The sequence below is a fragment of the Lygodium microphyllum genome, chromosome 7, assembly GCF_053477565.2.
Source record: "Lygodium microphyllum isolate KBCC chromosome 7, Lygodium_microphyllum_v1.1.10, whole genome shotgun sequence".
Classification (NCBI taxonomy): domain Eukaryota; kingdom Viridiplantae; phylum Streptophyta; class Polypodiopsida; order Schizaeales; family Lygodiaceae; genus Lygodium; species Lygodium microphyllum.
The window spans coordinates 157,645,305-157,789,483 of NC_141141.1; the positions used below are offsets into that span (position 1 = coordinate 157,645,305).

Here is a 144,179-nt window from a genome sequence, read left to right on the forward strand (position 1 = left end):
GAGCATGGTCTGACAAGATAGGACAGTATCTTGTCACTATTGGCTTTCAGATTTCCAAGGCAGATTTCTCACTTTATGTGAGAAAAACAGAGAAATGTATTATGCTACTTGTCATTTATGTTGATGATTTGATTATGACAGGTGACAGTGATGAAGATATCCTTCATGTGAAAATGCTATTGAAGCAGAAGTTTGAGATGAAGGATTTGGGAGAGCTGCGTTATTTCTTGGGCATTGAGGTGATTAGATCACCAAGTGGTATACAGCTCTTGCAGAGGTAGTATGGATTGGACATGCTGTCCAAATATGGGATGACAGGCTGTAAGCCTATTTCAGTTCCTTTGGAGCAGAATGTGAAGTTGAGCGCAGATGCAGGTGAACTTCTGGAAGACCCTACTATGTACAGACGTATAATAGGAAGCTTGATTTATATGACTATTACCAGGCCAGATTTGAGCTATGCTGTTGGATTGGTAAGTCAGTTTATGCAGGCTCCAAGGAAACCGCATTTGGATGCGGCTAGATGCATACTCAGGTATGTGAAGTCCACATTGCAGTATGGACTATTTTATGAGACTGGGGTTCAGATACAGCTGCATGGATACACTGATGCTGATTGGGCTGGTAGTATTTCTGATAGACGATCTATCAGTGGATATGTGTTCTCTTTTGGGAGTGCTGCAGTCACTTGGAGCAGCAAGAAACAGCCTACAGTTGCCTTGTCGAGCACAGAGGCCGAGTACAGGGGTGCAGCAATCGCTGCATGTGAGGTAGCTTGGTTGCATAAGCTACTTTATGATATGCATCAGCCTACAGATGGGCCAGTTGTCATTTATTGTGACAACATAAGCAGTATACACTTGGCAAATAACCCAGTCTATCATGCTAGAACAAAGCACATTGAGGTGCATTATCACTATGTGCGGGAGAGGGTTTTACTAGGTCTTATTGATCTAGTTTATGTCAGCACAGAAGATCAGGTAGCTGACATATTCATGAAGGCATTGGGCGCAGAGAAGCTGCGCAAGTTCAGAGACCTGCTTGGTGTGCAGGAATTGGGATTGAGCTTGAGGGGGAGTGTTGAGAGATCGAGCTCCACTCGTGATATGCCAGGGTGACCGTTGTGCATTTATGTCACCGACTTGTCAGTTGCAGATGCGGTTGGTACACCGCCCATGAATAATAGCTACATGACATCTATCCTTATCTACTCTAGTTCGTGGCTCAGTTAGTATGCCACCTTAGTTAGTTGAGTTTGGTTTGAGACCCATATATAGGGTTCTTCTATTTCTTTGTATGAGAGTTCTTTTTGGCTTACACAACTAAGAAGAGAAAAACTGTTTTCAGCCTCCACCTTTGTGTGTATTCCCCCATTGTGCAAGCAAGAAAGCTACAAGTGAGACTCCTTCCTTCTCTCCCACAATCTTGACAAATAAAACTTATTCAAATTAGTAGATCTAGTTGTACCCTCCTTCATGCGAAGGTCCGTAAGTTTCTTCAACCAATATAACTAAGATATAAGACTTTGTTGATCATAAAGATCAAAAATCTTTTTCCATAATGCATAAGAACCACCTTGAGTGTCAATGACATTAAAAGACACCTACTTTGAAAATGACAGAATGATAGTGAACTTGCATAGCTCATCAAGTTCTACCCAATCCTCTACATCATAAAGCTTAGGCTTTATACCCTCTGACTTCAATGGCTTAACTTGTATCTTTTGCATTAAGGCTTGTCATATCTATATCTTTCAATATTTGAAGTTATTGCAATTAAAAGGTTTTCAATGTTGAAAATAGCACTATCTACTGATAAATTGTCATAATGACTCCAAATGTTTGTAGATGACAAGAGGATGGGCTACTATAAATTTAGCAAAACACCCCAAATATTGGTGCAAAAGTGAAAACAAATGAGGGTACAACTGTCCATAAATTGCAATCAATAGAGTGCCAAAACAAACTGTCTACTCTCCAAAAGAATGCTCAAAACTATAATTGCAGCAATGCTAAAATAAAGATAACAATGTATGTCAATCCAACTGCGAGCAAATAGCCAAGAAAGCAAGCTCCCACTACTAAGAATATAACTAGCAATGACTAAGCATAGAGTATGGGTACCAAAGACTATTATGAACTCAAAGTGTCAATGAACCATACATTCCATAAGCTTATACATCATACATGTAGAAGATCTCAAGAGCAATTGTAGGGGTTGGATAAATGCACAACTAACTAACCAAACAGCAATGGTGCTCTTAGTACACCATTATGCATGTATACATCACTGACAAACTACTGACACAAGTAAGTGCAAAAATAATCATATCCAATGGCATATGGGAGAGCATATGCATGAACCAAGAGTTCCATTATCTCGAAGAACCAAGCTCTACCAAGTATAAGCATCTTCTATTGGAAGCAAATCAAGAATGCAAAGTGAGCAAGCAAAGGTCAAGACATATACATCAAAATATTTGGGAATCCCAAGCACATCACAAATACATCCAGGAGCATAAGTGTTCAATGAAGCGTCAATACATATAATTGAGTAAGCATGGAAGCTCAAAGCAACTGGTCAAGTCCCAAGTAAATCAAATATAGCACACATCCAAGTACCAAAGCATGTCGTAACCATATCCAAGCTCATATATAAATGCTAGACATCATTATAGATATGTAGCATACATGAAATACTATGTAGGCACAATGGGCATTCAAAGTATGAAGCTCGTTGCTATATGCTTGCTGCCTAAATTGTTATTACAGCAATAAACTCTTCAATGACTAAGATAATCAATTTCTAATTAGCCTAAAATCCTTTTTGGAGCATCAACAAATCATTCAGACATTGCAAACATTCCCCATAAGCATCAGAAGAGCATAAACCAATCAAATGCTTACTATCTAAACAATAACTATTTTATTCTATGTAAAATAGAGAACTAAGAACTACACATAATTAAATCTATGAGTGCTCAAATCTATAGCTCTCATTGCTCTCATTATCTTGTAGAAGGCATAAAAAATTTTAGGCTCACCTTGTGGTTCTTAGCAAGCTATGTAGGATAGAGAGGTAAACATAGCTTGTAATACCATACCTATCCTTTCAAAGAGTGGTCTAGGAAATCTATGATCATTGGGCCATAGACATGTGATGGAGCATCTTGGCAATTCTCGCACTTCAAGAGATTGTCAAATACTTTCTCATTGAATTTTTTGAAGATGCACATTTTCTCGTATCCCATGTCCACAGGGTGATGGTTATGCCCAAATATTTCAATAGCTTACACCACTTATGACTCCAATATTATGATAGGCTTCTGTACCTTGTGGAGATCTTAGACTCTCACATATGAGAAATTCTTATTGTCTTGACTCTTCACTAACAATGAGCTAGGCTGAGATCCCTCAATACAAGTAGCACCCTAGCAAGCCCCACAAGCCTGCCTAGCTTGTCGAGCTTCACAAGCCTATGGAGCCTTGTAATCTCACCGAACCCCATGGGCCTAAGCCCCAAGCCCAACCCAAGCCATGTGTGCATGATTCCCAGCCCTAGCCCCAACCCCAACCCCATGAACCTAAGCCCTAGCCTAGCCCCAAGCCCAAGTGACCCATTCCACAAGGCTAAGCTTGAGCCCTATGCCCAGATGCCCTTGCCCCATAAGCCCAAGCCTTATCCCCAATCCCAAGTACCCTTGCACCATGAGCCCAATCCCTAGCTCCCATCCCAAGCTCAAGTGTCCTTACCCCACCAGCTTGAGCTCCTAGTCCTAGCCCTATCCCCAGCCCCAAGTGCCCTGCTACACAAGCCCCAACCCTAGTTTTAAGTCCCACCAATTGAGACCCACCAACTGCTAACCCTTTCATCTTCCATACTGTCTCTATCCTCTGCCTCTATTATGGTTGGCCCTACTAGAGCTCACCAACCACCATCACTTTTGATAGAGGAGGGGCATGTTCTTAAGAGAGAGCTCAACACTATCCTCGATGAGTACATTTCCATGTCATCAAGTGTAAAGACCATTATATCCTTGAGAGGAAATTAACTATGAGTTTAGCTCAATGTTGTTGACATTTAGGTATTCTCTCATCCTCATGAAGAGTTGTTGACTAACTCCATCATCATTGCCCTATAATAGTAAGTTCCTATTGTTTGTTTTTATCCTTGATCGCATTAGGTATATTGCTTTAATTATTCAAAATCCCCCCTATTTTTTGATAGTTATGTTGTAACTTTACTACCACTATCCCTATACAATTATGTAAATTGTCTTGATTTGTTGGTATTGAGGGCGAACAATTATATCCCGCACTTTTGAGGAACTTTTCTTACATGAGGATTGATTATGCGCAAGTCATTTTCATTTCCTATCATGAGCAGTAAATACTTGATCAAGAGCATCGCTTGTTTGTGTTCATTGGATTCTTTTATCCTTATTTTGGTGCTAGTGCTTTGGAATCCTTATCTTATTTGATGATTTAATAGGGATCACTATAGTCTTGTATTATATAATTTGGAGACAAATATATATTACATTGCAAAAATACTACCGGTAAAGGCTACCACAAAAGAGTCCAACAGTAAGTATCTACATCTCTCCTTTGAGGCTAGTTTGTGCTCTTTGAAGGCGTCATCGAGAATAAACTTGGGCATGTGTCCCTAGGGCCAAGTGCAAGCTTATTGTTTGCACGAAGGCCCTTCTTACTAATCAACATGACCTTGTGTGTATGATGACTACATAGTTTGTGTGAGTCCCACAATAGCCTAATCAAGATACGAGTTGTGGGTGGGGAAAGTACCTCAACATGTTTTTGATCCTCAACACTGTATTTAATCTTCCAAGTGTGAGTGATTTCTACAACACAAGCTTATTTTTAATCTTCCAAGTGTGAGTGATTTCTACAACACAAGCTTCTATATTTAATCTTCCAAGTGTGAGTGATTTCTACAACACAAGCTTATTTTTGCCAATCAAAGATTCATCTTATAATTTTGTATTTGGCACAAGATATTAATATACAAAGCTACTCTAATTTTGATGTTAAAAAGTGTAAGATCATAGACTTTTAGTTCATTGTAGCTCATGTTGCCCAATGTTGCGAGGAGGGGGTGGTTTGAGGATATGAAGTAGACACAGAGAGAGTGTAGGAATGGTACTAGAATGAAGAAGCTTAGTTAGCAATTGTGCATGAGTATGAATAGGCAATACAGCAATTTAAAGTTGACATGGAAGATGTCAAAGAATGGATATAATCAAGGCAAGTTGTGGAGAGCAAATTATAACGGTTGAATGAGCAGCCATAGGGGTTGGAGATGAGGGGGTTGAGATTGGAAGCTTTGCCATCACATATCAACCCTCCCAAGAACAAACCCAACCCCAATCTCATTGCCAATCCCAATCCCAACCTCTCCACTAATCCCGAACCCAACCCCACCACCCATAACAATCTCATTGTGTATGCCATAGCCATCTTTGTACTCGATCTTTTAGGCCCGACCCTTGAGGAGACTTGTAATTTTGCAATGGCTCGTCCATTCATCACATTGTATACTTTTATACTGTAATGAGAAAATGCAAATGCAAAAGAAGGGTGCTCATTTATATTCCTAAACTTATTGGTTATAATTTTTTGGTAGAATTGTCTTTCTTATGTCCAAAAGGCACCTAAAATGTTTGTGTTTCTATGTGGAAAAGGCATGAACTCTACTAATACAAGTACACAAGTCAAACTAATATCTTTCTAATGTAGATGCATGGCATTTCTTGTTATCTCTTTACATGTAATGCTATTTTCCTTTCTCATTGGGATTTAGAAAACATCAAGAGAGAGTAATCAGAGATAATGTGATGTGAAAAAATCATTGTAAAGAAAATAGGCAATGCAAATAGCAATGCATCTTTTTATCATTGACATGGAAGTTAAATGAAGTAGAAAGTTGGATGTCTTCATTTACCGTTCATCCAAACATCAATGTCTAGTATTGAATCTCGAGAAAACTTCCTCATGTCGTCTTGGCCTAGTGGCATCAAGTTGTGGGCTATACAAACTTTAGTTGTACAAGAGATAGGTAGATAGTAGGAAGTTCACATCTAGCTATATCTTCACCTTTGCTAGAGATGTTATTTTTCGGATGTATAGGTGTATAAATGTATGACCTTATTGACTACCTAGGTTGAGTACATTGCAGTCATCACTGAGGCTTGCAAGGAGACCTTATGGTTAGGCCATCTAGTTGTAGACCTCACTATGACTATGACTTCTATATTGCATTAGGACTCTATGAGTGCCATTCAGTTGGCATGTAATCCGATTTTTCATGCGAAGACCAAGCACATTGAGGTCCATTATTACTTCATCAAAGAGGTGATTGAGTATAAGTAGATAGAGCTTTTCAAGATCTCGAATAATGAGAATCCTGCAAATTTGCTCATTAAAAATCTCCCAATAGAATGTTATGCCTTTCTTAGGAAGACGATGGGTGTATGATGAGATGATGGCTATTTGTTATCTTGTTTTACTTATATGTACATATTGTACATTGTCACTTTTTCTTGTTCTATCCTCACTCAGACACATTAGTCTTTAAGTGGGAGAATGTTAGGGATTAAAGGGCATCTATGCCTAGCTACCTATATTTACTTTGTACACAATGCCCACACATATGTAGACAATAGGTGCTGACTACCCATCACTCTCACTTTATTATTTATTCTTTCTGTGATGATCCCAAAATAAGGGAAGGCAAGTCACACATTGTGATTGTTGGAGTTCTCACGCACCATCTTGCTCTCACTTAAATTGCCATACCTCTTGCTTTCTCTTGCTTCTACTTGTGCTCTTATCTCTTGCTCCACCTTTCACCTATCTCATGATAGTAATGTTCCTTGAGTGGTATGTTGAAATCTTTCGATCACATCCATAGTGTTGCATACAACAATGCTAAACAAAAAGCATATCATGACTTGTATCAAAAGATATATAGAATTGATAGTATCTTTTAACAACATCAACAAAACCTACATAAGTATATTAAATCTCATTCCACTCTTTGAATGTGTACTTTTTAGCAAAATCCACTATAGATAAAATCCTTGAGAAATAAAGTATAGGCTCTTTGAATTGCTTGGCTTGCCATCTCCGAAGGAAGTTTTTTTGCAAACCTTGAGTGACCGTTAAACAAAATGAGCAATTCCTTGTATCTCATATGCTTGAACGAAAGAATGTACAGGTACATTCAACTTTTACATCCTCGATTGTATCTAATGTAGTTAGTTTTTTAGGAAATGATTCTTTCATTGGGCATTGAGGTAATGTTGTAGATCCATAATAAGAGCATTCTCCTATCATATACTTAAGCTCATGGTGGAAGGCATAGATGGACATGGAACATAAAACTAATTGCCATTGCAATGTTTTGCTTGAGAACTTTGTGCACATGCACTGTAACCACACATCTTGCCTAATGCATGCAAGAAAGCCTTTCTTTATAGGATTTACATCATCCCTTAAGTATGACATCTCCACATGTGTTATGTTGCAACATGTGTATCTATCCTCAAGCTTGCGAATGAAATAAGGCTTCAACTTCTCGAAAGGCTCATTGGTGAGACTTCACATCTAGTTGATTCTCTAGCTACCAAGCCATATGATGGCATAGTCTTACCTACCTATATGGCAACATACTTGCACTCAAAGTCATCTTTCAAAATATTAAGGTATAAACTTATATGGTAGCATAGTGTCACCCACAAAGCATCTATCAAGTTGTTAGCTATGTTGAATGCTGAAATGACTTGGTTTTTTGGTCGATTTTTATTGTTTTTGAGGGCTAAATGGTTGATTTTTAATGGATTTTAAACGATGTTTAGTTGTTTTGAAAGTGTTTGAGAGTGTTTTGAATGAGTTTGGTTATGTTTTGGAAGCTCATGATGTTTTTTAGTCGCCTCCACACCGTTGGCTGCCGCTTGCAGTCGTGGCCACTGCGCATGTGACCTCCTTCTTTGGCCTTTGCCCTACGCCCCCCTCCATGACCTCCTCTGCAACCCCCTCCACGACCTCCTTCTTCGGCCGCCGCCCTATGCCTTCCCTCCACCACCTCCCCCCACGACCTCCTCCACCACTCCCTGCGGCCTCCTCCACCACCCCCTTCACCACCTTCACCTCTTCCATCTCCTCCCACCCCTCCCCACCGCCAACAGAACCACCCCCTATCCCTTCTCTAGCTCCCCTTCCCACCCCCCATAATTTCACCCCAACTCGCAAACAAGAACAAAAGAAAAAAAAACCCCACACCCCCCCTCATAGGCCTCCTTTCCCACCCCGCACCCTCTAGGCCCCCTTGCCGGTCCTCGATCATGTGTTCCATCTCCCGCCTCCGTGTTGTCCCTACATAGAGTCGTTTTTATTGTTGTTCGTATGCTGGTTCGTGTCTTGGATTTTCTGGGTTGGAAGCTAGCTCGTTCATGTGCAAGGACGCGTGTCTCCTTTCGCCCATGCCTCTGAGCTGTCGTTCTCGCATGCAGTTGTTGTCACGTACCTCGTTATCTCGACTTTGATTATTTTAATCCCATAAATTAAAAAACCCACAAAATTCATTTAAAAATTTGGTAAAACGTGTAAAATTCAATTAAAAAATCATTAAATTATCAAAAAATAATAAAAATAAATTTTTTTCCAAAAGATTCCACAAATATAAACACACTTTCCTTCATGTTTTTGACCCATTCCAAACATTTAAAAAAACCCCAAAAAATAAGATTTTTCTTTAAAAATAGTTGAAAAATCTCAAAAATGTTTTGAAAATTTTGCATAATTTTTAGCAATTGATAATGGCACTAAAAAATAAAAAAACATAAACAAGTCTCATCAAACTATAAAATTTCATATAAATCTCATAAAATCCTAAAAATTAGTAAAAAAATCCCAAGAAATTTCCATAAATTCTAGAAAATTTTCTCCTTAATTATGGTCACTAACATGAGCTAAACCTTCAAAACACATTGAAAGACTATTATTTCCATAAGAAATTAACTCTTAAATGAGTTGCTATTTTTTTTAAACAATCTAAAAAATAGCTCGAAATTTCTCAAAAATTATGGAAAATCAAGTGGATCTTTTTGTATAATTTTAACCATACTTTTGTTGATTCAAATGAACGAAAAAATTCAAACTTCTACACAAATATGCCTACATTAACCACATTAACTAGACAATCACACACACACACACACACACACACACACACACACACACACACTTAAATCTAAGTCTACACATTCTATGCTATATCCATGGATCCATCGTTGAAAATTTAATCACCATATTAAACGCATGTTAAAAAAATTTATATGGTTTTTTGTTCTTTTACACTTATGTCCTCAATTTTTCATCTAGTCAGCTTGCTTGTTGGATTTCATTGTGGTTGCATTCAGTCAGTGCTTGCATCACATCAGTGGACAAGTGCGCTAAGTTTTTAGTTACATACACACCCCTCCCAGGTATTTCTTTCCTTTCCTTTTATTTTTGCTACCCCAAGATCCACAAATAATTATTAAACAAAATCATGACCACCATGTTTTCACGCGTGTCTGCGCCTAAACACACATATTTTTTTTTAAAAAATAAAATCAACCCGCCGTTCACTTAGCATGCGCTTCTTTGTGTGCTATAGACACATTTAAGTTTATTTAAAGATGAACCCACCGTCACAAGTGCATGCACTAAATAAAAAGTGCTAAACATAATTAATTTTTAATAAATAAATTTGCATTTAGAGACCCCCAGTTAAGTTGCGAAGTCTAGGTTACATTAAAAAGTACCATTTTAAACTTAATAATTTTTAACAAAAGGATAAGAAGGAACCACTGTTTTCTTTTAAAGGTTTATAACCTAATAAAATTTCATCCATTATTAATAAGTTTATCAAAATGAATTTTTTATTATATTTATTTTTCCTACACTTCACATTCCCTTTTTAATGAATGTGATTCGTGGGGATGGGTAACAATGGAGTCTTGTCTAGTGTCTTTTGTCATTGATGGTAGTTAACAAGTCAAGTGTCATGTCAATGTGATTAGTTCCTTTGAGATTTTCTCTTTCTGTTTTGGTCATATGAGCGACGAGTGTCAGGGTACGGTATGTTTTTTTATTTTTGCTTTTTGCCTAGTACGAGGATTCAATGTGTTTGATTATATTGCATCGCATGAAGCTTTCAGTCACATGTGTGTAGAGGTCATGCCGGATTTTTTCTAGGATGTGAACTGCTTGGGGTGGTTAGTCAATCAATCAAGTCCATGTAAGTTTATTCAGATCGATATCATTTTTCTATCATGTTATTTTGCAGGCATTCGTTGTGATTGTCTATGTGTGTGGTGTGTGTGTGTGTAATTCATCTGAATGGCGCCTCATACTCCTTCCCCAGTTTAGTATGTTCTGTTGGTGTCTCATGACTACTCTTTATTACGGGATTTGAAACTTATCAACAAGGCATGCTTAGCCAAGTTCGTATCACTTTCAGTGCCACTTATCTCAGAGGATACTAATATGTGTGATCAGTTTCTAGCCTCTTATAGTAAGAGGTCTCGTCATGTAAGAGGAACAATTATCCAACTAACACCTAAAATCTTGGGCAAGGCTCTGTCTTGCTTCTACTTGCGCTCTCATCTCTTGCTCCACCTTTCACCTATCTCATGATGGTAATGTTCCTTGAGTGGTATGTCGAAATCTTTCGATCACATCCATAGTGTTGCATACAACAATGCTAAACCAAAAGCATATCATAACTTGTATCAAAAGATATATAGAATTGATAGTATCTTTTAACAACATCAAAAATACCTACATAAGTAATATGAACAAACAATACATGGTTTAAATCTCATTCCACTCTTTGAATGTGTACTTTTTAGCAAAATCCACTATAGATAAAATCCTTGAGAAATAAAGTATAGGCTCTTTGAATTGCTTGGCTTGCCGTCTCCTTATTCTATCCTCACTCAAACACATTAGTCTTTAAGTGGGAGAATGTTAGGGATTAAAGGGCATCTATGCCTAGCTACCTATATTTACTTTGTACATAATGCCCACACATATGTAGACAATAGGTGCTGACTACCCATCACTCTCTCACTTTAATATGTATTCTTTCTGTGATGATCCCAAAATAAGGGAAGGCAAGTCACACACTATGATTGTTGGAGCTCTCATGCACCATCTTGCTCTCACTTAAATCGCCATACCTCTTGCTTTCTCTTGCTTCTACTTGTGCTCTCATCTCTTGCTCCACCTTTCACCTATCTCATGATAGTAATGTTCCTTGAGTGGTATGTTGAAATCTTTCGATCACATCCATAGTGTTGCATACAACAATGCTAAACAAAAAGCATATCATGACTTGTATCAAAAGATATATAGAATTGATAGTATCTTTTAACAACATCAACAATACCTACATAAGTAATATGAACAAACAATACATGGTTTAAATCTCATTCCACTCTTTGAATGTGTACTTTTTAGCAAAATCCACTATAGATAAAATCCTTGAGAAATAAAGTATAGGCTCTTTGAATTGCTTGGATTGCCGTCTTCGAAGGAAGTTTTTTTGCAAACCTTGAGTGACCCTTAAACAAAATGAGCAATTCCTTGTATCTCATATGCTTGAATGAAAGAATGTACAGGTACATTCAACTTTTACATCCTCGATTGTATCTAATGTAGTTAGTTTTTTAGGAAATGATTCTTTCATTGGGCATTGAGGTAATGTTGCAGATCCATAATAAGAGCATTCTCCTATCATATACTTAAGCTCATGGTGGAAGGCATAGATGGACATGGAACATAAAACTAATTGCCATTGCAATGTTTTGCTTTAGAACTTTGTGCACATGCGTTGTAACCACACATCTTGCCCAATGCATGCAAGAAAGCCTTTCTTTATAGGATTTACATCATCCCTCAAGTATTACATCTCCACATGTGTTATGTTGCAACATGTGTATCTATCCTCAAGCCTGCGAATGAAATAAGGCTTCAACTTCTCGAAAGGCTCATTGGTGAGACTTCACATCTAGTTGATTCTCTAGCTGCCAAGCCATATGATGGCATAGTCTTACCTACCTATATGGCAGCATACTTGCACTCAAAGTCATCTTTCAAAATATTAAGGTATAAACTTATATGGTAGCATAGTGTCACCCACAAAGCATCTATCAAGTTGTTAACTATGTTGAATGCTGAAATGACTTGGTTTTTTGGTTGATTTTTGTTGTTTTTGAGGGCTGAACAGTTGATTTTTAATGGATTTTAAACGATGTTTAGTTGTTTTGGAAGTATTTGAGAGTGTTTTGAATGAGTTTGGTTATGTTTTGGAAGCTCATGATGTTTTTTAGTCGCCTCCACACCGTTGGCTGCCGCCTGCAGTCGTGACCACTGCGCCTGTGACCTCCTTCTTTGGCCTTTGCCCTACGCCCCCCTCCATGACCTCCTCTGCAACCCCCTCCACGACCTTCTTCAATCGCCGCCCTATGCCTTCCCTCCACCACCTCCCCCCACGACCTCCTCCACCACTCCCTACGGCCTCCTCCACCACCCCCTTCACCACCTTCACCTCTTCCATCTCCTCCCACCCCTCCCACCCCTCCCCACCGCCCACAGAACCACCCCCTATCCCTTCTCTAGAGCCCCTTCCCACCCCCCCCCCCCCCCCCCATAATTCCACCCCAACTCGCAAACAAGAACAAAAGAAAAAAAAAAACCCCACACCCCCCCTCATAGTCCTCCTTTCCCACCCCGCATCCTCTAGGCCCCCTTGCCGGTCCTCGATCATGTGTTCCACCTCCCGCCTCCGTGTTGTCCCTACATAGAGCCGTTTTTATTGTTGTTTGTATGATGGTTCATGTCTTGGATTTTCTGCGTTGGAAGCTAGCTCGTTCATGTGCAAGGACGCGTGTCTCCTTTTGCCCATGCCTCTGAGTTGTCATTCTTGCATGCAGTGGTTGTCGGGTACCTCGCTGTCCCGACTTTGATTATTTTAATCCCATAAATTAAAAAACCCACAAAATTTATTTAAAAAATTGGTAAAACGTGTAAAATTCAATTAAAATTTCATTAAATTATCAAAAAATAATAAAAACAAAATTTTTTCCAAAAGATTCCACAAATATAAACACACTTTCCTTCATGTTTTTGACCCATTCCAAACATTTTTAAAAACCCCCAAAAAATAAGATTTGTTCTTTAAAAATAGTTGAAAAATCTCAATTTTTTTTTGAAAACTTTGCATAATTTTTAGCAGTTGATAATGGCACTAAAAAATAGAAAAACATAAACAAGTCTCATCAAACTATACAATTTCATGCAAATCCCAAAAATTAGTGAAAAATCCCAAGAAATTCCCATAAATTCTAGAAAATTTCCTCCTTAATTATGGTCACTTAACATGAGCTAAACCTTTAAAACACATTGAAAGACTATTATTTCCATAAGAAATTAACTCTTAAATGAGTCGCTAAACTTTTTTTTAACAATCTGAAAAATAGCTGGAAATTTCTAAAAAATTATGGAAAATTAAGTGGATCTTTTTGTATAATTTTAACCATACTTTTGTTGATTCAAATGAATGAAAAAATTCGAACTTCTACACAAATATGCCTACATTAACCACATTAACTAGACAATCATATATATATATATATATACACACACACACACACCCACACACAAACACACACACACACACACACACACACACACACACACACACACACACACACATATATATATACTTAAATCTAAGTCTACACATTCTATGCTATATCCATGGATCTGTTGTTGAAAATTTAATCACCATATTAAATGCATGTTAGAAAATTTTATATGGTGTTTTGTTCTTTTACACTTATGTCCTCAATTTTTCATCTAGTCGGCCTGCTTGTTGGATTTCATTGTGGTTGCATTCAGTCAGTGCTTGCATCACATCAGTGGACGAGTGCGCCAAGTTTTTAGTTACATACACACCCCTCCTAGGTATTTCTTTTCTTTCCTTTTATTTTTGCTACCCCAAAATCCACAAATAATTATTAAACAAAATCATGACCACCATATTTTCACGTGTGTGTGCGCTAAACACACATATTTTTTTTAAAAAATAAAATCAACTCGCCGTTCACTTAGCATGCGCTTCTTTGTGTGTTACAGACACATTTAAGTTTATTTAAAAATGAACCCACCGTCACAAGTGCATGCACTAAATAAAAAGTGCTAAACATAATTAATTTTAATAAATAAATTTGCATTTAGAGACCCCCAGTTAAGGTCCGAAGTCTAGGTTACATTAAAAAGTACCATTTTAAACTTAATAATTTTTAACTAAAGGATAAGAAGGAACCACCGTTTTCTTTTAAAGGTTTATAACCTAATAAAATTTCATCCATTATTAATAAGTTTATTAAAATTAAATTTTTATTATATTTATTTTTCCTACACTACACATTCCCTTTTTAATTAATGTGATTCGTGGGGATGGGTAACGATGGAGTCTTGTCTAGTGTCTTTTGTCATTGATGGTAGTTAACAGTTCAAGTGTCATGTCAATGTGATTAGTTCCTTTGATATTTTCTCTTTTTGTTTTGGTCCTATGGGCGACGAGTGTTAGGGTACGGTATGTTTTTTTATTTTTGCTTTTTGCCTAGTACGAGGATTCAATGTGTTTGATTATATTGCATCGCATGAAGCTTTCAGTCACGTGTGTAGAGGTCATGCCAGATTTTTTCTAGGATGTGAACTGCTTGGGGTGGTTAGTCAATCAATCAAGTCCATGTAAATTTATTCAAATCGATATCATTTTTCTATCATGTTGTTTTGCAGGCATTCATTGTGATTGTCTATGTGTGTGGTGTGTGTGCGTAATTCATCTGAATGGTGCCTCGTACTCCTTCCCCAGTTCAGTACGTTTCGTTGGTGTCTCATGACTACTCTTTATTACGGGATTCAGAACTTATCAACAAGGCATGCTTAGCCAAGTTCGTATCACTTTCAGTGCCACTTATCTCGGAGGATACTGATATGTGTGATCAGTTTCTAGCCTCTTATAGTAAGAGGTTTGGTCGTGTAAGAGGAAGAGTTATCCAACTAACACCTAAAATCTTGGGCAAGGCTCTATCTTTACCCTATCGTGGAGACTCTTTCCCTACTACTCGACAATTGTTCTCAAACGAGGATATCCTTAAGTTGTTGCAAAAGCAGACATAGGATGTGTTGGACCCTAAGAAAGTTATTACTACCTCAAGCATCAGTGTCTCCATGATCTCTAATCCTGTTTGGAAGCAGTTATGCCAATTTCTTCAAGACAAGTTTATGCCTATCAAAACACCCTCTAACTACCTTTCAAAGGAGTTGTTCATAGCTTCTAGAATGGTTTTGAAAAGCATAACTTTTAATTGGAGTTCATATCTTTTGTCAAAGATGGATCAACACTTTGTCAAAGCCACAAGGGGTAATGTAACTAATGTTGCATTTGGTTCCTACCTTTCTGTCTTCTTGGCATATGTTGCCCCTATGAAGGAAGTTTCTACCTTGCTAATTGATCCACCAGAAGGTCCTCCTCCTATACTGAAGGTATTGATGTTGTCATTGAGGATCTTGATCCCATCCCTCCTATGGTAATTCAGAGGAAATGCCTTAAATGCATGGTTGAATGAACCCCGGTTCCTCTTCCAGTTTCCATTCCTGTTCAATCTAGTAGTCAACTGCCAGCTTTCCTCACAATGCCGATTCTTTTCAGAGCACATCGTGATGGTACTCTGGAGATTTCCATTTCTTCTTTACAAGTCTTGGTAGCAGGAGATGCAATTCCTTTCTCATGCAAAGATATCTAGAGTTCTATTGAGCTGTCGGTGACTGCCTGTATTCAGCAGCTCTATTCTTCTTACTATGACAAAGTTCAATAGACCAAAGAAGAGCTTAATAAAGCAAATGATGAGCTAGCTTCTACTCAAGAAAGATTTTCTAATCTTTGTACCCACATGGGGTAGCAGACTATGATTATTGATGCTTAGAAAGTGGAAATTTCTAGTTTGCAAACTCAGTTGGCTGACACTAAATCTTAAGTGGTTAATGTGACTAAGGAGAGGGATAGATTCTTATAGGAATCTCAAGAGCTTCAAGCTTTGATAGTTGCCTAGATAGAGGAGCTTAAATTAGCTAACATCACCCTAGAATAAAGCAACATTCAAATTTAGCAACTTAACAATCAGTTGGTTCAGTCACATTCTTCTTCACAGAGTCCTATTGTGTAGCCAGTTCCTTCTTTATCCCCTATGGACTTAGCAGTTCTTCAAAGATAAGCCACATTATGCCCTTTGTTCCAAGCTAAAGTGGAAAGGATTTAGTCTAGAATGAAATTATTATGGTCTTCATTTGAACATTTCTAGGAATATGTTCCTCCAAATCACTCATTTTTTGTGCATTATAAGCAACAAAAGTTGGCCTTCTATAATAAGCTCTCAACGATGGATCTACCTCTTCCAGAGGATGGATGGAGTGGGGCCTGGTCTTCTGACTTGTTGATGAAGTAGTCTGAATGGTTTTTGAAGACTCTGTGACTTTAGTTACAATGTTGATGTCTTATATGTATTTGATAGGTGATCTGCTAATTCCAGACAATGAAGATCTAGCTTGGTATGTTGGGGATGTGGTCCTACAAGCTACTTTGTATGTCAAACACTTGGAGTTGTGGATAGATGAGATGTTTGAATGTTATTCCTCCAAAGTGGCTAAGTGCCCTGAAACTTCGTGGCATACAATGATTGATTCTGTGATCCTGAATCAAAGACAAAATAAAGCCTCTATTCATGTGCCAACTGAGGGTGGATATTTTAGCCTATCTTTCCAAACAACATCCATTTGATTTCTCTTTATTTGATGCTTATCATCGACGATTTGCTCTTGATATGGAAGTAATGGAGGATTTTAATGGTTGCGTGGGTGGGTACTCCTTTGCCAAAGAAGAGTATCCCTATACCTGGGGTATGAATGTAAAGGTATTTCACCTTGATAGTCTTCATCAAACGTCATGAGCATGGATCTTGATGTATGGTTCCTCCTTCATAAAGAAATTACTTTCTTTTTCCATTTCCATATGGATCCTACTGCAAACACTTCCATATACTTCCTACTAAATGGTATGTCAATCCTGTTGTACATAGTATATATGAATTAGTTCACATGAATTTGTTTACGCTCTAGGCCCTACTGCTAGTCAAGCACATCAAAATTATCTCCATTTTTCTCAACAACATTCACAGTCTACAGATCCTTCAGTGCGATTGATGGCTCACTTTGCTTGGAACCTAGCATATATGCATAGGCATTCGTATAATGATCTGAAGGTCATTCCAAAGTTATACATGAATTAAATGTGAACATTGATTCCCAACAACTGGATGATTGTATTTTCATGCCCTTTGTCTACCTAGCAAATATCTTGTATTGCTAGAGAGGATGTGTTAACAACCTTCAATTTTTCTAGAATCCTCCAAAAACTTTTGTGGATGAATCCTTATCTATGGATCGTTTTCAAAATCACCAAGCCTTCAAGAGGGATCATCTTCATTGATACCTTTGGATGCATCTTTCATGATTCATAATGATATATCTCTCTTTTGGAGATGCCATTCAGATGGTTGTTTTGTGTTTTGTGTTTGTATTGTGTTAATTTCTATGTGATGGGTTCGTGGTGGTTGAATATTCAATTTGCTTGAAAGCTATATTTTTGGAGATTTGCAGTGACGGTGATAGTGGATAGATAACTTAAGATGGAAGATGCAGAACCTCTTATATCCTTTATGAATTTGTCATGATTTTTTATTGTTTATAAGATATGTTAATAGATAAAGGGTTTTTCTTTCGTTATATTCTTTATTAGATACAAGTTATAAGTTGGGATCGTGGTTGGATGGTTTCTTAAATATGTTAAAGAAGATTAAGTTGAGCTCTTTGATGAACTTGTATTCTCTTTGATGAACTTAAGATGCAAGATGCAAAACATCCTATATCCTTTACAAAATTATCATGATTTTCTATTGTTTATAAAATATATTAATGGATAAAGGGTTTTCCTTTCATTATATTCTTTATTAGATACAAGTTATAAGTTGGGATCGTGATTGGATGGTTTCTTAAAGATGCTAAAGAAGATTAAGTTGAGGTCTTTGATGAACTTGTATTCTCTTTTTCCTAGGTCGCGAGGATGCTTCCTTTTAAGTGTGGGGATATGTTGAATGCTCAAATGACTTGGTTTTTTTGGTTGATTTTTGTTATATTTGAGGGATGAATGGTTTATTTTTTATGGATTTTGAATTATGTTTAGTTGTTTTGGAAGTGTTTGAGAGTGTTTTTGAATGAGGTTAGTTATGTTTTGGAAGCTTATGATGTTTTTTAGTAAAGATATGAGACTTTGTGATGTTGTGATTGGTTTTGTTTAGCTTCTGTTTTGTTTTGCTTTTCTTCTGTATGAAGCATGGAGTAATGATTAATGAAGTTTGAGGTTTTTTGAAAGCTCATTGAATGTTTTTTATAGTTTTGAATGATTTTAGTATAAGTTATGTAGTTCTGATGCTTTCCGTTAACATTTTGTAACCCTCTCTTGAGCTTCTGTAGAGCCTCTGTCTCTGTTCTGTTCTGTATGCCTTGTAAGTGTTTTGTGGAATGTATGTGAGACTTTGGGAAATCTTTCTAGCCTTGGAAGGAGGTGAATGTAAGTGTAGCTGTTGAAGACTCGAGAAAACTGGAGTGAACTGACAGTAATGAGCTATGAAGAGTCACTGTAGTGGCTCTGGTGACCTTTCATATCGAGCACACCTTTTGGGAGAGGTATCCACGACCAAAAAAGGGTTATTATGAGTGATTATTGAGTATTGTAGTGATGAGATTATGTACTATTGATGGAGAGAGAGACAGAGATAGAGACAAAGATAGCCACAATATATCTACATATGAGAGATTGTGAGAGAAAAGCCATGAAATCTTTGAAGATGAATCATATGTGATATCTTTCCATTCAAACTGGATATTCTTTTGTGTTTTTTATGCCTATTAACAAATTCTATGAAGGATATGAAGAAAATGATGGATTAGGTTAAAGTTAAAGTCGTTGGAGAATTGTTTCTATGAAGGCGCGTGAAGATTTCTTGTTCCTGGTGTTATTTTCTTTGTTGTGGTCACATAAAAGATGAGAAATATGGTTGTTGATGATATAATATAAATTTTCTTGCAGTAGAAACCCTATTTCCTTGGTGTTTCTCTTGGGGCTCCAAACTACTGGCCCTGAGCAATTTTAGCATTTCATATGCGCAACTTACAATTATCTTCAAGATGAATCCCTCATAGCTCAACTAAAAACTGACCATGATGTCACGCAAACTAGATGCATGTCTTTCCTAAGACGATGATGTAATGCAGAGCTTTTACTTTTGGGAATTCATTTCGACGCGCTTATGCAAAACATAAATAGAGACTTGTATTTTTCTTTTGAGTGGGAAACGTGAAGTTATCAGACGTAATGCAAAAGCGAACTACTTCCCTTTGAAGGTTTATAGGAGCCTAATACCTAGCTTAGTATTACTATGTCCTAGATATGGCTAATCGTTATCGTAGCAACTCACGATCCTCATGTACTTGATTCAAGCCTTTACTCCTACCTTTCCAATTTTACAAATTTTGTGATGCAAAAAAAAAGTACAATTTCCACTTAATGACGAATATGCTTAAGTATCCTAACAACCCATTTTTTTAGTACCCTTCAAGCATGCCAATGCTAGTGCATAATCTAAAGCACTACGAACACAATCAACAAAGTCATTGATTCTTAGTGTGCATGAATGCAAAATCTTTTGTGCAATTTATTCATTCAAATCATGCTAAAGTGCAATAAAACACGATTTCCAACATGATTCAATAATGCAACCTAAATGATGGTTAGTTATCATAGACTTTTACCCAAATACTTCTCCCTTCCCAATGAAATCGGCCTATGTTCTTAAGGCTCCCATCAAGGTAGGATTTATGGGATGCACCTAGTTACCAAGTGTCACGGTTCCTTGACTTGCAGATCCATCGTTTGAAGCGGGATTTGTGCTCGATTGAACCTTACTTTTCTTGGGAGGCATCGTATAACTCGGCTTTTTCTTCGCGGCTATGCATCTAGGTTACAAGAGAGACGACTCCTCATGGAAGGGATTCGTCCTTGAGAACCCTTTCTAAGAGGGGAAAGAAAGACGACATGTTTGGAAGCCTTTAAAGAGCAAAAACAAAATTCCCTCTCTCTCTCTCTCTCTCTCTCTCTCTTTTCAAACAGAGTGTAGGGCTACAATCTCCAATCCTCCTCCTTCTCCATGCTTAAGCCCTTTTTATAGGGTCTTGAGTGGGGGAATTAGTAAGGTATGGAGCCCCCTCCCCCCTTATTCCCAATAGGGCATCAAGCTAGATGGCCGCCACTATGCAGAGAAAGGGGGAGGGGAAGAGGGAGTAGTTGTTACCCCCTGCCCGCGTCGTCTTCTACTAGCTGGAGCTCCCCCCTACGTCACTCGTCATCACGGCAGCCCCCCTCCTCACTTCGTTGACACTTGGAACTCCCCCACGCCCATGTGCGTTTGCTAGCGACATGGGGGGGATTTTATTCTTTTTTTTCCCTTTTAAAAAAATCATTAAAAAGGGAAAACATTACATCCTTCCCCCCTTAAGGAATTGACATGTCCTCATCTCGAAAGGAATTGGTGGTATTATTATTTGAGAGTACTCTTGTCAATCCATGTGGCATCTTCTTCTGGAAAGTCCTTCCACTGGATGAGGTACTCCTTGAGGATTCTACTCCTCAATCTCTTATCTCGAGTGTCTAGAATTTTATCTGGCCAAAGCTCAAGGACTCCTTGGCTTGGCAGTACAACTTGTTGATCATCAAGTATATGGCTAGGATTGGATAGGCATTTCTTTAGTAGGCTAACCTGAAAAACATTGTGAACCTTTACGTTCTTAGGCAGTTGGACTTTGTAGGCATTGGGCAATAGGCACTTGAGGATCCTGTAGGGTCCGCAATACCTTGGACTCATTTTTTTAAATTTCCCCAATGACAAGGAACTCCTCTTGGGCTGTACATGAATAAATACCATGTCTCCCTCATTGAAGAGTCGCTCTTGTCTATTTAGATCTGCATAGGCTTTCTGCCTATCCTTGGTGGCTCTAATATCTTGTATGATCTGGTCATCCATTTCCTCGAGCATTTCCTTTGAATCTTCTACCCTTAAAGTAGGATCTGAAAAGTTCAATGGAGTATGGCAATCATACTCCTACAATGCTTGAAAAGGTGTCATTTGAATGCTTCATTGCTAGGAAGCATTATAGGCGAACTCAACTAATGGTAGATATTGGATCCATTTCCTAGGTTTGCGACTGCAATAAGCTCTAAGGATATCTTTGATGACTTGGTTGATCCTCTCTGTTTGGCCGTTAGTTTGAGGGTGATAGGCTATGCTGAAATAGAGTTGAGTCCCAATGGCCCCGAATATCCTTTTCCAAAAGTGAGATGTGAAGAGGGAGTCACGGTCACTAATGATCCTTTTAGGCAACCCATGGAGCCTGAATATCTCCTTAATGAACAGTCTGGCAATATCTGAAGCTTTATAATTTTTCTTGACTAGAATGAGGTGTGCAACCTTGGTGAGCATGTCTACTATAACCATAATTGAGTTGTAGCCCCTTTGCACTGAGGGTAACCCAACAACAAAATCCATGCTGATAAATTCCCACTTCATTTGGGGGATGTCGAGAGGTTGCAACTTCCCAGGAATCTTGACATGTTCCACCTTGATGCGCTGGCAAGACAGACATTCCGTGATATATTTGAGCACGTCTCCCTTAAGCCTTCCCTAATGATAGCTCTTTCTGACCGTCTTGACATATCCAAGATGGCCTGAAAAGGGGGATTCATGTGCTTCCCAAAGTATTCTCTGTTTGAGTTTCTTGCTCGAGGGTATGCATAATCTTGTCCTAAAATAGACAAGTCCCTCATTGATGGAGGATTCTCGATATTTGACCTTAAGTTTGGGGTTTTGGTCCTTTTACAAAATTTCATTTATTATCTCCAGATATTCTAGATCAAGGCTAGCTTCTTCCTTGGCTACTTCAAGGATAGGATTGCTAGGCAGTGACACCATAGTTGCCAATGATTTAGTCATTGAGGGTGCCTCCATTGATAAGGGAGTTGAGGAATGCCTTGTGACTTAGGGTGTCAGCGACCACGTTCTCTTTGCCGGGTCAATACCTGATCTCAAAATCATACTCCCACAGAACTTCTATCCAATGACATTGCCTCATGTTGAGGTTGGTCTAGGTGAAGATCCATTTAAGGCTCTTATGATCCGTGACCAAAGAAAACTTGTTACCAAGCAAGTAATGTCGTAAAATTTTGAGGGCGTGGATCATTGCTAGCAGTTCCATGTCATGGGTGGCATGATTCCTCTCATGGGTTTTTAGCTTCCACGAGGAATAGGCTATGGGATGACCTTCTTACATTAGTACACAGCCCAGTGCAAGTGCGCTAGCATCCGTGACAACCTCAAATTCCTTGCTTAAGTCAGGGAGCTTCAGAATTGGTGATATCACCAAGCTATGCTTGAGTTGATCAAAACTTGCTTGTTCAAAGGGTGTCCACACTATGGAAACTTACTTTTTTAGCAAATTTGTGAGGGGTGTTGCGATTAAAGCATAGTCCTTAATGAAGATCCTGTACCAATCTGTTAATCCAAGAAAGCTATGCACTTCTTTAATAGTAGCTAATGGAAACCACTCTTGGACATCCTTAACCTTGCTAGGGTCTACAAAGATTCCTTCATTTGACACAATAAATCCAAGATATTCAATCTGCCTTTTGAGGAAGGCACACTTGTTTTTCTTAGCATAGAGCTTATGAGTCCTCACGGTCTCAAGGATGATACAAACTTGGGATTCATGATCTGCCTCTTCCTTGGAATAAACCAAGGTGTCATCAAAGAAGACGAGTATGAAATCATCGAGGTATAGTCTAAAAATGTCGTGCATTAGCCTGTTAAAGGTGGCAGGGGTATTAGTCAATCCAAAAGACATTACTGTGAATTCAAAATGACCATATCTAGTATTGAATGCCGTCTTTGGAATATCCTCATCCTTGACGTGGATCTGATAATACCCTGACCTCAAATCAATCTTAGAGAAGATTTTTGCTCCCTGCAGTCGATCGAGTAACTCATTTATCCTTGGAATGGGGTATTTATTATTGATGGTTACTTGGTTCGGGCCTCTATAATCGATGTAAAGTCGAAGTGTACCATCCTTCTTCTTTTGGAACAAGACTGGAGCTCCCCAAGGAGAACTACTGGGGCGTATGTACCCTTGGTGTCCAGTAGTTGTTTAAGTTGTTCCTTTGACTCAATGGCTTTAGGAATGGACATCTTGTAGGGCCTTTTCGCAACTGGTGTTGCTCCTGGGATTAGCTTATAATCTCATGATCCACTTCCCTAGGCAGTGATAATTCAGTCAATTCCTCTGGGAACACATCTACATATTCCTTTAGCCATGATGGTGCTTCATTGGTGTCCTCTGCCTAATCTGGTTTATTTAGCTTCATCAGGTAGACGAGTAATCCCTTCCTTATTCCTTGAACTATTCGTGTTGCCTTAGCTAACTAGATCTTTGGTTTACCTGCTTCACCTTGTGTTGTAGCTAACTCACCCCTAGGATTTTGAAAGGAGACTTGACCCTTTCCACAATGTATGTGAGCATCATTGGGGATCAACCAATCCATCCTGAGTAGGCATTCATGAACTCCTAGATTCATTACCCTCAACTTAATAGTTGTGGGCTCGTTTCCGAGTAGGAATTCCACCTTAGCACTTTGTCTAGTGCAAGTAACTTCTCGCCCATTTGCTAGTTCAACAAGCAAAGTGGGTGCAGCTACAGTGGTTATCCCTAACCTTCTTGCACAGGTAAGTGAAATGAAAGAATGAGTGCTGCCACAGTCAATCAGGGTTTTGATGTTCATTTCGCCCCATTACTTTAATTTTGTCCGTTGGTAAAATTTTAACCACCTCTTCGTAGATGTAGTAGTTCTGATCTACTTGCCGGCATTTGATGTGTAGGGTCGAGTTCACATAAGCCTCATGGAAGATGAATAACTTGGTAATCTTCAAGTCTTCCAACCACTTTAACCTCTTCAGATTGTTTTGAAGATAGGCGAGTCAGTTGGCATCTATGTAGTAGTATCCCGCGCTCCAAATCCAATGCCTTTCCACACACAACAGTGAGAGGTTGTAGAGCCGATCCAAGTTCCCCATCATGTCGGATTGTCTGTGATAGCTTGAAGATTTCATAGCTATCATGAACATGATATCAAATACAAGGAACTTGCTTCATGCCTCGTAATTCTAGAAGCGGCAGCAATCCACAAGTGAGTAAAAAGATAAACATTTTCTAATGAAAATATCGCCTCGCTCTTCCCGATCTTTTTTCCTAATTGTTTTAGTCGTGGGTCGGCTCTGATACCAACTGTAATGTGCCCATCTATTGGATGTCCAAGCATGTTTTGGCAATCCATCGAGAAAAGAATCTAAGCTTCACCGCCCAACACTCCCATGGAATGTCTTAACAAGGGCCCTTGAGAATCTATCCTTGAGTCATGCAGATTGTTTGAGTAGAACTCGGAGGCAAGGAATTTACAGCCAGAGCCCCCTGGCATCAAAGCATCCTCCTACATTCAAACCAATCCACGAAGAGACCTCAAATGGCGGGTTCCGTCCACATTCCCATCATGGTTATTTAGAACCCCCTTGGCTAGGGTTGGTGGCCAACTGAGGGTGGTTTGGCACGCCCTCCAAAAGCTCAACTTGATTCATTATTCCCATTTCTTTTATGAGTTTGGGGTTATAAAATCTTTTACAAGTGGTATTCCTAAACTTACAAGCACAAACAATGGTGCAGGTGAGTGCTCAGGATGTCTACTAAGGTGGGGTCCCTGTCTTTGATGCTTGGCGTTGGTCCTTCTTGCCTTGGCGGCAATTCCCAATATCCTCCGAGGGAATAGGGAATACTTTTCTTTTTTTCGACCCCACTCCTACGTTATAGGGGCAAGCAATTATGCAATTGGATCTATATCTGATAGTTCTCGGATGGTACTTGTCTTAACTTGCTAGTCTTTAATCCAGGATTCTTGTCTTTGGAAGAAACGACACTCAAACTCTCTTGTATTAACAACAGATTGTGTCATGGTTAAAAGTGATATCTTCAAGGTTGTTTCAGCTTTATCAAGGCCAGATTTAGAATAGAGACCAGTGAGTGTTTTACTTGTCTCATGGTCCCCCTATGAAGTAACAATAGATTGGCTCAATTACCTTTAATTCCTAAATAAGTCGAGTTGAGCCTATCCTTGTGTATAAAGGGTTCATTTTATTGAGCGGCCCTGAGCAATTTTAGCATTCCATATGCGCAACTTACGATTATCTTCAAGATGAATCCCTCGTAGCGCAACTAAAAACTGACCATGATGCCATGCAAACTAGATGCATGTCTTTCCTAAGACGATGATGTAATGCAGGGCTTTTGCTTTTGGGAATTCATTTTGATGCACTTATGCAAAACATAAATAGAGACTTGTATTTTTCTTTTGAGTGGGGAACGTGAAGTTATCAGACATAATGCAAAAGTGAACCACTTCCCTCTAAAGGTTTATAGGAGCCTAATACCTGGCTTAGTATTGCTATGTCCTAGATATGCCTAATCGTTATCTTAGCAACTCACGATCCTCATGTACTTGATTCAAGCCTTTACTCCTACCTTTCCAATTTCACAAATTTTGTGATGCAAAAAAAAATACAAATTTCACTTAATGACGAATATGCTTAAGCATCCTAACAACCCATTTTTTCAGTACCCTTCAATCATGCCAATGCTAGTGCATAATCTAAAGCACTACGAACACAATCTATAAAGTCCTTGATTCTTAGCGTGCATGAATGCAAAATCCTTTGTGTAATTTATTCCTTCAAATCATGCTAAAGTGCAATAAAACACAATTTCCAATATGATTGAATAATGCAACCTAACTGATGGTTAGTTATCATAGACTTTTACCTGAATACTTCTCCCTTCCCAATGAAGTCGGCCTATGTTCTTAAGGCTCCCATCAAGGTAGGATTTATGGGATGCACCTAGTTACCAAGCATCGCGGTTCCTTGACATGTAGCTCCATCGGTTGAAGCGGGATTCATGCTCAATTGAACCTTACTTTGCTTGGGAGGCATCATATAACTTGGCTTTTTCTTCGCGGCTATGCACCCAAGTTACAAGAGAGACAACTCCTCATGGAAGGGATTTGTCTGTGAAAACCCTCTTTAAGAGGGGGGAAAGAAAGACAGCAAGTTCGGAACCCTTTAAAGAAGAAAAAAACTCTCTCTCTCTCTCTCTCTCTCTCTCTCTCTCTCTCTCTCTCTCTCTCTCTCCAAGCAGAGTGTAGGGCCACGATCTCCAATCCTCCTCCTTCTCCACGCTTAAGCCCTTTTTATAGGGTTTTGGGTTGGGGGGGATTAGTAAGGTATGGAGCCCCCGCTTATTCCCAACAGGGTAGTCAGCTGGATGGCCGTCGCCATGCAGAGAATGGGGGAGGGGAAGAGGGATTAGTGATTACCCCCTGCCCGCATCGTCTTCTACTAGCAACTCGAGCTCCCCCCGCGTCGCTCGTCATCACGGCAGCCCCCCTCCTCACTCTTTCGACACTTGGAACTCCCCCACGCCCACGTACATACGCTGGCAGTGTGGGGGGGCGTTTATTCTTTTTTTTTCCTTTAAAAAAAATCGTTAAAAAGGGGAAACATTACAAATCATCAAGAATTACAACTTTCCACGTGAGACTACTAGAGGTGCTACAGGTGTGTGTTTCTAGAAGTCCACGCTAAAACTGAGAAAGACCTATCCCAAAATTTGTATGTTAGTAGTGGCCTTGCGACTGATGGCCACCGACTTCCTCATGTAGAGCCTTGAGAACTACACTAGGATTTATTGGTATTGGCATTGACTAGGCCCTTATTACTGCTAAAGCATCATTCAATAAGGACAATGTCATCCCCCTTTAAGTTTCCAAGAATACTTTGTGCATTAGGATTCTACATAAGATTATTTGTAGTTTCTAGTACCATATCCATGTAGTAAGCAAAGACCATTGATGCCATGATCACATCATGTGCCTCAGTAGCAATTCATTTGAAAAATAAAAGTATAGATCCACATAGGCTTTTAGCTTGAAATATGGAGTTAATATTGTGCACGATGTACCACAACACATGGTCAAACTAGAGTATATAGTTATTTTTGCATTCCACTTTGTGACCATCAATGTCACATCAGCACTTCACAAAGGGGGTAGGTAATTGACATGACAAGGAAGAGACATCTTATGCAAGATTAGACAATTCTCTCTCTACTACAGTAGTATCATCTTTGCCCAACAATAACAACCACATTTCAATAGGGATGGGGGTAGTAAGGGTGAACACACCATAAGTCCATAGTTGATGGTTGCACACTTGGAGATAGATCTCCAATAAGTAGACAAGGATGAAAGCATCAACATATGAATCCTAGTCATGCCCTTTGACCCATTTGGGGGTCTACCAGTAGTGTTTAATATTTCAATATCTACATCTAAGTATTCATATGGTAGCAATGCCTTTCTTTTGGTCAAATTATTTGGAGGAGTCGCAACTTCAATAGAACTTTTAGGCTTAGGGTTTCCCTCCTAAAACCTAATGTTAAGATGAGAGAACAAGTTCTTGATAATACTCTTAGAGAATTCCATCAAAAGATTCAAGTTTCTTTCATCCTCCTTGATCAAGTTGAAAGATTGTCTACTAGTACTTCGAGTTTAGCAATGGCATTGCTAGGATTGTATAGAGAGATATGGTAAAGTTTTATCCATAGACTAAAAAAGTAAATTTTCAAAATCCAAGTTGACATGGGTAGTAGCCATATCAATGTTGATGATGGTGCAATGAAACTCACGAGAGCTAATGCAACATAGTAAGACTTGGATGAACATTGAGGGGGGTGAAAGAGGGTCTCTATATCCCAATGAAGTGAGATCCACATGCTATGTCATTAACTATAGAATATGAGAATATGTGTTATTATTTGATATTATGGGGCGTGGCTACCATAGCACCATCCCATAGGTACATATTAACACAAGTAAGATAAAACCATTTAATACAAATGTCAATAAGGTGTTGTTGTACATCTTTCCTCTTCATAACATCACAATATCCCAAGGATTGAAACACTAGCAATAATTCAAATACTAAATAGGTTACAATGAACCTCCCCCCATGAGCAAGAGACCTGGGCTTCAAGCTAATAAAGCATGGGCAAGTTTTCATATATTTAGGCTGCCCTCTAGGGGTAGGCCTAACCATGAGGCAAAGGGCAGAGTGGATGGAATCAAATGTCAAGGCCAAAGTTGAGGCATGGAGAGGAATGCAACCCTCCTTTCTTGGGAAGTTACTGGTGATTGAGACGATGTTGGCGCCCACAATCACCTTTTTGGCCATGGTCCTCCATTTTGGCAGAGCTACATGGATGAGAATTTAGAGGCTCTTCTCTATAGCCTTGTGGGATAAGGAGGCTGGTCAACATGTCTAAGGAGCTATTTCTTGGCCTTTGATCATAGCTAGAGAATTTGAATGTGGGCTTGGCATTCCAAGCTTAGCTCCTAAAGTGAGATCCCTCTTGTTCAATCTCGCCAAGAGGATGGAACCATGGGTGCTCCTCATCAAGTACTGGCTAGCACTAATCAAAAGCAAGATCCTTGGGCTCCTCAACCTCTCCTAGACTGACACCCTGCTAACGTGGAAGGAGCTAACCATCCCATAGTCACAGGTTGCACAAGGCTTCGCATTGGCATGGTAAGAGGTGCTCATAGTACAACCAACTGGATAGGGGCACAAGATCGAAGGGGTGACTCCTCTCTTAAGTGGGTAATTTTGACATTCAAGGAGGCATTCGACCCTCCACACAGACCTCTCCAAGAAAGGCCCCTGCTCTTCTGGTGACTAGCCAATAGAGATATGAACAAATGCAAGGATTTGTGGGACCTAGATAGAATGGAATTTATGAGCATCGCTGATGTGGTAGAGACATTTACCTTATCCAATACGGAAAGAGACTTTGTGGAAGGCATAATAGGCAGGCACATGCCAAAATGGCCTACCTCCAAGCTAGTGCTAGATAGTAACATTACTAAGTTTATGGCCAACCTAGCAGGTAAGGTACATTGGAAATGCAAGAGCAGTAAGGACTTTGTCAAGAAGGATCCCTCCCACATACTCCGAGTTGCAAAGTACTAGAAGAAATGTCATCTGCATTCTAAGAAAAGGACTTGGGTCTGCAACGTCCTAAGAACAAGGCGGGCCACACCCTCAAAGAGATTGAATTCTTTCCTCTAGAAGATTGTAATGAACAAGCTCCCCACTAGATAGAGGATGAGTAAGTCGATGGATGTCTCACCTCTCTGTGGGTTGTGTAAGCGCGAGAAAGAAACAGTAAGGCATATTTTTTGGGAATGGATGGAGGTATGGGGAGCTTGGAGACAACTACAAACTTGGATTAGAAGAGCAGGCTTTGCTAAGAAATTTGATGTCAAGATGGTGTTGTTTGGTGACTGGGGCAACAAAGATGACCAGGCAATGAAAATGTGGAATGTAGTTAGAGCATGATTCTCCAAGAGATATGGAGAATGAGAAATGAAAAAGTTTTTGGTAGGAATAGAAATACTTTAGGACCTAATGTTCAATGGGCTAGAGAAGGAGAAGTCCTGGTAGTGCTTAAAGGTTGTCGGACCACAGATAAGGTTTTTAGAGTATTCTATAGAGCCTTGTCAAGGACATAGGACTACAGTCTTGAAATAGGCCTAACTACAGGCTTTGTATATACCCTTTTTTCTGATATTGATAATATCATTCTTCTAACGCATTAGTTTTAAAAAAAGATAAGGAGGGAAATTAAGCAATTAACTCATGCATTAATTATAGGATATTAAGCAATTAAATATATGATTTACTGCAACATGCCTAAAACTATTATACCACAGGACTATTGCAAGTTGTATAAGGGCAGTACTACGAATGGGTATGGGGTAACCCATATAGCACATGCAATGGCATAGCAAGTTGGTTTATCCCTCCAAAGATCCTATTATACCAACTTGGGACTTATGATCAAGCGATAACACATCTAACCATGCACCGACATGAGTATGCGGACCATACATGATGCCATAATTTTGTAGGGGTATTGTAGTCACTTATTTAAGCATGTGTCAACTCACCTAAACATGCATCAACATGAGTAAGCATAAGACTTATTATAGCCTTTCCTCAATTATATTGTAGTAATGCATGTGATACAACATGTAGGGATCCATGGGATGATTGCCCATGTTTAGGCATGCACTATGCCATACCTCAAGAGTGACTGAGAGGGACCACAGTGGGTCTTTGAATCTACAGAGGCAAACATGGAGAACTCATGGTCAAGGTATCAACAATTTGGAATAATAGAAAAGGTGAAATAGAAGCCATTAGGAGAGAGACCGCTACTATCCAAGCACCTCACATAGATGAAAAGTGTTGGATATGGTGGCCAATAAGCACAGGGACCACCAACGTTCACCATCTATGCCGACCACGCATAAGGTTGGGTAAAAGGGCCATTTTCATAGGATGCCCTTGCTTGCATTCGAGGAGTTGTTATTCCCATGTATAGCAGCTAGAGCCATTGGGATCATTATGGATCAAGTCTTGAAGCGTGCCATGGCAAGAAAGCCACCCACCTCCCTTTGTTTCTTTTTAAATGCCAAGCACACGATCATATTTTAGCAGCAATTTTTTAAGGTGTTATATGTATTTGGTGATGTAGGTGAATAAGAATATATATACCTCTATAAATAAGCGTACAAAAAATACCATAACTATTATAAGTGAAATATTTTAGGGGGGCATCTATGTGTATGAACTAGCTGCATTAGAGCCTAAAGCTTAACAAATTCATGTCGTATAAAATACATGTGCATACATACTATGTACGAAAGGATTTACATACCATTTAGTAAGAATTATAGGGAAGTGTATGCAATAAGCACCATATGGAGATGGCAAAAGAAAGAAATTTCTTTATGAAGAAGGAACCATACATCAATATCCATGCCCATGATGTTTGATGAAGACTATAAATACCTTTACATTCATACCCCAAGTAGGGATCCCCTTCTTTGGAAAAGGAGTACCCAACCATGCAACCATTGAAACTCTCCATTAGTCCTGTGCCAAGTGTGAGGTGCCTGTCCATTGGCTATCCATGCACGCTTTTAGCGGTCTATCAAGAAACGAATCTAAGCGTTGCTGCCCGGCACTCCCAGGGAATGTTCCAAGTTTTGTTGCCTAGGGTTTCCCGAATCCGCCTCATAACGAAACATTCATAGCTAAACCCACTAGGATCGACCTGAAATTTGGGCTCCTAGTGGCCAAGGTCTCCTAACGGCATTCTAGCGTCGGATCTTGGACATCCTACTTTATGCAGAGATACCCAAGCCGAAGCAGACCCATGCCACACTTGGTTCAAAGAGAATGGCAAACGAGAGGGATGCACTGCTCAACCTCTTTGCCTGTAGGGCATAGTCCCATTCCGATCCCCTAAAATGACATGAATCAGGGTTCTAATCTAACAATTCCTAAGGGTCCTCAGACGTCGTCGGTAAAACCTTGTGAGAAGCCTCCCAGTTCTCTAAAACCACCCTACCATAGGATAGACCCGTCAAGGATTTGCCCGCCCGCTTCCCTTGATAGCTTTAGTTTTCTAATTCGGTCCTACCACATTTATGTGTGACACTTAAAGTCGGTTTCATTAATTAAGCCTTCTAGGAAACAGGGTTCGTTTGCATAACTTATAGCACAGACACGAAAATAGGGTAAAGCAATCTATTGATAAACAAGATTCAAACAAGTTCCTTAACTTATCTTCAAGTTAATCTTTGTCTCCCGCCCATACATGAGAAATTATATATCCCTTCTGCCCAAGAGAAGTATCCCTTCTGCCCCGGAGAAGTAACTGGTCCAAATCTCATGGTGCCACAAACTCAATCCTTTATCTAGAATAGGATCTCCCAACATGCCTAGACGTTGGGGGCTACGGAGGTCTTCAACTCCATTCTAGACCTAGCAAGGGGTGTCCAAAGCTCCAACTGACCTGCAAGTTATCTAGGAGCAAAACATCATTCTCGCGGTTGGCCTTTTCACCACTTGACCTTCGGCCCATGAATCGAGCAGTGTCCTCTTTGGGTTAATCCGTGGTGAGATCATGGAGGTGATCCACCCGTGCAAAATATCCTTCCTTCATTAAATCCTTTAAGAATCAAGCACAAGCAAGGCATTCAGCCCTATATATCATTTTCCAAGAAAACATTCATTTATTCCCATGGTGACTTGTCATCACAGACCCTTGCCATGCATTTACCATAAATCACAAGCACTTGGAATAATCATCCAAATAACAAATAACAACCAGTTGAATGTAAAAGCATTTAGGATGTTGTTCGATCAACCACAAAACCACTACATTCTTTCCAAACAATGCAAGAATAGATGATATAATATTTCCATCGTATATTTGCTCTCCCCCTTGGGATCAATGAGCAATTCTATTAAAATTTACTTAACACTTGTATGCACAATTTTTAATGTCATGATTATGCCATTCATAACCCTTGACCAATTCTTCCTTGTAATTGCTCTATCAATGAACAAGCCATATGCAACTAGGTGCAATTAACTTTCCTTAATACATGCACTTTGCAAGCTCCATCTTTTGAATATGTGAGATAAAATTTATCCCTTCTGATGACCTATACTCGTGCATCATAATATGGGGCCTAATGTATCTCATACAAGAATCAAAAAAAGCATCTATCAATTTGGAAATACATTACTCACGACTGGAACCGCATTTGGATTGACAATGATGCCTTTGCCCGAAGCTTCGTTTCTGGTTGTGGGATTGCCATATGCTTGCAACATTCTTCACTTGTAGGCCATCGTTCGCAAGTAGATTCAAGAGATAAAGAAAGCGGAATAGATTCGAGATGGGAGAGTGTAGGAGAAGATGGCTAAGTTGAGGATCGAGATAGAGGGAATTGTGCAACCTCTCGAGGTAACTCTTCTCTCTCTCTCTCTCTCTCTCTCTCTCTCTCTCTCTCTCTCTCTCTCTCTCTCTCTCTCTCTCTCTCTCTCTCCCTCTCTCTCAAGCTCTCTCTCTCACAATCTCTTGGAGGGGTATCCTTCTCTCTACCTCTCTCTCGCAGCCTCACAGGGTTTCCTTATGTTTCCTTGTGCCTCCCCATGCCTCATATTTATAGTGAATTAGAGAAGAGGGCTTGAGAAGTGGAGCTCTTTGTGGAGGGGGATCTTGGAAAGATCAGTGATCTGATGCTCACATCATAAATCTGATGGTTCCATTGGCTCCAAAAGGGGGGTAAAACTCCAAGACACTTGCTTAGAAAGCTCTTAGTTCACTCCTTCTTCTTTTCTCTGTTCGAAGTGTTGTTTTCTGTCTATGGACTGCGATCGCGGCACGCGCGATTTCGCAAATCCTCTCTTTATTTATTTTTTCTTTTTATAAAATATCCAAAACTAACTAAAACATTACTTGTCTTTTCTTTTAAATGACATCTAGTTCTAGAAATCTCCATATCTTTTTTTGGATAATATCTAAAATATACTAGTTTTGCCCAAAATCTAATATTTTTGGACCATCCAAACTATACCCATTAATACTAGTGATTAATATAGCTCATAAGTCTCGTTCACATTGTAACTTACGTGAAGGGTGGCTATGGTCCTTGTCAATCCGAGAAAAATATTGGATTTATGACTCTCGATTTTTCTAAATAAAATATTTTTAATTAAATAAAAATTATTACTTATTAATATTAGTTAGTTTTTACCTTAGTTAGTCTTTAGTTAGTAATCTTACTAACTTATTAATTGACTAACTAACTTTCAAACTAACCAACTAACTTTTATTGTGTGGAAATATGACATCCTCCTCCCCTTAGAGAAATCGAGATGTCCTCATCTTGAGAGAAACAGGGGGTATCATTTTGGAACCTGTGGGTTATGGGCCCACCATGCTTTCACTGTGCTACTCTGATCACTCATAGGCATGCGGTCTTTTGAAACAACAACCTATTGTATTTGATATATCCGATTCTTGCTTACAATAGAAAATTTATTGTAGTTACATCTCATGGATATCTTCTAGGTTTTTCCTAAGCACCTGGTATATTCTGGATCACTTGAGCTTGTACAACTTCATTTCTTGTAAGCTCAATTTCTCTTCGAGTTCTGTTGGGACAACTGATGTAGTTATGTCCAATGTTGTGGCACTCAGAGCATCGATGTTTAGGGTGCTCTGGGACATTCCCTTTTGAAATGACCTAACTTCTTGCAATAGAAATATCGCGGAACTTTATCACTTGTGGTCACAAGATTCTTGGTTGTCCTTGGTAGGATTTTCTTCTTTAGACCAAAGTGTCCTAGGATTCTTTTAGCAGATTAGAGTGGTCCTTTATCTTGGAAATTACATTCCCAGATTGTCCTCTTCTTAGTTTGGGATTGAGCTCCATGGACAATTGGCTTTGCTTGTAATACTAGAGAATAAATCCAAGCTTCGACATTCTGGTAAGACCCAATCCATATTAGTTGAGAAAAAAAGATTTAAGAGAAATTCATTGCACATTATAACTATCATTCCTTGCCAGAGTACCTCTAATCATTTGCCAGTTCTAGGCTCAAAATAGATGCAACTCATATTACTCAAGTTAACTGTAGTTACAAGAGTAAAGTTTATTCCAATACAAGTTGTATTTCATGTCGACAAAATTTCTAGGATTTCTAGTCATCCTGAAGAGGTGTTGCCGATTCTAGGTCTTCGTCTTCATCTGACTCCTCTATATACCCATAGACTGCACCTGTGTAGCTTTGTTTTTTGGAGGCTCAATGTCTTCTGGACTTAGATCAGGGTAGTCTGCTTGGATATGTCCTAGCTCATCACAATGGAAGCATTAATGTAGGGACATCTTCTACGAATGTGCCCTATCTCTCCGCACATGTGGCATCTCTTACCCTGATCTTGGGAGTCATCTTTGCTACAATTTTCCAATTTAAGTTCTTGGATGATTGGATTCACTCGGAGTAATGCATCTTGCAAGTCGGTTGGATGAATTGCTTTAAGATGATGGTTTAGAGGAGTGTTTAGGCCATGGGAAAACTTGGATACTTGCTGCATAATATTCATAGGTGGTGCATCTTTTAGTAGGGTTACAAACTTTGAGTAGTAAGCTTCCAGGGTTAATTCTAGTTGATTAAGCTTGAAAATTTCATTCATCCTCAAAGTCTGGTAGGTTGGCGGAAGGTATCGTCCACGTATAGCATCTTTGAGCTGAGCCCAAGTGACTGTGGCTTCGGAAATACCTTGATCCTTGCACCATTGCTTCCACCATAACCGAGCTTGGTTAACTAGCTTAAGTTTGGCTATCATTGCTTGATTGGTAGAAGCAATTTCCGAAGCAGAGAAATAATCATCCATCATCTCAATCCATATCTCCACCTCAGCCTGCAACGTCTATTCCTTCTCCATCAAACTCGGGTGCCTTAAATTGCTTGAGAATAAATTTCTTCTCTTGCATGTCAGCATTTGTGTGTGCAAGAGGTGCCTAACAATCAGACCATACCATTTAGCTTATTCTATTTAGGATATGTCTATGAACCATACATTAATCAATCACGCATCATTACGAAGTTTGGCTCTAATACCAACTGTGAGGTGCCCACCCATTGGCTATCCAGGTACGCTTTTAGCAGTCTATCGAGAAACGAATCTAAGCGTTGCTGCCCGACACTCCCAAGGAATGTTCCGAGTTTTCTCGCTTAGGGTTTCCCGAATCCACCTTGCAACGGAACGTTCACGACCAAACCCACTAGGATCTACCTGAAATTTGGGCTCCTAGTGGCCAAGGTCTCCTAACAGCATTCTAGTGTCAGATCTTGGACATTTTACTTTACGCAGAGATACCCAAGCCAAAGAAGACCCATATGCTGCACTTGGTTCAAAGAGAATGGGAAATGAGAGGGATGCACTGCTCAACCTCTCTGCCGGTAGGGCATAGTCCCATTCTGATCCCCTAAAATGACATGAATGAGGGTTCTAATCTAACAATTCCTAAGGGTTCTTGGACGTCGCTAAAACCTTGTGAGAAGCCTCCCAGTTCTCTGGGACCACCCTGCTATAGGACAGACCCGTTGGGGATCTATCCACCCGCTTCCCTTGATAGCTTTAGTTTTCTAATTAGGTACTACCACATTTATGTGTGACACTTAAAGCCAGCTTCATTAATTAAGCCTTTTAGGGAACAGGGTTCATTTGCATAACTTATAGCACATACACGAAAATAGGGTAAAGCATCTATTGATAAACAAGATTCAAACAAGTTCCTTAACTTATCTTCAAGTTAATCTTTGTCTCCCGCCCATACAGGAGAAATTATATATCCCTTCTATCCAACAAAAGTATCCCTTCTTCCCCGCAAAAGTAACTGGTCCAAATCTCATGGCGCCACAAACTCAATCCTTTATCTAGAATAGGATCTCCCAACATGCCCAGACGTTGGGGGCCACGGAGATCTTCAACTTCATTCTAGACCTAGCAAAGGGTGTCCAGAGCTCCAACTGACTCGCAAGCCGTCTAGGAGCGAAACATCATTCCCGCAGTTGGCCTTTTCACCACTCGACCTTCGGCCCATGGAATCGAGCAGTGTCCTCTTTGGGTTAATCCGTGGTGCGATCATGGAGGTGATCCACCCGTGCAAAATATCCTTCCTTCATTAAATCCTTTAAGAATCAAGCACAAGCAAGGCATTCAGCCCTATATATCATTTTCCAAGAAAACATTCATTTATTCCCATGGTGACTTGTCATCACAGACCCTTGCCATGCATTTACCATAAATCACAAGCACTTGAAATAATCATCCAAATAACAAATAGCAACCAGTTGAATGTAAAAGCATTTAGGATGTTGTTCGATCAACCACAAAACCAATACATTCTTTCCAAACAATGCAAGAATAGATGATATAACATTTCCATCGTATATTTGCTCTCCCCCTTGGGATCAATGAGCAATTCTATTAAAATTTACTTAACACTTGTATGCACAATTTTTAATGTCATGATTATGCCATTCATAACCCTTGACCAATTCTTCCTTGTAATTTCTCTATCGTGATGAACAAGCCATATGCAATTAGGTGCAATTAACTTTCCTTAATACATGCACTTTGCAAGCTCCATCTTTTGAATATGTGAGATAAAATTTATCCCTTCTGATGACCTATACTTGTGCATCATAATATGGGGCCTAACGTATCTCATATAAGAATCAAAACAAACACCTATCAATTTGGAAATACATTACTTATTATGACTGGAACCGCAATTGGATTGACAATGATGCCTTTGCCCGAAGCTTTGTTTCTGGTTGTGGGGTTGCCATCCGCATGCGACATTCTTCGCTTGTAGGCCATCATCCGCAAGTAGATTTAAGAGATAAAGAAAGTGGAATAGATTCGAGATGGGAGAGTGTAGGAGAAGATGGCTAAGTTGAGGATCGAGATAGAGGGAATTGTGTAGCCTCTCGAGGTAACTCTTCTCTCTCTCTCTCTCTCCCTCTCTCTCAAGCTCTCTCTCTCACAATCTCTTGGAGGGGTATCCTTCTCTCTACCTCTCTCTTGCAGCCTCACGAGGTTTCCTTATGTTTTCTTGTGCCTCCCCATGCCTCATATTTATAGTGAATTAAAGAAGAGGGCTTGTGGCTGAGAAGTGGAGCTCTTTGTGGAGGGGGATCTTGGAAAGATCAGTGATCTGATGCTCAGATCATAAATCTGATGGTTCCATTGGCTCCAAAAGGGGGGTAAAACTCCAAGACACTTCCTTAGAAAGCTCTTAGTTCACTCCTTCTTTTCTCTGTTAGAAGTGTTGTTTTCTATTTAGGGACTGCGATCGTGGTGCGCGTGATTTCGAAAATCCTCTCTTTATTTTTTTTCTTTTTATAAATTCTCAAAAACTAACTAAAACATCACTTGTCTTTCTTTTAAATGACATCTAGTTCTAGAAATCTCCATATCTTTTTTTTGGATAATATCTAAAATATCTAAAATATACTAGTTTTGCCCAAAATCTAATATTTTTGGACCATCCAAACTATACCCATTAATATTAATGATTAATATAGCTCATAAGTCTCGTTCACGTTGTAACTTACGTGAAGGGTGGCTACGGTCCTTATCAATCCGAGAAAAATATCGGATTTACGACTCTCAATTTTTCTAAATAAAATATTTTTAATGAAATAAAAATTATTAGTTATTAATGTTAATTAGTTTTTACCTTAGTTATTTTTTAGTTAGTAATCTTACTAACTTATTAATTGACTAACTAACTTTCAAACTAACCAACTAACTTTTATTTCGTGGAAATATTACACCAAGGGACAACGTCTAGGTGGATGGTAACTTGAGACCATCCACAATGCATGATGTGGTTCCAAAGGACACTTTAATTAGCTAAGCATGGAAATGAGTTATTGTTTATCAAGCCTAAGTGATGAATATTTTTTTATGCTTCCACGACGAACCTCCAAAGCCGTGAATTAATAAAGCCAATCCTAGTGAATCTTTTTAGTAGTAACCATATACTAGCACTTGAATTGTTTGAATGGTTCTTGCAGTAGAGCATAAAGTTAATTTGGGATATGATTACTTTGTGGGCCCAATCAATTGGGTGATTGCTTGCACGATGGATATACTTAATACATGTAAATGGTAACTCTTCTCTTTTATCAAAGGATTTGATAATGGTGTATCCATTTCTACATGAAATGTCAATACTAAGAAAGTGTGCGACAAGTGAAATAAAATATCACGTATTTATGTAGTAATTCATTATCTAAATAGTTGAATTCCAAGGGAACACCTTTATAGATATTAAAGATGGAGTTGGAACAACATTTCAGAAATAATGTGGGATTCGGAACATTAACAAGGAGGAGGTCATCATAGTATTTGAAAGTGTGTGTGAAATGTTTCAAGATATCATATCTTTTGTTTTCAGCAAGGTGATGACAAAAGTGATATTCAAAAAATTCCAACAAGTTGCACCGTGTGTGTGTGTGTGTGTGTGTGTGTGTGTGTGTGTGTGTGTGTGTGTGTGTGTGTGTGTGTGTGTGTGTGTGTGTGTGTGTGTGTGTGTGTGCACGCATGCGCGTGCTCTAATGAGCATGAGAGAGAGAGAGAGAGAGAGAGAGAGAGTTTGTGTGTGTGTGTGTGTGTGTGCGCGCGCGCGCGCGCGCAATGGGATTCCATTGTAAGGAGCTACTAGCATGTAAGCAGTGTCCAAGATAGAGGTATTAAATCCACCTTATCATACATATAATCAATGAGGATTCAATTGTAGTAGTAGATAATATCAACAATTATGATCATTCATTTAAATGGAAAATATATCTATTATCATCTTTGTTTTGTTGATTTACTAACCCTTCTCCATAAATCATGACAATAGGAACATATACATGGATAATATATTACTATTTTGTACATAGGGAGGATTTTCTCACATAAGATTTTAGAGTCTCTATTACTAAAAGAAAATAATTCCACGAGTTTTTGTAGTATTTTTTCAAAGATGGAAATAAAGATGATGAAGGTATCTTGAGACTCCTCTAATAAGAGGTGCCTCTTTAGGTCATGCTTCTTTGATTATGGAGTTTTAGGAAGTGTGGAAGGTCTTTTGATTTCCTATGTGTATATGATTGTGATCAAATCTAGTTATGTTCAAAGGTCATTCGAGAATGATAATAGAGCACATAGTGCCAAATGATGACCTAGTTGTTGTTTTGCTTGCTTTTAAGAGTTACATAAGGCTTTTGGTGGAGGGTTAATGTACTTTGATGATATCATAGTGTGTTGTTCCTTGATTGATACATGTAGATTAATATGGAAGAAGGGTTGCTCTAACTCAAGAGTTTGTACTTCATGAAGCTTTGTTGGATATGTATGCTTTTTGTGATACAATCAAATAATTAGAAGGGTTGCTTTGACTCAAGAGTTTGTACTTCACAAAGCTTTGGTGGATATGTGTGCTTTGTGTGATGCAATCAAATAATTCAAATGAGGGCTTGATGAGCTTTTTTAAAATTTCTTAACAAGTTTTTTTTCTTTTGAGTGCTGGGCAAGCTTCTTGTTTGAGCTTGTTGGTTGTTTCTAATATGTTGTTACTAGCTACTACTAGCCCAAAGAGGATTTGTTGGGTGTTCATATGCAAGAAGAGATTGTCTTAGCTCAATAGATGGAGTGCACAAATCACATGATGCACAAAAAGAAGGGCAAGGTGAGGAAGCATTAAATGTTTGACAAGCTTCTAGTAGCATGTGATGTGGTTTATGTTGAATGTTGGGCATATCAAGCATGAGAACAATAATGGACTCCTGAAATGCTTTGGATGCATGCAAGATTAGGGTCTTTGCCTGATGTTATCATCTTCACTTGAATTTCGAAATATGGTTGCAACATAAGAGCAATGAGAAGTGCAAATACATACATGTTGAGGTCCACATGGTAGGGCCAATACAAATTCATGACCCTTGTTAGATAATACATTGTGGACATGTATACTAAGTGCAATATGTTGGAAAAATGTAAAGAAGTGTTTGACAAGCTACATACCCCTTTCGGATGGACTCTAGGTTGAATATGTTGGACTTACTAATGTGAAAAGGACTAACTCATACTAGAAAATGTTAGTAAAGATTGCAAATTCAGATGGTGTCACATTTGTTGCTTTCTAGATTCTTGGTAGTGATTTCACTAGTGATAGCAATGACAAACCGGAACTATGGCACATGCCAACTGATATTATACAAATAATTGGATCTTTGCAAGAAACTAAGATGTTGTTGGTGGACTAATATAGGTAGATATGTCCATTTATTCACTATGGGGAATAGAAGTCATCCCGAGTGAAAACATAGTTGCAAAGTTAAAAAGAAATTGATCACAAATTTTGGTAGGAAGGTTATTCTTCATGTATGCTATGGGTATAACAAGCAATACCAAATGATGGAAAGGAGATATGTTATGTGCATATACTAAGATGTTGGCCATGGAATTTTGGTAGGAAGGTTATTCTTCATGTATGCTATGGGTGTTACAAGCAATACCAAATGATGGAAAGGAGATATGTTATGTGCATATACTAAGATGTTGGCCATTGAATTTCCTCTTGTAAAGTTATTGAAGGTATGAGTTGATGTTTTGGGGTGATGACAGATGAGGGTTTGTCCACAAACATAGTCAACTTTCTTATGGTAATATAGTGGCATCCAACGAGGGGCTACATATTCATGAAAAGGTTGACAAACAAGGATTTTTAGTAAATATAGCATGCCTAGCAATGCTATGGCATCTTGTCATGGATGGAGTTGATGGGAAATATATTATGTTAAAAAATCCTTCTCTATGTCTTGAAAGCATGTCGCAACACATGGGCAATTGAGGACCAACTAATCCAAAATTATGAGAATCTTTTGTCTTTCAAAGCTAGAGGAATGAATGTAATCCAGTGCAAAAAGTAATGACACATTTTTTAGAAAAGAATGTGAAAAAGCCACATATAAGGCTATGGTAATGCATAATTCTAGTATGGAGATCCTTGAGAGACAAGGTGGTTGTATGATTTGGGTTCACTATTCTCAAGAAATACTTGAAGATGGCTTGATTTGTATTACGGTGGTAATATATTGAGAAGCTTTGCATTAAAGGATTTGCATGTGCACCTCCACTAGCAAGATGATGCTAAGAAAATGCAAAGCAAGAAAGGGATGCATCAAACCAAGTGTTGAGGATAGAACCCCCATTTGATTCCATCATAATAGGCTCCACAAAACCCTATGCGTATATTGGACTCTCTATAGCATAATTTCTTGATGTAAGGTTGGTATTTTGTATTACAAATTTTTTAGGGAGGCATGAGGATTCTAGCATGCTAACGAAGGGCCTATGGCATATAGTAGTAGGGTCCCTGAATTGGAGGATACCTTGACCTGTAACAAATGGCACAAGTGTTCAGAATTATACAATGATATTATTGAATGAGGGTCAATGGGGAATGGGCTAATTTTGAGGCCAAATTACCCTTTTGATTAGCTTTCACCAATGACAAGATTAGTGATTAGGAAAATAGGCCAATGCCATGTGTGGTCAAATGTAGCATTTTACTCTCTACAAATTCATCCAGACTTTATCTACTTGTAGCAAAAACATGAAAATGGGCCTCTAAACTTATCCTCGTAATGCAATTCTAACCAAAAAAGTTTATCCTTGACATAATGTATCTCCTTTAAAATTTAAGAAACAAAAAATATTATCTCAATCTATGATATATTTCATTATCTTATTATTCATGTCCTTTTTGTGTTCATTTGTCTTGTAATGCACATTGTTTTGGCATCTCTGCTCCTCCAACCTCATTGGCAATTCCTTGGACTTCTTACATGGCTTCTTCTAGGAAACCATCTAACTCTATACATGCATGTGGATGCTATAACATACAAAGAACAATATGTGGTATCCAATTACTTAAAAGCTCCATGATTGGATGTGACAATACTTCTCTCTTGTAAAGGTCCTCATAAGTTCAACAAAAGAAAAAAAGAAAATGTGAGCTTTCACTAGAAAGGACAAATTTTGGGGTAAGTTACAAGATTCAAAAATGGTATACAAACATTCAACACATCTATTCTACAAGGGATCTTCACCTAGTGCCTTCTAGCATCATTTTCCACCTCACTATCAGGTAGCAAAATTTATATTTCAAGGAATTTCAACCTTAAGTGTATCTTTTTATTTGAAGTTGTATTGTTCCACTAAGCTTTTAGACTACTTTTGAAAACTTTGTGAAGAGGTTTCCTTATCAACAAGTGTGGAATAGCAACCATTGGAGTCATTCACAAGTATATTCAACATTATGCATGATAAATTTGGGCAACATTATTTACCCTAACCATCTTCATCCTTCTTCATTGAATTTTTTTTTTTAATTTTGACTTTGCAATATATGTTGTTCCAACAAACACACATGCATTATTCAAAGTTCTATGAAAAGTATGAGAGTATCAAGAGAGTCACGTTATCTTAGTTTATTCCAATTCATGTTTTTTTATTCAAGGAATATATCTACAATAAACAAAAATAATGTGGTTTAGGAAAAAAATCTCATCCACCACATTAGTTAAAATCTTTGGACTAGACTCAAAGTCAATTGAGAAAGTACACAAGGGTGACTTGTTTCTCTACAAATGTTCAAAGGGCCCAATTATGTCATTATACAATATTCAAAGGCAAACACTACATCTAACTTTCCAATACAAAAGATGGAAGAAAAATAAGGGCGTATGTGCATCTTTGGAGTGAAAAAAGCAACAATCACTTTATTATACTATTCATTTGGATGATGAGGATGCAAAGTATTTGTCAGTAAACAAAAAATTGACATTTGTGGATGTAAGAGAAGCCCTTCATATTCTATCTATAACAATGGATATGATATCTTGATTTAGGATAATGATGGATTGATCGGTAAAATGGTAGAAAAAGCATATAAATATGATGAGCTACCCAAGCAATACATTGTAAAATTTTCAAAGTGTTAGACTACTAGTCTTGTTAATTTCCATGCATCTTTTTAGTGCTTCAATTTATTTAAGGTTTGGGGCCTTAGAATGAGACACTCCAAGTTCTATATAACTAAACTCATAACTTATAAATTGTGAGTTTCTTGAAAATTACCCTATTATATTCTAACACACATAAAATTACCTTTACTAGTCATAATATTCATTAATATCTTTGAGAGTCTCTAAGGTTTATACATGCCTTGTAAAATTGACAAATATACAAGATTCTCATAGCTCACAATTCAATAGATCATTGAGAAAAAAAATGAATAAAATACCAAAAATCGTTGATATTGTATTAAATTTTCTTATATACAAGTGATGGTGTATATACAATAATATATTTTGTCATTGTTTTCCCAAACGTCACCTATTAGGGTCCTTTTGAGTTTTCTTCTAAGAGATATTCTAGCCTCTACCTCCTTGCTTGGTGCTCTCTTAGGAGTCCTTCTAGGGGATGCATGGAGTTCTCTTTCCTTTTAAGGGGTCTTCCTTCGAGCTTTCCTCTTTGGAGTTTTCTACCCTTGTTCTTTCCTCTATCAACCTATGTCTTTAGCTTATGATGAGTCTAGAAGCATTAAAGTTATTTCTTCTACTAACCCTAGATTTTTTTACTTCTGTTGATTTTGATTGTGCAATAGTCACGAGGTGGCCTCCAAAATACATTCATTTGTACATATATTACATTTGTAATGTGTTCCAATGAGTGTTGAGCCCTATATGCATGAATATAATTCATATGATAATAACTAAATGAAATATAATAAATGCATACCTAAGAGAACCAAAAATGTTGTATAATTAATCTCCTTGTCCTTTCTATAAAGTGGCATGGTGTCCTTTGGAGATATGGTTAGGTATGTGGATTGCCCTCAACCCAACATCAACCACTACTTGAGCTGGCATCTAATTAAGCCTCTTATCAATGAATGTTAGTGATATCAATTACTTGATAAAAATGATAGATGTTTGAGCTAACGTAGCAACTTTTAAACTAGTAAACACTAACCAACCAAAGACCAAGCAGTTTTAGCCAGGATTCCAAGCCAACTCACAAGAGTTGTTGCACTTGATTGGTATAATATATCGCTAATTTCTATAATTTTACTAAGATTTATTAGTCCAAGTAATAATGCACACCATCCAGGAACTAAGTATCCCCCTCAATTCTTTTTGTTCCCTTTGTTAAATGCCTCATAGCTAGATCTCTAGATTAGACACTAGAATTCTGTACTAAGCTAGCTATGGTTCCTCCCCCCCCCCCCCCCAAATCTTTCAAGGGCAGCTCCTCATGATTTGCTCCTACCATACTTATGGTGGTTTATCCAGTAAATTATTTATTTGACTTTGAGAAGTTGGTTTCATAATATATATTTAGTAGATCTATTAGTGTACTTCCGTTTAAGTTATTTTTTAATTGTTTTCTTTCTCCATCTTTTATATAATTAATTCTTATTATTTATCTAATAGCGAACATTCAAAGAAATCAACTAACATTCCAATAACCCATAAATCTCAATTTCCCTTTTGATAAGATGCAACCCCTCTCTGCAAAATGCACTTCGCTTCATTGCTCTTTAATGTTTAAATAATTTATTTATTTTCATTTTTGATAGAGACGTCCTTATTTTTTTCTTTAAACTAAATAACAAACAAAATTTTAAAAAAATCATTTCTCACTCTCATTCATATACATAGTTCATTTTAAAACCTAGAATTTTCCCTTAATTAATAAATTATACTAGTGACCCTCCTCTCTTCACTTACTCAATTAACAAAATTGATGTTTATATAAATAAAATATGATATTTTGGCATTGATGCTGAGACTATCCTCGTGCCCTCATATTGATTAATTATGAATCCAGGTTTTTGTTTATAAAATATTTATATTTAATTTTAAAACTATAATTTATCTATATTATTTATCCTTATAGATAATAAATAAACTTATAAATTATTATGTTATCAAGAGGTAAATTGTACACCTCCCCTATTATCATGTGTCACAAATTGGTATGACGCATATGATTTCCTTTTGTTTGAAATTGAAAAGACAATGTTCTCATGTGAATGTTTTCTAAGAAATGCATTTAAATTTTTTTCTTTATCTAAAATCTTTAAAAATTCACTAAAATATAAAAATGATATTTTAACTTCTCTATAAAATATCATAAATTTTTTATATGTATACATAATTGTCTACTAATAAAACTCTTATTTTCAATCAAAATGATAACATTTTAACTTTTAGAAAATAGTTAATATTATTTAAATTTTATTAAAAGAATTAATATACCTTCATATTATAAAATTTATCAAAAAAATATACTTAATAAAAAATAATTCTACAGTTTTATTTTAAAAATCCAAAGATAGTTTTAGAGTAGTTTTCAAGAATTTTTAATATTTTTCTATTTTAAAAAATAAATTAGAGATCAAAAAATATCAACAACAAGTCAAAGTTTGAAACTAGGCTTTGTGCATTGTATAAAAAATTTAAACTTAAAAATTTTTAACATCATACCATTCATTTTTCTTAAAGAAGTGAGACACTTGCTTGGTAATTAGCGGGTCGTATAGTTGCATCTTGGAAATTGTGTCCCTGTAGTCCTGACCAAGAAATTTAGTCTGCTATGCTTTACTTAGGGATTTTTTGGCTTCCACCCTAAATTATGATCTATATCCATGATAATGGCCTTTAGCTTCTCCCATGGAAACTAGACTTTTAAAGGTCTTGTAATCTAAGCTTAATTTCAAAGATTTAAAAAGAGAAGATATTATTTTCTTGATCTTCTTTCTCATGATTGTGAAGGCGTTCCAATGGAGGACATGGGAGACCACAACAAAGGGATTTTTCACATGTGAAAATTTATTTCCACGATCAAACAGATATATATGCTTTCAATCACTCCATGCCTCAATGAGAATGGTTTCGATTTGTGAGATAGCCCTTATGGAATGATGACGCCTATGTTCTTAGAAATGATATGATTAGGACAATGATGGTGAGGATGATTGTGGTAGTGCCAGAGATAAAGCTGATGATAATATGCAACAAGGCAATGGTTCTTTCTCTCATCTCCTTCTTCAACATAATGAAGGCAATGATCTTAGAGATGGAAGCGATCATCAACATTTCCTCTCTTTCCCCTTGCCAGGTCTCTCTCTCTCTCTCTCTCTCTCTCTCTCTCTCTCTCTCTCTTATTATTAGCTCTATAGATTGGGGTTGTTCATCATCATGTGGTGATCGCCCTTGTTGCTCATTGTCTTTATGATCATCATCTTGGTTTGCATCATCTTGTTTACATTGTGGTGACCATCGCCTGGAGACCAAAAGCCTCATGTTCATTGCTTGTCTAATTATTGCATTGGCCTGTAACACATTTTTGTTGATCAAGGTGATCATTAGGTAGCCCTACTAGTCATATCGAAGGTGCTAATTGTCATCACAATTGGGGCATCACTAGTTCTAATTAATTATCATTATGGTTGGGGCATGATTGGTGTTGATTGTCCTCACCATTTCCTAGTAACTTGTTATCATAATCATGATGTGCAATTCATCGAGAAAGGCGCAACATCCTTGGTGCTAGATTGATTGTCGCACATGTTTTCTTGGATTTTTGGCATAGATCAAATAGATAATCAATGATAGGTGCAACTCTCCAATTAGTAAGTGTTAATGCATTGATTGGTAGTTGGTGCAAGTAACATGGACTTTATACCATCATATCTTTGGCAATAACCGTGAATAACAATCATCGCTTGGAGCAATATATGAATTTTCCAAATGACAAAGTTGTCACTGCAAAGCAAGAACGTAGCTTTGAACTCATCATCAATATTGAACTTCAAAGCGGCAAGTTGGCTGAAAATGGAGTTAAACTCACTAAGGTGAGTAGACATTGCAGTACCCTCTTTCATACATAAATCCATGAGTTTCTTTAGCAATAGACTTTGCTTGCAGCACTCTTCTAGGCATACAATTCTTCCCGTCACTTCCAAATGTCATAAGCAAAATCCAACCCTTCAATATTAAACAGCAAGGCATAAAAAATTGATAGCTCAATGGTCGAGCATGCGAGCTCATTCAACTCATCCTAGTTGTCCTACTCTACTCTACATTAGTTGGTTTTGTTCCCTTTGCTTTAATCAACTTTGCTTACTTCTTCTACGACAAGATATTATAGCACTACTTTTGCCAAAGTGCAAAGTTGTGTGCTCCTTAAAGCTTCTTAATATGCATAAGATGATTGTCACTGCTGTTAGCCATGATTCACAGCCAAATAACTGTATGAAAGTAGTAAATGACAGCTAATGCAAGCAATGAAAGCTCCAAAATCCACTTAGTAGTATGTTAGGAATATCCCCAAGTACGTAGCAGCAAGAATATACATCAGTTCATTGCCCAAAATGCCTCAAAAGCATTCAATGACAGTAAACATACCAATTTTCAAATAAAAATAGTGCAGTCGTGAAATTCCTAAGAATACAGGTGGATGTCCTGCAATTTAGGAGTGTAGTCTTGATATTCATGAACAATCTGTCCTGAAAATTCAAAACTAAAATAACCTCTCAAACTGACTGAGATTGAGCTCCAAATATCATGCAAAGCTACTAGGAACTTGTAGTTGCAGATGGATTTAGGGATACATTGGAACTTGTAGTTGCAGATGGATTTAGGGAAATGGTCACATAAGACACATTCTTAGGTATCCCGCTTGAAGTACTAGTGGGATATTCCACTCAAGGTACCTTGAATAGATCCTTCCGTCGTCGTTGGCTGAGTTGCACTTCTTTTCACCATCTAGAATGTGTTTTAGCATCTGCTAGTGTAGTTGGTCTTTGTAAACATGCTGAAGGACTTCAGGATTAAGCCCATCGATAAATTTATGCTTCTGTGTAGTCTTATTAGGGGCCTGGTTCATCTTTGAATAATCATTTCCATCCACTTGACGTAATGCTCAACACTTGCGGTTTCCCCTTGGGATGAATACTCCAATTAAAGAGCTAATTGATCTTGGAAACCTTGCTGTCGAAACTTCTCTAAGAATGCTCTTGATAAGGTAGCATAAGTCCCCTTATTTTGAGCATTGAGATTACCATACCGTCTAGCTGCTTCATCTTTTAGTGTCGTTGGAAAAGTATACAAGTTTTGATCATCATTCATTATCTCATCTACTAACAAGTCACCTTAAACCTTTGAATGTGAGCATCGGGATCTTCGTCCCACAATCCTCCAAATTAGGTAAAATCAGCTAGTCTTATGGGACTACGAGCCATTCTTTCTCTAAATAATGCCCCTAGCCCGAAATCTTGAGTAGAATCAATCCACGAGGGTTCCTTGGACTCCTTAAATAAGGATCTCAACCCTAGATCAGCTACACCTTGCAACAGCTCTCCTTGGCAAGGAATTCTAAATAAGAACCATACTCCTAGATTTGCTACTTGCTCTATCCACAAAGCCTCCATCAACTCTCTAAATAATTGGCAAAATCCAAAATTCAACTCTAAATCTCAATCAATGGATGATTCATTACTTCCTATTATAGCATTAGCTTCGCTTTCTATACTTTCACTACTTTGTCTACTACTCTCCCTAGTGGAACTACTAGTACTTGAGACTACTCGATTCCATTGATATGAATCTTCTTTGTCTTCTTGTGATGGGGTTCTATCAATTGGTATGTTAGGATCAAGCGGCTTCATGTTTGAGATTGATGCAATGTCTATTCCCAATTTCAGTTAGTTGTTTCCATCTCTCTTCAGAACTCATCCCCCCTAATTTAATATCCACTAATGTCATACTCTACAAATTTCTTTTAGCTTGCCCATTAATTCCACGAGATTTACCACATATTTGAGTACACTTGACTCCTGGCAAATGCACCAAAAAATGACTTAGCCAAGTTTCCAAGCCAACTCATAAGAGTTATTGCACTCAATTGGTATGATCTATCACTAATTTCTATAATTTGACCAAGCCTTCCAACTATTTATTACATTATTTTGCTATAATAGTCCAACTAATAACATATAACATCCAGAAACTAAGCCAGTCCACTTAGTTCTTTTTGTTTTCCTTTTTATAATGACTCTCGGCTAGGTCTCTAGAGATTAGGCACTAAATTTCCATCCTAAGCTAGCTATGGTTTCGCCCCATCTTTTAGGGGCAGCTTCTCATAATTTACTCTTGTCACACTTGTGGCAGTTTATCTGGTGATTTATTTATTCCACTTTGACAAGTTGGTTTGAGAATAAAGATCCAATAGATCTATCGCAGTGTACTTCTGTTTAAGTTCCTTTTTAATTGTTTTCTTTCTCCACCTTTTATATAATTAATACATTTTATTTATCTAATAGCAAACATTCCAAGAAATCAAGTAACATTCCAAAATTTGTAGATCTTAATTTTTCTTTTCATAAAACGCAACCCCTCTCTGCGAAATGCACTTCGCTTCATTGCTCTTTAATGTTTAAATAATTGACTCAGTTTCATTCTCGATAGAGACGTCATTCTTTCCTTTCTTTGATCTAAATAACAAACAAGATAAAAAGAATTTTATTTCTCACTCTCATACGTACACATACACAATTTATTTTAAAACCTAGAATTTTTTCTTAATTAAAAAATTATACTAGTGACCCTCCTCTCCTCACCTACTCAATTAACCAAATCGATGTTTATATAAATAAAATATGAGATTTTAGCATTGATACTGAGGCTACCCTCATACCATCACATTGATTAATTATGAATTCGGGTTTTTGTTCATGAGATATTTACATTTAATTTTAAAATTGTACTTTATCTATATTATTTATTCTTATAAATAATAAGCAAACTTATAAATTCTAATATTATAAAGAGGTAGTTATATGCTCTCTATGTTCTCATGTGTCACAAATTTGCATGATGTATATGATTTTCTTTTGTTTGAAATTAAAAAAATAATGTTCTCATGTGAATATTTTCTTTAAAATGTATTTAATTTTTTTTCTCTCTAACATCTCAAAAATTTAGTAAAATTGAAAAATATTTATTTGATGTCTCCATTAAATATATATTTTTAATGCGTATGCATAATTGTCTATTTATAAAAACTCTTATTTTCACTCAAAATGATGAGTTTTTGAATTTTAGAAAATAGTAAACCTTATCTGAAAATTCTTAGAAAAATTCAACAAACTTTATCATAAAATCTATCAAAAAATATCAAACTTAATAAATATTCATTCTACAATTTTATAAAAATTTCCAAATGTAAATTTAGAGTAGTTTTCGAGTATTTTAAGTGTTTTTTTATTTTTTTTAATTAAATCAAAGATCAATAAATATCAATAACAATTCAAAGTGAGAAACTAGGATTTGGTGCATTGTATAAAAAGTTTAAACTTAAAAAGTTTTAAAATCATACCATTCATTTTTCTTAAACAAAGTGAGACACTTACTTGGTAATTGGCGGGTCATGCTCACAACTTGGAAATCGTGTCTTTGCAGTCGGCCAAGAAATTTAGTCTGTTATGCTTTACTTACGAATCTTGTGGCTTGCACCCTAAATTGTGATCTATATCCATGATAATGGCCTCTAGCTTCTTCTCCCATGGAAACTAGGATTTTGGAGGTCTTGTAGTCAAAGCTTAATTTCAAAGGTTTAAAAAGAGAAGAGGGTATTTTCTTCCTCACGATTGTGAAGGCATCCCAATGGAGGACATGGGAGACCACAATGGAGGGATTTTCCACATGTGAAAATTTATTTCCACGATTAAGAAGATTTGTGCTTTCAATCACTCCATGCCTGAATGAGAATGGCTTTGATTTGTGAGATAGCCCTCATGGAATGATGGCACCTATGTTCTTAGAAATGAGATGATCAGGACAATGATGGTGAGGATGATTATGGTAGTGTTGGAGAAGAAGCCGATGATAATATGCAACAAGGTGATGGTTCTTTCTCTCGTCTCTTTCTTCAACAAAATGAAGGTAATGATCTTGAAGATAGAGGCGTTGATCATCAAGATTTCCTCTCTCTTGTCCCCTACCAAGCATCTCTTTCTTCATGCCGTGCATGTGTGTGTGTGTGTGTGTGTGTGTGTGTGTGTGTGTGTGTGTGTGTGTGTGTGTGTGTGTGTGTGTGTGTGTGTGTGTGTGTGTGTGTGTGTGTGTGTGTGTGTGTGTGTGTGTGTGTGTGTGTGTGTGTGTGTGTGTGTGTGTGTGTGTGTGTGTGTGTGTGTGTGTGTGTGTGTGTGTGTGTGTGTGTGTGTGTGTGTGTGTGTGTGTGTGCGCGTGCGTGCATGCATGCGTGTGTGCATGTGTGTGTGTGTGTGTGTGTGTGTGTGTGTGTGTGTGTGTGTGTGTGTGTGTGTGTGTGTGTGTGTGTGTGTGTGTGTGTGTGTGTGTGTGTGTGTGTGTGTGTGTGTGTGTGTGTGTGTGTGTGTGTGTGTGTGTGTGTGTGTGTGTGTGTGTGTGTGTGTGTGTGTGTGTGTGTGTGTGTGTGTGTGTGTGTGTGTGTGTGTGTGTGTGTGTGTGTGTGTGTGTGCGTGCTCTATAGATTGGGGTTGTTTATCATCATGTTGTCGTCGCCCTTATTGCCCATTGTCTTCATGATCATCATCTTGGTCTCCATCACCTTATGTTCATCGTGATGACCATCGCCTAGAGACCAAAAGGCTCCTATTCATTGCTTGTTTCATTATTGCATTGGCTTGCACCATTTCTGTTGATCAGGGTGATCATTTAGGCAGCCCTACTAGTTATATCAATTGCACTAATTGTCATCACAATTGGGGCATCGCTAGTGCTAACTAATTATCATTGTGGTTGGGGTATCATTGGTGTTGATTGTCCTCACCATTGCTTGGTAACTTGTTATCATAATCATGATATGCAATTTGTCGAGCAAGGCATGGCATCCTTGGTGTTGGATTGATTGTTGCATCTATTTGCTTGGGTTTGGCAGAAGTCAAATAGCTAATCAATGAGAGGTGCAACTCTCCAATTAGTAAGTGTAATGCATTGATTGGTAGTTGGCGCAACATGGACTTCACACTATCATAGCTTCGATAATAACTATGAATAGCAATCATCTCTTGGAGTAGTAGATGAGTTTTCCAACAAACAAAGTTTTCATTGATCATCGAACACAATAGGTACAGGGTTGTGGTCAATCCTGTCCATCATCTCCTCCTTCCTACATCCTCCACTCTCTTTCTCTCTCACATTCCAAAAATGATAGCACCCTCTCTCTTCTTGGCACCTTCTCCCATCACGTGCATGAAACGGCCTCTCAATGTTTTTATCAATTCTTTCTTGTTTTCTAATTTTTATTTAAAACCTCACCACTATAAATGCTATAATCATCTCCCCTTTAATCAATGCAAATCATAGGTGTATGTTAATCTAATTGGATATCGTTGATTCTCATCCATACATCATCAAATATCATCAAACATAATCACATATATCTCCAAATGTATGTATATAGTTTCATCAAGTAGGTCATTTGGTTTTTTTTTTAACACTCTTATGAGCTTTCAGGCTTATATCTAGAAATGCAACTCCTTTTCTACCCTATAAATATGTCTATCATATATACAATATGGGCACAAAAATTGCCAATCCTTGAAATCATCAGTGATTAAAATAACACATCTAATAGTTGTAATTCGATTCATTTCCCCTACTACTGCTTAGATGATACTTGACTATAATTCTAAACCATTTATGGTTATACTATAATTAATGGATTCTATATAATACTTTCCTAAGTCCACTCTCCTTCCTAGTACGAAATTCCTTTGCATCAGAAATTCAAAATTTCCCACTTGCTGAACTGTAGAGACATGTCCTCCAAAGATAACAACTACGAACACCGCATGTGCATAGAATTGATATAAAATTTGGTAATAATGTATCAATTGTATACAATTTTGTTAAAAAAATTTGCAATATTTGGCATGTTTTTAGGTGTTTTCAAACACCTAAAGAAAAATATAGTCTCATGAGCAAAAATTTGAGATGTAAGCCAAACACTAGTAGAAACATGAGAATTCTTAATGTAGAATTTTTTTTGTGGGGATTTTGATCATTTCAAGGGCCCTATATGAGCTTATGAACGTATTTTGATCATTTTTTAGCACAAACATGATCCCATTCTAAGCTTGAGAGTGAAGCCTATGGGCTTTTTTGTGGTATAGTTTGATTGGACCCTACAGTGCACACATGACCAATCCAACTAGGGTAAAGCTAATGGACTTTTTTTAGGGTTAGACTTCTCCTGCACATGCCATCCAACTAGATTACACCACCAAAAAGACCATAACTTTCACTCCAAAGCTTTAGAATGAGCTTTCTAAGCTCATCACTTGCCTTAATGATTAGAATCCTCACCCCAAAAAAAAAAATCAACATTTTTTTTTATATTTCTATCAATGTTTATCCCCCTACATCTCAAAATTTGGCTCATGAAACTATATTTTTCTCTAAGTAATTAGTTTTATTAGCTCAAACAATTATCCTTTCCTCCAGGTAATTGATATCATTACTGCATAGAGGAAATAGGAGTTTATGTAGAAGCCTTAGAGAACCCTAGCATAGGGAAATTTATATTGAAGGAAAAACTATCAATGCATAGGAATTCCCATTGAGTAGTTTTTTCAATTATAAAATTAGAAAAAACTTGTTGCTTTGCCAATCATATAGTATTCTTCTTCTCAAATAGGTCACATTTTTAAGGAGAATTTAAGAGCTTTAAGGAGATTGATAAGGCTAAATATTTTATTATACAGTCCATGACTTTGATTTACTATCCATTTAAGAGGAGGGTCAACTTACCAAATGAGGGTTGTAAAGAAAACACTATATAAGCTTCTTGAAGATTGCAAAATGACATTGTTCATTCCATAAATATAAGTATGAGTTGTATGGATTCTATTTTGGATTTTTGTGCTTCTTGGCCTACAAAGAAGGGCCAAGTGACCCAATTGGACTTCTCAAATTAGAAGTTAACCTATATGCTACAACAGGAATAGATTTTTAAGCATATTGCATGTGGGGTACATGTTGCATCTATTCCTAGTTTCAAATGTTCTTCACTTGTCCATACTATTTTGTATAGTATTAAGAAGAGAACAGTGGATATGTAATAGGGATCTTGGGGAAAAAATCTTTTGAGTATATCAATTTGCTAGATGGAGGAGTGTTGGTGGAAATTTGCATATCATTTTGTATTCTCATGTTTGCTACTTGAGATTGTTATATTTGTTCACATATAGCATTCACAATTACATTACTATATGGTCTACATTGGATCTAGGTCAATTTCAAAGTTTATATTTTTTTATTTACCCTATTTGTGGATGTTTTTTCTCATTGAAGTAAAATGGAGGTCCTAGAGGAGAAGAAGATAGCAACCACACCATTTGGATGATAGAGCCCCTAAAGATCTTGACATTTGAGAGGAGATAAGAGTTGATGCGGAAGCCTCAGAGGACTCTATCATAGAGGTCAATCATATTGGAGATAAAATTGTCATTAAAGAGTAATCTCTAGCTAATTTGTTTTTCTTCCAATTCAACAAAATTTTAGCTTAACCCACAAAAATCTTCAACACACCATTCAAGCACAAAACATGTCATGTCAAACATTTTATACTGCTATGAGGAGTTCCAAAGCTTTAAGGAAATCATGGAGAAAAAGTCGTAATAGGGTCAAAGACTTTTATCCACTATCCATTTTAAGAAAGATTCAACAACCAAAGGAGAATTGTAAAGAAAATACCATAAAAGCTTCCTCAAGATTGTAGAGCAATATTAGATTGTTCATTCTATAAATTGAACTGTAAGTTGTATGAATTCTATTTTGGGTTTGTATGCTTCTTGGCCTATTGAGAAGAGATGGTCAGCCCAACTAAACTTCATATATTGGAATCCAACTACAAGAGGATTGAAGATGTTTAACAAGCAATCAACAATTAGGTCCCAAAGATCCTGGAACTTGAGCACTTTATTTCATGAGTCTCAACCAAGTCATGAAGTTTGGCAATTAAAATGAGTCTTGTTGCTAAAAGCATTCTTAGTCGTAGCAATTAGAGTGTGGTGTTGAGTGACAAATAGTGAGGGTAGGGATGGGCGACATGGACATTAACGAGTTCCCACCCATTGACCAAGAGGAGACTATGTTAAGGAAATGTGCCATAGAAAACATTAAAGATGTAAAGTTGATGGATGAAGGGGAGAAAAAAGGCATCCCAAAGGCTAGTGAGTGACTCACTCAAGCAATTTTTCCTTCGTTAGGCTTAGAAAGAAGTTTCTTGTACTAAATGATATCGAGGAACTCACAAGGCTTAGGGAGGACTACTACATGGGTATATTACAAGTTTTGTGGAAAGGATGTTGTGGATGACTCTAATGAACAATTCTCCTTCTCAAATACCAATACCATACATTATTTTAAAGTTTGTGAAATAAAAGAAGGTTGCTTGATTGAATTCTCCACAAAGTAATGTGATTAAAATCTACACACTCTTATTATACTAATGAAAATTTTCATGCTCAATATTTGGATCTTTTTCTATGTTTCTTCAGCTTATTGCAAGCTTTAGCATGCTAGCATATCCTCTAGTTATAATGGAAAACATCCTTGCTTGGTAGTGGATTTCTCAATGTCTAGGCATCCATACTAACAATGGTCCTTAATTATCAACAAATGGTATTCCATGCCCCAAGCCTTCTCTATTGTGTCTACTTGGTGTCCTTGCTACCTATAAGATCCCAAACCTATGCTTTCCTTTTGTTTCTTCCCTTCTTTGAGCTTCTATAAGTGCACCTTCAATTATTACAACTATTTCTTTTTTTTAATTGTCTTACTTGCTTGTTGTTGAATATATACATTCCTCCCAAGCATTATGGTGTTGATAAGCATTTGCCTCACATTATGAATGGCGGTCTCATGTTGAGAGTACAAATAATTAAAGTATCAAAGTTTCCTAATATTTTCATCTCCAAGAAACCTAATTGTATCCTAAAGTGTACATAATTTAGATGGTTCATCTATTAACAAATTTGTTCAATGTAACCGTCCATCTACCTAGACATTAATATGTTTCTTGCCTTCATCTCTAAATCTTCTGGCTTCAACTTGATTAGTAAGAACATTATTATTATTTTCTCTCCATATTGAATATGGTTCTTTCACCAGTGTGTAAATATGACTATTTCCTATTTGATGAAGCTTCATCCATGTTTCCTCTAGGAGGAGAAAAACCTATGATTTTCAACATTATTTTATACATTATGAATACAAACAAAAATTTAAAAGAGAATTAAAAGGTAAACAAAAACCTCCTTGAGGCAATAGTCACCTTCATTCACAAAAAATGAGTATTATCGATAATCCTAATAACAACTTTAAGTATTTCCCTATGCTCCATTCAAGTGCTTCACAAATCCCTTATGGGAAGAGAGAGAGAGGCTTGTAATAATCAAATATATATTCATTAGGACCTCTAAAACTACTACAAATACAAGTATAAATAAAGGATTTTGATGTCATTATCCCAAACAGTACCTCAATCAATTTCTTACCTCTTGCAATCCAAATGATATCTCAAGCTTGTTCCAGTGGCATGTACAAATACACAGAAAGGGAAGAGAAAGAGAGAGAAATTGTAAGAGAAAAAAGAAGACAAAGAGAAAGGCAAATGCAAATGCAAATATATCTAAAAAGTATACTCCTTATATTCGATACCTTAATAGGTTTCTTGCTTTTGCAATCCAAACAGTACATTGGACTTGTTCTGATGGCGTATACAAATATAAGAGACAGAAATGGTGAGAAAAATAAATGAGAAATGAGAGAGAAATAGCATACACAAGAGAAAGAGAAGGATACCTTATCCTTAGTTCAATGGCATACACAAATAGGAGAGAAATAAGTATTATGTGAAGAGAAAGTAGACAAAGAAGAAGAAGAAAGGGCAGACAACAATAATAAAAGAACAAGTCATAATCAAATTTTTGGGGGAATAGGTGTGTTGTTTCGACATCCTAGTCAAAAAAAATTTGGGAATGGGACTAAAAGTATGAAAGGAAATAAAAGAGAGGCATGCAATCACTATTTAATGCTAATTTGCTTCTAAAATTAAAGGAAAGCTAGCCATTAATAAGATGTCCTTCTTCATCTATTTTTATCTAGTTAAAATATGGTTAAGAGTTAACCAATATCCTTAGATGGATTGTTTGGCCTCAAAATTTTTCCTAATTTGACATGTATTACACATGAAACAAGGTAAAAGAGTGCTTGACAAGCTTCTTGATTGACATGTAGTCACTTTGAATGTAGTGATCGATGCAGAATATGCTCCATTTAGGGAGGGTGATAAAGCAGTAAATTTTTTCAAACAACTGCAAAATGAGCACCCCTCTAACTATGCAATCGTATTTCTTTGCACCTCAAAAGCATGTGATAGCATAACAACCATTAGGGGCAACAAATCCACAATGAGACTATCAAATAGGGATTGTGGTACTATACTTTGTAATGTTTTAGTGAATATCTATGTTGACTATGATATACACTTTAAAGAATTAGAAATCCTTGATCAACTTTTTGTTCTAGGTTTAGTCTCTTGGAATGTCCTAGTCACATGGCCTTTCCAACGAGTAGAACTTGTAGTTGGGCTCATCTATGGTGAGATGAGAGATAAGGGTTTGATTGACAAGCAAGGATGATGAGAAAGCTAACTTATTTGATCATGATAGTGATGATGGATACCCTGACTTCTTGTTGATAGGTTAAGTCCAGAGATCTTAACTACTTAGCATACAAATGTCCCCCAACTAAAAAGCCAAGGTATTATTTTCTTCATATTTTTGAAATTGGCCATTCAAAGAAGTCATGGATTTCTTCACCAATCTTGCTATCTTTATATCCATTGTTCTTAATTGGTTTTCCAATATGATTGATACTCATTTGTATTGTAGGATTTAGCCCATTGCTAGGAAATTGGACAAAATACCTTATTTCCTTTGTCTTTTCGAAACATCATAGTACTAAGGCATTGCCTATTTGCACCCAATTTTTTCGTTATTGCAAATCAATAAGTAAAGATTAAAAGCTTAGACTTTTTTCTTCTCTTTTCTTGTTCCCTTTACTCATACACCGTGTATCACATAATGTTCTTGGCCCACTAAAGGATCCCAAAAAAAGACATACACTAAGCGCCATGTTTGAATTCCATAACTTATGACTTAACACTAAGGGATATTATTGTTGATGTAGTCACATTATTGCCCAAGCTATTTATAGACTATAATTTAATGCCGAACTATACTAAGTTTGTGTCTATTTTATACATCTCACTTTGGCATAAAGAGACAAAGATTAACTTATGGTTATACTATAAGTATGGTATTAGCAACCCACGAATTGACACTTACAAAATATTATGTTTATATAGTCATATTTATTACTATAGTTATAGATTACAACCATTTATCACACACACACACACAAAGATAAGGAGACTTCATTTTGATATCCAAGTACTATAGCTTATGATCTACATTTGTGTCTGTCCAAAGTCTTACTTAGCACAAAGACACAAAGATTACGAGATACCTACACTAAGCATAACTTCTAGATTCTGTATCTTTATAAGTTGACACCAAGGAATATTGTATTGTCATATCATTACTGAAGCTAGTTTTACCTAATGGAGAGAGAGAGAGAGAGAGAGAGAGAGAGAGAGATGTGTGTGTGTGTGTGTGTGTGTGTGTGTGTGTGTGTGTGTGATTTCATCTAGATGTCCAAGTTAATTGTAGCTTGTAATCTAGCTTTGTATTTATGTCAAAAGTCTTGTTTCGCACAAAGAGAGAAGTTATTGCATGCATGCACTAAGCATGATCTCTAGGTCCCACATCTTTATGAGTTGACACTAAGGGACTATAGAATCATATGGTTGCCCAAGAAACTCAAAGATTTCACATTACCTTATGGTTTCACTAAGAATGATGTTCATGTGCCACATCTTACAACTTGGTACTAAGAGATACAATTCTAGTCATGTCTAATGACCAAGTTAGATGTAGCTTGTAATCCAATCCAATCAATGCACGTTCAACACACACACACACACACACACACACACACACACACACACACACAAAAGTTAGTTACAACTTCTAAACTTGAACCAATGTCACAAACCAAAGGTACCACCACCAAGAGAAAATGGAAGTGATGAGGTAAAAATCATTGACAAAAAACAAGAGACATTTAGGTGATAAGATTGATCAACTTTTACAATGTAAGCCTAATTTGACTATCAACACATTTACCCATGGAGTTATTTTCCTACAAAAAAGATGCATTTATGTATTTTGAGATTTACTTTGCTTTCATTATCCAATCTTTGCTCAATTAACATGGCTGGAATATCCACCATAGTTTTTTAAAAAGTTAAGATTCTATATCTTTGTTTACCTTATAAACTAATTGCAAGTATATTGTTGCTTTCAAAAAGTTCATCTTAATTCTTAAAAGTCTAAATTGAGACTTATAGTTACATATTCCATAGCATAAAACGCATATAGATTTTTTAAGTAGTCCTTGCTATCATTACTATGTAGGCACTTGTAAGTATAATATAAAGACTAGATTGTCATCTATGATACATCATTTCTACCAATTCCCTTCATTGATTAGCTAATTAACAAGGTGTAGATGCTGCATGGACCTTGCTAAGCTAAACAGACTATTGTTAGCCTGTATTTACATTAGTTGACATATTCATTCAATTTACACTTTGAGAAGCAGTGACCAAAAAATAGTTTACACTTCAAGTGTCTACTTTGACACGACCCTTGCACTAACCTTTGCATGTGATGCTACAATAGGTACCCAATAGTTCCTCCAAAATTGATATCCTTTTCAACCTTTCCATCAATTTATCCAATGCATTATGTGAAACAATATTAGTACAATTTTTTTAACTAAAGATAATTTCACATTTAGTGTATATGCCAATAGAAGTGTGGGGATAAGTGGGAGATGGTGTCCTTCCAAGTTTTGAATTACTCTTTACCAGACAACTCGTCTTTTTTCAATTGGTTACTATTTATCTTTCAATCCCATTTTGGTCTCATTTCATTACAAAGGCCTATAAACAGCGGAATGTCTCGTGTGATTGAGATGCCAGCTTTATTGTTAAATTCTCGTATTCATCCTAGATCTGCTATTGGCTCATCCTAATCTGTTATTAGTTCATGTTATTCCTGGTATAAATTAACATTTGCTGTAGGATCTGACAAGATTTTTATGGCGGGTATTAGTTAAATCTGGCCCTAGTCTCCCTAAATGGCTAGTGTTGCTGTGAGCTTCATAGCTGTCCACTCCCACTCCATGCAAATCCCAGGAAGTTCCAATGTCCTCATGTTCAAGTAATGCCAAATACGCATGAACTCGCAAAGCTGTAAGATTTTGAGCACTGTTTTATGGCCACCTTTTGATACTAAAGAAACAAAATTACAAGACGAGAGGGGATAGAGTATTCTCCTCTTGCTTATCATGTACAAGAGCATACAAATATGCTCTGACAGTTACTAATATGAGTGCCTCGTCAAAACACTCATCAAAAAACTTAGTGTATTACACTGAGCCATATGATAAAGCCACAGTCAAGGGTCACAATGCCTACATTTTCACCATGCCTCACATACCACTTGTTTGTTATTCAAACTTTCTGTACAGAGCAGCTCTCTTTCACAGAACTGCTTTCCCAAACCTTATTTGTGGAGGGAAAAGATGCATTATCAACATTCAGTGTAAGAACTTCATCTTGTATGGAAAACCATTGACAAGGCATCATTCAACATCCCTAAACCTCCCCCAACCAAGCTAAAGTACACACTTGCCTGCAGAAGCAGCTCGTTCTCCACCCTGTACCTTGACTGAGCTGCACTGAAATTCTCATTCTGGTTTATCAACTCAGATCGCTTTACTTGGCATCCATACTAGAGCATCATAATCTGGCTGTCAACTCAGATCATCTTCTTTGGTATCAATACTTTGGGCATGAACGAGCCAACAGACAATTAGAATATGGGTAGATGAGATTGCAATTTGCACCTATGGTAAGAATCTCATTGTAACAGTAGGAAATAATTGGGAAAGATACTCGGCATTTGCCCAATCAGGATAAGATGTGTTCAAACACATTCTCTACATTTCCATCATACTGTGCAAGAAGCTGAATTGCATCACCACGAGGCAGAGCCATCCATTCCTGACAACACAAACTCAAATATAAATCACATACACTGGCAAATCTTATAATTACAACATGCACACAGTGCCTGTCACATGCAAACTACATCATTCACACATGCATGCCCTTAGAATAAGGACTAAAGCAAGGAGGAAAAATGGCTCACGTGCACGTGCGCATGCACACACACATACACAATGTACATAAGCACGGGGGGGGGGGGGGGGGGAGTGGGTGGGTGGGGAGGGGGGATGAGGGAGGAGGGAGGAGGGAGGGAGGGGGTGGCAGAAGGTGGTTGGGATGGACAGACCATGACTGTCAAAATTGAGCCATCATCGAAAAGAGCCCCATCCCTGTTTGAACCGGATTGCTGGGGCAAATTCCCATCAGTGGATCTAGTGCCACCCTTATTCCCGCTTGTCTGAGAACCAGCTGCACCATTAGTTTCAGAGCTAGCAGTCTGCCAGACAGTCCCTAGGCCAGTAGAGTCTATATCCTTTAACTCATCAATCTTTAAGATATTTGCAAAAGGGTCCGAACACATCTGCATCTTGAACCACTCTGTGTGCGTGTGTAGCACTGCTCTCATTAACTTCATGAGCAGTGGCTCAGTGATCCCAAGGTTCGCACCAACCGCATCCTACATTAAGGGTTTTATCAGCTTTGCTCTATCTTACCATGAAACGGTAATTAAATGGAATGATTGAATTGGAAAATGAGACACTACAGAGCACGCCATTTGCAATTATGCATTGAGGGAGCAATGTGTCTCTTGTACCACTTTGAATTTTCCAAACTAAGAACTTAAACCTGAAGAATTACCTGAAGTTTAGAGGCTAAAACAGGCAGAGCAATTGACTTTGTATGGGCATCCTCCAGAGGCCGAGCTAAAGCTAGAACCGTTTCCTTCAGTGGCTTTAACAAGTCACTGTGTTTAGCAGCAAGAGGGGCCATATCAGAACGAGCTACACGAAGTGCTTCTAGACAATTTCCCATTTCCACCAGCTTCAAGAATTCCACCTGTGAGGAAGAATTAAAACCACACATTTCATCTAAACCATATGTCCATAAAAAGAGCTTAGTAGCAACAAACGCTGTGACTACCTGCTTCAATTGAAACAATAAATGTGGATGATGCTCAAAGAAGTTTGGAGTCAAGCGTTTTATTTCCTGGATGACTTCATCAATCATTCCATCAGATGCTAATGCCCGTATCTCAAGTGCTATCCCATACTTCTTACTTTCACAATGCTGCAGTGTGAAAAGAAGCCAGTTTGCACTTCAGGAGTGAACCTAACTTCTAAAATGATCCCTGAAAGTAAAATCGCATGCCACACTGTAAACGTGGGGAATTAAGGCCTTACCTTTATCTCTTCAGCTAAGTTTTTAGTCTCATTGTTTTCCTGAACAAGCGATGATGCAACTTTCTGATCTTCAGCAGTTCCACTTACAGCCATCAATGTGGGTCGCCTTTTCCATCTTCTATGAGAAATACTGTTCTGTATTATTTGCCGGACAAGATTGTGCTTCTTCGAAATGACAAACTGATCATCATAGGAAGATCCAGTGGTGCTGCAATGGCTCTCACTTGCATTGCAACAATCAGCTTGAGCTGGCTCACTGGCTGCACCGTACTGTGATAGGGAATCCACCTGGTCCTTCATTGTCACTTCTTCTGCATCTGCATGAGCATGGAACCGCTCCTGCACAGTTTCCAGACCTGACTCACACTTGAGTTGTCCAGAAGTGTTCATAATTTCTGAGCTTTCCGCTTCATCACTGATTTCTGGCACAATGACACAGCTCTGGGTATCTGTACTCAGACTTGGAGTTCTGTCGCAATCAATCAGACCTCTGTACACACAGTAGTCGTGTACAAGCTCATCTAAAAATCCAGAGTCCAACTTCATCCGGCTAACCTCATTCTGTTAAGAAATTAAAAGAGGACAAAATGAAGTCTAAGAAATGAGACTTAAAAGTGAGAACATCTTCAACGAATTGAAAGGAATGCTACTAAACCTAAAATATTGGCACTATGTAGTTAAAAGTTAAGAAAGCATCACATTATAAAGAAAGAAAGAGGGGATCATGGATCCAAAGAACAGAACACATGTTTACCTTAAATGCTGTCACCAAGTCACCACCTGTATATCTTAAACTATCCACAGCCCCTTGCCTCTGCAAATCCACTGCATGTGCTAAAGCTTGCACGTCACTCTAATACAGCACATACCAAGCATGCCACATGGGCTTAGTATTATCATATCTTAATGGTTAGGGCAAAGGGACTGGCATGAGAATATCTTCAGTTAAATAAGAACATGAAGGTCAAAAGAACTACTCACCTCTATAAAATTTGGGGCCTCTATTAAGTAGTCATGAGGAGTTGCAGGAGGATCCTTCTCTTTACCAAGAAGCATATCTGCAGCATTAATTATTGGTGATGTCACGCCTTGACGAAAACAATAGCTGTTGTGAGTACTGAAAAGACACAAATATGTGAGTGTACTTGTAAGAAGGCAAAATTGTGAGTTAGACTGAAAGTACTACAAATAGAAAGGTATTTAAACATACTTTAGAAGATAGCGCAGATTAAGTGAAAGAAGTGGATCATATGCATGCAGCTTTGCTCTCAAGACAGATGCAACTGTAGCAGCCAACTCTTTTCGTGTTGTTGCAGACCACTGACAGGAACATGTCAGACACAACTTGTGAGATTTACATTCTTTGCACACTTCAAAATCTTTCAAGCAAATCAGAAGAGAGTAAATGGCAGGTCAAACTTTAACTTAGTCCTTTACCTCTCACTTGGGTATTTGTTTAAGGACTCTTAACATAAATGGATTCCATAGTTGCGTCAACTGGCCCTTAAGGTACATGGCTCCAGTGGTTCTGGATTGGTTCCAAACCAATGTTGATGGTGTTTGACTTGATTTCTAGGGCAGATTTGCTATACGCACTGTGTTATTCTGGATTGTTTTCTGTGTCTATGGTGTGCTGAGGGTGTCTAGACTGCCTTTTTTGTTGCAAGTACTATATTGGTGCCTATATTATAGAGTGGGTAGTACATGTCACTATAAGGTATTCAATTGAGCTAGGGTTGAGTCTCTGGTCTATGAAGTTGTTACATATTTGCAGCAAGATCTGTCTATATTTCTGTTTTTTTGGTGAAGTGACAAGTTATTATAAAGCCCAGTTAGTTTTCTGCTGTCATAATTAGTGTCTCTACAAAGGATCCCTTTGATTCAATTGGTGGAGAACAATCATGCTACTTACAACTTCCCTTAATGATAGATTTAGGTCATGGATCAACTTGGTATGACCCCCTATGCAGATGGTACATTACAGAAGTACACAAGCCTGGCTTGCCACCAAGGCAAAGGCATAGTGAGCAGCTATTGAATTTTGCCCCCACTACTCAAATGGTACCTGTTGATTTCACCTCTTGTGGCCCATTATGGTCCGCTAATTATGAAGAATTCAAAAAGTAAGTTCTGTGGAGCAGCCAAAGGGATTTTAGACTCTAAGATTTCAGAATGGTGTTCATGGATTGTGGAAGGCATTGATTCTGCAAGTTCATGGCATTCTTTATCACTTTGCTGCTGATTTTCTTCATTGTTTCATTATGATTGATATAGGCCCTTTGGTAAGAGACTATTCAGTACACTCATGGTTTTTAACACTGCAAAAGCATTGCTGCGGGTTCTTATCTGCATTCCATATGTCTGCAGTCTAATTGCATGGCTTTGCCTACTCCCATGGATACCAAGGTCAAGTTATGCCTTGATAATGTTTCTGAGTTGGTGGATGCAACTTTGTATTGGCAAGTTGTTGTCTCTTTCCTTCACTTAGCAAACAGACATTTCATTTTCTGAGTGTGCTTGGTCAGTTCTCTCTTTTGTACCTTGACGTTATCATAGGCAGGCTGGCATGAGCGAGTTGCAGTATTTAGGGGCACCTGTATACTTTGATTCATTATCGGCCCCCTTTTTTTCAAGAACTCACAACTTCTAATTGGGAAGATAATGTGGTACCATGAGATCTAACGTATGTTGTTCTGTCTCTCTCTTGGTTCTAGCTTGAGTTAGTGTAGCCAAAAGTAGCCTATACGAGCAAGAGTCTCAAGGGACAATCAGTCTTCCTTCATGGTTGATCAACAATAGATTGACCTGGCTTCCTTCTTGATCCTAAAGTAGAAGAAGAGCTTCAAAAGAGGTATTGTAGTGCATTTACAGGTCTGACACCCTGTAAAACAGCAGCAAGAGGAGCAGTGAGGAGAAAAATTGAGAGATTTGATGATGAAGGCGTGGAAGATGATGGTGGAGATGGTTGTAATTGGCTTTGCATAGAAAACTCATATGAGGATTCTTGGGAAATTTTTAGAAAACTTCTAAAACTTAAGAGCCTCAGATTGGCATAAAGTGCTAATCCTAAAGAATAGGGATGACATTCCAAAAATAGTATGTTTGCACTGTGGCAGTTCTTACTAAATTTGGTTGTTCCTAATTCTTGAAAGTTCTTAGCCAAAACAAGACAGTCATAAAGAAAGGGTAAGTGTTAGGACAATTCTCCTTCAAGCTTCCAAGTGTCCCACTACTTGTCCCACTTCATGACGTGGTTGGACACTTTTCTTGTGCTATTCTACTTTCCCTCTTCGCAACTCATTTCCTTTCATTCTACATACATTTTCCTTTCTGCAAACTCACATGCAACAAGTGAAGATAGCTTCAATAGTGCATTTTAAATCTTCAACCTACATATGCATGATGTACAAACTATTCATGATCATGCTATGATGTTGATTAGAGATAGTGTATTTCAAATTTCCAATCTACACATGCACATTATACAAACTCTTCATGATCATGCTATCATGTTGATTCAACTTGATTGTAATCGTCAAGGCATTGATCTTTTCTGTGTGCAACCCTAATATGCTTGAGTTATGGTCATAGTAGGTGCCGAATTGAATCACATATGAAGTGTGCACTTTCTTCTATTCTACTAGAGTTTACATGCAACGAAATATAACGATGTTTCTTCTTCTTGATCTTCTGCAGAGACATACCTATCCTTCTCCATCTCTTATCTTACACTAACCGAACTTACACCGCAACCTAATTCCTACAAAGCTGAAATTTAACCACCGATCTTTGAGCACACGAATGACATAATTACACGGAGCAGAGACGCGCCGAACCAAACGTCTTCTTGGTTGGCTTCGGATTAGAAACCAAAGTTGCGTTCCTCTGTAACGTGCCCGCTCCTCAAGCCACGGGACACGTCTTAGTAGTCCATTGAGAGATATATCTAGAAGACGCCGCCCGGCACCCCCAAGGAATGACACGGGGTTTACCGGCTAGAGTCTCTCGAGTCTGCCCCGCAACGGAACTTATCCGGCCATTCCCACTAGGATCGACCTGAAGTCCGGGTTCCTAGCCAACATTGTCTAAGGTCATAGACCGACTTTTTCCTAACACTTCTCGTTAACATTTCCTTTGAGGAAAGCTCTCGGCTAACCGAGACCACCCTTCTGTAGGATAGACCCATTGGTCACATCCACCACGCTTCCCTTCAAGGTTGTTTTAGTTATCTAATTACCTCGAGGGTTGTTTTAGTAATAAAGAAATCAGCAAAAAGATAATAGTTGTCACAGTCTTGACACATACCTCTATTATCTTTTTGTTGATTTCTTTATTACTACTTTATTTGGTTTTTCTTTTTGGAAGGATCCCTCTTGAAATCTAAATGCCTGAGTTGCATGGCCAGTATGTGAAACAGACAGGAATGTCTAGTGAGTCAAGACTGGACAGTTAAGGTCCAATACAAGTCTAGAAGAGACTGATGGCACTCTAGACTGACAAGCTTGGAAGAGACTTGTGAAAGTGTATATGGACAAGTGTGTTGAAGAACTAGGCTGGAAGAGACTAGTTCAAAGTGATGATGGACAAATCTTCAAGAGATTAGTCCATGTGGGGTCATCAGTGGAAATTCATTTTCAGTTGAGCTACATTATAAATTTGGATGTAGCCATAGTCTGCAAAGATGGTCAAAAGACTAGTGGGATGCAATGGAAGCAACTCCTAAAATTTAGAGAGTTACTATTTTTGGACCTTAGAATCTGTTCGCGTCATTATCTTCATTTTTGTACGAGGATTAATCCTCTGGTCTATGCCGAGGTCAAATTCAGCACCGAGCATAGAGAATTTTAAACCGGAAGGTTAGAACGGGAAATATCTTATAGTGCTGCCATTTGGCACAAATTGGTGCACTTACCTCTTTAAAGAGGGCTGGCGTGCAGTTTTTTGGATGGTCTTTGGGGGGCTCATTTGAAGAGGATGGAGGAACAGTTGCTGATGGAGAAGATTGGAGAGCTTGCCTATCTTGTCTATGATGCACAGAGGGTGGAGCTTGCTCCCTACTTTCTCTTTCTCTCTCCCTGACATCTTATAGTGCTGCCATTTGGCACAAATTGGTGCACTTACCTCTTTAAAGAGGGCTGGCGTGCAATTTTTTGGATGGTCTTTGGGGGGCTCATTTGAAGAGGATGGAGGAACAGTTGCTGATGGAGAAGATTGGAGAGCTTGCCTATCTTGTCTATGATGCACAGAGGGTGGAGCTTGCTCCCTACTTTCGCTTTCTCTCTCCCTGACAGTATGGTTATGCTGCAGAATCAAGGGCCTTTCTTCTGATTCAGGTACAGCTGTGTGGAATATGTTGTTTTTGCATGAGGCAAGAGCCTCCTTTCTCCAGGAACAGGAGCAGTTGTTTGCTGCCCACAAGCAGGAACAGGTGAGGGTGGTAACCTCACCAAGCAAGTGGCCGAAACAGCACTAAACCAGTACTGATTCTGGACTGTTCAGAGGTTATTTCAGAGCCCAATTGATGTCACAGATGATGCAAAACAGTACAGGGAACAATAAGAGCAGAAAACAGGTTTTAAAACAGGTCTGAACCAGTATTTACAGTGGGCTGAAATGGTCAATTCTGCATTCCAACCAGAAGTTTCAGACTGGGGTAGAGTTTCCCCTCTTGGTCAACTTGATTTGGGTCAATAAGTGTACTGTTATGCTGTCAAATTTCACCCAGAATAGGTGAAAGACAGCCCATTGTCTTTCTCTCTGTTTAAAAATAAAGAAATACCGCAAGGGGCGCCTGACTTAGGGGCCAATAGGGTGTCTGTGTGGCAATAGGAGCATTCTAGCTTCCTGTTTTTCTTCTTGATTCTGTGTCTTTAAGTTCAGGTAAAGTGGACGACTGTAAATTGGGTGAAAGCATTTATGTATTTTGGTTATACACTACCGCCCTTTCCAGTGAACAGGCCGGTTACAAAAACCCTAAGACTCGTTCTTGTTCCATGCACGTCACCAACCCTTCCATCACTTCCACGAGAAATAATACCTAATCAATTTTAAAACTTAGAACCTCGGTTTGATTTGTGTTTATTGCGTTGGTCGCTCCGCTCACCACTCCAACATTACCGGCAACTTGGGCGCCTACGCTTCCCACGACTTTCTTGGGAGCCATTCACCTCGCGGAGATTGTGTAGTCCAAACCTTAACAGTTTTCAGGTTGACAGGTTCGGGTAGGAAAGACCGATGGATGGGGCCCTTCGCCAAGAGGGTGGTTTGGGTGTGGCTCCTTACAGCTACTCACCAACTCTCACTCCCTCTCCTTCTTTCTCTCTCCCTCTCTCTTCCTCTTCTTTTCTACTATCTCCCTACTCTTTCTCTCTCCTCCACTTCTTCTTTTCTCTTATTCTCTCTCTCTCTCTCTCTCTCTCTCTCTCTCTCTCTCTCTCTCTCTCTCGCTACCTCTTCTTCTCCTTCTTCTTCCACTACTTCTCTCTCTTCCCTCTTCTCCTTCCCTTCCTCTCTTCTCCTCCTTACTTCTCTCTCTTCTTTTTCTCCCTTACTCTTCTTCTTCTCCTCTCTCTCCCTCTTCCTTCTCCTTCTCCTCCCTTCTCTCCCTCTTCTCTCTCTTCCCTCTTCTCCTCCTTCTCTCTCCCACTTCTCTCTCCCTTCCTCTTCTTCTTCTCCTCTCTCTCCCTGTTCCTTCTTCTCCTTCTCCTCCCTTCTCTCCCTCTTCTCTTCTTCCTTCCCTCTTCTCTCTCTTCCCTCTTCTCCTCCTTCTCTCTCCCACTTCTCTCTCTTCTTTTTCTCCCATCCTTCTTTCTCCTTATCTCCTACTTCTCTCCCTCTTCCTCACTCATCACGGGGCGCAGCTTGCTGGCGGAAAAGGGGGGTAGGTTTCGTTCCGGGGGGGGGGGGGGGGAAAGAGTTTTCCCGACGTAAGCCCAGGGGGCGTGATCACCAGGACGGAGGGGGGAAAACTATCGTCACGGCCTGGGATGGAGGCGCAGCTGGCTAGCACGTAGGTCTCATAGCTTTGAGGTCGGGGCCACGGGGGGGAGATGCAGTGGCCCGCCGCCACCTGGGCTGCATGCCCCTCCCCTTCTTCCACATCACTCGCTCTCCCTCTCTCCCCAACGTACTATCGGGGGGGGAGGGAAAGGGGGAAAAAAAAAATTGAAAAATTTTAGAAAAAAGGGAGAAATGTTACATCCTCCTTCACTTCTTTGCGCAAATAATCTTAGTCACTTGGCACCACAGCAACTGATTAATTTCGTTACAAGGGCGCGTAGTCAGCACTAAAATCAAACCTTGAGAGATCAAATAGCAGAGCAGGTTTGCTAAGTAAGACAAAGTATGGATTGGAAATGGGTAGCCCCATAGACTGAGGCTACTACTCGGCCATTATTTTGCTTATAGAAGGATATATAGGAGAGTTTGAGGGATTATGAGGCTTTGAAGGTTTACAAGGCTTATGAGAAAATGTGAGAGTAAGCTCTGAGAACTCCGAATGCCATACTACTCAAATGACTCTCCTTATATAGAATTTCTCACATGCTATTGCTTTCACGCTTTTTGAAAAGTTATGCATACTAGGAGGTGCAGTAGGTGAATTATTGTTGTTCAGTCTATATGGGCGAACAACTTTACATTATTTCAAAGATGCTTTTTGGATTTACGTCTTCTTTCCCAGATGCTCTTCCTTTTTCTTTTCCATTTGAAATGGACGAATTATGCGGACACATTCTGTGCACTTGATATGATGTTTTTCACAAAAGACTTTTCGGCATGCGTTCGAAGATTCTTTATTAGTCATCATTTTTTTTATGACTTTTTGTAAAGTCTCTACTTCACCATCAGGCATCGATGAATGGTCTTGGATGAGTATACTGACATCTACTTTAGTATAAACTTTACTGACAAATCTCCCCCTTTTTTCTTTGGAGATTTTTGACAGTTGGTTGAGAATGACTATGAGCCCTTGCATGCATTTAAATGGTAGGTTATTGAGGTTTATGTGTTTTCCTTCATGTGACATCTTGGTGACATTTTCTAAGGGATCATATAGCCGATCTATAGCAAGGTGCATTCCTTTTGGAAATTGTGGTTCGGATGTAGTATTGAAGAATTTGAAGTAGACTTTGACCGTCAAATTTTTCTAGACTAGTTGGTTTGCAACAAATGTAAATATGGGTAGCAATTGGCTTATTTCCTCTAGGCATGAGGATGTATAGATTTGATCAATGTAGGCAAAGTAGAATAGTTGGTTGATGATGGCTGGATTAGCTTGAGGTAAGGTTATGATGTGTGGATATAATCTTGATTGTAGCTTGATGTATCTAGTATCAAATTGGAGATCTTTAATCCAAGCAGTGATATGTTGGAATTCTTTGGGAGTTATATTTGTATCAATATATTTTTGTATTACAATTCCAATCTCACTGGTCTATTGAACCTCGATAGTAGAATTGTTATTTTTGTTATCAAGAGTATTCTCCTTTCGGAGTGTATTGTCCCTAGGGACGTTATTAGCTCTCAAAGCTTGGATTGCCAAGAGCTTATCCACCGGAGCCTCAAGATTTTCAAGATCTTGAGTCCTTGTAAAGCATTTGGGATCAATATCAGTTAGCTTATTTAATATATTCTTTATTTTTTCTTCCACTGACTTAATGGTGACTAAGCAATCTTCCAATTTTGCAATAAAACTTAGTCTTTCCATTTCAATTGGCTCCTTCTCTACTCAACAAATCAGCAAGAATGTTAGTTTTTCTTGCAATATGTTCTATAGTAAAATTATAATAATAGAAAAATAATTGACATCTTATCAAACGCTTATATTGGGGTAGATCTGGTAATTTATTAAAGATTAATCCACGTACCTGGATATTGTCCGTTTGTACTATAAATTTTCAAGGTAACAAAAAGAATTTGAATTTTTGTATAGCTTTTTTAACTGCTAATAATTCTTTTTCGTTTGAATGATATCCAGTTTTAGTGTCCGTAAAAGTTCCAGATGCATATCTACATATAGTTTCTTTTGGAAGAATTAATCAAGGTGGATTATTTACCATGTTTTTTATTTTTGCACAATTTTTTACTCCTTTTCAATCCATTCCCATTCTTTATTTTTCTTTACTAACTTTTGTAAAGAATTTCGTCGTATTGCTATATTTTTCAAAAATTCTTCAGCATAATTTATACATCCAAGAAATCTTTGAAGTTGTTTTCTATTTTTTATTTTATCAGGAAAATTTTTAATATTTTCAATAATACATGTTTGCAATTCTATCCCTTTATTGTCTATTATAAATCTAAGAAATTCTATTTTTTTTAAAGAGTTTCATTTTCTGAAAATAAAGATTTATACAATTTTCATTTGTTAACTCAAGAAAGCTTTGGAGGTGTTCTTGGTGTTGTTTAATATTTTTACTAAAAATGAGTATATCATCAAAATAGACAATACAAAAGTCTAGTATAACTATATAAATCCTATCCATCAATTATTGGTATTCCTGTGGAGCATTCTTTAATCCCATAGGCATTACAGTCCATTCGTAATGTCCTTGAGAAGTAGAAAAGCTTATATATTCTATGTTTTTTTTTCTAACTTTAATTGCTAGAATCCTAATTTGCAATCGAATTTAGAGTATATATTTTTATTTCTAATCTTATTTAGGAGTAGGCTTTTGTTTGGTAAATAATATCCATTGAATTTGGTATATTTCTTGAGTGTTTTATAGTTGATTACCAATCTGGCTTTTCCTCTTTTTATTTCACTATGATTCCTTACCATAAAAGCAGAAGAACTATGTGCGCTTTTGGATTTCCATATTAACCCCATTACTTGTGTTGGAAAAAAAAAAGCCATTGTGCCTTTTATATGTGCACGGGTGTGAACACACCTTTAGCACATTTGTACTTTCATATATATCTATCTAAAATCTAAAGAGGTATACTAGTCTTTTGTACCCAAGAACATCCTGTCTCACTCTCTACTCTGTACACACTCTCTCTCTTTCCCTGTTGTTTGTAAGCAACAAGTTGGCACACAGGTTCTATGGCCCATATCGGATTATCAAAAGAGTGGGAGACTTGGCATATCAGTTGGAACTACCACCATCCACGAAAATTCATAATGTCTTCCATGTGAGCCAATTGAAGCCCTTCATTGGATCATCAGTGGATTATGTTGAGGAGCTACCACCGATAAAAGAAGAAGGCATCATTCAATACATACCCGAGCAAATCATTGGACAAAGGGAAAAGAAGCTTCGCTCTCGTTCCATCATGGAATACTTGATTAAGTGGCAAGGTTTACCACTTGAGGAAGCTTCTTAGAGGCCAGCTTCAGTTTTGGAAGAGTTTCCATATCTATTAGAAGCAGATTTGGCTGAATCTAGCTAACTATGGCCCTGTTCTTCTCCCAGAATGATTGCAGACAGCTCTCTGTTTCAAAGCAGATTTTACCCTGCACTATGGACAGCAATGGACATCATACATGGGCTGAAAGTACTCTTCGAGAGCTCCGTTTTGATATATGACCCACCCCAATCGGAGTCTCCTACAGAAAGTTATGACAGACTTACTACAGCAGGGTCCTGTAGGAAACAGCTTGCTGTCCACTGTCTGCAACTCATATTCACTCAAGATACTTGGGTCAAATTTCATTTTTTATAATTTCCCAATAAGACCCATGTAACATACATACCCCAATGACCCAACATACGTAATAATACCTCTTCATTCATTTGTAAACCCCTGTAATAATGCAGCAGAGTAGTACTCTGATCTGCTCCTACCCAGTTAGCATAAGTGCCCAAATTGTTTTTGAGGGCAAAAACCTTCGGGTGGGGATGGAATGTAAGAGAGGGGGATTTAATAATGGGGAAATACTAGCTACACCGGCTAGTATATAAGGTGTTAGGGACTTGATTTTTCATTATCAGATTTTAATACAAGTCTCCTTTCATCTTCATCTCCTTCTCCAAGCTCTCATGGCTTCTTTCTCTCTCTTTCTGCCTTTCTCTCTCTTTTTCTAGTCTTTCTCTCTCCTTGTCACTCTCTTTCTCTCTCTTCCTGCAGTCTTTCTCTCTCTTCCTGCAGTCTTTCTCTCTCTTCTGCACTCTCTCTCTCTCTCCTTCTTCTCTCTCCTGTCTCCTTCATTACAAAATTTACCCAATTTCTCGACATTGATGCACATTAGACCCCACACAATTTGGGGCTTTTGCTGTTTGGGTAAAATTTGTACACCATTTGGTCATTTTATGTACATGCGAGCCATCCAATTTGGACATCTAGCACTTGAAAATTTTTGGGGGTTTTGCTGAAATATCTCTATTTTGGCAAAATTGGCCTATTCTATGCATGTCAGAGACAGTGCGAATGTATGGTTGATGCTTTGAGCACAAAAAAATTGGGGCTTTTGACCGTGCGTGTCAAATGTTGTGCCCACAGGTGCACGTACAACAGAAATTGCAGCTAAAATTTGAGACTTCTCATGTAATGTGATGTATTTGTCCTTGGAACAGCTATAATCAGTTGTGAAGTGCTGTAGCACAAGGTTTAGTGCTTCTGAAAATTTATTTGCAGATCTGAAATTCCTGCTTTTACGTGGCCATTTATTGCTGGTTGGTACTTGTTTGTGCCTTGGTCACTTGTGTGACAGTATGGGCTGGCATTTGCTGAATTTTTTGGTCACATTTGGACTGAAAATCATGGCTAGCAACAGTGACAACAGTCATCTCATGCACATTAAGAAGCTTGAAGGAGCACATAACTTTGCAGTTTGGCAAAAACAATGCTATAATATCCTATTGCAAAAGAAGCAGGGAAAGCCGATTAAGACCAAAGGGGCAAAGCCCACAAATATGGAACAGGAAGACTGGGATGAGTTAAATGAGCTTGCACGCTCAACCATCGAGCTACCGATTTCTGATGGCTTACTCTTTAACATTGAAGGTTTGGATTCTGCCTATGCTATTTAGACTCAACTGAAAGAACTGTATTCATAGAAGAGTGCTGCAAGCAAAGTGTATTGGCTGATAAAACTTATGGATTTGCATATGAAAGAGGATACAGCAATGTCTACTCACTTGAGTGAGTGTAACTCCATTTTCAGCCAACTCGTTGCCTTGAAGTTCATGATTGATGAAGAATTTAAGGCTACGTTCTTGCTCTCCACTCTGATAGAAAGTTGGGATACATTCAGGACTACTATGAGCAATTCTAATGTGATCCTTTTGTATGCTGATGTAGAGAGTGCTCTACTCATGGAAGAAATGAATCGGCAGAACAATGCATCCAGTAAGTCTTCCAGCGCTTTACATACTAGGGCCAGATCACAGCAGAAGGGCAAATCTGATAGCAAGGGACGCAGTAAATCACGTGGTAGGGATGTTGAATGCCATCATTGTGGAAAAAAGAGTCACTTTAAACGTGACTGCTACAAATGGAAGAAAGAGAAAGGAAAGGGCAAGAAAACAGGTGATAGCAAGAAAGAGAAAAAAGAGAGTCAGCCTAAGAAGAGCGGTGTCAAAATTGAAGAGGTGAATGTAATCACTCATGAAAGTGAGAGTGGGAATGGCGTACTCTTTGTCTCTTCACACTTTAGTACACATGCTTTACTTGCAAATACGGATGATGACATGCATACTTGGATTCTAGATTCAGGTGCTTCCTTTCATGTCACCCCTCATCGTGAGTGGTTTTCCGACTATAAAGGGGGTCAACATGGTATTGTCCATCTTGGGGACAACTATGCATGTGACATTGCAGGTATTGGCAGTGTGCAATTGCAATTTCAGCGTGGTTCTGTCTTCACACTTCAACATGTACGGCATGTACCTCAACTCAAGAAGAGCTTGATTAGCACAGGGCAACTAGATGACGATGGATTTCATACCACCTTTGGTGATGGGAAATGGAAGTTCTGTAAGGGATCTAGAGTGATTGCCAGAGGTTGTAAAAGTGATACCTTGTACCCTCTCCATGTATCTAGTGCGCGTGACCATGTTGTTACCGTGACCGAGCAACCAAGTGTTTCTTTGTGGCATGGCCGGTTGGAATACACGAGTCAAACTGAAATGAAAGTGCTTTCTCGTTTGGGTTACTTGCCTTGTCTTCGCTATGCTGATTTTGAGCATTGTGATCATTGTGTTTATGGTAAACATGCACAAACGTCCAATAAGAAGTCTCTTTCGCTCAAATCTTCTCCTTTAGAGTTAGTACATTCCAATATATGTCAAATGCCAGGGTTATCTTTAGGGAAAAATAAATACTTTGTCACCTTTTTCGATGATGCTACACAGAAGGTATGGTTTTACCCTATTCATAGCAAGGACGAAGTGCTTGACAAGTTTCAAAAATTCTTGGCATTGGAGACTGATAAGACACTTAAGTGTCTTTGCTCTGACAAGAGTAGAGAATATGTGTCCAAGGCCTTTCAGGCATTTTGTGGTAGCAAAGGGATAAAGAGGGAGCTCATTGCCCCTCATAATCCACCCCAAAATAGTGTTGCAAAGCCTATGAAACCGGAGCATTCAAGACAAGGTCTGTACAATGCTGTCACATGCTGCATTACCTCATGGTTTTTGGGCAAAGGCTGTTATGACAGCCGTACACTTGATTAATCGATCACCAAACAGGTCTTTGGGAGGGGGGGGAGCATACAAGGAGGCTTTATGGCTTTCACGTCTGGTGGGAGAACTTGGCATTACAAAGTTACATATTCTCTATTGTGATAGTCAGAGTGCTATCATGCTAGTACGAAATCCGGTCTTTCATGCAAAGACGACGCACATACAGGTGAAGTATCACTTCATTAGAGATGTACTTGACAGCAAGAGCATTGAGCTTCTCAAAGTCCATACAAATGATAATCTTGCAGATCTTCTCACAAAGGGTCTTCCAGCAGAGCGGTTTGCTCATTGCCAAGACAGATGATGGGAGTTGGATAGGTATATGTATTTCAGCTTTGTACATACCTAGACTTCTATCTTCGTAATGTATCGTTGTTTTTATATAAATGTTATCTATCTTATTTAAAGCTAGCATTTTTCTGCCTGTATAAGGATTCCATTGACTTTTATTGATAGAATTCCATATTCTATCTTATACGAATTACATGATTCCAAGAATTTCATCCCTAAGATTATAAGATATGTCGTTGATGTCCCCTTATCCACCATCATCGTACTATTAATTATTTGACTATCAATATTTACCAATATCTCGCATGATTGATCTATATCCCAGATTTTCCCTATCCACCCAGTCTCTATAAGGCTGGCTTTTTATTAGAGCGGTTTTAACTATATGTTTCGATATTTCGGTGTTAATATAATTATTGCTTGCTCCTATGTCTATTAGTATTTCTTGTATTTTCCAATGTTGACCATTAAAGTATTCCCCTAGGATTCTAAATTGTTTGGAGGATTCATCCGTTCTAGAGTTTATCTTTGCAACTTCTTTTCTTTTCCTTTATTATCTCCCCCCTGAATTTTTGAGGGATTTCTTTGTAAAACCCCATTTGGGTCTATCCAAATGTTTATGTATCAAGCCGTCATGGCTCATCTTTCAATGGTTTAAGATTTATATGGAGATTCCATTCCTCATCGAGGACTATAGGTCGTTTTATTGTTGGCAAATCAACTTCTTCAAAGCTATTATATATTTCATCTATAGAAATTATATCTCGTTCTTTAAATTTAATGAAATGAACAGAATTAGTAATTGCATAGCTTATTGCATAATGGATATTAAAAGGCTTAGATCCATCTTTAAACAGATCATGTCTTTCAAAGTTATAAGCTAATGTTAATGTGCTATTGATATTTTTATCTTTTAAACTAATTGCATATCTCGTATATATATAGAAACCTAACTGCTGGTATGCAAGATTTCCATTTACTATTCCTAACCATGCATCACTTCTATTTTGAATTCTATTATCTAGTAACACTATTTTTATCAATGAGTTTATTCCAACACGACAGTGTGTCTAGATTAGTATATGTGTACCACCTAAGTGAACAAAACCAATTTTGTTTCTATGTTCTCTTTTTATCTTGCTTAGTTTTTATTGTTGATCCTCGATTATTAGTAAAGGAATATTAGTATTACCTCTAGCTTTTGTTATATCTTTGGACCTCTCTCATATTTTTAGTCCATAATATATTACATTATTACGATTGAAGAGCTTCAACCATTGTTCTAGGAAATCTTTATCAAATGTTTTATTTGATGTGTCCTTTAATTTGTCTCTAGCTATTTTCTTATAAATATTTTGGTCAAATATTAATGATTTACTATAATTATCTTGATGTTCTTCTTCTTCTTGTACGGCTAATGTTTTATTCTCCATCTGAACTATATTCTACTTCGCTTATTATATAGGCTGTTTCTATATCATCATTTGATGAGCACTCTGTAAGGTTTTCTTCGTGTATTTGATTAAAGTTCGTTTTAACTTTTCTTTTCAGACATTAATTAGTGTAATGTCCTATCTCTTGGCAAAGCCAACATTTGCATGTTTTTGGCTTTTTACTAGATGGTTTCAATATTCTTTTATTGTTCTTTCTAGCTTGTGGGATAAATAATTTATTGATTTTTATTGGAAAAAATATCCTTTTACAAGGTCGAAAACGTTTTTGTGGGTTATTTCTTTTTTGAGGATTATAACGTTTTCTTGTTATTTTAGTTATATTACTAGATGTTCCAAAATGTATTGTTTGAGAATTTAATGGATAACATAGTCCAGCCCTTATCTATTTTATCATTATTCTATTCTGTTTCATTTCCCTATACCAGGCATTTATAGATTGCTTGGCAAAGGTTATTCTGCTTTCTAGAGTATCTTCCTGTTGTTGTAGCCATTTGGGATAGGCTTCTGAGAGCTTTTGATTATAAGGATAGGGAAGTTTCATAAAGTATAATTCCTTTACATTAGTTAGTTTATCATCTCTTAATCCTTGATAATAATAATAGGAGAATGCACATGTATATTCTTTGAAAAAACACATATTTTTTATAGTCATATTATATAGGGCACTATAGGCATCATCCCTTTGTCGTTTTAATTCAATATCCCTTTGTGTTCGCCAGGCTTGTCCTAAGAATTCTACTCTTATAGCATCTTCAAATCTTTCTATTATCCTTTTTTGTATTTCAGTTGGGTCAGGATCAACATTATAGCGTTTCCTGATCTTATCTCATTTTTCTTACTATTACTTAGACTAAACCACCATTGAGATACATTCCCTTGAAAGCATGTCACTATGAATGATGGTGTATCTTCTACTTCTATTTTCTTTGTGATTAAAGCATGATACATACTTTTCACCCATAATTCTATTGTCTTATCCATATTCTTTACACAATCTAAGTTTAGCCATAGACCGCTACTGGGCATTTCAGCTGGGATATCATAATTATATTTCCAAGCTTCTGTTGGTGTTTTATATCTGGATGAAGCAGAGTAATTTCTTTTGGCATTTTCTGCATCTACCAAGCCTTCGATAAAGGTGATTAAAGATTCTATAGGAAGCCCTGAAACTACCTAATTGGCATTTGGAATTGTTGTTCTAGGTACTCTACTACTACTTGCTATTGAGGTTATACCCGAGCTGGTCGTAGCAAGATTCATTATGATTTTAGGGTTCTGATTTTCTTCTATATCAATTTTCCCCATTTTGTTTGTGATATTCTCTATTATCAAAAATACTAGAAACTTCTTCTGAAGAATATGAGCTCATTATGAATACCTATACTCAAAAATCTTATCAAAGGTGGAAAAATAATTATATCTACGTCGGTTATATCTTCGTCTATAATGTTCTAGATGTACACAAGTGTAATATATTAGGTCTATTTGTATAGGAGGGATCTAGTGATTTAATGACTTATCATGCCTTATATCTAAGTTATATTCTTTGATGTAGTATTGCAAGTATCCCATATCATAGATAATGTTGTGTAATAATTCATCAGGAGGATCCCAAAGATAAATTACATCATTCCCTAATCTCTGAGCTATAAAACATACACCAATTTCATGAGTAATTGCATTTGTTGGTCTTCTTATTTCTCTCTCAAAATAATCATTATATATACCTGAGTTATAATATATTTCAATTAGTAGAGACTATTTCCAATTTCGGCAGTTGTTTTGCCGTTTGTATAGCTAGGATGATTAAACCTTTTGGCTATCAAATTTATTTTTTGTTCCATATTATTAAGTTGTATTTGCATCGCATTTAATCTATCTGAGATATTTTTTTTTCTAATTATATTAATAATTTTATGAAAATCTTCCTTATCTAGAGATCTTTCAAATTTTTCTATTAGTTTATACAAGGTAATTCCATTAGGATGTCGAGTCGAATCCTTGAGTTTTTCTTATTTTATTAAGACATAGATTTATAATCCTATTATTATACTTAAATCATTTTATTCCATTGTTTTTATAATCATTTCAGCTATCTGTGTATGTTTATTTATTACAATATTTTCTCCATTGTTATATAGTATCACTTTTATTTCTCCCTGATAATCAGTATCTATTATTCCAGATGTATTCTTTACTTATAAACCTTGGTTAAGTACCATTTCTGATTTACTATGGATCTCAGTTCTTTATTACTTGAGTGTATATCATAGCCTACACTATTAGGTGTGGCTAAACTAGAAAGTTTATTATATTCTAATATTTCTATTCATGATTTTATCTTATTTTACCAAACTAAAAAAAGTCAAATTGGTAATCAACTATAAAATACTCAACAAATATACCAAATATTCAATGGATATTATTTACTAAACAAAAGCCTAGTCCTAAATAAGATTAGGAATAAAAATATATAAACTAAATTCGATTGCAAATCAGGATACTGGCAATTAAAGTTAGAAAAAAATAGCATAGAATATACAGCTTTTTCTACTTCTCAAGGACATTACGAATGGACAGTAATGCCCATGGGATTAAAAATTGCTCCATAAGAATACCAACAATTGATGGATATAATCTATATAGTTATATCAGACTTTTGTATTGTTTATATCGATGATATACTCATTTTCAGTAAAAATATTATACAATACTAAGAACACCTCCAAAGCTTTTTTGAGTTAACAAAGGAAAATGGTATAAATATTTCTTTTCAAAAAATGAAACTCTTTAAAGAAAGAATTAATTTTTTTAGATTTATAATACACAATAAAGGAATAGAATTGCAAACACGTATTATCGAAAAGATTAAAAATTCCCTTGATAAAATAGAAGATAGAAAACAACTTTAAAGATTTCTTGGATGTATAAATTATGCTAAAGAATTTTTTGCAAATATAGCAATATGACGAAATCCTTTACAAAAGTTATTAGCAATTATTTTTCTTATATTATAATTTTATTATAGAACGTATTGCAAGAAAAGCTAACATTCTTGCTGATTTGTTGAGTAGAGAAGGAGCCAATTAAAATGGAAAGACTAAGTTTTATTGCAGAATTGAAAGATTGCTTGGTCACCATCAAGTCCGCGAAAGAAAAAATAAAGAATATATTAAATAAGCTAACTGATACTCATCCCAAATGCTTTACAGGGACTCAAGATCTTGAAAATCTTGAGACTGCGACGGATAAGCTCCTGGCAACCCAAGCTTTGAGAGCTAATAACGTCCCTAAGGACAATACACTCCGAAAGGAGAATACTCTTGATAACAAAAATAACAATTCTACACTCGAGGTTCAAAAGGCCAGTGAGATTGGAATTGCAATACAAAAATATATTGATACAAATATAACTCCCATAGAATTTCAAGAAGAATTCTAGCATATCATTACCTGGATTAAAGATCTCCAATTTGATATCAAATACATCAAGCTACAATCAAGATTATATCCACGCATCATAACGTTATCTCAAGCTAATCCAATCATCATCAACTAAATATTTTACTTTGCCTACATTGATTAAATCTATGCATCCTCATCCCCAGAGGAAATACGCCAATTGCCACCCATATTTACATTTGCTGCAAACCAACTACTCTAGAAAAATTTAGCGGCCAAAGTCTCCTTCAAATTCTTCAATGCTACGCCAGAACCACAATTCCCAAAAGGAATACACCTTGCCATAGCTCAGCTATACCATCTCTCAGAAAATGTAACTATGACGTCTCACGAAGGAAAACACATAAACCTCAATAACCTACCATTCAAATGCATGCAAGGCTTCACAATCATTCTCAACCAACTGTCAAAAATCTCCAAAGGAAAAATGGGAAGATTTATCAGTAAAGTTTATACTAAAGCAAATGTCAGTATACTCATCCAAGACTATTCACAAATGCCTGATGGTGAAGTAGAGACTTTACAAAAATTCATGAAAGAAATAATGACTAATAAAGAATCTTTGAACGCATGCCGAAAAGTTTTTTGTAAAAAAACATCATATCAACTGCACAGAATTTGTCCGCATAATTAGTCTATTTCAAATGGAAAAGAAAAAGGAAAAGCATCTAGACAAGAAGATGTAAATCCAAAAAGCATATTTGAAATAATGTAAAGTAGTGCAAATAACTTTTCAAAAAGCATGAAAGCTATAGCATGTCAGAAATTCTATATAAGGAGAGTCATTTGAGTAGTATGGCATTCGCAGTTCCCGAAGCTTGCTCTCACATTCTCTCACAAGTCTTGTAAACCTTCAAAGCCTCATAATCCCTCAAACTCTTGTATACATCCTTCTATAAGCAAAATAATGGCCGAGTAGTAGCCTCTGTCTGCAGGGCTACCCATTCCCAATCCATACTCTGTCTTACTTAGCAAACTTACTCTGTCATTTAATCTCTCAAGGGTTGATTTAAGTGCTGAGTACGCGCCCCTGTAAAGAAATTAATCAGTCGTTGTGGTGCCAAGTGGCTATGGTTATCTGTGCAAAGGAGTGAAGGAGAAACGTGACTTTGGTCTCTAATCTGAAGCCAACCAAGAAGACGTTTGGTTCGGCGCGCCTGTGTTCCGGGTACTTATATCATTTGTGTGCTCAAAGATTAGTAGTTAAATTTAGGCTTTGATAGTATTAGGTCTCGGAGTAAGTTCGGTCAGTGTAAGATACGAGATGGAGAAGGATAGGTATGTCCTCACAGAAGATCAAGAAAAATAAACATCGTTATATTTCGCTGCATGTATAATCAATAACTAGTCATCGGTGGCCAGCTCTTATGCACTTTTTTAAATATCTATTAACTACCTATGCAAATTAATTAAGAAGAATATAAGTTTGTTCTCTACTTTGTTGTGACAACATATATCCCATGATTGTACTCCCTTTTTATCTCAACATATTGGAATATTATTAATCCTCCAATGAGTTGTAAGCTTATCGTTTCAAGTTGAGACTCAAGAGAGTGAGAGGGTATGCTACTTTCCTTTTTTTTTTTCAGTCTTCATTTTTCAGCTCTTTTGGATAGTATGTCAAATTCTTTGAGCCACATTGACTACATTGCCCTCTCAAACATGCATTTGAATGAAATGCAAAGTAACAATGGCTCTAATGCCATCACAATAATCAAAGTCAATGTTCTACACCATGATGCAATGAAGTATGTGTACAAAGAGAATTGAAAGGGATGATGTACCATAGATATAGAGCATCTAGTACAAGACATGATTCTGTAACATTGTGTTGGTTCATAGATCAATCCAACATACTATTGGTCTGCCAAGGAGAATGAATCACTATAGCATGCCAATATATCGAGCGACCACCTCTATGAGTACTATGCAATAAGTTTACAGGATTTCTATAGCATGTGGAGGAAGAAATGACTTAACTTTTCTTGGGGAGGAATAAGGAGATGGAGCTTCGCGGTTTTTCTCCCCCTCTTTCTGTGTCACGAAATGAAAATATCAAGCTCCTAAAATAAACTCCATCATAAAAGTCCACTACTACTCCATCATTGGTCTGCATCTCCCCTTCCAATATCGAAACTGGGCTGATTAGGGAGACCATAGAGTCTCTACGCATACACAAGCAAAGTTAAAGGGTCATTGATGGGAAGATATGGGTCTGCATCTCCCCTTTCAATATCGAAACTGGGCTGATTAGGGAGACCATAGAGTCTCTATGCATACGCACGCAAAGTTAAAGGGTCATTCATGGGAAGATATGGATTGTATTCTCCTAACAGCCTTTTGAGCATCCTTTTTAATGTCCTTTGATGACCTCACAATTTGGCTGGTCTGGCAGCCTATGGGGTGGCTATAAGAGATGTCAAATCTCTAGAAATCCAAATGGCCAAACTGTCAAAATGATCCTCATGACCCAAGGCTAACTGACCACAATTAACTATCATGGCCTAAGTAATCATCCAGAGTATGCTCTACAGCATCCCCTGGATCCACTGCAAGACTGTTCACTGCTGAATATGCAGACTTTTTCAACCGAGAACAACTAACCAACCTGCCCTGCAGAACTCTGAAACCAGTTGTGAAAAACTGCACAAAAGCACATTCAACACACAGACTTGCAGCAGAGATGTTTACAGTATACTCAGAGAGTGTGATGCTCAGACATCCCCTAATATTTTATTGCACCACGTGTGTGTGTGTGTGTGTGTGTGTGTGTGTGTGTGTGTGTGTGTGGACTCGGGCCCATCACAGGTGGTAAATGGAAGGATGTCAAACCACCTTTCTGGTCATTTTAGGCTAAAATAAGTAGGTCAAGCTATACCTAATGCCAGGCGCATTTATGGTAAAGTTTTCATAAGGTTTGGCCACATCTGTTCTAACCATGTAGAGTGCAGTACATAGGTTAAGCTTAGAAATGAGGCACATGGCAGGTCTAAAACTTGAGGACAAGTCAATATGATCTGTCAGAAGCAGCAGATTTGACTAATCAGAATGCAGCTGAAGAGCTCTTAGAGAAGAAATGATGGCAGCAGAGAAACCGCATTCTCTAGTGCCAATACTGGGTGATAAAGAAGGGCAACCAAACTAAACCATGGTAAGGCTCATCATGGTTAAATGAGATAAAAACAGAGTAAAACAACAAAGGATCATGTCATCCATGTATACCATAGCTCCTAACTCTCCTACCATTTTGCAAAGGTCCAGCATAGGGTTATGGTGGAGTCTGCTGAAATGAGTCACCTCATGAATGTCTGGAGGTAGTCAGAGATGATAGAATGAATCCTCAGATAGTCCCATGGGGGTTGCCTAAGTTGGGGAAGGGGCCACTTAGCTATCCATAGCTGTGAAGCTCTATGTATAGTCCCTGCGATAGACACACATGCATACATGCACTCACGCACACATACAATAGCTTGAAGGGAGTCGCATGCTTAAACGGAATATGTATATTCTTCACCCCTAGGTACAGGGCTTGAATCCAAATAATTCACACTTTCCAGTTAGATATGTAAAACGCATTTAGTGAGGCCATTGAAACAGGTTTCAATGCCACAAGCAAATATTGTGAGTACCAACTGTGAAATAGAAAGAAACATACAGGAAATTACATAAGATAAACCATGACAGGAAGAAATGTGACTCGCTAAATACAGAGTTAAAGAGAGAAACATTAATCTTGTCATAATAGAAGGATGAAAGTTTCATGATCATGCTACATGATTATGGTTTTGAAAGTTTCATATCATAGTAAATGATTATGGTCTTTACAAAATGACACTCAAAGCAAGATTGGGAAACCCGCCAGCTGGTTGTTTGTTGTTGTTATTTGAAGGGGGAAGGGGGCCCGGTGGGGGGGACAAGGGGATGATGTAGAAGATGCAGAAAGTCCTTAGAAGGAAAAGGTGCTTTTGCTTATATACTATTGAAGAGTCCAATATAGCAATACCTCATCAGCAACAGGTGAGCTTTCATCATCTTCATTATATAGAAGGGCTAAAAGCAAACGCTTGAATTCTTCATATGCTTCCTGAAATTCGCAAACATTTGAAATTGAAATACAAACTGGATGATCAGATTTACATTAGAGTTATCATGCACATACATCTAAAGTCCTTACATTTGAAATTCAAATACAAACTAGATGATAAGATTTAAAATTAGAATTATCATGCAACATACATCTAAAGTTATTCAGTTTTATGCAGAGAGAGAGAGACAGAGAGAGAGAGAGAGAGAGAGAGAGAATGCATGGGTGGCGGAGCTATTTTAGATGCCCAAACTCACATGCAGGCACTCCGTTGGTCCCTTTTCCGCGCCATGTGCTCGGATGATCATCATCCGTGGGTCGCTATCGCCCGTTATTTCCTCGAGAGCCATGGGCTTCGGCATGGCAATACCCAACTCCGGAGTTCTTGGTGGCACGTTCTTAATGCTGATTCGCAGTTTTCCAGTTCTTCTTCATCGCTGCTTACTCATTTGGTGTGTTCCTAGAAACACGTCCTTCAAAATGCTCAGTGGCACCCAACGGAGGATCGCTTGGCTACTAACTCCTTTCAATTGGAATTACTGGCAGTCTCGCGTTTACTTTCGTGGGAAGGTAAACATGGGCTTAGACCACAATTCAACCGGATGGCACGTTTGGGCTTGTCTTCAATTGCGGATGCCACCCTTGCCAGTTGCAATGTGCTTATATCGTTTCGTACTGCTAGGAGGCTTTTCCGGATCCCTCGTGGATATAGGCCTTTATGGGAACAGCTTTTGACGGTGCTCCAAAGCAAACAACCCTTTCCTGCTCTTGCTTTGGATCATCCCTGGCAGGATTGGGACCTACAAGGCCGGCTGCATTTGAGCAAAGCTTCTGCTAACCAAGTGTATCATCTTCTGATTAAAGATAATCAATGGCTAGTTACTAAAGCGAATGCTTTATGGGGATTGCGTAAATCCCGGTCATGGTGGAGGGCAGCTGTGATGGAGGGTTGGGTCAACAAGACACCCTTTAAATACAAAGTCTTTCTTTGGAGAGTGATGATTGGGGGTCTTCCGCTTGCTTCGGCTCTTTCCAAGCGACGAATCTCCAATGGCACCTGTTTCTTTTGCACCACTACTATGGAATCCGCCCGCCACCGATTTATTTCTTGCCCCGTCGCTAAGAAAGTCTGGTTATTTTTGTCGGCTGTTTGGTGAGGGGTGGTTGGTATCACACTGCGCCCCTTTGATTGGGTTTTGGGCCAGCCCAAATACCCTACTCCCGCACAGCCACATATGAAGCTCATGTATCACTTTCTTCGATACTGGGGCTGTTGGCATAACTGGACCATTCGGAATGCTTTTCTGTTTGACTCCGCCCATAATGTTCAGCGGCATATTGTGAGGCTTAAGGGCCTCTTGTATTGGCAGTTAGCTCTTCTCCATCGTTCTGATTTGCTCTCTACGGAGGACTTCCGTCCTTGGCATATGGCAATTTCCTCCGCATCCTTGCCATGAAATTGTAACTTGTAGTACTTAGCACCTCTTCACATGATGGCTTGGATTGTCGTCATGTATCTTGTAATCAAGTAATCTTGTATTTTTTTCGTCGTAATACAATTACCTTTTACGAAAAAGAGAGAGAGAGAGAGAGAGAGAGAGAGAGAGAGAGTTAACCAAGTACTTTTCTGCACAATACCATCTAGATTGTGATGAGTACCCCTCCAACATAATACTATGGCCATCCCTCTCTCAACATCCACGAATGCAGACTAAAATCAATCCACCTCATAGAACAAATTCTCAAACCCAACAGCACCAGTTAACAATTATCTGAGCCTACACAACAATCATCATTGATTCTTTACTTGGAAATTTTGAGCATTTCGATCCTTTGAACTACATGCTTAACACACAGAGCAGGATTCTAGAGATTAAGTGTAGACAAAAACTTCTAGATTGTTCAAAACAAGATTTTATTGATCTTAGATTTAAATTCGGGGATATTTCTGATTGGTTTATTCTCCCTTAACAATAGTATGCATGAATTGGAGATTCATTGATCTTGGACAATGCACACCAGATTGGCCCCAAAATTGGCGCCCCTTTCGGTATTTCTTTAGCTTTATTGAAGAAAAAGTTGACTTACAATGGGATTCTCCCAATCCCTTTCGGTATTTCAACTCCCCTTGCTGTCCAAAGTGACCAGCAAGTCTTCAATCTATTTTGCCCCTTGATTCGGCCACTCAATTGGTCTTCATCTGCTTTGATGGAAATGGAAAATGCCCCAAATTCAATTATTTGCTGGTCTCTCCACTTGAATAGGCTAAAAACAGCTTTAACCCTGTTCAATCCAAGTCTTGGAGCTTCCAATTTCTAGCACGATTCTCGAGGCTGCTACTAAACCCTAATTTCTGCTGCATATATTAGGGTTTACAGCAGAGAAATCTAAAATTTCTCATCCTCCAAGGGTCCAAATGCTGAGATATTTGGAGCAAGGCTATGAAATGGCTAAGAGATGAGAGGGAAAACTGTGGAGAGAGAAAATTCAGAGTTTTGTTGCGAAGAATGACTGAAAACCAGTCAAGTGCAGGTACTGCCCTGCCACAACAGCATGTAGATGCAAAGAACTGAAGAAAATCAGTCATTTATTGCTATTGCCCTGCCTCAACAGCTTGTAGATGCTGTCTCCTGCTATTGATTGGTCTTTTTTTGCCCTTGGCTACCTCAGCTTTACATTAGAGATTAACTAAAATCTCTTCCTCAAATGGCTTAAATTGCTAGAAAATGCTGAGATAACTTGAGAGATGGCTAGGAGATGAGAGAGAATGTTGTAGAGAGAGAAATTTCAGAGTTTCATCTCGAGAAACGCCAAAAAGCTACTACTTCCTTGCTCAAACAATCATGGAAGCTGTCACCTATAGCTTAGGACCACCAAAAAGACTATTGCCCCTTCCTGTATGTTGTCATCTACACCAGAAGGACCTAGGGATGTTGTCACCTGCTTCTAGAGGGCTAAACTGTTGTCATATACTATAAGACCGATCCCCAGTGGCTGCAAATCACATCAGCATGCTCTCCTTACTCCCTAACAACTCCTCTCTCACAATAGCTAGAATAGACTTTCACTAGCCCCTAAAACGTTTTTTCCACTTGCATAGGCAAGGTTTGCCAAGTGACAGCCTTCTAATCTCATTTTTCAGTATTATCTATCTTATTAAATTAATTTTTAAAATATTGATTTTAAAAATTAATTTAATAATTATTCTGGAGCTCAAAAATTTAATTTCACAAATCAATAATTAAATTGGCTAGACCAATTTGTCTTCCAAGTATCACTAAGCAATTATTAACCTTAATAAATTAATTAATACCTAGTCTCTAATATCACTATTAAATTGGCTAGGCCAAAATATGACACTACCACCTGATACCTGTCAAGCATAACTTATTACAACTTTTGCCTTTGTCACCCACTGCATCCTCGAGACCCTTAGCTTGTTACCATGAAATAACTACCATGTGTATCACATGTGCTAAACAACCTTGCACATCAAATGTTATCGACAAGATTAAAGCACTTCAAACTTTTACCTATCCATGACAAACCTCCTATACCAAAGGAAAAGCATACTACACTAGAATTTCCATAAGACATCACAATCACCACATTGGCCATTGTTGTTCAACCATGCCATATGTCCCAAACCTGTTGAGAATTTCTAGCCAACATATACATAACATAAAACTGAAAATTAGTCTAGAACCGTTGCTAGAAACCCAGTGGATACATGCATAACTCATGTTTCTCAACTGTTTTAACTGTCAACCATAGAAAAGCATTAATTCAAAATAAACCATGGCTGAAATTGTCAATGGCATTTACTTACGTACTACTATCCATGGAACCAGTTGTAACCCATTGAACACTAAGCATAATCTATCATAAACTCATCATTGTTGATCTAAGAATTGATCACAAACTGATTGCAAAATTTGATCAATAACTAATGCAAAACTGATCTCAAAAGTGACCATAAATGGTTCTCAACTAATCAAAAACAGAGTTGAAAATTATCAAAAATTTTGTCTCAAAACTGAGGCAAAAACTCATGCCAAGCTTATGATAAATTGATGTAAAAGTATAGTTTCAGTGCCCTCATAGCAGACATACTATCAACATAGTATCTCTCCCTTGAGCATCAACCAGAACCCCACTACGCTAAACCTGACTAAGCCCAAAATAAAGTCGGTCCTAACTAAAAGGCATCTCAATAAAGTTGCAACAACTGAGAATGGTCTACCAAGTCAACCTCTTTCATCCACTTTCTATTGGTGAAACAATGTTGAAGCTTCACCAAGAAATATATGGAAACTTTACCTCTTAACTTTACTTGCCTTGAAAACTCCACTAGGTTGTAGGCCTTTCTTCCCCTTAAGCATTGCAATGCTTTATACTTCCACATTGTTGCAATTCCAACTCAACTAATATGCAACATTGTATCCAATTGACTAGCCCCTCATGTGTACCTCACATGCTAGGAGCACCAGATACGTAAGGAAACATTCTTGTTTTCATACTTTGGACCATTGCAATGCGACTATGCATGGAACTTTGCATACTATCAACCATACTAAGATACATTGTATACATTACTAACAACATTTTTCCTCATGACCAATACTATACGAAGCATTTGCATTACCAACATTAATATCATGAGTCCCAAACATAGTGGGCTGCATATATGCATTGCCAAACTTGCCACTTTGTGCCGCAACATCATGCCAACATTATTATGCATGGGGTTATTGCAGTACTGAAGGACTCAAACTTCACTCCTTTTCCAAATTCATCATTGTCCTTTGCTGCAGCATTGGGTGTCAAGTTGTCCTACACTAGCTGTTGCAAGAAGGGTACATTTGCTGAATTTACATGAAAACCAACACCAAGTAGAGCATTTGCATGACCAACACTCATTCCTCGAGCTCTATAAGCATTTGGGGTTACAAATGCATTACCAAACATGCTACTTTGTGCTATAGGTATCAAGTCAATGCTTCCATACATAATGTTTTGCACATCTCCAACCATACTCAACTGCATTGGGCCTTGCACACCATGCATTGGCTGCTCCACATCATAGGGATTTGTGCCATGAATTCTCATATGTAGTCCCTCACCAACCATAGCATGAAAAATTGTGCCACCACCAAAGTATCCTGGCTGCCCTATCACATGATGTATCCCTAGTTGTCCTTCAAGTGAAGACTTTGGCATTACCTTCGGTGCATCTTGTTGTCCCAAAGGTTTGGAAGATGACTTCTTTTTGCCCTTGCTATCCTTCTTCACAGCATTAAAAAATTAGGTGGATTGAGGATCCTTTGCCAATTCAGCAAAGAGATTTATTGCTATCCTCATCAGATTTTCAAACTCGTCATCAAATTCACATTACAGCGGTGGTCCACGCTCTTGACACAAGGTAGAGCACCATCAACGTGTAATTCAAGAAAATGTTTACATTGAATTGGTTGACAAGTACCTTTGAGGTGGACATCATGACCACTTGGAATAAGCTTGATGCTAAGGAATGCAAGAATTTAGATCAATACAATCACAAATTTTGAGATGCATTATTGCCTGTCATTTCTTATTGCCCCATACCCCTTCATGAGCAAGTGCAAAAATAATATGTTTATGGGCCACTTAAAGGAATCAAGGATTTTGCATTAAATCCACTATCTCTAGCATGTCTCAGCTCATAGAGACTACTACTCCATCCGATGCTTTGCTACATGGGAAGGATTCGAGCTTTGGAGAGAAACCAAATAAAAAGTTATTTTAAAGCTGAGAAAAGGAACAAATCTAAAAATCTGCCTGAAAAGAGGCTAAAATAGCAAAGATAGGGCTCAAAAACATTGACACAACGTAGGGAATTGATGGTTGCTAATAAATGTTTTATTTGTGAACAAGAGGGTCACATTGCAAGAGACTATCCAAATAGGCAGCAAGCTAGAAAATCAAAAATCAAGAAGATTCTAAGGGAAGGAAGCCCAAAACATCAATGGGATTAGTACCCGATGTTGTTAGTGATCAACCCAAAGATGATGTTACTAAGTTCTACCGTGTCATGAGGACATGTATTTTTGAAACCTCACTTAACATGTGGATTAATTTTTAATCACATGATTAAGTAAATGTTGCACATGTGAGGTGCAACTGGGGTTAAAGTAAATTTAGGAGCCCGAAACCCAAGGAAATCACGGGATGTCAAAGGCAAAAGTTGCTATAAGTTATGCCGCACAGGTACTTGGTGGTATCTGGTGCCAGTTGCTGGCCTAGGTCATTCGTTTGGCCATAAGTGTCAGTTGGTGACACTAGAGAAGTGACGTTTAATGATATCTAACACCAATATGATAGTCAAAGATGGCGCAGAGACGCTCAGGAATGGAAGATGCCTAGCCAATTTAATTATTGGCCAATCAGATTATTTAGGGAGGAGAGACTGTTGGTCTGTTTTGCAGCCATTGAAGGACCTTCTAGGGCAGCCGAAAGCAAGAGAAGACTAATCAGCAACAGGTGACAGCATGTTCAAGCTGTTGAGACACGGTAGCAACAGTAAATAACTGATTTTCTTCAGTTTATTGCATCTATAAGCTGTTGTGCCAAGGCAACATGTGCATTTGACTAATTTTCAGTCATTCTTCGTGACAAAACTCTAAATTTCCCTCTACAACTTTCTCATCTCCCAACCATTTCACAGCCTTGCTCCAAAGATCTCAGCATTTAGACCCTTGGAGGCTAAGAAATTTCAGATTTCTCTACTGTAGACCCTAATCTGCATCAAAAATTAGAATTTACCAACAACCTCAGGAATCATGCCAGAAATTGGAAGCTCCAAGACTTGGATTGAACAGGGCTAAAGTTGTTTTTAGCCTATTCAAGCGGAGGGACCACCAAATAATTGAATTTGGGGCATTTCCCATCTCCATCAAAGCAGGTGAAGGCCAATTGATTGCCCGAATCAAGAGGCAAATCAGATTAAAGACTTGCCAGTATTTTGAACAGCAAGGGAAGTTGGAATACCAAAAGGGATTGGAAGAATCCCATTGTAAATCAACTTTTTCTTCAATAAAGCTAAAGAAATACCGGAAGGGGCACCAATTTTGAGGCCAATCGGATGTGCATTGTCCAAGATCAGTAGGTAAATTTGTATTTTCAGATTTGCATTAATTGTTTGCTGCTGTAATTAAGGTGTAATCAGGGATTTACCACCCATCCACAGAAGGAAGCCTGGTTACATACCAAGCATAGAGCAAAATTAGGGATCAACATGCATTTATCTTCTTTGATAATGGTGCATGAGCCAACTTCATCTTTGTGGACATAATAGGCTATCTAGGCATTAGAGAGGATAAAATAGGACCCATCGAGGAAGTTGGAATGGCACGTAAAGGCCATGCAGAGCCCATCACACCGCTCATTGAAAAGCATCAGTTGTATATATAGGGATATATGGGGATCATTCAGACCAACCATCTTATTATACTTTTCCATTATATTCTTCCGGGGATTCTAGTCTCCAATTGGCATTGATGGCATCTCCTGAGAAGGTGCCAGTCCTACCTCTCTCTCCACATCCAACAAGCTAGATGGGACGAACTACCCTCTAAGATCATGCTATATGGAGTGTCTCCTCCACGATTGTGACCTTTGGGATTTTGTTATAGTCCCTATACCCCAACCTACCATGGATCCTCATAATGGTGTGACCGCAAATTCGACAGCTTTACGAGATCGGTTCAATGCCAAAGCTTGCTCTTCTCTCCTTTTGAATTGTATAGAATCTATGCGCATGCTTGAGTTGAAGCTACGACAACTCTCTCCCAAATTCCCCTACGATGAGTGATCACATCCATAAGATGGAGGAGATTCGGGATGAACTTTCATTTCTTGATATAAACATTTCTTTGGAGGACCTCGTTGTGACACTTCTGTCGCATCTGCCATCACCAATATATGATGTGTTCTACAACAATCTTCTCACTTCTCATAGCTAGGAGACTCACATGGGAGGAGCTAGTTCCATTGGTGCTTGAGCAAGATGCACGTCACAGTGAGGGCTGGTAAATTTACTCTAACCCCAATTACACCTCACATGTAGAACATTTACTTAACCATGTGATTAAAAATTAATCCACATGTTAAGTGAGTTTTCAAAAATACATGTCCTCATGACACTTTTCCATGAAAGCTATATCAAAATCGAATGTATCAAAGTCGAAAGATGACTCCAACTTCTTTCTCTTCTTTTTCTTTTGCTTGGCTTGTCTTGTACCTGTAGATAAAATTACATAAGCACGACCATGTGCACAACCTCTCAGCCTTGGGCACCACCCTGTCCCCGCTCTCTGTCTTGTGCAGCCTTGTCAGCTGGCGCTACCCTATCCCCGCCCTTTGTCCTGCACCACTCTTGTCAGCCTGCACTGCCCTGTCACTATGCCCCATTGCCCGCCTGCTCCACACCTAACTGCCCTACCCTTGGCCACCCCTGCACCTGGACGCTAAGGACCTGCTACTCCCGCCTGAGTAACGCCGACTATTGCTCCAACTCCCAATTAAGGCAAAAGTTGCTATAAGTTATGCCGCATAGGTACTTGACGATATCTAGTGCCATTTGTTGGCCTAGGTCATTCGTTTGGCCATAAGTCTCAATTGGTCACACTAAAGAAGAGGCGTTTAATGGTACCTAACGCCAATCTAATGGTCAAAGATGGCGTAGAGACACTCAAAATGGAAGTTGCCTAGCCAATTTAATTATTGGCCAGTCAAATTATTTTTCAGGGCACCGAAATAATTATTAGATTAATTTTTAATATTTAAAGACTGAAAATTAATATTTAATTATGAATGATGCAGAAAAAACCATTTGAGAAGGCTAGCACTTGTCAAAAATACCCATGCAAGACTAAAAAACGTCTTTAGAGGCTGGATAGAGGCATTTTAGTGTATTCAGCTTGCAAGAGAGAGAAAGGCGATGCTGCTGGTCTAATTTGCAGCCATTGGAGCACCTAAGGAGATAGCTACGGGCAAGAGAAGACCAATCAACAACAGATAACAGCATCTACAAGTTGTTGAGGCAGGGTATCAGCAGTAAATGACTGATTTTCTTTGCATCTACAAGCTGTTGAGACAAGGCAACAACAGTAAATGACAGATTTTCTTCAGTTCTTCGCATCTACAAGCTGTTGAGACAAGGCAGCAATAGTAAACGACAGATTTTCTTCAGTTCTTCGCGAAGAAAGTCTAAATTTCTCCCTCTTCAACATTCTCTCTCATCTCCCACCTTTCTACAACTTTGCTCTGAAGATTACAACATTGATATCACCAAAAGCTGAGAAATTTTAAATTTCTCTGTTGTAAACCCTAATCTGCAACAGAAATTAGGATTTAGCATCAACCTCGGGAAGTGTGTCAAAATTTGGAAGCTCCAAGACTTCGATTCAACACGGTTGAAGCTGTTTTTAGTCAAATTCAAGTGAAGGGACTAGCAAATCAATGAATTAGGGGCATTTTTCATCTCTATCAAAGCAAGTGAAGGCCAATTGATTGTTAAATCAAGGGGCAAATCAGATTGACGACTTACTAGTCATTTTGGACAGCAAGGGAAGTTGGAATACCGAAAGGGATTGGGAGTAAGGGAAGTTGGAATACCGAAAGGGAAGTTGGAATACCGAAAGGGATTGAGTCTAAGGAAGCAAATTCCACAATATTGGATCTTTTGAGGTGGTATGTTTCAAGCCACACGACACAATGGGAGCAATATTTACCATTGGTTAAGTTTGCTTACAACATAGTGCATAGTTCCACTAGTAGAGCTCCATTTGAGATGGTTAAGGGTGGCAAGAAGATACCACCTATCTTGCAAACTAAGGATAAAATCTTCGAGGGTGATTGTTATGTGGAAAACTTGGATACATCCTATGCAAAGATAAAGTATGCACTTCAAAAATCATAAGAAAAACAAAAGAAGGTAGCTAATCGCCATAGACATGCTTTGCAATTTGGAGAGGACTATTATGTGTAGTTACATTTTGAAAAGGCAAGGCTGAAAAAGATGAAAGAAAGAGAGAGATTGTATCTGAAGTTAAGTATGAGATACTATGGGCCCTCCCAAGTGTTGGAAAAAATCAACAATGTCACATATCCATCTCTCATTTTGTTGCGAAGAAAATCAAATTTCTCTCATTTTGGCTTTTTCTCTCATCTTCTCCAATCTATTCTCAAGAGATCTCAGCTTATCTTAGCCATTCGGGGCAGCATTTGGGTAGCAAGCCAAGGACCTCGAGGATGCAATGGATGTCAAAGGCAAAAGTTGTGATAAGTTATGCCAATTGGGCTTTGGGGGTCAATTAGAGTCAATTTTAACCCTAGTATAGCTCTTTGGTAGACACCAAAGGAAATTGTGTTGTAAACCCTAAATTTTTGCAAAAATCAATGTCTACTAGCCCCCTCAAGACCCGTGACATGAATAGAAGGCATCCTACACTGAAATCAACACCTATAATTTGTGTTATTGTCAAGGATTTCATATGCCCAACCATCCATTGTAAATTTGGAGCAAATTTTGGCCAGTTGGGATCCACTTAGAGTAAGTCCTTGGTACAAAAAAGAGACAAATTGCCCAATTTGTTATTGATTGTTGGAACAACAAAGAGTTTTTGGCTTAGCCAAGGAGATTGAGGAATCTCAGCTTGTAATCAATCCATTGGCAATTGAAGTTAAAGGAATACCAAAAGGAGCCACAATTTTGGGGGCAACAACATGTTCAACATCCAAGTTTATTAAGGGAAAGTGTACATTTCAATTTATGTTTGATTACTAATTGCTGTAATTAAGTGCTTGATCCAAGAATTACCACCCTCTCCGAGAAGGAAGGCTAGTTTCACCATCTTTCTTTCCTTTCAACTGAGGTATTTTTATCATTTAATCATCATTTACTACACTTCTACTTTGTTTATTCATTTAGGTGGACTGCTACCTTGGTGGTTGTGCCTTCGCAATGCATAGGAGCCATCTCCCGAGGTTGAGTTTCAGGCATACCCACGACACTTGGTTAGCATCGGAGACATATCCCAAGATCGAGTGTGGTTAGATCCCGACTAGCTTCTGGCTAACGCTTCCCCCACTATTCTTGTTTGGGAGTGTCCTGTTTTTCTTCTTCATCCATTAGATCCATTTGCATATGGATTGCTATTTAGGCACTTCTTGACAAGCATGGAGCCCTCTCCCGAGGTTGAGATTCAAGTTTGTCCACACCACTTGGTCAACACAAACCCTTTCCCAAGATCTAGTACGAGCCTATTCCGCATACTAGATGGCCGATTCTCCTTTGGCTATTCCGGCTAAGGGGCATTCGGTCTACCTTCATCATTAGATTCATCATGGCTCTTGGCACTATACAAAGATTGACACCATGCTCCTCTTCCTCCTTCGACATCGACATGCATGGTTAAGAGGGGATTCCTACCCTTTCTTGGTATTCTACAAAGCATTTGTCTTTGACATAGGCTTCCCTTCCCTCTCATTCCTCGCCTTTGCATTGCATGCTCACCATCTTTTTAAAAGGGTACTTGGCTAAGTGAATAATTTTCGCATAAGGGACATTGTCCAAGTAGCACCTATTACATACGCATTCTCATCATGTAGCATTACTCTATGCATCTCATTGTGTAGAGCACCCCTAAGTGGATCTTGAGCTGTTTCCACCAATAGTTCTTTTACCACCTTACCACCACACCCCCATACTTGTCACCAACACCCATGGGTGTTAGGAATCACTCGTCTATTTTGTGATGTGGTGGATCTAACCCTCCCTTTTCGTTCTTCCCTTGGGACATAGTTACTTTTAATAGGACAAAAATCTTATTCAAAACAATTTTTAAAAACCAAAAAAAAAAAAGTTCAATGTGGTTCCATCTGGCTTTGCAAGTCTTGGTAGGCCATTGGGCAACTAATGAGCACCCTTTGTCCAATGCCTTAATCTCTCTCGGGTAATCACTTGGCCTCCTTGGTAAGATAACCATATGTAGTCTTGGTAAGCCATTGGGCAACCAACAAGGACCCTTTGTCAAATGCCTTGGTTGCTCAAGGACGAGATGCCTTAGGGTAAAATGGTCTTGAGCTTAAGGCATAAATCCAACTAAAATGCCAAGGATTGTTAGGTTTGCTTTTGTAGATATGAAAAAATGGACTTTTGATTTAATTTTATAATAAAGAAAATATTTGCTTCTTTTTCTTTTACCAAAGGTATGGCTACGTGGCTTAGGTGTTGGTTTGCTAAATCAACATACAATAAGATTGTATCATGAGTCAAAATCGCATTTTCTCCAAACAGATACAAAACACAAGTGGTGCAACAATGGCATGATAAAAGAAACACACACACTACAGAAATACATTGTAGGCTACCAAATGAAATTTAGCTGATAAGGTAACACTAGTATCTCACAATCCCTATCTAGTTCTAATTTTAGGCTTGAGAGGGGGTGTTGAGCTTTAAAATACATTATAAACTAATTAGCTCTTTAAAATAACCCCAAAACATGTAAATTATCCAAAGTTTCATTAAATCATGCATAGTCCCAGAGAGTGTCTATGTCCCATAAGCCAAGCCCTAATTTGGAAAAATCCACTCATCTATAAATAGACAAGCTGCCCACAATCAATCTCATCCCTTGTCTTGCACATTTCAGCCATTAGCTCTCCCTCTAGTGGCTATCTAGTCCATCGCGACTACTGCCACATCATTACCACCCTAGTGACCCCGACTTTGCCCTAGCATAGGGCTAAATTATCCATCTAATAAAGGGACAATGCCTTGTCCACTACTACCTCCCTACTGTCCCACCTCTTCCCAAGCATCATATAGCTTGGATTTACTGCAATGCAAGCTCAATTTGCAACAAATCTTCCTCCTACAACTATCGGCTAGCCTTCCATTGTTGTTAATGTCATAAGGACATGTATTTTGAAACCCCACTTAACATGTGGATTAATTTTTAATCGTATGGTTAAGTAAATGTTGCACATGTGAGGTATAACTAGGGTTAAAGTAAATTTACGAGCCCAGGACTCCAAGAAATCACGAAATGTCAAAGGCAAAAGTTGCTATAAGTTATGCCGCACAAGTACTTGGTGATATCTAGTGTCAGTTGTTGGCTTAGGTCATTCATTTGGTCATAAGTGTCAGTTGGTGACACTAGAAGTGGCGTTTAATGGTACCTAATGCCAATCTAATGGTCAAAGATGATGTAGAGGCACTCGAGAATGAAAGTTGCCTAACCAATTTAATTATTGGCCAATCAGATTATTTTTCAAGGCACCGAAATAATTATCAGACTAATTTTCAGCATTTAAAGACTGAAAATTAATATTTAATTATGGATAATGCTCGAAAAACCATTTGGAAAGACTACCACTTGTCAAAAATGCCCATGCAAGACTAAAAAACGTCTTTCGAGGCTAGAGAGGCATTTTTAGTGTATTCAACCTACAAGAGAGAGAAATGAGATATTGTTGGTTTGATTTGCAGCCATTGAAGGACCTTCTGAGGCAACCAGGGACAGGAGAAGACCAATCAACAGCAAGTAACAACATCTACTGGCTATTGAGACAGGGCAACAACAGTAAATGACTGATTTTCTTCAGTTCTTTGCATCTACAAGCTATTGTGGCAGGGCAACAGCTACATTTGACCGATTTTCAATCATTCTTCGTGACAAAACTCTAAATTTTCTCTCTCTACAACTCTCTCTCATCTCCCAGCCATTTCACACCCTTGCTCCAAAGATCTCAGCATTTGGACCCTTGGAGGATGAGAAATTGCAAATTTCTTTGTTGTAAACCCTAATCTACAGCAGAAATTAGGGTCTAGCAATAGCCTCGAGAAACATACCAGAAATTGAAAGCTCCAAGACTTGGATTTTTAAAGGCTGAAGGTGAATTTCAGCTAAATTCAGGTGGAGGACTAGCCAGTCATTGAATTTGGGGCATTTCCATTGTCTATGAAGTGGGTGAAGGCCAATCAAATGCCCGAATCAAGGGGCAAATCAGATTGAAGACTTGCTGGTCACTTTGGACAACAAGGGGAGTTTGGATTGCGAAGGGGATCAAGAGAATCCCATTGTAAATCAACTTCTTCTTCAATAAAGCTAAAGAAATACCGAAAGAGGCGCCAATTTTGGTGCCAATCAGGTATGCATTGTCCAAGATCAATAGGTAAATTTGTATTTTCAGATTTGCATTAATTGTTTGCTGCTGTAATTAAGTTGTAATTAGGGATTTACCACCCATCCATGGAAGGAAGGCTGGTTATAGTCAGTGATCAGCTGCCATCATCTTCAAGCCATTACATTGTTGCATTTACTAGTTTCATTCCCAAAGACTGCTATATTTTAATTTCCATTCTGCCAATCTTCCATTTTCAACCTCATCTCAACTCCAAATGGTGGTTATAGTACTTGGGATCCGTCTTTGGTGGACAACACACATCGACACCTCCTTCAACCCATCCCCACAAGAACCATCGGCTATTGGACAACTCTCCCCTTGAGTTTCTTGTACACTCTTTCCTTCATTTACAGCATTCATTCATTCACTTTAGAGTTATCTTTCTTCTTTATTTGGGTTTGTTTTGTGTTTTGCACTCTGTGTTTTGTGATTTTACATTTTGCATCGTGTTTTTACGTTTTGCCTTTAGTGTTTTGTGTTTCAATCATGGTCGTACACTTGATGTTTTCTTTTGCAAACCCTAGCATATCTCCGCACCTGCTGTAAAGAAAAAGTAAAATATTTAAATCCTCAAATCCAATTGCTCCTTGCCCGTTATCAAGAGTTGGCTCTGATACCGACTATAAGAACTCACAATACTAATGCACAACTCAACAAACGTGACAGGACACGAGAAAGGCGAAAAGATCCTCAAATCCTAATTACAACAATAAAATAGAGATTCATACAAGTGTTGACTTCAAGATCCCAAGCTTTGACTAGCACTTTGAATCCATGAAGTCACCTAACTCTCCTATCTCAAATAGTTCTTCACTTCAACATGCTCTACCTCAAACAGTTCTCACCTAAATCAAGCTAGAAACACTCCAACTCTCCTTAATCTTACATACACACAAGTAAACTTACTCTCTAATGCTCCTCACAACTTAGCATGAACAGAAAACTATGTGATTGCTGATCCACACCACGATCATCTTCACACGTTGCCATCATCTAGATTGATCATGCATGCAACTGACACAACTTTTCAATCAACACTTGCTCACGTCTCACCTTTTTCCATTAATTAAATAGTCGATTTAATGTTGTATTTATGTGCCACATCATCAATAATTTCAAAAGGCTACCTTTTTGCTATCCACCCACTCCCACGATCAACAAGGCATGATCTCGCTACCACAATATGTACAATCTACTATCCACAATCTGTCGATAGTTGCACGTGTCTCACCTCTCGCACAATCCTTCTCTTGCACACTCCCTTGGCCATGTCATCCAACCTATACATGTCCTATCACCTTCCGAGCATACGACCAAGTGTATGTGGGTGGTGTCCAAGTGCATTACAACATTGGCTTTCTTAGCCTGAAGGAACAAAGAAGAATCATTTGCTACTAACCAACAAAGAATCTTTGCCCCATTGGAAAGGCTTAAGGCAAAATTCTCACCATATGCTACAAGCTTATTCAACAATCTACCACAAGCCAATCACCAAAGCGAGCAACGGAGGACTAAGAGGAGAGCCCTACTTCAAGGAATGAGTAAGAGCGATTTCTTAAATAAAACCCATTAGGCACTACATGGGCAACCCCATTGTGGCTACTAGTACTCATGACATTCATCATTTTTCGAACCAAAAGCAACCATCATAAGGAAAGCCCAGCTAATATTCTCATAAGCTTTCTCAATGTCCAATTGAATCATAATTGCTTCTCAATGTCAGGGCTTTGAAGACTAATTTCCAGCTTTACACATAAAATATTATGCAAAATGTTTGATTCCTTCACTGGATGGACCACTTTGGGAGCACATTTTGTAGATATTAGCCAAACTTTTTACTCAAACTTTATAGAATGATCCCATCAATAGGCATCTTAGATAACAGTCTAGGCAATGCTAGCTCCAGTGCCTATTACACAAACTTCTTAGCACAAATTTTATACAATGATCCTATCAATACAAACCTTGGACAATAGTCTAAGCAGTGCTAGCTTGCAACCAGCAAATGTACCCTTGTTTCCCACACTTTTTAACACATGATTGAGACAAGTGCCCTGAGATCTTCCACATAAGTAGAGATCAACTCATTAGACAAACTCTTACAACTTGGGCTCTTTCAAGGAAGATGAGACAAGCTGTACTCCAATTCCTCTCCAATAATGTATGCATTCATAATTGCAGGCCATTCAGGAGTTATTAGAGCATGAACTCAATCCCAAACATACAGCTGGCAGCCTGACCAGGTCACAAAGATGTTTATGTGAACCCAATATTGATCTTTCGTAATCCATACACACATTAAAAATAAATTGTGGCCAAGTAAACACAACACTGTGAGGCCCTGCAGCCTCGCAACCTTTTTCTTTGCATACTTCAAATGGAGCCAAAAAAAGATTTATATTTTATTTTTAAACATGTGGTTGGCTATTGTTATCTCTCAAGCTTCAATGCAGGCCAGTAGTTCATAATTTTAACAGTGCTAGACCCTGGTCCTGCAGAGACCGCACTTTTTATGTTAACCATTGCTCACAAGAAGGTAACATTCAGGTCAGACTTGAGTCTCTTGGAAGGTTATAACCGCTGCTAACCGCATGCATCCTGTTGTCATGTCCTGGATGCTATCCAAGGAATTAAAACTCCCCATTCTATTTTGCTCAGAAAATTTGATTGGACCTTACCAAAAACAGACTGTATTATTCAGACTGATTGTTGACTAACTGCTGGATTGGCCACAGGAGAGTTTTTCTACTTAATGCATCTGTTGTCATGTTCCAAATGCTATCTGAGAAATTAAAACTCCCCATTCCTTTTTGCTCGGGAAAATTGATTGGAACTTAGAGGAGCTCTTATTGTTCGTTCCTCGGCATCCTTCTCGATCCAACCGAAAACAAATTGTATTCAGACTGAGCGTTGACTACTGCTGAGTTGGCGGGAGTTCTACTTAAAGATACTATGTGGATGAACAAGATTCATCAAAATATCATCCAGGTACATACTTTAACAAGGATATGTGGATGGACAATGGAAGTTTTAGCTGGATAGTACATCTGTAGATGGTGAAAGTGTTTTGATCCTCAGAAAATACTCACGTGGCACAAAATACTTTTGCCATCACCATTCAAGGAACAACGATCACACAACTTCAAGGCTGCAATGCAGTTAAGAACTACTGCAACTTGTGTGGGAAGCTATATTGAAGTGAAACTGTTGATCCAGCATTTATCTTTTTTGATTTGGATGATGAAATAACCCAACAAGTCATTGGATGGTCTCTGAATGGGTTAATGTTAAACAAGACAACCAGCAGTTGTTGGATGCACATTGAGTACAACTTGCTCCTTAAATATGATCCCTCATATACCACTTTTCCAACATTTCATGGAAAGGTATTGCAAGCATTTGAACCTGACAGTTGTTGGATGCACATTGAGTACAACTTGCTCCTTGAACATGACCCCTCATATACCACATTTTCCAGCATTTCATGGAAAGGTATTGCAAGCATTTGAACCTGACAATTTACTTATCCTGCACATGAGAACTATTTTGCGGACGTTACATTTAAGTTGACAACAACAACGTTGACACTCCTAAACTGCAAGTTTTCTCCAGTTAACTTATCCCACATGTGATAATTTCTGACAGATTGACATCATTGACACTATTTGCTGTTTATGATTAAAATATTGATCTATTACACAAAATAAATAGCAAACTTCCTCACCGGATATGCATCCAGAGCACAAGGACCTAGAACAGTTCGAGAGCACTGTATCGCTTGATCGCGAGCATCTACATTTCCACTGCGAAGCAGCTCTATAAACTTCTGTCGCCGGAGCAGGAGTTCAAAGATGTGAGTGCAATTGATGAACAAAAGACAACTTTGTTTTCATACTTGCAGAATCCAACCTGTTTGTGAAGTCGAAATAGAAGACGCTGATCATTCAAAACGGAAGGTGCGTGCTGTTGGATCAGTTCCAATGCCTCGGTAAGTTCACCTTTCTCGATCAACGCACGAATATGACTGATAGTGCAACGCAATTTGAAGTCACTCGATATCTTTGTGCTTTCAACTACGAGCTGCTCTCTCTCCGCATAGTCCAAAACAAGTGTATCCAGCGCATTCCAGTTAACAGGTGTATTGTCCATGAGATTCACATCCATGCGCGTTTGATGAATACTGCGGTGCAGACAGATTGTTCAATACATCTGTGAAACCCTACACGACATTGGAAGTGGTCAGATCAAGGAATTTCAAACTGGTACATGATAGTGAGTCTGTATATGTAACCCATTACCCGTGCTATAGGCCCGCAGGAAATGACAAGGCAAGAAAGCAGTCGTCTTCGAATTACCTTGAGCAGTTTTTTTAAACTGGAGGAGGGAAGTGGCTCGTTGAGAGGGAGTGAAGGTAAGCTAATTTCCTGCGATGGCGGCGCGGCCTGTAAAGATGAATTCGCGTATTTATTGATTATATTTCGTCATTAATCTATGCTTACACGATACACATCCTAAGCTACCTGCAATTTGCAAGCACTTTGCAAGACCTACCAGGCTAAGCGTCTTTCTCTTTTATTTTTAATGGTAAAAAGTGGTAACGTTCTTGCCGACTCTCTCTCTCTCTCTCTCTCTCTCTCTCTCTCTCTTTGTGTGTGTACTATGATACCTAATGCGTGTGCACTACTTTTCAGGTTCAATGACAAAGCTCTTAAGCTCAACCAACTCTAGGTGCCAATCGTGACTCGTATACATAATGTGCTTTCAAGGTGGTGCCACAGCCTAGGTACTTCACTTGTGGAAGTCTAGGCAAGTAAAGATTCTAACTTTCTTAAGAACTTGGTTCAAGATAACGCACAAAAAGCTCAGTTTGGCTTATGCCTCAAGCATACACAAGGTAATTATTTACCTTCCATAATATCAAAGATTCCATTATAAAAAAGTGTGAGTTCTTGCAATTTGAAATCCAAGCTCTTTGGACTCAAGGTATATTGTTGAATTTTTAAAAATGCAAGATCTCATTCTCTCTTGCTCATCACAATCCATACCAAGTCCCATAAGCACTTCAGGCCACCCTAGCCCAATCCACTACCATCATGAGATTATCCAACAATGTCCCTCATTTAATGAAGCCATAATGATTATATTGATGCACTTTTGTAGTATTGCAAGATCCATTGTGCCCCTACTTTGAAGATGTTGTGTGATGTGCTTATTAGGAATCAAGCTTATAAAACTTCTAGTCCAAGAGTTTTCCTTTCTTTCCAAGTACCAACGAGAGCATGTGATTCTTTGAGGCTAGCAAAAAATGAAGCATCACTTCAATTGTGATTCCATCATACCTAGGAGATTCCTAGTGCCTAGCCCTTGTAAAGTAGGAGCAATATCCTTTTTAATGAATGGCTTACTAAGAGACTTGTTCTCTAAGTCAATCACTTATTGTTCCATGGGCTTTAATAGTTGATTCAATGACCCATAATTTATCATTTCAATGTCCACATATAGAGTCCTGAAATAATCTCTACATAACGCCATTATGCGTTATTGATCAATTGTCTAGGAACCATGATTTTGCTACAATACCAATAGGCTTTCCTTTAGCCACTCAAACCTTAAGCTTCTTATGAACTTTAGAGAGATACGTCAAAAATCCATCACCATTCTTCTACTATACCTAAGACTAATCCTCTCCAATTCCCTTATTAGAGGAGGCTTGCCTAATAATATGTGCCTAATGTAGTAGATCAATTTCATTGAATCTAGTTTTTCGTATTTGGCCCTTCTTGCAAGAATTGCAATGTTTTCTTCCCAAAGGAGCTCCTTACTCTCATATATCTTGATCCTTTGTATGCTAATATTGTGCTACACCAACATAATCATGATATTAAAAAAGTATAACCCTATTATGGATATTGTCAATCAAGTGGCCAATTTTTTCCAAGGGCTAAATCCTTTCCTGGATGCCCAACTTGTGTAATGTGATCTAGTGACTTGCAAGATGCTCTCACTTGAGAAAAGCCACTAGTAGAAACCTCTACTAAGAAACCCACTAGACATGACTATTGGAACTGATTCAAACAGTGCAATGGGTAGGGATCATTTCTTAAGAGAAGCCAATCTAACCAACAACTCAGATAAAGGAAGAAGTGATGGACCGGTTTTTCTAATGCCCTTACTCAAAAACAATAGGAAAAATAGCTACTCAAGCTTAATCTAATGAAGAGGGAGAAGAAACTTAGCCTTTTCTTGAAGGATAATTAGAAAAAGGTACCATTTGTACTGCATTGGACAATAAGGGATCCAACCAACAATTTTCCATTATCTAAACACCAACATCACAAAGAGACCCTACAAAATGTCCATGTACAAAATCATAGGATTGAAGGAGTAATTTAGATAGTTACTTGATCAACGATTCATCCACCTGGGCAATTATCCTTGGGGTGCACTAGTACTTTTCCAAAAGAAGAAGGATGGATCTCTTAGGATTTGTATTGATTAAAAAGGGCTAAACCAAGTTATTCTTAAGAATAAATATCTCATTCTTTGCAACAATGAGCTCTTAGATCTATGCATGATTTAGAGCTCTTGGTGATGATTCATGCCTTGAATTTATGGTATCATCATCTACTTGGGAAGAAGTTCACCCTAGTCATTGATCTTGAGTTTGTTGATATTCACCCAGCCAAACCTCAACATGAGGTAGAGAAGGTGGATTGAAGCGCTTCACCTTTGAGATCAATTATCATCTAGGGAAGGACAACATGGTGGCTAATGCCCTAATTTCCAAAGCATTCTTGAATGCTATGATTGTTGAAGGTGGATTGAAGCACTTCACCTTTGAGATCAATTATTGTCTAGGGAAGGACAACATGGTGGCTAATGCCCTAATTTCCAAAGCATTCTTGAATGCTATGATTGTTGAAGGTCCTTCAAGAGAAAGAGCTCTATCCCAACTAATATCTATACCAAGCAACCCCATCCTTGAAGCTATATTAGAGACAATTTCTAAGGATCCAAAGTATTCACAATTGAAGTATATTGTTTAACACAAAGATAAGGATCCTAAAATGCAAGTCAAGTACAAGGATTATCACACTAAAGGTGAGCGGTTCTTTCACAATATGTTAAAAAAGAATATTTAAAGCACCAAATATTGCAATTCTTTTTGTTAAGGAAATTGTTCAACTCCATGGTCTACCTAGGAGGATAGTTCAGTGGTGATAGGGACACATTGTTCACCTCAAGCTTTTGTAACAATCTCTTTCAATCCATTGGGACACAATTGTGTTTTAAGGCAGCTTATAACCTTCAAACCGATGTCAAAATTTTGGGGAGATTTTCATATATAACACATCTTACCATCAAACCATTGGTATCACTCCTTTTCGAGCATTGTGTGGTCTAGACTGCTTATCATCTCTCAACTTCTTGGATTCAACCCTCAAGGTGGAGGTCTCCAAGAGAACATTAAACGAGATGGAAGAGCAAGTGAAGGCTATTCATCATGACACCAAGGCTACCCACGATCGCCAAAAGGCCTATCCAAATTGAAAGATATCTAAACGCATCTTCAAGGAAGGGACATGGTTTTCTTAGGAGTGTGGCCTGAGAAGAGTTCTCTATCATTTGGAAATTTCAAGAGGCTTAGCCCAAGATATTGGGGTCCCTACAAGATTGTGAAGTGTCTATGTAAGCATGCTTATGAAATGCATCTCTCATCTCATCTCATCTCAATGTACATGATGTATTCAATGTTAGTTTATTGAAAGCCCAAGTATGAAATCTTGATCATATACTTCTTAAATTGTAATGCCTAAGGAAGGGATTCTTGAAACGTAGCATATTAGAATCCTTGACACCAAGGAAATAGGAATAGGACTATCCAAGAGTACCCGAAGAAGATGCCATGTGGGCTAACAAAATGACATCCTTTGTAAAGATCAACCCTATTTTCTCTCAAAATGACTACATCTACATTCCTCTAAGGGGAAGAGAATGTAATATATCAAAATTCTTAATGCCCCATGATCCCAACTTGCATTTGTAGTGTTATAATAAATCATAACAACTAATGTGAAGGAAGATAACATTAATAAATGTGAAATAAAGGATAAGAATTGTAATTATATAACATTAGGAGAGAAGGGGGGAATAATAGAAGGAATTGAGTGTCAATTTAAATAGATATTAAACAAATTTAGTCAAAATCCTTAATAGCCTAAAAAGAAATATAGTTGACGTAAGAAAAAGGTTCCACCATGTTGATTGCATGATGGAAGAAGGGGCACCATAGTCAAGACCTCTCAAATCATTCATGCTAATTTGGAGCATGCAAATTTAGGATATGAATCTGAAGGGGAGCTACGGAGCTCTACCCTGAGACCTACGGACCGCTTATTGATCAAGTGTTTCAAGCCGAGCGGCCATGGCTACCTCTCACATAGCCGACGCGCAATGCCTACCTTACGGGTGTAGTGAGCTTACCTTGATGCTCAATCGAGTTTCCTCCTCTCTCTTGCACTCCGGTAGTTCCATGATCCTTGTGGCAAGCTCAAGCAACCTCAAGCCCCCTCTGTCAAGCTCCATCCTCCATAGCCACGCAAGAGAAGAGAAGAGAAGAGAAGAAGAGAAGATGAAGAGAGAAGATGGGGAGCTTCTTCTCCATGATCCCTCACTCTCACACACTCACTCCCTCACTCCCTCACTCCCTCACTCAAGCACAAGCAAGAAGGCAAGAAACAAGAGAGGAAGAAGACGAAGCTTTGGCCACACACAAGAACGAGCTTCTCATTCACTTTTAAACTTTATATACATGCCCTAATTTTTGGGCGGTCATCCCCACTTTTTACATGGTCGACCATTAGCCTAGGCCCTCTTTTCCTATTTTCCACCGTTCTAAGTTATCCCATTCCCAACTAATGCATACAATTTGCACAGGAGTAAGCCTGGCACTCTTTTACAAGGATTCGGGAGTGCCTTCACATTTAATGGCGCACTTTTACTCTTTTCTTTTCTCAAGGTGACACTGAGGCCTTTTGGAGAGGTCGTCATTCAAAATTTTCAGGGTCTGACCTCCATCCGGGGCGCCTTTTCCTTCCTGTGTCATGAGCCCTTTCGGTTATCTCCTTCTTCCATTTTTCCGCTCCTCTACTCCATCTTCCAATCCTTTGTGCTGCGGTAAACATTACCCCCCTCCTAGCTGAGTGCGAGTCCCATGGCATTAGGGTGGGGAGCAGTGGGGTAGTTGGGGTTGTTGCTAAGTGGAACTGGTGAATAGATGACCACAATCAAAAGGTGCTGTTGTGAATGAGAGGTGATGGAGTCTGATTAATGATGACCAGGAGAGATTCCGGTGTGCTTTAATCTTCATGAAGATGCTCAGCATTTGTCACACAGTTGTAGCTCCCCTTCTGCGACGGCTGTTAAACCTGGGGATCTCTAATCATTTGGAGAATACGAGGTTCCAAGATCTATGCCAATGGTGGGTCCATCACTGTGTTTTCCTTCTGGTTGATTAGGTTCAGTCATGGTAGCCATCAGAAGGCAGATGGTCGGCCACATCAAGCATGTTGGTCCATTTAAGCATCGGAGTATGCAAAAGCTCCTGAAGTTGTTGTAGTGGTGTCCTGTTCGACTTATGGAAAAATTCCTGGTTATTAGCGGATGTCGTGGATGGTCTTCTTTAGTTGGGTTGCCAGTCACACTCACGATCATAGCCTACAAGAGAAAGTTGTGCACTCCCTAAGGGGTGTGTCTGTCTCACGGTGTGGTGTAAGCGCATGTGTAGTGGAACTGGGAGATGGTTCCAACCTTGGGTAAGCCCTTGGTAATGTCCCACACTTAAGGACCCAGTTCGTGTGTTGTTGGAGGTGCAGTGCAGAACTTAGGGTGACAGGTTTGGAAGTCCTGCCCTTGATGTGCCCTAAGCATGAAGTGGGGGAGGGGCTAGGTGTAAACCCTAGGTGTAGTGAGCGAAGTGAGCCCTCGTGCTCTTTTTTTTTTTTTGAAGAATTGCATACAAGAAAGGTGTCCTGGCTAATGCCTATCACCTTCAGCCGGATTACGAAGCAGTCGCAAGCATTGGGATAGGAATGTGAGACTTTGTAGATATTCTTTAATAGCGGCCCGGGCCTTCAAAGGTGTGGATGACAAGAAGGGATGATTGCACCTCGTGAAGCGGGTATCATTCATATCCTCTAAGATTTCTAGGCAAAAGGAGGGAAGCAGGGTTTCCCTCATCATTAATCTAGTCATGGCTCTACTATCTATCCCTAGGTTGATGTCAAAAAAGAGTGGAGGGAGGTGGGCTTCCTCAGCCGTGGGTTTCTGCATTAGTAGGAACTTGATAAGCCTAATATAATTACAGGTGGTTAAGAAGGCTAGATTTGGGCAAGAAGAAAAATCTGCGAGGAAGCAGTTGATAGATGGGAGGAGATCCCCTAATCTAAAGACGGCATTCCTTAGGGCTCCGGGCATTAACGTTATATATCCTAGGAAAGTCAAAATCCCTATGAATGTTTTGGTCATAGTCAACTCCATGCCTACAGGGGTAGGGCATGTAGATGGAGTCATTGCATTCTTCAGGGAGTGAGCTACAGCAGGCGGTCCAGGCATCAAAATTGGTATCCCAAATCCTCCTCCACCACTTCGGCTGTGTCTCATAGCCTTGGACAGTTTTGGAAACCTTGTTTACCTTGTCCTGCCAGTAGTCTGCAGGCTCTTGCCTCCACCTGGTTATTATGAGGCTTCTTTCCTCTATCCACCTGTTTGCAAGATCATTGGCTAGATCCTTGATCTTGGCTAGAATGCCTAGAGGCAAATGGCCTCGTCTGGAACTCCCGTTCACGCCATATAATCAATTCCCAAGGCCAATCGATAGGGTTGGGATCCCCTCGTAGTGGCACCGGCTCTTCAGGGAATTGTCTAGGCAGTGACCATGCTCTGCGTTGGGCTTCCTCTGCCAGTTCTTGTCTTCTTCTTCTGGCTACCACAATGCACTCGGGCATGTGGGCATCTTCAGGCTCTTCAGGCGGGAGGTTTGATAGAGGCGGACTGGGCATTCTTTGTTGCTCTTCTTCAGCATCTTACTCCAAGTCTGGACCCTCTTCGACATTCTGCTCGGCCACTGCTGGGAGCCACTTGTGGTGGTGGTGTTGGCTGCTCATGTTCTTCGAATCCAAGTTCCTTAAGCTCAACAATGGAGAGGCTGGCACGACGTAGGTAGTGAAATTGCTGCTCTCTTGTGATTCATGTGCCTGTTGGAAGCTCCTGTTCTTGAAGGCCATACCTTAGTGCTCGGGTAGTCAGTTCTGGCTTCCTTCTTACCTTCTCCACTGAATCATTGCTCTCCGCTTAGGTGACATGTAGTACTGTGCTGAGAAAGGCTTGCCTTTGTGCTTTGGCACATACATCGGCAACTTCTGCCCTGGATTCGGCAAGCACTCTCTCGCATTCAGCCACCACCGCCAAGTGTTTTGTTAATTGCCTAACTCTTTCAAAATTGTTCTTTTCCCACTCATTCATTGGCTCTCTCGTCCATCTTCCTTCTTCCCTCTTCCAGCTCACTTGCCAAGGTGGTCACCACCTCTGCTGCTCATTTGTCAAGAACCAGAGTTGGTTCCTCTCCCTAGGTTTCCGAGCCAACTATTCTTCAGCAATTTCTTTTACTTGATTTGCAATGCTGAATCTCTGTTCTGCCTCGGCAATTAGTTCTGACTTTTCTTGCACCAGCTGCTCATGGCTTTGAATCTCTGCAAGGTGCAATCTTCTTTGTGCGAAGGCCATGGCCATGAGGGCCTCTGTGTCTCCCTTGGCAATCTCCAATGCACCTTGCAGCCGTTGTGCCTCATGTTGCAGCCTTTGTGCTTCTGCTGCGGGGATTGCCGGCCTTTCCTGTTCTAGGAACTCTATTTCCCTCTCCAATCTGTCTTGTTCTTCAAGTTCATACCATAGCCAGAAAGCTATGGCATCTTCTTGTTACTCACTTGACTCACCCTCCTAAGCTTCTATCTGTCTGTACCTTTCCAATTCGGCAGTTCTCTGTTGCAAGTCAGCATACTGCTGCACTAGTAACTTCAAGCTTTGTTGTTCTGCCACTAGGTTTTGCTCTTTATCTTCCAACCTTTGTATTAGGTGGCTCTCATTGTCTTGGGCTTCCTTGGTCTTTGCTTCCACCTGATCTTGTAGAGTTTTCACTTCCCTTCTTCGGTCGGCTCCTTGCTTTGAAACTTCTAGCCTTAAGGCTTTCGAAGTTTCCTTTTCTTTTTCTAACTCCACCAGGGCTATCTTCTTTTTCCTTGTCCAATTGTGCTAGAAGCTCAGCCACATAAGTGTCATAGTCGGCACCAGATGGCATGGGAGTAGGGGATGTAGTGGTTGATGCCTCTAGCTTCTGTTGTTTTGGATCTTGCCTATACTCGGCATGTGCGATAGCGGGCCTTTTTGCTCCGGCTTTTGGTACAATTTCAGTCACTTTACTGACAAGTAGCTGCATCATGTTCATCAATTGGGCCGTGTCTAAAGAGGGCGTGGGTTGCGGGGTGGTTGTGGTTGTCGTGTCAGTTGGTACTGGCACAAAGGAGGAAGGCAGGGGGTGCAGCAGGGACTTGCCCTTGCCTACAACTACTGGGGCCGTTTCAACACTGGCACTTGATTCAGCTTCATGGCGGGACTCAAAGGATCGATCTCTCCTCCCCCATGGGTTTCTTCGATAGATCTATGAGTGGCCTCTGCCAACTTAGCAAGTTCTTTCATTCTTAGTTCTTTGGCTCCCTCCTCTGCCCTTCTGTGCCTCTCTTCTTCTGCCCTCTTTGACTCTTCTCTAATTTTTACGAGTTCTTCCTCTTCTTTTTTCCTTCGTTCCTCCTCCACCCTTCTTGACTCTCTTTGAGCCCTCTTCATATCGGCTTGCTCTTCTTTGCTCAGTCTTTCTTTCTTCTCCTTTTGGCTCTTATCACTCTTCTTTTGCTCCCATGGTTTAGCCGCTTGAGTAGGTGGTACCTCCGGCTCTCCTTTGTCGCTTATTGTTCTTTCACTCAAGCCTTCTTCCTCGTGGTGAGGTGAGCTTTGATGCACAGCTTACTCTTCATCTACACTAGCATCCTTGATAGCCTCATGGATGATTGCCGTCAGGACACTGCCATATCTGATTGTGGAGGCTTTTGAGGCAGGCTTTTTCCTTGCAGATCGTGTAGTAGAAGCAGGAGACTCCCCACTAGTTGGTGCTGCGGCTGGAGCCAGGAGCGCGGAACTCTTGATAGTTTTCTGCACAAAACCATTCCAATCCACTTCCTCTAGAACTCCTGCAGCGATGCTCTCGTAATGGCACCCCGATTCTATTCATTAAAGCATTGTATCTCTGTCTTGAGAAAAGGGTGTGGACCATTTTAGCTTGCATATTTGTTGCGGGGTCTGGAATATCAGCCAAACTGATTCCATCCACTGTGTGCACGTCATCTTTTTTGACTCCCATCATGGTACATACATCTCTTCTTGGGCGCCTCTCCTTCTTGGATACAAACCCCAGGGCTTTCTCGACGATAGCTGCATTAAAGGGCACTTGCACCCTTCTTTTCTGGTCATCAGTCTTACTGTGACCGTGCCACAGCTCCTACCTTCATCAAAGCTCCTTAAAAAGTCAGCGCACATGCTGTAATCTACAGCCTATCCGACCTTTTCCACATACTTTCGGAGGTTGCATTTATCCACCAACTCCTTCACTGCCGGCTCTTCCAGGATGGCATCGTCTAAATTCAGGGTATGTTTGAACATGAACTGGCGAAATCCACGTGTCTCAACACTGATCCCATGCTTTGTCAGCTCCTCTTCAGTGAATGGAAGTTTACCCCCCTTTTCTTGTCCTGCCATGGTAGGTGCCTGTAATTACACCATGCCAATATTAGCGCTATGAATTGACTTGTCACTAACAAAAACCCAAGAAAGAATGCGTGTGACAATTTTCCATGCTGCTTCAGAGATATGAAACTTGGAAATAATTCAAAAGCAACATCTATTTCCTCCTTGCATTCTTTCCTATTTAAATTCAATTGATCATTTTCATTCATCACTACACCGTGCTACATCACTTGGCTCTCACTTTGCTCTCCCTCCCCCTTCCTTAAGTTTTAAAGGAATCCTTCCTAGGATTAGCAAGGGAAGAAGGAGGACTCACATGGACTTTGTGGGGCGAGTTACTTGGCCAACAGTCAAGTATAGAGCTTAGGGTTATATTCAAGCTAGGCATGACAATCAAGTTCACATGGTCGTATGGAAGCTTGGGTGATATAGGTCAAGACATCATGAAAGATGTCCCCGGAGTTGAGGTGACTAGTGACATGCAGTTCCTCTTTTGTAAGGAATTGGTCAATGCAAGGGTGGGCTAACACATGGTCATCTAAGTGTATGTTGCGTGTAATGGCCAAAACCCTAAACGAAAGATGTGCCACATAAGTAGGGTCGTCGTGTTCAATTGTTTTGATTGCCCTTCTTTGCTTGGCATTGGTCATGATACGGCATCCTTTTTTCTCCCATTGGAGTCGCAAGGCATACCACAGTTGTAAGAACGAAGAAGCAGAGTTGGCCAGCTGTGTGAGCTCCTCCAGTTCTTGTTCAGGTGTAGAGCGAGTAGGCTTGCAGTAAGAGGTGATTAGTCTTCTGAGAACAGCTTGCTCCTTTGAGATTTCAACCTAATGAAAATCAAGCAGTTGGCAACTTGCTCATGATGTTGATATCGGCTCTTGTGACCCTACTTTTGGGAGAGCTGCTCAGGCAAAACTCAATGCTATGGCAAGGGTTGAAGCAATTGGTAGAATGACATGACGAGCTTGGAGTGACTGACTTGCTTGACCACAATGTAGTAATGTACATACCAAGCTTAATCTTCAACTTAGTGCCCAAGTCTTTGCACATAAAAGGTCAAGGACTAGGAAGACATAAGTCAGGAGCATTAATGGAGTCCTTGGACCAAGTTTAGAGGCTGGAAGACCAGATTTGGCAGCTCATGGGTCATTTTGGGCCAAATTTGAAGGTAAATTTCTAAAGACAGTGGTCACAGGAGTTAGGAAAGAGTTTAGTCTTGATTACTTTTCACATGGAGTCTTCTCTCTCCTCTTCTCATTCATGTACTCTGTATGAGCCATGCTTATCTAAAATACCAAGGGTACCCACGTTGCCTTCTTCAGCTCTGCTTGGTAGACCTCCATATTAGAGTCTTTGTGAATTTATGTATGCTAGTTCATCAGCTAAGTGACCAAGGAGAACTTTAGCCTGTTCATTGAAGGAAGATGCCCAGGCTTCACCAGTGAAATCAAAAATCTTTATAGTCGTGATGTATCTTCGACTGAAATTATCATAGTGCTTTTGGCATCCCTCACACCAGAACCTCGATCAAGATTGGTAGGCCATATACCACATGGCTTGATCAGGCTTTATAAAACTAATGTAGGCTCTAATCTTGAAGTATGCAGGCTTCTCTTCTTCACCATTAGGTTTAATGTCCGAGATGAATTCTCTATTTGAATAGAGAGATCGAGCCCCATTTCGGGCACCTCCCTGAGGAAGACTAGTGCCTGTAGTAGTCAACAGAGCATCTTTGCCCTCCCCATTGAACCATGATCTTAACTTCTGAGCTTCTTTAACATGAGGATTGATAAGAACAAGAATGTTTTGCGTTGTTGAAAGTGAGACACCTTGGAAGTCATAGACTCATAGTCCCTTGATCAACACTATAGGCGAATCATTCAACATGTTCTTCACCTTCCTTTAAAGTAAGGCTATTCTAGAGGCTTATGATGATAGTCTTCTTGCTGTCATCTGCTATTGTCACATCTTGCTTGGGGATCTCCTCATTATTACTTTCCTTCTAATGCTTGCTACATTAGCAACATTTTGTACCATGCCAATCACATCTACAAGCTCTCTCCCATTCACATGAGGGCCAAGCTCATTGTGGTAAAAAAAAAACCTCAGGTTTCCTTCTCCTTGAGCATTCTTGAAGGATCTCATGGGCCCTTTGCTTGTAACTATGACCTTGATGGTCCAATGTCCTTGGTAGGGATTGAGAGAGACCAGAGGATAAACCCTCCGTGATATTTCCATTCTTGCAGTAGGTGTAGCATTATGATGTTGTTCTTGGGGAGTTTCTTCTTCTATGGCCCTCAAAGCATGCATGGAGCTACTAAAGCTCAATCCCTCCTTCTCCCATTGAAGAATCAAGCTTGAAGACTCAATTCTCGGCTGAAGCTTTGTCATCATGAAGCTAATTGGAGCATTGGAGAGCAACCTTGGGAGATTGGCCACTAATTCTCAGCCCTTCTTCACTAATCAAAGAGGTAATTGACTCTTGAACTCTCTTTTATTTCCATCCTATTGTTGAGCCAAAAAGCCTATTGTTGGGAGAGATTCAAGTAGCCAATCATGCATTTTATTGAAGGTTTCAATGCTTACATACTGCCAATTTAATTTCATTCCTCTCTTTGGATTTCTTGCATTGAAAATGAACCATTCTATGCTGAAATTTTTCATTACTGTTTAGTGATTGCCTCACCCTAGTCTCTTGACTTGTGATGATTGTTTGAGCATAAAATAATCTCTAAAATCCATTGTAAATGAGGTGAGATAGTAGTGAGTCATTGCTTGGTAAGCCCTACCCTTGACCCCAATTTTCCATTCCATGAATATCATGAAAAGGTTCAATTCCTACTTCCCAATGCATCTCGTGTTGGGTGTTTAATTAATAAATGTTTGCCATGTATATTTAGGGTGAGGAAAAGCTCTATGCCAAGCGAGGTGGCAAGACAAAAGAGGGGTGACCCCCCCCTTGCCATCAAAGACCATGAAGGGGTGCACAAGCCATGGCTTGGGGGAAACTTTGCCCACCTATTGGTGATCCAAAGCCCGAACTTGTTTGCAGGTGCAGATATATTTTGGGGACAGTGAGAATTGGCATGTCATGATGATGCCATTGATGTCTATGACACATTGATATACATGAAATTATGTCACTGATGTATATGGCATATTGATGTACCACTGATGTACTTGCAATGATGTATGATTGAGAATCAATGCTAAAATGTATCTCTAGATACACATGCAATCATGTATGCAGTTATGATAGTGAATGCAACAAACAATGCATGTATGATGCTTATATGTGAGTGACACGATCATGGGAATGCTCATTTTCATGCTCAGCAGTGATGTTATGGTGTAGACCATGTGTATGTATGCTGAAGCAATGTATGATGCCATGGGAGAAGTGGTTGCAGACATACAATAGACGAGGGACCATGTTTCAGCTCCCTTGAATTCCTATAGGGTGATGTAGACATTTTCAGTCAGTTACAGAGGTAAAGAGTGAGTACCAGCACCAAAGAGCAAGTCCCAAAGAGTGTTTGTAGACCTCAGTAACCCCCCTATTAGTTTGGCACTTTAGTTGGGCACTACCCATCCCTTACATGTCAAAACAATCCCCTACTACTCTCAAACAAGGTGCATGACTGCATAAAATAGCTACAGCTTTGTTGTTACATAATTTTTTGTACTAAATTTGTAGAAGTGTGCTTATGCTCAGTTCAAAGAGGACATCCTTGGCTTTGAGTTGAACAAAAAGATAGGTCAATCGGAGCTCCCTACCTCAAGTTATGAGCAAAACAATGAGTGGGGATCTAATGGGACTGCACTTAGCCATGGCAGGGAACAAGGGAAAAACTAAGGCAAATGATGACCTCCAGCAATAAATAAGGGATGCACGTGCCTCGAGGGCTGAAACTAACCCTGAGGTGGAAGATGAAGATCACTCTCATGACGTGGGGAGCCTCAGCGCGCTCACTAACACCCTCAATTTGCATGAGACAAGGCATGCTGAGAGGCATAGAGAATTGATGGAAGGCATTGGTCAAATGAAGACCACTATGGACACCCTTGCTACCCAGCTCACTAAGTGGATGGAATTCCAAATGAAAGGGAAGGAACATGAGGGTAAGTCGAGTATGCATGCTGGCCCATCAGTGAATGCAGCAAATATGGACTCCCAAGGTGTCTTGGGGAGAGTGGGCATCCCTAACAACACTTTTGAGCAGGGAGAGCCTTTACATAGGCAAGAGGAGCCCATGAACAATGCAACGAGGGGTAATTTTCAGCCATCCTAAGGCCCCATGCCATCACTGTGAGTTCAGCCATCTTTTGGCATAAATTACTCTAACAATGGATTATTTTTGCCATCTTTTGGCAGAAATTACTCTAACAATGGATCATTTTTGGACAGCCACATGGATCAACCTCAATTTGGATATATGGGACATCCACCTAATCATGAAAGGGAGATGAGAGATAATATTATTTTCTCAAAATTCAATGGTCAATCATTATCTCCAGCTGAACTCAAAGAGTGGCTTTCCAAGCTTGAGGATTATTTTGACATCTTGCCTCGTAGTGATGACCAAAAGATCCATTTTGCAACCATCCACTTGGAAGGATTTGCACATACATGGTGGAGGTACATTAAAAGAGAAAATTAGCATGTAGACTCGTGGGCAGTGTTTAAGGCACTCATGGTATAAGTATTTGTCTCGTTGTTGGTGGAGAAAGAAAAGCTTTCCCGCTAATGGTATGGCCTTGAACAACATGGTACAAGTATTTGTCTCGCTGGTGGTGGAGAAAGAAAAGCTTTTCCGCTAATGGTATGGCCTTGAACAACATGGTCTTGCTGTTAGAGAATACATAAATCAGTTCCTCAACCTTACCATGTATGTTGAGTCCATTAGTGATGATGCCAAGTTACACAAGTATGTGTATGGGCTAGATGGCCAACTCTCGGTTGATGTTTCAACTCAAAATCCATCAAATTTGTTCAAAGCTATTGAGTTGGTTGAGAGGTACTCTCTAAGTATCATTGGATGCTTCATTTCACATGGATAGCAAAGAGGGGCATCTCAGCCAATGTTTGGGCAGCAAAGAGGACCTATGTAGTCACATTTTGGGCAACAAAGAGGTGCTATAAGGCCGGGCTAGTTTGGGGCAAGCTATAGTGGTGGTAACATGCCATTCAACACTCCTAAGATCCCTACATGCCCCACTTTTAATGCCTCAAGACCACAAAGTAATTTCAGGACAACAAACAGCCCGAGAATGGATAATAGGCAAGGGGACATCAAGAATAAAAATGCTTTAGCCTTTGGTAGTCCAAAGTCCATTCCCATGGATTTGTATAAAGAAACAAAGGAAAAAGGGCCTTGTTTCAAGTGTGGTGAGAAATATACAGCTGATCATGCCTCAAAATGTGCTTTTAGAAATGCCAAGGCATGGGTTTACGTCATGTTGGTATTTGAGGGCTCAGAGGAGGACCCTGAGGATGCACATGCTTTTATGATGACTATTGAACCGAATGATGTTGATGAAGAGTTTGGTCAAGAAGAGTTATTTGACCTTGCTGACTCTTTTCCTTTTGACCCCGATGGTCGTGTATTATGGGATATGGGTAGAAAGAATGAACCACATGTTAAAATACATGCTACCACTGTTTATACCATATCTATGGATGCTTGGATAGGATCCAGAAGCCCTAATACATTGCGTATTAAGGGAAAAACTCATGGGAAGGATGTGCTTATACTTATAGACAATGGTAGCACTCATAGTTTCATTAATAGAGCAGTCATGGACAGGCTGAAGTGTTTTCCCACTGATTTACAATAGCCATTGAAGGTGAAAATTGCCAATGGGGATGAAGAAATTAGCACTTAAGTATGCCTTGTCATTCATATTCAGCTCGCTAAAAATTTTGAACAGCAAATGGATTTAATTACATTGGAAATGGGGCCTATAGATGTTGTCTTGGGTTGTGATTGGCTGAAAACTTTGGGCACTATAAGCGTAGATTTTTCCTTGATGTATATGGAGTTTGCCAGTGTGGGACAACTCATTCACTTGCATGGAATTTAAAATAACAGTCAATAAAGAGTTCATGTGACGGTCCCAAATCTTTGTATTGCAGTTAAATAAAGAAAATTCAAATTAATCCACTAAAACAGTAAAGAATTCAGCATTGAGAGCTCTTTTAGAAGAGTACAAGGACCTCTTCCAAGTACCTACAACACTACCCCCTAATAGGGCGGTTGATCATCCCATAGATCTGGAGCCTCAATCAAAGCATGTGAATAAGCCACCTTATCTAGGAGAAGAAGTTGCCAAACAAGTCAAAGAATTATTGGACATGGGATTTATTGAGCCTAGTTATTCACCATATGTTTCCCCTATGTTATTGGTCCAAAAGAAGGATGGATCTTTCAGGATGTGCATAGACTACAGGGATCTTAATAAGATCACCGTGAAGAACAGGTACCCCATTCCATGCATAGATGACTTGCTAGATGAGCTCAAGTGGGCTAAGTACTTTACAAATATAGATTTGAGGTCAGGCTATCACCAGATCCACATGAGGGCAAGGGATGAGGTCAAAACAACATTTCAGACTGATCGAGGGCTTTGTCATTTCTTGGTTATGCCTTTTGGGTTAACTAATGCACCAGCCACCTTTCAGAGCTGAATGAACAAAATACTTCAGTCCTCAAGTATTTCCTCTCTCAGTCTAATCTTACCCCCAAACGACACAGATGGGTAGCTACATTGCAGAACTATGACTTTGACATTACACATATGTGGGGAAAAGACAATGTAGTTGCTGATTCGTTATCTAAAATGTGGGCCTGTAAAGTTTCAGCCATCATGGAACTTCATAATGATTGGATAGAAGAGCTTTAGGAGGCCTATTTGTTAGATGTTGATTTCAGCCACGTTTTCCAAAAATTACAGCAAGGGCATGTGGAAGAAAACTCTCCATATCAGCTTAAGAATGGTCTCTTATGGTTTGTATGGAGTGGTGGGTGGGACACAGACCCAAATTCCTTCTTTCTTAAGCAATGACTCTTACATACAGATGGCTGAGTAATTGCACTTTATGACCTAGTATATTGAGGTTTTCTTATTTTCAAGTGATTTTAATTCTTACAATTTTCCAAGGTTGCTAAAGAGAGTTTGGTACAAAGTATTGGCTACACTTGATTTCAAATTTTCTTATTAACAAGTTGTCATCGAGAATCATTGATTCCTGCAATTTGTCAAGGTTGCTTGAGTGAGTTTGGTATAGGTGTTGGCTACTCTCCATGTTTCACTTCCTCTCGTATTTTCACTTCATGTATATGTGGTGTGCCCAAAGAGGCTTAAATGATAGGCAGCGCTAGAAATTCAAATACCTCTTGATATCTCCTCTAGAGGGTACCATTCATCATCATGGAGAAAACTGGATTACATGGCTTACCATAGGTCATTGTGCATGACCGGGATGCTAAGTTTACGAGTAACTTTTGGCAGGCTGTTTTCAGATCTATGGGCACTCAGTTAGCCCCTTTCACTACTTATCATTCACAAACCGATGGCCAGATAGAGAGGGTTAACAAGTGGCTGGAAACTTACTTAAGGCATTTTTGTCATGATGTGCAGCATGCTTGGGACTCATGGTTGCATTTGGCTGAGTTTTTCTATAATAACTCTATACACTCTAGCATTGGAGTTTCACCTTTTGAGGCATTGTACGGCTATAAGGTGCCCCTTCCCATGGTTATGTTCAATGATAAGATAAACCCACAAAGCAAGGAGGATTTGGATAGAATGCAGGTGTTAACTCTCAGACGAATAAGTGGAAAATCCGAAAAATCCAAAGCAAAAGACAAAGACCAAAGCAAAAGTAAAACGGAAGACGAAGGTGCGCCAATAAAAATATGGAAGCACAAGAAGTGCAAAAAAGTCCTAAATAAAGAAAAAAGGCGCACAAGAAAAAGTGCAAGTCAATACTTTTGTAAAAGAGCACAAGCGTATCATGATTTAATTTAAAGAGCACCAGGCTCTCACCCGTACAATTTGTAAAGGTAGATGGGCGGTGGAAAGGAAGCTAGGAAGATAGGAGGACAATGGGAAAAAGGGCATAGGCCATGACCGGCAATGTAAAAAAGGGGATAAGGGGATGACCACCCAAAAGGGATTTAGGGTTTTGTATATAAAGTTAAAAAGTGAATGAGAAGCTCATTCTTGTGTGTGGCCAAAAGTGGGTCTTCTCTTCTTCTTCTTCCTTGCTTAAGCTTGTGCTTGAGAGAGGGAGTGTGAGAGTGTGAGGGAGTGAGTGTGTGAGGGTGAGGGACCGGGGAGGAGAAGCTCTCCATCTTCTCCTCTCTTCTTCTCTTCTCTTCTCTTCTCTTCTCTTCTCTTCTCTTCTCTTGCTCGCGGCAATGGAGCTTGGAGTGTGGAGCTTGCTTGAAGCTTGCACTTGGATCGTGGAGCTACCTGAGTGCGTAGAAGAGACGGTAACTTGATCGGCATGGAGGTAAGCTCACTACACCCGTAGATATGGATGGTGCGTTGGCTATGTAAGAGGTAGCCATTAGTGCTCAGCTTGGAATGCTTGGAGCAATAAGCAGTCCGTGGGTCTTGGCGGTTGAGCAAAAGCTCCCACATTTTGGTTCCATTGCTAGGATTGGCACTCATCTAGGAGGGGGGTAATGTTAACCCTCAAACAAACAAGATGAAAAATCTAGAAAATCCAAAGCAGAAGACAAATGCCAAAGCAAAAGTGAAACGGAAGACGAAGGCGCACCAAGAAGAATATGGAAGCACAAGAAGTATAGAAAAGTCCTAAATAAAGAAAAAATGCGTACAAGAAAAAATGCAAGTCAATACTTTTGTAAAAGAGCGCAAGCGCATCATGATTTACTTTAAAGAGCGCCGGGCTCTCACTCGTGCAATTTGTAAAGGTAGATGGGCAGTAGGAAGGAAGCTAGGAAGATAGGAGGATAATGGGAAAAAGGGCCTAGGCCATGGTCGGCCATGTAAAAAAGGGGATAAGGGGATGACCACCCGAAAGGGATTTAGGGTTTTGTATATAAAGTTGAAAAGTGAATGAGAAGCTCATTCTTGTGTGTGGCCAAAAGTGGGTCTCCTCTTCTTCTTCTTCTTCTTCTTGCTTGCTTGAGCTTGTGCTTGAGAGAGGGAGTGTGAGAGTGTGAGGGAGTGAGTGTGTGAGGGTGAGGGACCGGGGAGGAGAAGCTCTCCATCTTCTCCTCTCTTCTTCTCTTCTCTTCTCTTCTCTTTTCTTGCTCGTGGCAATGGAGCTTGGAGCGCGGAGCTTGAGGATGGAGCTTGCTTGAAGCTTACACTTGGATCGCGGAGCTATCAGAGTGTGCAGGAGAGGAGGTAACTCAATCGGCATGGAGGTAAGCTCACTACACCCGTAGATATGAATGGCACGTCGGCTATGTGAGAGATAGCCATTAGTGCTCAACTCGAAACACTTGAAGTAATAAGCAATTTGTAGGTCTTAGCGGTTGAGCGAAAGCTCCCACATTTTGGTTTCGTTGCCGGGACTGGCACTCATCTAGGAGGGGGTAATGTTAACCCTTAGATGAACAAGGTCGAAAATCTAAAAAATCCAAAGCAGAAGAAAAAGGCCAAAGCAAAAGTAAAACGGAAGATGAAGGCGCGCCAAGAACAATATGGAAGCACAAGAAGTGCAGAAAAGTCCTAAATAAAGAAAAAAGGTGCACAAGAAAAAGCACAAGTCAATACTTTTGTAAAAGAGCGCAAGCGCATCATGATTTAATTTAAAGAGCACCGGGCTCTCACCCGTGCAATTTGTAAAGGTAGATGGGCGGTAGAAAGGAAGCTAGGAAGGTAGGAGGACAATAGGAAAAAGGGCCTAGGCCACAGCCAGTCATGTAAAAAAGGGGATAAGGGGATGACCGCCCAAAAGGGATTTAGGGTTTTGTATATAAAGTTGAAAAGTGAATGAGAAGCTCATTCTTGTGTGTGGCCAAAAGTGGGTCTCTTCTTCTTCTTCTTCTTCTTCTTCTTACTTGCTTGCTTGAGCTTGTGCTTGAGAGAGGGAGTGTGAGAGTGTGAAGGAGTGAGTGTGTGAGTGTGAGGGACTGGGGAGGAGAAGCTCTCCATCTTATCCTTTCTTCTTCTCTTCTCTTCTTTTCTCTTCTCTTATCTTGCTCGTCGCGGAGGCAATGGAGCTTGGAGCGTGGAGCTTGAGGATGGAGCTTGCTTGAAGCTTACACTTGGATCGTGGAGCTATCGGAGTGTGCATGAGAAGAGATAACTCAATCGGCATGGAGGTAAGCTCACTACACCTGTAGATATGGATGGCACGTCGGCTATGTGAGAGATAGCCATTAGTGCTCGGCTCGGAATACTTGAAGCAATAAGCAATTCGTGGGTCTTGGCAGTTGAGCGAAAGCTCCCACATTTTGGTTCCGTTTTGCCGGGACTAGCACTCATCTAGGAGGGGGTAATGTTAACCCTTAGATGAACAAGGTTGAAAATCCAAAAAATCCAAAGCAGAAGACAAAGGCCAAAGCAAAAGTGAAACGGAAGACGAAGGTGCATCAAGAACAATATGGAAGCACAAGAAGTGCAAAAAGTCCTAAATAAAGAAAAAAGGCACACAAGAAAAAGCACGTCAATACTTTTGTAAAAGAGCACAAGCGTACCATGATTTAATGTACGGGCTCTCACCCGTGCAATTTGTAAAGATAGATGGGCGGTAGGAAGGAAGCTAGGAAGATAGGAGGACAATGGAAAAAAGGGCCTAGGCCATGGCTGGCCATGTAAAAAAGGGGATAAGGGGATGACCGCCCAAAAGGGATTTAGGGTTTTGTATATAAAGTTGAAAAGTGAATGAGAAGCTCATTCTTTTGTTTGGCCAAAAGTGGGTCTCCTCCTCTTCTTCTTCTTCTTCTTGCTTGCTTGAGCTTGTGCTTGAGAGAGGGAGTGTGAGGGTGTGAGTGTGTGAGGGTGAGGGATTGGGGAGGAGAAGCTCTCCATCTTCTCCTCTCTTCTTCTCTTCTCTTCTCTTGTCTTTCTCGCGGCGATGGAGCTTGGAGCGTGGAGCTTGAGGATGGAGCTTGCTTGAAGCTTGCACTTGGATCGTGGATCTACCGGAGTGCATGAGAGAGGAGGTAACTCGATCGGCATGGAGGTAAGCTCATTACACCTGTAGATATGGATGGCGCGTCGACTATGTGAGAGATAGCAATCAGTGCTTGACTTGGAATGCTTGAAGCAATAAGCAGTCCCTGGGTCTTGGCGGTTGAGTGAAAGCTCCCATAGTAGGCCTTACTTTAGTAGTGTAAAGTCAACTTAAAGCAATCTCAGGATCAAATGAAGCTTTATGATGATAACAAAAGAAGGGATGTTGAGTTCCAAGAAGGGGATTTGGTGCTTTTTAAGGTGTCCAAGTCCAGATATGCCACCCTTAAGGATGGGTCCAGCAACAAGTTAGCTCACCCGTTCTATGGGCCATACAGGATTGTCAAAAGAGTGGGAGACTTGACATATCAGTGGCATTGTCCCCATCCACGAAGATTCATAATGTCTTCCATGTGAGTCAATTGAAGCCCTTCATTGGATTATTAGTGGATTATGTTGAGGAGCTACCATCGATAGATGAAGAAGGCATCATTCAATACATACCTGAGCAAGTCATAGGACAAAGGGAAAAGAAGCTTCGCTCTCGCTCCATCATGGAATACTTGATAAAGTGGCAAGTTTTACCACTTGAGGAAGCTTCTTGGAGACCAGCTTTAGTTTTGGAAGAGTTTCCATACCTACTAGAAGCAGATTTGGCTGAAATCTAGCTAACTATGGCACTATTGACTATAGACAGCTCTTTGTTGTAAAGTGGATTTTATTCTATACTATGGAGAGCAATCGACATCATATATGGGATGAAAGTACTCCTTGAGAGCTCCGTTTTGACATATGGCACACCCTAATCGGAGTCTCCTATAGAAAGTTATGACAGATTTACTAAAGCAGGACCCTGTAGTAAACAACTTGCTGTCCACTGTCTGCAGCTCATATTTACTCAAGATATTTGGGTCAAAAATTCATTTTTATAATTCCCCAATAAGGCCCATGTATCATACATACCCCAATGACCCATCATACACAATAATACCTCTTTATTCATTAGTATACCCCTATAATAATGCAGCAGAGTAGTACTCTGATATGCTCCTGCCTAGTTATCATAAGTGCCCAAATTGTTTTTGAGGGCAAAAACCCGGTGGGGATGGAATGTAAGAGAGGAGATTTAATAATGGAAAAATACTAGCTACATTGGCTAGTATATAAGGTGCTAGGGACTTGATTTTTAACCATCGGATAATAATACAAGTCTCCTTTCATCTTCATCTCTCTCTCCAAGCTTTCATGGCTTCTTCCTCTCTCTTCCCGTCTTTCTCTCTCCTCGTCACTCTCTTTCTCTCTCTTCCTACATTATTTCTCTCTCTTCTACACACTCTCTCTCCTCTTCTTCTCTCTCTCTCTCTCGTCCTCTTCTTGACAACACCATGGTAAGCAATATGGTTTTTTAATGCCCTTACCAATTCCTGAACGACCATGGGAACATATTTTAATGGATTTCATAACTGGTTTGCCTAATACACAAGCTAGTCATGATATGATTTGGACTATAGTAGATTGATTTAGTAAACAAGCATATTTTCTACCATGCAAGAAAACATTAACTGCATCTCAAGCTGCACAATTGTTTTTTGAAGACAGTTTTCACTAACCATGGTTTGCTAAAAGTTATTATTTCTGATTGTGATTCTAGATTTTGCAATAATTTTTGGACTACTTTGTTTGGTAATTTGGGTACTAAGATTGACTTCTCATCTGCATTTCATCTTGAAACCAATGGGCAAACAAAAGCTACTAATAGTACAATTCTAGATCTTTTGCGTATATACATAATCTCAAAACCACAAACATGGGATACACATTTGCATTTACTTCAATTTGCATACAATAATATACCACACACAGCTACACAAAAAGCACATTTTGAAATTATTTATGGACATAGATTGCATACACCTGTTACATCATTGTCTAACAAAGTTAAAGTTGCTAATGATATTGCTAATACACATGCTACTATTTTTGTTGAAGTTAAAGATATGATTGCGAAAGCTTAGCAATCATACACTAAACAAGCTAATAAGAAAAGAAAAGCCATGAGTTTCAATGTTGATGATTATGTTTGGTTATGCATTGAAAAGAGAAGACTGCAAAGTGTTGAGAAACATCCTATTGTTAAATTAGCACCTAGATTTTATGGACCTTTTAAAATAATTCACAAGATCAATGACAATGCATTCAAATTAGAACTACCCTTACATTGAAAAATCCATAATGATTTTCATGTCAGTTTACTACGACCTTTTAGAGGCCAATTACATGTTCACCCTATCTATGAAAACCCTTCTTTGTTAGAAGAAGAAACTGAAATCCTTGAACTTGAAACTATTCTAGACATTGACTTTATGACCATCAAAACTGGCCGTAGATACTCTAGATATTTGGTTGAGTTTAAAAATCATCATGTTGAAGAAGCCTAATGGATGCACGCCCACAACCTAAGTGCTTACCTCTCATTGCTCACTTCACATTGAGCTAATAGCAATTGAGGACAATTGCTATCTCACCTCGGGGGTATGATGCTAGAAGGCATATTCCACGGTGGATTATGTGAGACCATGGTGGATTTCGTGAGGTTTTGCGACGGATTCCGTAAAACTATATTTATTTACTGGGCCTCGTACATAAGGTGGATTCCTTGTGCGAGAAGTTTGCGGGGACGCTTGTCTTTTTTGGGCATTATGTTAATTTAATATGCACGTGGGTGATTCCATAGCGAGTGATTCCACAAAATACATATTAAATTAATGGACATTTATGAGTTTAGAGTGCACTCATATTAAATTAAGGTTAAGATAAAGTTCCTATTTATTGATTTTGTAGCTGAAGACTTCTAGGTGCACTCGTATTAAATTAAGGTTAAGACAAAGTTCCAACCTATTTATTGATTTTCTAGTTGAAGACTTCTAGGTATTCACTTTTTTCAGTTTAATTTTATTATTTTCTAACAATTGTGAATGTTTTAGTGGTGAAGTTGATGTGTAGAGCAGGCAGCAGTGGCGTTGGGAAGCACTAGGTGATGGCGTGTATTCAGATTACTTAGAAAAAATTATCATTTTTTATGGGCACATGCCTTATCATTAAAGGCATGGCGCTAATATTTATTTAGGCGTACTTATTTATTAAAGCGTTTGACAAACATTTATTATTTTATATGCGCATAGGCGCTCGGTTTAAATATTTCATTATTGGACATTGTATTTGGGCACAACCCAATTTTGGGGATATTCAACCACTTTATTCTTTATTTGGGCAAAAGCAATCACAAAAGCTAAAGCATGCTAATTGTAAATTGGGCTATTTTTGAGCTTGGAGATGAATAAATTTATAAATACATACCTTGTGAAGCGTTCACACAAGGCATGGGGGGAGATTGTACCCAAATCGTCTTTTTGTCTCATGTCGTGCAAACTTTTTTCTTGCTTTATGATCTTTTGAAGAGTTCTTTGTTCTTGGTGACCTTTCGAAGTTCACTACGTGCACATACAACATCCGATTTGCACACCATAGATGCAGAACCCTACTCTAAGGGGGAATGTTTTGTACCGTTGCGAGGAGCTTTGGACCCGGCCCTAACGGCAAGAGGTCGCTCGGTGAGGAATTTGTTAGGCAGAAGGAGGCGAGAGTCCTCGGTACAAGTGAAGGGACGAAAATCTTAGAGGGTTTCTTTTCTTCTGCGTAGATAAAAGGGATTTTTCGGTGAACAAAAATATCTTCTACGTAGGCAGAAGGGAAAAATCATTGTAAATAACTTTACAAAATAATACATAAATATAATTTTCCAAAAGACTATTTTCTCTGTCTTTGTGTTGTGCCCTAAAAATTTCGCGAAGGAACTTGTGATAACGAGTTAATTCATGAAGCTGCTTTTATATGTCATAACTTAAGGTGATAGGCAATTAGAAAACTAAAGAAAACCATTTGTGGGATTCGGGTTGGGATGGATCCGTCCTATGGATGGGTGGTCTCGGTAAGTTGGGAGCTTCTCTTAAGAGATTGAATGAAACATTAATTAGGAAAAATTAGGTAGAGCTGAGTGCTGACTCACCTAGGGTCAGGTCTTAAAACCTTGATCAGTAATTATCTTAGGGGAAAGGTGTGGCGACTGTGCCAGAACTCCGTTAAGGTTCCCTGAATCCTAACCAGTTGCTAGTAAAAAGCATTGCACTCCATGAACCAAGGGTAACTACGATCACTCCAGTTGGACAAGAAGCCCTTGTGGGACATCTTCGATAGAGCTAGCTAATGCATCGAGACCTCAGTTGTCAAATTAGGACCCCGATCTTGCAGGTTGATCCTCGTGGGGATGGCCGGCACCTTCGGTTATGGGGTGTACTCTTGGAAACCTAGATGATAGACCCCTTGCATTCTCATGTGTGTCGGACAAAGCTGTCTAGGATAGTTCCCTGATGGACCACTAAAACATGTTGCTAGGGAATCGTTAGGTAAGCACGTGACACGAATCTCTTGATTGGGTGGATACTTAAATGGAAATACATAGATGAGATGTACTAAAAGCTAAAGAAGATGGCAAATGTTATAGTTGAACAGCTCCTTCATTTAGCTAATTCATGCACTTGTAATCATTGCGATGCTCTCTTCTATGGTCAAGTAATGGATAGGGAAGGATCAGGGATAAACATCAATTGCATGCCCTTTGGAAACTGTAGTAGGATGAGGAAAATACCACCATCTTTTGATGCATTTGGAGCAAGTATGTAGGAACACCAAGAGGACCATGCAACTGTGCAATATGCTTATCATGAAGATCATGAAGTATATGCATAGCATGGACATCAACCTTATGATCAACAATATTATGAGCAACTGTATCTCCATGATAAGGGGAACGATGAGTATTGGTATGACTAGCAAGATACATATGATCATGATCATGGACATGAGTAGTATATGGATAGCTACCATATAATGAATTTCATGGTCAAATGCATGAAGATGGTTTATATCATATATGTGGAAAACCATCATGTAGTTTTGCATAGCATCAAGCTCATACTTATGGACAAAATGCAAATGTACACGATTCCTATTCTCCTAGACAATAGCATGCATGTAAGAATCCCAAAGTATAATCTATGGAGTCTAAATATTTAGTATCTTAGGATAATTGCATGATAGATATGAGAAAAACAAAAAGAAGCTATTTGAGGACATGATGAGTAAAATACAATCTCCACCATTGTGCAAGCAAAGGCGACATATTGATCAGCAGTCACATTATGGTAATCTTCAACATCATGATCATAGTCATTCTCATGACTCTATGGGGCAAATTGTGGGCCAACATTATGGATATAATCGTGTCATTCTTATGATGCTATGGACCAACATTATGGACATTATTATGATCAATTTCATGATGATGATGGCCAACATTCTTTTGCATATCATAAACTAGTAGCCTGTTGAGTATATTGCCAAATGTTATTGATGTTGTGCATGGTTTGATTGGAGAAGAAATGTATGAAGGTAGGAGAAAAACATAGCTCGCAATAAATGGAATATTTTTTATGACCATTCTTATATTATCCCTATGCATAATAGTCAATGGGGAGAAATATTCATGCTTCCTTTACCCAATTGTACAAACCTTGAGTGGTCTTTACCAAGTCCAGCCACTAGTGAGAGCTACAGATGTAAATATTTTGTGAGATACAGAGAACATTAAAACCTAATATCTCAAGTAAGCTAAGAACGATTACTTTGTTTATGCCTATTAATGTGTTTATTGATTTCTTTTCCAATGCTACGATAAGAAGATCAAAAGCCATGGTGGCATATGATCATGTAACCACATATTTAGGAATTTGGGATTTTTTATAAAGTTTGAGAATTCTTGATGTGATTAATATTTGGATACATGGCCAAATCTTATCCCCTTACTTGAAGGTGAAAATTTCCCTAGATACTATATAAGTAATCCCCCCAAGTCTCATTCAAATATGGGTTAAAGATTTAGCCACTTGGTCAAATCTTTACTCCTTATTTGAAAGTGAAACTTGGGAGATTCCCAAATTCTCTAATATTATATTATGTCCTACGATTTGTGGATGAGGGGTGGGATGCTAGGATAGAAGGCAAGATAACTTGTAAGAAAGATTAATAATTTGTTGCTTGCAAATATATGCTTGCTACTCAAAATTTTATCCTTATATTTTATTACAATAGATGGCATTATTTGGTGGTAGTCTAGTTGTTTTGGATCAGAATCTTGAGGATTTTAGTAAAAGTCTTATAGTGGATCTTGATGTTTGACTCAATAAGGACCTTATTATGATATTAAAGGTTAGATTATCATATATACTACATCAAGTGAGGCTAGATCTATAGAATGAAGATATCAAATTACCATGTTCATTTGCATTCCAACTTAACAATAAACGAGTAAGTTTTTACATTAAGTTATATATAGTATATACATATTTGATTCCACTTCTTAAATGATAAGCATCTATGCTAATTTTTTTGCAAATATCGAATACAAGAGAGAGAGAGAGGTTCTTGATATAAAATTTGATTCTTGTCACTTATGATTTCATAACATCAAACTTTCAATTTATTAAGGTATGCATTGTATATGAAACATGAAATCAATGGTCCTGTTGTCTATTGCCTACTACTAAACTTGTGTTTCATGTGTGAAGCCCTAGATTTTTGACATAAAAATTGATTATTCAATTTTTATTGCTCGTAAGTGTATGCTTTGTGTATTTTTTACTTTTGCATAATGTTAGCATATCAAAGAGAAAGGTATCCCTTGAGGGAATGGAGCAAGAGAGTTGGAGGAAAATTGTGATGATAGGCTTTTTGATTTCCTAGTATAGAAGACAAGGAACTCATCTAGTTTTATGTACATTAGAAATATGCTCAATGTCCCTTTTGATTTGCAAGAGCTCCTAGGATAAATTTGATTACAAACTATTATCTTATTGATGAAGAGTTTAGAAGGCATGAAAAAAAGTGCCTTTTTCATAGGGATCAACAATGTATTTTGATTCAAAAAGACATACATTTTCTTGTGTTTCTTCAATAAATGAAGGATTCTCCTTTATAGAAAGTGCAAGAGAACAAGGAAGAATATGCTACATATATAGATAAGGAGGTTGAAGAAAAGGTAGAGATATTTCAAGAGGATGTTGAGAACTAGTTGGTGTAAGGCTTTGATCCTACTATGTTCAAGAGTCAGAACATTACAATGATAGGAGAAAGGGGGATGGAATTGAGTATAGAGATTGAAGAAGACCCTCTAGATTGTATCCCTATATTTTAGAATGACCTTATTGAAAAAAAGATATGTATTGCTCAATGACATTCAATGTCTTTTTGATCTCAGAGAAGATTACTGCTTAGCCATCATAGCACTATGGGGCCAAACTAATAATGATTTTATAAGTTATGAACCATGCCCACTAGAGCAGCTTTGGATATTGAGAGAGAATCTTTAAGATAGCTCCATGGCCTTGTACACATGTATCAATGAGATTGAGGAATATAAAAAGAAGGAGCTACCCATAGAAGGAGAGTTCTTAGAGGTACAAGAAAGGCTTGGCACATTGAGGACATCAAGTATGAAGACATACTGAATTAGCCATTAGAGGAGAAGCCAAATAACTCAATAAATCTCTATGATGAGAACCTTCTTGAAGATGATGATAATCCAAAGATATTAAAGATATGTTCAAGATCTTCCTAGGCTTAATAGTGGATATTAAAGAAACGTAGGTTTAAGATTTTTATCTACTGACAATGTTTTTTTTTTTGTTTCCTATGCAAATTGAAATTGAAAATCTTGATAACTTTCTTGGAAGAGCCAACTTCGAGGGCTCTAGATCACTGAAGCTTAGGAGAAGTCAAGGACTTGACCACTATATTGGAAGATTAAATAATTAAACTATTGCAATTTATAATAAATTTTTTTGGAGCTCTCTAAGTTTACCAATGATGGCTGTAAAAGCTATTTACAAAGCCATTGGATCTCAAGTTTTCAATAGTGGAGTAGAGAAGATAATTTTGGTGGAGAAGGAAGAGGTTATAAGGGTTTTTGGTTACATGCTTGGTTACAATGGGTCTAGAGCTGGATACTTTGTTCTTAACTCTTATTTACTCTCCCCTCACTCTCCCATATAGGAGATGTAAAAGATTTGACGCTTGTCCCATGCTATGAAAGCAAGAGTTTTTTAAATGTAGATGCCTTATTGAGTGGGATGAAGCCAAAGATTCCTTTGTAATATTGACAGACTGAAGGATCTTAAAGAATCAAGGTTTCTTAAAACCCCATATTTTGCCTTCTCTTTGTTTAGTTTGTAACCATTCTTAAAATCTAGGCTTTGCACAAGAGTTTAGATATCCCTCTTTCTGTTTTTGCATAACCATTTGTATGGTTTTTGCCAAAGATGTATTGCATGATGTGATTATATCTTCAAGATTGAATTTATGTTAGATTTGTCTATAAATCCATTAAAAGGCCTTTAATATACTGTTTGCTTTGACTCTTTCTCTTTCATGTCTTGTGTGGCTAAAGTATTTTGTTCTTGCTTGATAATGTGATTTTTCCATCCCTTGGGTTGATCATATAGACATGCTTCCATATTGTTTGATAAAATATAGAGCATTGTTGTATAAAACATATTGCACAGTTAAAAAACAAAGAGAGTTTGTTAAAAATCTTATATGAGCTAGACAATGAAGAACCATAGCAACTTCGTATCATGCAACATAAGAACTTTTAACCATATAGAGAGTGAAGTGTCATTGCCTTTTTGAAAATCTATAATTGGTCTTTGAAGTCTTTGAGATCATCGTCTTTCCAATCAATTTTATCATAATAAAAAAAATTTGTGTAGTATTTTCCAAACTTTGACTTTTTTATTTCGAGCATGTCCATTATCAACATGGTTCTTAACTGCATTATGTAGGGATTTCCATTGATTATATTTCATGGTTTAACCCCCATTTTTAGAGATAATCTTGCCAATCTTTTCATAAAAGCCTAGGAATCTTCTAGCCTTCACTCCACCAAATGATGGCTTTTTGGGGACACAATTTTCATCCTTGCACTTTTGAAGATATGGTTTAGTAACAACATTAACTTCATGCAAACTAATTATAGATAAAACTTGCTCAATCTTTGTTATAGCATCTTATCTAGTTGATAAGGATTTTAACTTCCAAGTAAACTCTATATAAAGGTGAAAAAGCTTTTTAATCATTTTGTAGAGTGCATAAAGTGAGCATTGATAAAATGAATATCTAAAATTGACTTGAATTGTGGGTCTTTGATATGCATGGAGGGGGACTCTATTCTAGTTGCTTGAGCTTAGTTATGCAATTGGGGACATGCAATATAGGTAGGAACATCTATAATTTGCTCCTTTAGATACATTGTACATGCATTTGAGTGTCTTCAAGTCAGAAACTATATGTCATTTGACCTTGTAGTTTCCAAGTCCCTTGACAAATAACTCTTCTCCCACTTGTTGGCTCTTAATCACATAAGGTATTGAAGTTTGATAAAAAATCCAATGTAGTATATCAAAATCCTCTATGTTTACTTCAAAAGCTCCTAATCACCAAATATTGTGTTTAGATTGAATACTAAATGACATTGAATCACTACAATGACTTGATGAAAGTGCTCTATTTATTAAGGTAATGGAAACCCTTTCTAATTTTGTACACTTTAAAATCTTACTTTCATGAAGTTTAATCATAAACCTAGCAGCCTTATAGAGCTAATAGATGAGGAGTCCTTGGAAGAAAGAGCATGTAAGGAATTGACCACAAGGCTTCAAAATAGGTGGATATATAGGCAAGGAGTGGTATAGTTACTCAGATGAGAGATGGTCAACCCATGAGGGGACTAACTACAACATGCTTAGAGATACAAAAGGAGCTTGTTGAAATAAAAAAAAGGTATCCCTAGAGAATAGAAAGAGAATGGGCACCCTAAAATTTAGAAAGCTTATGGAAGAGTGCCTAAGGATAGAGCTGCACAAAGTCATTCATCCCCTAAGGGGGGTAGATTTTACTAATGGTATGTTGTAAAAAATGGGGATAATATGTTGCAGCCCCCAATCCAAGTTTATGGTTATTCCATTGAGGGGACATAAAGCTAGACGTGTGCACCCTTGTTTGAAACACACAAAAGATTTCTACTCATTCTACCTCTTCTAAAGACAAATCATAGAATTTTATTATTAAACATTATCGGGTAGGTAGGTTAGGAAAAGTATTGTTAAATTAATTGTAAAGAGCTTTTCTTTTTCTTGCTCTTGAAGTTGGCCTTGATATGGAAATGCTCACCCAAAACTTCCATCACCTTCATTAACTCTTTGTTTGATAGTCTTCACCATAGACACTTCAAAGTAAATAATTGTGTATTTAACATTGTTTCATATTTGATTGTATTAGCTAGAGAATTTGTAGATATGTATCTTGACTAATACCAATACTATCCAAAGTCTTTTGCACTAGCTTGGAATCCAAAGAATGATGCCTAATCAAAGAATCCAAGCATTGTCTCTTTACTTTTTTGAACTTCTTCTTCTTAAGAATATCCTTTGGGATTTTTGAGAGCAAGAGATGATAATAAAACTGAGATGCCTTTGAAGTATCTTTCTCACTTATATTTGACTGAAGAAGAGACCTAAACAAGATCAACATCATAACTCAAATACTATTATAAACAAAGTTATATTCAATATTTCTTAAATAAAAAGATATGCCTTGCTGCTTGGATTCTTTTGTTGCAAACACCTCCTTGTTTGAGATGCTCAATATTCTTGAGAGATCTTTATCAATTTTGAAGACCTAAAATATATTGTTTTTATTGGTATACTTTGATGCATTTTATCAATGAATGATTCTTTTGTTGACAATCTTGTAGTTTTTGCAACAACTCATCTTTATGCTTTGGTAATAAGTAATTATCTAATTTAAGAACATCCTTCTTTGTAATAAGATTAAGTGTATAGCCTAGAAATCCATTATAACCATTACCAATAAACCACATTAGTCAAGAGATAATATAAAGAAGGAGTACTATTTTTTATAGAACCTCTTGGGTATAATCTTCCATGCAACCAAAGATAAAGATTTTTGTCCTCTTCAAATCAAAATATATATCTCGTAGACTTTGAAACATTTTTTTGTTTTATTCTTTTCTTGATTGATTCATTCTTATATTCTACCTCAACATGAAGATGATAGAGAGCTCTTTTGCACTGTTATAAGGATCGTTGGATGATTGATCCATAGCTAAAGATGTGATTTGGAAATTTGAATAAGAATACCGTGTGAATTCAAAAAAGTAGAAGAACGAGTAAGTAATAAGGAGAAGAAGAAGGAAAAGAGACAATGGAGATAGATGGAGGTAATGAAATGTTTTTAAAAAAAATTGATTATTCTCTTTAACTTCTATTAAGACAAGGTAAGATCTTCATTAAATCAATCATCATCATCTTTACAATGGCATGTATTTCTAAGTTTGATGCAAGCTATGAGAATATTATGATAATGGTATTTTACTAATTATATATATATTTTTATTATATATATATATAATCCAAAATATTTTGTATTTTCCAAAATATTTCTTCTCTCTAGGATCTCTTATATCACATTTTCAAGACGTCAAATCTCCCCTAATGGGGGCATCATGCTAATTCTTTGGGACATTATATGCTAAATCTTTGGGACATTACATCATAAAAACAATAGACAACATGCTATCATAAGCTCTCCTACTACAAAGATGAATACTTTGATTGCAAGAGAAGATGTGCATGGATAAGAGATTGATCAAGAAGAAGAGTAAGCTCAAGGGTTACATGCAGTATTGTACTGAAATTGAATGTCTTAAAGACATTGAATCCAGACATGATAATGCATATGAGTTTCTTGATGCGGATACCTATAGCCATTATGCTTGGAATGCATATGCATATGCATATGACAAGGATGATAGGTATACTGATGATACTATGCTTCTTTATGATCATGGGAATTTTGGAAATGATTACGAGGGTGATGTATTATACCCATTTGACTCAAATAGCTTAGTAGTTTTATTTCACGATAGTTTGTCTATGCTTGATGGGTATCATGTTGGTATTCCATTCGATCCGTGTTGTGCCACTATGCAAACAATGTGTAAAAAACCCTAGAGTGCATCATCATTCGACTTTCTTATTGATCTAGAGATTCAATGCCATATTAGTTATTAGTGTTAGTGTCCATAGTATGGTTAGTTCCAAAATACAAGACTTTTGGATAAGTTTAGCTTATTTTTATATTTTGGATATTATTTCTTGTAAATATCCTAAAAAGGTGTAGAAGAATTTTATAATAGGGTGACATGCAAAAAGCAAGTTGCTTTTCAGCCAGTTTTCGGAGATCTCATGCAAAAAGAGGGGCTTCCAAATTCGCATGGCATGCGACTACAGTTTTTAGGTAGCAAACAATACTCTGGATGGGAAGAAAAAGGAGGAGCAATCTAGGATAATTTTGAGCAAGTGTTGTAAGGCTTTACCCCCTTTCAAAGCCAACAGAACTATGAGATTTATTGTTTGAGTAGTAGAGAAAAAGCTAGTATTTGGTGCATATTTTTGGTCTACTAGGGAGCTCTAGGAGATCTAATGCTTGGAGATTGCTTCTCAGTAAACCCAAACAAGGATTTTGTTTATCTTCTCAGGTTCTATCAATAGATAGTGCTTTGAATCATTGATCTTTGTCTTTATATTGATTAAAGGTTTTGGTAGAGTTGAATTCCTTGCCTATTCTTTTTCTTCTTTTCTATTTCATATTCTCTACTTTCTTCTCTTTTTGAGATATAACCTTTCAAATAAAACCCCTCTGACATTGGTGAACCCAATGTGAAAGGTTGTCGAAAGGAAAGATAGGATGAGGGAACATTCAAGCACAATTTCTAGTGATGCTTTGTAGCCATTAGTGTAGAATATGTACATGCTTATACATGTACAACAACAACAACAACAACATGTGATGCCAGCTTCTGTTCAAACAGAAACTGTTGTGATGAATGCTTTATAGACAATAAAGGGTGTGCGGAAGTTGTTTGATGACAGGAATGTATCGCCATATTTGCATACTTATACTCAAAAGATGAAGTTCTTTAGGGTGACTTAACTCGCATGAAGCCAATATTTTGTACAGGTCATTGTATATGAATTGAAAGCCTAAGTTATTGAATTGTACATATAGGATGCTGACTGGGTAGCTTTTAAGAAGATACTCAAGGAAGAATTTTACATTGAAGACACCGGTTTGATTACCTACAAGACTTTTCAAGAGTGGGTTCTACAACCCAATAAGGGTCTTGTGGCTACAAAGTTATTAAGAGAATTTGAAAGTCGGTTTGAGTAGTTAGATCTTGTAGAACAACAAGCTCTTGCAAGTCAGAGAATGGAATTTTTTCTACAAGTGGCAGATTTCAAGCTTCAAGAGAAGCTTGATGATTTGTTAGAGGATTAGACTACAAAGATAGGACTTAAAACAGAGTGGAGGCATGTTCAAGAAGATGTTATTGCACTGGTAAAAAATCATAGAAGAAGAGAAAGATTACATGTATAAGCCACCCACTTTTGTGGCTAACCCTATGGCTGCACTTGTTGTTCCCACTATTAGGAAAGATGTATTAGATGAATTGGTTAAAGGCATGAAAAATGTTTAGTTGAAGGTTGCAAAATTGGATAAGGGGACATGTAACATCTCCTAAACCAGGGAAAAAATGTATGTGGCGTGATAGTTTGTAGCATGAAAGGAAGGATTGTGCTGCTTATCAGGAAACCTTGGCACAATATCTCATCTTTGGAAAGATGGCAAGATCCATGCATAAGAAATGGGATTGCTTCTTGCTTTGAATTTTGAAAAAGGAGGTATACAAAAGTTATTGGAAGACTTGGCTATCCAAAAATGCTTATGTGGCTGTACATACTACTACTTTTGGTCTATAGTTGGATAGAATGCCTGGTCAAGTGATGGTTGGTTCGAAGAAGGCGATAATATGGACACATGCTTTGCATGCACTTGAAAGGAAGATCCTGTAGTGGAAGATTCAGCCATTGCATATGTAGATTTTCTAAATGCATATGAAGAGGTCTATTAAGCTCATGTTTTACTTAATGTAGGGACTTAAAGGGAGATTGGTGACTTGCTAGATATACATGATTCATAGGACAAAGTTGCTATCTTTGGGACAATTCATGAGTTAGAGGTGATGCAAATAGAGGATCCTGTATATGATGCTCCACAATTGGAAAATGTTTTAGATACTTTGTCAGAGGCCTCGATAGGCAATTCAGAGATGCTTCAAGGTGTGGATTGCTTTACTATTTTTGGTGATGGTCAGCATGTGTTGGATACAAGTGAAGCTTAGTTTATGTTTGATGTGGTGCAGTAAAATTATCACTATAAGCAGATTTCTATGCACTGGACTTCGAAAGAGTAGGCATGTTGCTATGTATTTGTTGATGGCTGCATTGATAGCCTATATATGGAGATTCAACAATCTCTAGTATATGATGCACACCCAAGGCCTGATGACCCTCGAGTGGATGCTAGGTATGGTATTAGAGTTGTGAAAATGCTAGTCATTTTGATCCATGATCCAAGGTGATATCTTCTTATGTTCACGATGAGTGACAAGTTGATGGTATGGTGTTTGACCTGGGTGGTGCATCAGTGGCACACGTACTGGAGAATGTTCAAGTTTAGAGGGGGTGGATATTGTGCCACTACGTGGATAGTGTAAAAAAACCTGGAGTGCATCATCATCCTGGTTTCTTATTGATATAGAGATTCAATGCCATATTAGTCATTAGTGTCAATATCCATAGTATGGTTAGTTTCAAAATATATGATTTTTGGATAAGTTTAACTTTTTTCGATATTTTGGATATTATTTCTTGTAAATATCCAAAAAAGGTGTAGATAAATTTTAAAATAGGGTGACATGTAAAAAAAAAATATTGCTTTTCAATTAGTTTGAGACACCTCATGCACAAAGAAGGGCCTTCCAAATTTGTGTGGGCATGATCGTAGTTTTCAGGCAGCAAATAGCACTTTGGAGATGGGAAGAAGAAGAAGGAATACCCCGAGAAAATTCTGAGTAGGCAGCCTAGGGTTTTACCCCCTTTCAAAGCCAACAGAACCATGAGATTTTCCATTTGAACAGCAAAGAAAAAGCTAGTATTTGGTGCATGTTTTTGGTCTACCAGGGAGCTCTAGGAGATCTAATGCTTGGAGATTGCTTCTGAGTAGTCCCAAACAAGGATTTTGTTTATCTTCTCACATTCTACCAATACATAGTGCTTTGAATCATTGAGCTTTGTCTTTATATTGAATAAAGGCTTCGGTAGGTTTGAAAACCTTGCCTATTCTTTTTCTTCTCTTCTATCTCCTATTCTCTACTTCCTTCTCTTCTATGATCCCCAGTGGATAGGACCTTTCAACTAAAACCCGTTCAACATTGGGTGGCTTAATTCTAGGAAAATCCATTTGTAACAAGTCATTCCATGATCCATAATTGGTGTACTTGTTTCTCATTGCTTCTTGATGATTCTTTATAGAAAGAAGGTTGGGAAAAGATGGGTTTCCTACTTGTATAATATAGCTTGCTATATTACAATTACTTTCATTAAATAAAATGACTTATCATAATCAAAGTCAAGATTTTATGCTTGGAGATGATGATATTCAATGTCTACTTTGACATGGCGTCTTGTTTCCTTGATTCAAAGATGTCTACTGCAAGTTATGGCTTTTTTTCCCATAACTTCCCTATTATGACAACATGCAAGAAATTCAGTACTGTGATCTCACTTGGGCTTCATCAGTTGTGCAATCTTCTTTAGCACATGGTTTCTAATTTATAACTTCAAGCCCTTATATCCTCCCATATTCCGAGGTTTGAGGACAAAGATTTTTCAGGAGGGGATGGCTTGTAATGTAGTTAATTTAGCCTATTTTAGCTTAGGATATGAGGAGCTAGCATTTACTTATAAATAAGGCTAATTGGCCAAATGTAAGTATCTTATCATCTTATCTCTTTTTGACATTCTTGGAATAATACTTTTCCAAGAGCCTTCATGGTTCTTTCCACCTTGGCATGGGTGTGTTCACGTCCCACCATGGCATAGAGGTGAGTTTCTTACCCCAACTTAGCATGAAGTGAGTTCCATGCTGCATCTCATCATTGATTCTCAACAAGGCTATGGCTCCTATTTTCATGTATTCATGGTTTCTTGGACATTTTCTTCATATATATGATAGTGAAGGCTATGACTTCTAGCATTTCATGAGTGTTTTATGTTTGTGAGATACTGCCTTTCTTATGTCAAACCATGCAAATGATAATTTCAACTCAATTCTAATTGATTGTCTTGAGAAATACAATTTTTTTCGTTTATGAGTCTTGCTTGCTTGAGTTTTTTTTGCATTTTATATGAATGCTTGAATAATGAAACTTTATTTAATCCTGTTATAGGAAACACAAGTTGCATTCTATGCTTTTGTCTTGCCTATCTTGAGTTTTACATTTTGATACGATAAAGATTATAATGTGCATCTTACAATGAACTTTTCAAAATTTCTTTCTTTAAAATGGAGTTTCTTCTTTGCAGTTGTTAGTTTTTGGAAGATTACAATAGCAAAAAGGAAGCTTTTCTTTGAGGGAATGGAGCAAGAAGAATTGGAGGAAACATATGACGATAGACACCTTGATTTTCTTCAGAAGAGAGGAAACTTATCCAAGTTTATGTACATCAAGGATATGCTGAATGTTCCTTTTGATTTGCAACAACTCTTGGGAGATCTCAAAGAGAAACCTGAGGTGTACAAGGAATATTATGCTAGACATATAGAGAGGCTTAGAGTTGAAAATTATTTTCATTTTAATGATGTGATCCAAGCAACCAATGCTCTTAGGATAACTTTGATTCAGGTGTAGAAGAGGACACTAGAGTTGAGGATGACTATCATAGGTGTGATCCATTCTACAAGTCTTTCTACCCTTAGCCCACTACCTTGTCAATGACAGTGGAAGTAAATTTTTAAGAAAGGCATGATGGAAGATGACCTATCCATGATCAAGTACCAAGAAAGCAACAACCTGGCCCTCTAATCATGGAATTGGTCAATCCCTCCTCATGCTTTTGGTAGCAACTAAAATGGGCAACCCTCCTATAGGCAGAATTCATAGAATAAAGAGTTATGGAGGCAAGAATCATATGGAAAACCCAATACAAATCAACTATCACCTTACAATGATTGGGAGTACAAAGAGAAAATCAACATTTCATATTTCAAAGGAGAAAATTCTTCAACTACGGAATGGGAGGAGTATATAAATTAGAAATGTTCTTTACACTCTATCCTAGATGCGATGAAGCAAAGATCTATTATGTAGCCTTTCACCTTAAGACTATGCCCACACTTGGTGGAGATACACACAAAAGATTAGGGAAGAGTTTGACACTTGGGAAGACTTCAAGAGAAAAGTACTTGATGTATTCGTATCTCCCATGGAAAAAGAAATGTTGCAAATAAGGTGATATGATCTTAAGCAAAGAGGAATGCCAATTAGGGAGTACTCCAACATGTTTCTCAATCTATCAATGTATGTAGAAGGGATTTCAAATCTAGCAAAATTGGATAAATACATTTATGGCCTTGATCTTCATCTCTCATCGGAATTTGGTGCTATGCAACCCAAGAGTCTTCATGAGGCCATACAAATTGAAAAAAGGTATGGAGAAAATACAAAAGGGAAATAGTGAGTTTTCAGCCTAAAGATGTAGGTAATCTTTCCTCAAATCAGTCTACAAGGTCAAGAGAGTTTTTTAGCCATTCAAGAGAAGGTGTTAGATAAAAAAAATAGGGGATTAAGCACCTACAATAGTAATCACAACAAAGTACCTACTTATCCCACTGTTTATGCTTCAAAACATAGAGGTAATTATAAAACTACATGTGAAGATTAGTATGTTGGTCTTAAATGTAGAGATTAGTATGTTGGCCATTGAAGATGTAGCTTTAAAAAAAATCTTAAGAAAGAAATTTGTTTCATATCGATGCTAATCCAACAATGGAGTGTGCCAACTACAAAGAATTCTTTGATCCAATGGATGGCTTTCTATTTGATCCAGGCACTAGTGTTGGAGTGCATGACATGGATATTATGGTTGCGATGATCTCTTGTATAGTTATCCATTTGACACTGGGAATAATTGCCTTAATGATAGTAATTTACTCATGTCTACAATGAATCTTTCATATTTGTTCTAACATATATTCACCTCCCTCCAAAGAAGACAAAGATTCTTTCAAATGATGCACTTTATACTATTATAGGATAGTGGGTAGCTTGCTATGTAAAAATTTTGCCATAAACTAAATTGTCTTCTTGG

The 144,179-nt window shown here is 38.5% G+C and overlaps 1 protein-coding gene and 1 pseudogene across 4 annotated transcripts; both read right to left on the minus strand.

Annotated features, from left to right (window-relative positions):
* Window positions 1–61,376: 61,376 nt before the first annotated feature.
* LOC148034135 (Ran-binding protein in the microtubule-organising centre protein) lies at window positions 61,377–105,234 on the minus strand. Of its 4 annotated transcripts, none has more exons than XM_087682173.1 (12): window positions 105,054–105,234; window positions 104,608–104,907; window positions 104,423–104,524; window positions 86,386–86,466; window positions 64,761–64,870; window positions 64,532–64,667; window positions 64,305–64,403; window positions 63,551–64,111; window positions 63,291–63,437; window positions 63,009–63,206; window positions 62,497–62,826; window positions 61,377–62,204 (listed from the first exon to the last, which is right to left on the minus strand). In XM_087682173.1, the coding sequence occupies exons 2-12, from the start codon at window positions 104,860–104,862 to the stop codon at window positions 62,112–62,114; spliced, it is 2,112 nt and encodes a 703-aa protein (XP_087538299.1). In that variant the 5' UTR covers window positions 104,863–104,907; window positions 105,054–105,234; the 3' UTR covers window positions 61,377–62,111. The 4 variants fall into 4 exon arrangements, with proteins under 4 accessions (XP_087538299.1, XP_087538296.1, XP_087538298.1 ...); XM_087682170.1 differs by having other exon boundaries at window positions 104,608–104,917; XM_087682172.1 differs by having other exon boundaries at window positions 104,997–105,234.
* Window positions 105,235–113,775: 8,541 nt separating this feature from the next.
* On the minus strand, window positions 113,776–116,700 carry LOC148034136 (replication protein A 70 kDa DNA-binding subunit D-like; annotated as a pseudogene).
* Window positions 116,701–144,179: the final 27,479 nt, after the last annotated feature.

What these genes read in the sequence shown, in the direction of transcription:
- LOC148034135 (XM_087682173.1), bottom strand. Translation starts at nt 104,862, where the DNA reads ATGGATGTGAATCTCATGGACAATACACCTGTTAACTGGAATGCGCTG. An exon ending in ACTTGGTGACAGCATTTAAG is followed by an intron (nt 64,112 to 64,304) that starts GTAAACATGTGT and finishes ATTTCTTAACAG; the next exon opens with AATGAGGTTAGCCGGATGAA. An exon ending in TATTGTTTCAATTGAAGCAG is followed by an intron (nt 63,207 to 63,290) that starts GTAGTCACAGCG and finishes TCTTCCTCACAG; the next exon opens with GTGGAATTCTTGAAGCTGGT.